Source organism: Anarhichas minor, unplaced genomic scaffold (genome assembly GCF_050575085.1).
Source record: "Anarhichas minor isolate MPS153535 unplaced genomic scaffold, ASM5057508v1 ptg000026l, whole genome shotgun sequence".
Taxonomy (NCBI): domain Eukaryota; kingdom Metazoa; phylum Chordata; class Actinopteri; order Perciformes; family Anarhichadidae; genus Anarhichas; species Anarhichas minor.
The window spans coordinates 4561807-4664408 of record NW_027466472.1 but is presented as its reverse complement, the minus strand read 5'-3'; the positions used below and the strand labels follow the sequence as shown (position 1 = coordinate 4664408).

The 102602-nt window shown below is 42.5% G+C and overlaps 8 protein-coding genes across 12 annotated transcripts; 3 read left to right on the top strand and 5 right to left on the bottom strand.

The window, feature by feature from the left end:
* Positions 1-10252: 10252 nt before the first annotated feature.
* sacs (sacsin molecular chaperone) lies at positions 10253-26273 on the top strand. 2 transcript variants are annotated; one of them, XM_076100464.1, is made up of 6 exons: positions 10253-10283; positions 10541-10687; positions 10947-12432; positions 13146-13237; positions 14116-14142; positions 14722-26273. In XM_076100464.1, the coding sequence occupies exons 1-6, from the start codon at positions 10268-10270 to the stop codon at positions 26271-26273; spliced, it is 13320 nt and encodes a 4439-aa protein (XP_075956579.1). In that variant the 5' UTR covers positions 10253-10267. The 2 variants fall into 2 exon arrangements, with proteins under 2 accessions (XP_075956579.1, XP_075956580.1); XM_076100465.1 differs by lacking the exon at positions 14116-14142.
* A 2063-nt stretch (positions 26274-28336) lies between these two features.
* sgcg (sarcoglycan, gamma) lies at positions 28337-42784 on the bottom strand. Its single transcript, XM_076100246.1, has 9 exons — positions 40468-42784; positions 39202-39418; positions 35328-35529; positions 34277-34381; positions 33163-33250; positions 32190-32309; positions 31123-31195; positions 30818-30941; positions 28337-29857 (listed from the first exon to the last, which is right to left on the bottom strand). The coding sequence occupies exons 3-9, from the start codon at positions 35520-35522 to the stop codon at positions 29690-29692; spliced, it is 873 nt and encodes a 290-aa protein (XP_075956361.1). The 5' UTR covers positions 35523-35529; positions 39202-39418; positions 40468-42784; the 3' UTR covers positions 28337-29689.
* Positions 42785-42926: 142 nt separating this feature from the next.
* Positions 42927-45530, bottom strand: rps25 (ribosomal protein S25). The gene is made up of 5 exons (XM_076100248.1): positions 45397-45530; positions 44729-44818; positions 44416-44599; positions 43077-43247; positions 42927-42993 (listed from the first exon to the last, which is right to left on the bottom strand). The coding sequence occupies exons 1-4, from the start codon at positions 45397-45399 to the stop codon at positions 43081-43083; spliced, it is 444 nt and encodes a 147-aa protein (XP_075956363.1). The 5' UTR covers positions 45400-45530; the 3' UTR covers positions 42927-42993; positions 43077-43080.
* A 148-nt stretch (positions 45531-45678) lies between these two features.
* Positions 45679-47218, top strand: trappc4 (trafficking protein particle complex subunit 4). Its single transcript, XM_076100247.1, has 5 exons — positions 45679-45876; positions 45981-46155; positions 46295-46398; positions 46584-46710; positions 46838-47218. The coding sequence occupies exons 1-5, from the start codon at positions 45702-45704 to the stop codon at positions 46914-46916; spliced, it is 660 nt and encodes a 219-aa protein (XP_075956362.1). The 5' UTR covers positions 45679-45701; the 3' UTR covers positions 46917-47218.
* A 26-nt stretch (positions 47219-47244) lies between these two features.
* On the bottom strand, positions 47245-52236 carry slc37a4a (solute carrier family 37 member 4a). Of its 2 annotated transcripts, none has more exons than XM_076100244.1 (9): positions 52039-52236; positions 50975-51618; positions 50373-50605; positions 49717-49960; positions 49213-49371; positions 49013-49098; positions 48280-48393; positions 48038-48176; positions 47245-47860 (listed from the first exon to the last, which is right to left on the bottom strand). In XM_076100244.1, the coding sequence occupies exons 2-9, from the start codon at positions 51120-51122 to the stop codon at positions 47694-47696; spliced, it is 1290 nt and encodes a 429-aa protein (XP_075956359.1). In that variant the 5' UTR covers positions 51123-51618; positions 52039-52236; the 3' UTR covers positions 47245-47693. The 2 variants fall into 2 exon arrangements, with proteins under 2 accessions (XP_075956359.1, XP_075956360.1); XM_076100245.1 differs by having other exon boundaries at positions 51542-51618.
* Positions 52237-52947: 711 nt separating this feature from the next.
* Positions 52948-56602, top strand: cfap45 (cilia and flagella associated protein 45). The gene is made up of 11 exons (XM_076100546.1): positions 52948-52953; positions 53083-53193; positions 53528-53592; positions 53934-54354; positions 54543-54721; positions 54943-55072; positions 55222-55368; positions 55534-55647; positions 55800-55993; positions 56097-56321; positions 56408-56602. Exons 1-11 carry the CDS (start codon positions 52948-52950, stop codon positions 56472-56474), a joined length of 1659 nt encoding a protein of 552 aa, XP_075956661.1. The 3' UTR covers positions 56475-56602.
* Positions 56603-56791: 189 nt separating this feature from the next.
* LOC142958976 (clathrin heavy chain 1-like) lies at positions 56792-79898 on the bottom strand. 2 transcript variants are annotated; one of them, XM_076100063.1, is made up of 33 exons: positions 79334-79898; positions 77763-77970; positions 73657-73925; positions 73217-73378; positions 72986-73099; positions 72503-72676; positions 71657-71854; positions 71073-71273; positions 70780-70932; positions 70447-70569; positions 69953-70090; positions 69513-69677; positions 69208-69388; positions 68952-69115; positions 68690-68815; positions 68301-68443; positions 67919-68153; positions 67561-67683; positions 67193-67338; positions 66817-67000; positions 66417-66609; positions 66070-66227; positions 65773-65937; positions 65467-65574; positions 64807-64974; positions 64429-64578; positions 64114-64245; positions 63864-63974; positions 63508-63678; positions 63134-63355; positions 62010-62030; positions 58573-58648; positions 56792-58459 (listed from the first exon to the last, which is right to left on the bottom strand). In XM_076100063.1, the coding sequence occupies exons 1-33, from the start codon at positions 79373-79375 to the stop codon at positions 58329-58331; spliced, it is 5055 nt and encodes a 1684-aa protein (XP_075956178.1). In that variant the 5' UTR covers positions 79376-79898; the 3' UTR covers positions 56792-58328. The 2 variants fall into 2 exon arrangements, with proteins under 2 accessions (XP_075956178.1, XP_075956179.1); XM_076100064.1 differs by lacking the exon at positions 62010-62030.
* Positions 79899-80211: 313 nt separating this feature from the next.
* On the bottom strand, positions 80212-102348 carry vaspb (vasodilator stimulated phosphoprotein b). 2 transcript variants are annotated; one of them, XM_076100066.1, is made up of 14 exons: positions 101880-102348; positions 89116-89287; positions 86968-87148; positions 86218-86284; positions 84660-84772; positions 84137-84426; positions 83767-83888; positions 83515-83566; positions 83335-83362; positions 83177-83216; positions 82896-82952; positions 82257-82329; positions 81775-81832; positions 80212-81669 (listed from the first exon to the last, which is right to left on the bottom strand). In XM_076100066.1, exons 1-14 carry the CDS (start codon positions 101882-101884, stop codon positions 81635-81637), a joined length of 1293 nt encoding a protein of 430 aa, XP_075956181.1. In that variant the 5' UTR covers positions 101885-102348; the 3' UTR covers positions 80212-81634. The 2 variants fall into 2 exon arrangements, with proteins under 2 accessions (XP_075956181.1, XP_075956182.1); XM_076100067.1 differs by lacking the exon at positions 82896-82952 and having other exon boundaries at positions 101880-102345.
* Positions 102349-102602: the final 254 nt, after the last annotated feature.

Below are 102602 nucleotides of genomic sequence, written 5' to 3'. Positions count from 1 at the left end.
CTGCAGCTCGAGCCTCAGCACAACACAGAGCAGCGGCGGCGGCAGCTCGAGGACTTCAGCGGCCAGATCAAAGGCGGGGAGAGGAGGAGGAGGAGGAGGGGGGGTGGCTTTATGGACCTGAAGCGCGTGTATCTGATCTGCGATCAGCCTGCACTACATCAAAGACGCGATCCCACGGAGAGCCAAACACACAACTCAGCGAAGTGTGATCAATAACAGCGTTTTTCTTTAAGCTGGTTTATAATGAGCCGATGGAAATGATGAAGTAGGTTGGTCTAACAAATGTCGAATAGGAAGATGACGACTTTCTCCCTCCCCAGTGTATGTGTGTGTGTGTGTGTGTGTGCGTGTGTGTGGTTTATTTAATGGCTGTTTTAGTGCAGTCAGTCTTCTGAATGTTGAGCACCGGCCAGAGGCTCCCAAAACTGTGGTCTGGGGACATCTGATGGTCCTTCAGTGTCCCTGCCGGTCCCCACTTACAAGTTTGACTTCACATTTACTACTTTAAATGACTGAACCAATAGCTACACAGAACAACTGTTTTAGAGCATTTAGAGATGCAAACTTTTCTTTTTGAAACGTGACTCCTCTTGTCATGTGATGCTGGTTTGAAGTATAATCTGCCTGTCTATTTGGAGGTTGTCGACATTAAATTATTTGGGAAGCTTTCATCTCTATGAGCTGCAGATGTCATGACATCAGTGGGGAGCTCCAGGATTGGCTGAGCCTCTGCTGACTTGTTAACCCATCTGCTGGGGAAGAGCAGGGTTCAATGTCACGTTACTGATTTTGTCTGCATGTTGGACGCACGCTGGGAAATAGATACTTCACTTCATTCATGGATACAAATCATTCCATGCATGTAAAGGGACTTATTTTCTAATGCTGGGCCACTTACCGCGACATGTTATTACATTGTATAATACAAATTAGATTTGTTTTAGACTTATTTACAAAAAATACTTTAAATCTAAATGTACAAGAAAATGCCACAATTATTATTATTATATTGAACTACCTTAAATCTTTCTACAAACATTTAAGTTTCTGATAATTCTAACATTGTCTCAATTTTCCTAAAACATTTGTTGATATGACTTCATTTGTGAAGATTGTGGCAACGAGAGTTGCAACTTCAACATATTTGACAAAAGCCATGTTGACAAAAAATGTACATGATCATATCCACCTCTGGCAAAAAAAAAAAAAAGAGTGTGCAGTGTGCAAAACTGGTGTGTGTCTGCATCAAGGCAAAGACACAGAGGACAAAAGTTCAGCACTGCTGCAAAAGTGGCCAATTACTGTACATGTCTGGGCATGTTGTATGTATCAATTCCAGGAAATCAGTGTCTACTTTGCAAATGTAATTATTTGTTACGTTCTTGCCTATTGTGGAATATCAAGTCACCAAATGCTTAATGTGTCTTAGGCAACATGACAGAAATATGTTATTAATTAATTAATTAATTCTGAATTAAAAGTCTGTGTCGTAATTATTTTGTTCTTTTTTATGAAATCATAGAACAATTTCACACTGTAGCAGTCACATAATAATATTCTAATTTCTTCTTTTAATGTTTATACTGTATGTATTAATTTCCAACGTGTTGAGGTTACATCTGTAGACTAGTGATCTGCATGTCACTGTGATAGGAGTCAACTAGCTGTGAGAGCATTGTACTGCAGGCAAAGCCTGTCCCTCATACAGAAGGAGACTCAAGCTTTGCTGTTGTCTCCATCTACTGGGACGTTGGTGTCATGGTATATTAGTTCAGCTGTACTGCTGCTGGAAGTAGTGACAATGTTTTTTTGTTTTGTTTTGTATATTGTACACATTATGATGTTGTAATTTTTGTATGAGATTAATTGAGATTTGTTTGTAACGACTTACCTCCTGTTGCTGCCTTTTTGGCCAGGTCGTCATTGTAAATGAGAACTGGTTCTTAATTGACCTATCTGATTCAATAAAGGCAAAATTAAATAAATAAATAAAAGTTGTTTGTGTTTACTGACATGCTATAAAGTGTCTATTGAGCATTTTTTAAATTAGCAAGCTTATGATCATTACAAATTCCTACAATACTTAGTTAGCTATACTGCAGTCCAAACTTTGTATCTACTGCACACTGCACAGATGTTTTACATTCCAACCACACCTTTGTATGTATATACAGAACTTTGTACAGATGTTTTACATTATAACTGCACCTATATGATTCCATTCTGTGTCCACTATATTTGACTATATATATGACAAAAAAGGGAGAGTTAATGTGCATGAACGCCTTTCACCACTATCTGCAAGCAATCCCACAATGCAATGCGTCACATTTTTTAGATGTGAAAGTTTCCGTCGTGCGTCTCAACAGCTGTCAGCGATGACGCAAAATGACAATTAAGCTTCCAAAATCTCAATATGATGATATCTATTATACAGGCAGAAGTGAATGAGTAAAAAGTGAGCCACAGTAGCCCATGTGATTTTATTATATTACATTCTAAAGTAGCATATTGTAACATATTTGTGCACTTAACAAATATAATCTATATAATATTATATTGGCCCATCCCATATTTGCTGGTGCGGCGCGTCCCATCGGAGCTTTATAACGCATGCTGTCGCTTTAAGAGACGTGTGCGTTAAAACCTGCAGTATGAAACTGTCCAGAGGTGTTCACGACTGTTAACTATTGCATCCTACGACGTAATCCATTCAAAGTGCCACCTCTGTGCTGTTCAGGTCGGGTGCCGTGCAATTGATGCTGTCATTTTAAGGAACTTCTCTGCGATGCTGAGGACATGTGGACAAAGATGCTGCGCTGACTCTGCTGCCAGCCTGCTGGTTTCCTAATGTAAGTATCTCTCTCTCTCTCTCTCTCTCTCTCTCTCTCTCTCTCTCTCTCTCTCTCTCTCGGCACACAATGCGGCACTAAGATGTAAGCTACTGGGGTGATCGAGCAGTGGGAATGGGTTTTTAGCAATAACTATATTTTAAGAGTTAAAAATATTAATGAATACTTTTCTTCATTGGACATAAATGAGACTTGAGGGAAAATCACTAATATAGCCTTTGGAGGATGAAATCGCATTAGCCTACTCTGGTAAGTTTGACGTAGCCTTTTTTTGCATTGGGTCTTATTGTATTATGTTTTGAGCAGCCTACTGGTGTGCTGGTGTGTGTGTTTTTTGCAAAGGACAGTGTTCAACTGGAGTGCGTAGGTTTGGGAAACCCAGGATGTCATTGAGAGCAGTTTATTTATTATAAGGTGCTGGGAGTCCTTGACTTTGAGGTGATGTCACCTTTCTACGTAATGCTTCTGGTTTTGTCAATAAAAAAAATATTACACCACACTGAACGATGTTATCAAAACATTAGAGATATGTTGTATGGTCTGTGCATAGCCTATCAATGTCAGAACATCCTCTGAAGAGTCAGCATCCAAAGCAACGAAATGGATAGTGTGATTTCTTAATAGATTGTCTGATGCAGTGTAAATGGTTTAAATCTGATACAATCATGCCTTAACAGAATGTGGCTGATCAGCTTTAAGGGGATGTTGTTGTTGTGGGGTGAAGTTGATATGCGCATCGTGGGCTGCAGTGTGCTGGCGTCTGATCCCTTAGGTGTCCTGACTACAAGTCCCAGAATTCAACGGAATAAGCCACTCGGGCTAATCAAAGTAATGCAGCTGCAAGCAGTCACTTGTGGGGATATGTTTTATAGGTCACTACAATCACGCTGCAGTGTCATATAGAGAGCAGGATGTAGCCTATTACTTGACGGTGTCTTTTGACCCGTAATGATACATCAACAGCATATTAGGTGTTGCTACGAATTGCAGTATACAGTATGTGCAGACTGACCATCCTGAAATTAGCATACAGTAGAATAGAGTGGGGCACCATGATCGGTATTAATGAAACAGTATCAGAGTCTAGTGTGCCACCGGATTTAATTGTAATCAATCAAAATGAATTAATGTAGTCTGATCAATTAATGAAGAAAACACATTCAATGAATTGAAGCATTAAAACCCAAATTAAAAAAATAATGATACGACAATTGCATTTGCCAATTAATATGATTAAGGAAGTAATATTAATTGTTTGTATTATTAGGAATTATTAACTAAAGTATTTAAAATGGAATTAGAACAATTAACTTAAATGCCTTTCAACTTTTTAAAAACTATTTACAGACTTATGGGTCTGCCTGTTATGTTCCATCTGCACCATTCATTTATATTCTGCTTTACTTTACAATTTGTATTTTGTGATCACTCTGATTTAAAATGTCTACGACTGAGCTTCCCAGAAAAATCAAATGACTGCCTGAGCAGCAACAGGAGTGCTAATTGGCCAAGAACAAATTAGAAATGAATATTTCCTTCAAGAGTGGGTGGTGAGCAGAGATGAAAGGGGACAATAAGGACATTTTAAATTTCAAATCAATCAACCTGACAGATGCTCATTGTTTTAACGGATGGTTCCACCCACCCAAACCTTGGAAGTACTCCAACTGCCAGTCACTCGCTTATCAATAGTTTCACTTCCGGAACACTGGGCTAATTGAATAGGGCGGAAAGAGAGAGCTCTTTGATTCTTCACAGTCTCTGCAGACGTGTCCCTTTAACTGAGCTAGAGATGAACTCGCACCATGTGCACGCTAGTGTGCAGACATAGATAATAGGATGTCTAACACTAAAGTATGCAACAGTTAATACTTACAAGTACCGGTTTGAATAAACAGATTGATACATAAGTAAGCTACTACGCATGCGCGAAACAAAATGTTGCCTCTCCACCAGTTTCAAATAGTGTTACAGAAGTAGCAGAAGCCTCTAAAATACGAAATAAACATGTCAAATGATATATATTGGGTAGTTTCCGTGATAAACATTTTGGGAAGGCAAGAGGTAGCTTCAGACCAGACAAAGTGTGCCCAACGGGATTTAAGACGACACGGATGTAACCGGCAGTGAAGCCTCTCGCTTCGTCTTCTGCTCTCACGCGCAGTGCAATTCATTATTATTAGAACATCGCCTTTGAAGGAGTCAGTATGTTGTTGGTGGGGGGTAATTAACAATGTCCCTTGCTATTGTTGTTATTGTTTCCAGGAACACAGCCTGTCGTGAAATGCATCAGCTGTTTCAGAGGACCGTTATCAGCGCGCACTGGGCAGACTCAAGTGAGTTTGTGGGGATAACGCTCCATAAAGAGGCTAAAGAAATCACACCGGCACCGGCGATACACGGTTAAAAGAAAGCCTCTTAGCTACAGTCACAACAACATAACACCAAACCACGGATGTTATATCTTTACCATGCAGTTGTACAGAACAGGCAGGTGTTTTGATGAGAATAACGGGTTTTCTTGTTTTGCGACAGCTGTTTACCGGGTGGAGTATTCATGCGCTCGGTGCAGAAGATAGTCCGATGCACGTGTATGTGCTGGGACACATAACAGCAACGAGATGACCAACTGTCCAGACCCATGGTAAGTTTAACGCTGACTGTAAAATAAGCCTGGAAACAATCACATGTTTCATGTTAGCACACTGTTCAGGTTCTCCACAGCTGAACTGACAACATATAACAACATTTTCCAGGCTCCCTGCTGCATTGTGTCAGTCCATATCTATCATCACACCATAAATCACTACTGGTCCAGTATTGATTAGTATGTGCTGCTTTTCAAACATCCTGTGCAGCCACACCCATGTGAGCTCCAGTGAATGCACCACTGTGGGTCCAGTGTCCTGCTGCTGAATAAGCAAGAATATTTTGCTTTATTGCTGTTAATGTGTTGACAGGTTAACTTATGAGTTTCTCTTGCATAACTGAAAGACCCGTGTTGTCAACTTAAATAGCAGCAAAACGAGGCTACTGATGGCAAACAGCACCGCTCTCTTGAGGGGATGAATCAACCTTTTTAGAGGATTTATTTAACCTTCTGGTACTTCAGTGCAGTAAGGCTGCAGGCTGTATGTTAAAGTTCTAAAAATCCAAATCTAGAGCCTACAGATGTCTAAATGGCACGACTGGACCATTAACAGATGGACCTGGTGAGGTTTCAATTCTCATGTTTCTTCCTAACCTGAACCTGGATCAATAATGAATGTAAGGAAGACTCTCGTGTCCGTTAAATTTGATCTTTGGCCTCCCTTTCTCTGCTATTAATCTATAGTTCAATGCATGCAACATAACAGAGTGCTCTTAACGATGAAACAAATCAAGGGTTTCATTCGAGTGTGCCATTTTGAGAAAACGTTTTAAATAGATATCGTAAACGCACGGACGACTGCATCTGCAGAATTTTAAACAAAAGTGCAAAATCATTCAGTCGTTGGGGCGTCCTGGTAGCTTAGTGGTTAAGATACATACCATAATTTCAACATCCCTTGTTGCATAACATACCCCTCTTTCTCCCTAAGTTTCCTGTGTGTATCTCTACTGTCACGAACAAATGAAGGCAACTTTTTTTGTTTCTCTACCCACACCTCAAACAAATTGATCAGAATTGTGTCCAGATTTCAAACCCAATTTCTGGCTCTATTTTTTAGGTTCCCACGGGTGACAGTTCGTCATGAGTACATTGGCCCGAGGTCCTACCAGGTCTCTCCCTTCACATCTGTTGAAGATGTCAAACAGTTGCTCTACGAGGAGACAAACCTGCCGGTCAAAGAGCAACGGCTGACTCACAATGGGAGACTGGTATGTTTTTTTTTACCCTATAACGACAGAGTAAATACACTACTAACGCTAATACCAAAATGTGATAATTTCTCCAGGTAGGAATGGCATCACAACACAAACAGATCCAAATGATCTAGCAACATGGTTATTGGTTGATAATTATGAAATAAGTTTGTTCATTGTGGTCATACAATGTGTGTGAGAGGCTGATGTTTTTATTATTTTTGGGCTGCTTGGTCATTGTTTCAGTATGTACTGGAAGGCGTCGCTCAACTACTTTAAGTCACACAAACATGAGAGTGCATGACAGTAGATACAACTAATAAAACAAACATTGGAACGTAGCATTGCCCTTTGGTCCAAACCAAAGACAAAACACAGAAATCTAGGTTTTTAAATTCACCATAATTAAGTTTGTAGTTAAGTCTGGATCCTGTCAGTGTTTTACATTGTTGTCATTCTTTGTTGCAAGAAATTTTATAAAAGTGTATAATTTTACCGTTATCCAGTTTGTGGATTGTAAATGTGACATGTGAATTCTTCTTGACTATTTGGTTTACTTGCTGTTCTGTGGTTGTCGTCACATTTTTCCAATAACGCACAAAGAGAAAAAGGAATAACTGAGGATTCTTTCTCTAATGGTAGGTAATTGCCAGCAGCAGAAAACAGATCTATTTTAATGACCCCGTGCCATTACTGCAGGACATTGACCTAAACCACCAACAGTGCCGTCATTGTTGAGATGCCATGAGCCAAGTTCCGCCCCCCCCCCCCCCAGGTTTAATTTGTTGTTGCTGTTAACAATTAATTGAATCCTTTTGGTGTTGTTATTCATCTTATGACTGATTTGAGCTCAGTGATCTATTTTACTATCTATCTGATCTTATCTTTACTGCGGATGTTTTTTGGACTCCTACAGAGTAAGGCAGTGGTCCTGAACACATCATCAAGTCAAATGACTGCACCAAAATGATCTGACTCATAGGCAACATGACTATGCGCCTGATCATCACAGTGCACAGAACAAAATGCAATAATTTGATAACTTCTTAGCATAGAAACAAAACAATTTAAGAACAAAAGCTAATATACATCTCAAGAGTAATTCTCAACATTTGAGATTTATTATTATTACATCTACCCTGAAATACTATATTTTTATGGATACAATAAAAAAATATATGGCAAATCTTTATACTTTTTTTATAAATGAAGGTCTTGCTTACAATAAAAATCTTATTTTGGATCAAACAGATGGTGTTAATTGGATTAATTTGTCACTTTTGTAGCAGATAAATGTACTGCGTTTCCGTGTATGGCCCAACATAACTGGAGTTGACCCCCTGTCTCGGGGCTTAGCAGCTGATGGAAAGCACCAGGTGGTGGTCAGCACTCTGCAGCCCCCCCCCCCCCCCCCCCCCCCCCTGATCTCATATGCAGAAACCAGCTGCAAGCCACACCTACACACTAATAGCACATACACCACAAGGGTAGGTCCTTCAATACAGATAAGACTTTTTGAATAAAAGGAATTTAAGTCTTGAATTCTGTTCCAGCTGTGAGTATTTTATAATGTGAACCGTTTCCTAGAAACAAAAATTATGAAAAAGATTTCCATTGCTCCCTCCAGATGTAAGTTTAAATATCAAGTCGCCTTCCTGTTCTGCCTAATGCAATTACAATGTTCAGAGGTCTGATGGGGGAGGCCCTGTGCCAGACACTGTACTTAGCAGAGGAGTAATATTCCTTTTCGGAGAAACATAAAGGCAAGTTTAGCTTATCTGTGAGTTTCAAAAGCATTATTCAATGTAAAAGCCTGTCTGCCGCTGCTGTCAAATTAAATAAAACATTCAGTCCAGTTGCCAAATGAGGTAAAACACTACCATACATTACACTAGTAAATCTTTGTTAGAGAGAGAGACATGTACAACCAAAGCACCCTGTTCTCTATATTATAATTAAATTACTGATTCTAAGTCCGAGTATGTTCTGTGTGCGCACATTTCCGCCAATATCAATGTCTTACTCGCACGTCTTTGACAAGTTCAGACCAGAATACAGCTCATCTTCTATAACTTGTAAGCGCTCCGTTTCCCATATTAAATATTAATATGACATTTAAGACTTAGAATCCTTCATCATGAATTGTATAAATGATCATTGCACAGTGATGAGGAGGATGACAGAGAATTGATTCTGCAGAGCTCAGTTTGCCAGAGAGCAAAGACTGCTGAGCGCAGGCGGGTCACAGTGTCACCTTGAAAAGCCAGAAACGGCAGGAGCAGCAGCATTAGGGCCCGGTTCCGGCTCTGGCTCCCTTACTGCATAGATTCAGAACGATGCACCAGGCAAAGATCGTCTGTCACGCTAACGTGTGCAATAATGACTGTTTGCTGGGGTGAGAGACCGATGATGATACATCCATTTTTAAGAGAGGACGACTTTAAGTCTGTTAATAGTTGTCATAAAAATGAGTCGGTTCCAGTTGGCTTTCAGAGTGTTTCATGAGGGCATTGAGTAATAAAATAGGTTATGGCAGAAATTATTTGTTCATCATTCATTATATCTTTCAGAATAACATTTCTCTGACACACAGTGAAGGGCGGTTAGTTACAGTCTCCTAAAGCAATGACATTGATAAACTGAAGAGCTTTGTCTTTGTTGAGTCAGTACCCGGTTTGTTGTTACATTTTCGCCATATAATAGACCAGACCATTCAAATGTTTTCCTCAATAAAACACGTTTTTTGTTGTATGTTAAATTATGCGTTGTCTACACATCCTACCTTCCCAGCTGGATGACAGCGTGCAGATCGGGACATTGGTGCCTGCTGGAAGCCCAGAAGTATCTGTCACACTCGAGGGAAGAGGCCTTAAAGGGGGAGGTAGGATTTAAACAACCACATCTCTGCAGTATAACAGTTTCTTTACAACAGTGAGGCTTACACAGCTTGGCTTTTTACAGGCAGGTTTGGACAGACTACACCACCGCTAGTCGATTTTCTGAAAGATATTCTGAGGAGGTACCCTGAAGGTGGACAGATTCTAAAAGTAAGTGTCATGCTATATTATTATTTCACATTTTACACCGACATCAGTTACATTTAGCATTATTTTGTGGATGTTAGCCTGATGCAAATCCCTCAAACAGGAAAAAAACAATAAAGTTTTTTGAGTACAATTGCTAACTTTGAGTTGTTGAGTTAACAGGCTATGTCAAGCTTGCACAAAAATATAGGGCATAGTTGTATTTTGGCTTTATTCTCTGGCATCAGCTATTAACATGCATAGTAGAAATACTGCCAGGGTGAAGGGCTGAGGTCCCGCTGGGGCCATCCTCTATAATAATGTGGTCATTTTACCGTAAGTTTTTTTTTTTTGATAAAAAAAAATCATTGTGCACATTACATTTCTTAAAACCGCAATAAAAGGCCCTGCCTTCGTAAATGCACATATTTGTTGTGTTCTATTTTGTAGGAGTTGATTCAAAATGCAGAGGATGCTGGAGCCACAGAAGTCAAGTTCATGTACGATGAGACGGAGTATGGAGTGGAGTCACTGTGGTCACCTGACATGGCTCAGCATCAAGGTTAGTGGTTACAGTTAATACAGCCCTTGTGTTTGCATGAATCTGTCCTGCTTACCGTAAGTATCATAAAGCAGGTGTTCTGTAGTTGATCCTCTGCTCCGACCTCCCTGTAAACGATGAAAAGGGAAAACGCAAACACGTTCGTTACGGGGATTATTGAAATACATTTTACACTGTACCTTTACTGTATATGTGTTTTAGGTTGTCATATTGAATACGAACATATGCTGACCTGGTGTTCACTCATGGTATTGCAGGGACGGCATTGTATGTTTACAATGATGCTGTGTTCACCGTGGAAGACTGGAATGGGATTCAGGAAATTGCGAGGAGCAGGAAGAGAGAGGATCCTTTGAAAGTTGGACGATTTGGGATTGGCTTCAATTCTGTGTACCATATTACAGGTTAGGTACAAATTACTGTCAAAATGCATTGTAAATTACATATAAGTTTTACATCGGTATCAAATCAGAGAAAAATATATATTTTTTCCAAACAATTGTGTTAAAATGACGTAGAACACAAAAAAAGCAGCGAATCCTGACATTGGAAAAGCTGGAACGTCTTTCATTTTTGCATGAAAAATGACCTGAAATGACACTATAGAATCAACAACATATTTAATTGATAATAATATTGTTTTTTTTTCTTCCTACTGCTTAGATGCTCCCAGTATATTTAGTGGAGACCAGATTGCCATGCTGGACCCTCATCAGACCCTGTTTGGTGTGCATGAGTCTGGGCAGTGTTGGAACTTGAAGACGGACATGAAGGAGATCACAGAACTTGCTGACCAGTTTACTCCCTACATTGGGATGTTTGGGAGCTCTGAGACAACCATTGAGGATGGCAGCTTTCCTGGAACATTGTTCCGCTTCCCGCTTCGCCTGAAACCCTCCCAGCTCAGTGGCAACATTTACAACAAAGAAAAGGTTTTGGAGCTATTTGAGTCTTTCAAAGCAGATGCAGACACAGTGCTCCTCTTCCTCAAGAGTGTTCAGAAGATCTCCTTGCATGTGCGTGAGTCTGATGGTACAGAGCGCATGTTGTTTCAGGTTACAGCAACAGAGAATACTGATGACAAGTTAGAAAGACCAAATGCAGTGAAGACACTGGATCAGGCTATAGACAGCTACAGCGATGGGGTTCCTAGTTCGACCATCACGTGCGTCACTTACCAAGTCAACATAGAGACTCAGGATGAAACGGCTAAAGAGACTCAGAGAATGACGTGGCTGGTTTGTAATGGAGTTGGAGGCAGAGGAATGTGTGCCGAGTTGGACTCTCTGGCAGACGATTTGAAGTTTATGCCCACTATTGGAATTGCTTTGCCTCTTACTCTGATCAATAAAGAAGACAAAGGTGCCACATCAGGCTTCTCAGGACGAGCTTTTTGCTTCCTTCCCCTTCCCCCTGGCGAGGAGAGCGAGACAGGGCTTCCAGTTCATGTCAGTGGCTTCTTCGGCCTCACAGACAACCGTAGGAGTATCAAGTGGCGGGAAGTGGACCAGTGGAGGGATCCAGCGGCCTTGTGGAATGAGCTGCTTATAATCACTGTCATCCCTAGGGCTTACTTCACGCTCATCACTGAGGCTATCAAAAGGGTACAAACAAAAAAGGACCAAGACTTTCCATTGTCTCCTACAGGGACCTATGGGGCCTGGCCAGATCCTAAGCGGGTCAAGTCCCGCTGGAAACCCATCCTCCAGCCGCTGTTTCATGACTTGCTACAGCAGCAGGTCATCTATTCCCTCGGTGAGAGCTGGATCCGGGTGGACCAGGCTGTGTTCTCGGAGCTAAACACAGACGAGGACATTTCAGAGACTGTGATCAACTACCTCCAAAGCTCAGGAACGCCGGTGGCAAAGGTGCCCGCTGCCGCAGACTTTATCTTGGCTGCCTGCATGACTGAGTCCACTCAAGTAAAGAAAGTGACTCCATCTTTGTTGCGGCAGGTGATCAGGAAGTACAAACACAAAGGTCCCTCACAGGAGAAGTTGCTGCTGCTGGAGTTTGCGCTTAGTGACGCCAATTACAGTGAACTCATAGGACTGGAGCTCCTGCCACTGCAAGATGAGACATTTACAACGTTTTCATCTTCTGTCAGTGAAAAAGATACCATTTACATTGCATCTGAGGAATACCCCAGGTAGATTTAAAGAAAAATGTGTATTTTCACTAACAAATTGTTGTAATTCTTGTCTAAATTACCTCAGTCTCTCCTTAATGTAGATTTACCTTGACTTCAAAAATTATTATCATAGGTGAAAAATTGTATTTCTACCTGAAATGAAGAGCAGTTAATTTTAATATTATTTAATATTATATTCAATATTTAGGCTTGATTTAAACGGATGCACCAGCCTGGAAGATCAGTTTGCCACCGAAGTCACAGTTAAAGTGTTAATAGAGCATCTCTCCTTTATCTGTATGAAGTGTGGATCGTTGTGCGTGGCTTTAGTGAGGTTACTGCAATTTACAAAGACCAGTTTTAAGGTGAAACACTTCTAAATCTGCAAAGCAGATGCAAATATGTGCAGGAATATTAAAGAGGTTGTGGCTGATTGTGTGATAAAGCTAGCGGCTTTGCTTCTGCCTTAAAAATCAGACAATAATTACATGGACATTGAAAACACAAATTCAATGACAGGAAAAGTGCGAATGACTTTTTGTGGACATACAGTACATTTGGCCCTTAGTGCATATTTTCAGTATTGATAGGGATGCGTTTGTTTTTAATCAAACTCTATCCCCTCTTATTTTATTGGTTTATATGGAGTCAAAAGACTAGATCAGTGACAGCATCAAGTGTTGTATATGGAAAATATTCTCACCGTTTTTTCCCTTTTGCTTTGTCCTAAGTTCTCTGTATCCAGGACTTGAGGGTCGGTTCCTATTGGAGAGCATTAAACCTTTAGTAATGGACACTTTGAAGGAAGCAGCCAAAAGCAGAGGTAATTCAACATATCTTTTCCACATAAATAACCTTGGTCCCAAACAGTAGTATACGACAGTAAAGCTGTGATTAATTTGAATGATGTTAGGGGCCCTGTACCACGTATAGTTTATAGTGAAGTATAAAAGTCCTTGTGATGACATTGTGTGTTATCTGGGTTCAGCCATGTTGTAGCAACGCTTGGTCACTTTACTCTCCTGCAATGCCAGCAGGGCATTAATGTCACCGCTAATAGATCATTTAGGAGTGAGAGGCAGAACGGGAACGAGAGAGTGAGCCTGCTGATTCATGGAAGAGTTGTTTTTGTGCCACACAGACATTCCACACGGCCCACGAGATCAGATCCCGAGTCCACTCACTGACATACGCAACCATGAGTATGACAAGAAGGCAGTGAGCCAGGCAGAGGAAATATGCTGAGTAACAGCTTTGTCCTTTAAAACCAAGATGAAAGACAGAGAATTTTGTAATTTAACATTTAACTATAGTAATGTGGACTCCTATTCATTTTTATTTTGATGTTGAATTTCACAAGTGTAGTATTGCCACTTTTTTGTACAATTATTAACCGTGTCTACAGAAATCTTTACTCCACTGCCCACTCTGGCCAACCCTGTTGATGATGTTAAAGTACCACTTTGGACTCACTCAGATCCCCCGACCTCCCCCTCTCCACCCATGTCTCACTCTTTCTTACTCACTCTCCGCAAAACTATTTTCCCAACCTGTACATTAGGTTGAGACAGGCTAAAACAATTCATCATTCTATGCTGAAAGACATCATTATTTTGTTTTAGTTTTTTTAATTTACATAAGACAGAGAAAGAGAGTAACATTCATCCCAGAACTCTAAAAAATGTGCCACTTCAATTACAGTACAACAATATCTTTGGGGGTGTTCTGGTAGGTATTTTGAAGTGTGTCAAATATAACGTAATAATAATAACACACTAAACTAATGCATGACTGTAAATGAGCAGCACGTGCAGTCAGAAAGACTCACAGATTTACAGCACTATGGCTTGCAGTGTTTTTCTGGGTATGTATGTCTTTGAGAAATAGTTTCCTTTACACTGAAATTATATGAATGAGGTCAAGATTGACAAGCTTTTAGTATACATTCAACATTGAACTGTGTGTGTGTGTGTGTACAGAACATGGTTTGTACAAGCATGTTTACATCAGAAATATGTGCTGCAATATAAATCTTGAATGTAGAGTGTGAATATACTAATTATTCCTAATCGTTTTTTAACAAACTTAAGTGAAAAGTTAATTTGTTTGTGCAGTGTGCTCTCCAATATGTCTAGAAACTGATTTAGTGGATTGTTAAGATGATTTTTGACAGTTGAACTTTCATCTTCAGACTGCTGCATCGTGCAAGAACAACCGCAAACCTAACTTTGTCATTTCTGATAGTTAACATTTACCTGTAAAATAATAACTGAGGCTAATTTCAGTTTTTTCCTTGACTTTTAACAGGAAGACCCTGCACTCAGCTACAAATGCTGAACTCTGAACGATCAGCTCGACTCATCAAGGAGATCCTATCTACAGCCTGGCTAACTAGAGACTTCATTGTCCGATGGGAACCTGGAAACAGAGAGTTGAAACATCCTACAGTTTCCTGGCTGAAGATGGTTTGGAAGCATCTCTATATACATTTTGCAGATGACCTAAGTACCTTTGACGACATGCCTTTGATCCCACTTGTGCCACTTGAGGAAAGCATGGACGTAGTTAAGCTTCTACATCTCAAAACTCCATCCCCCATAATTCTTGTGGATGAGGAAGAGGCGCCGCTCTCTGAAAACCTTCTTGACATCATGGAAAAGCTTGGAGGAGTAGTGATAAAAAAGCTGGATTCATGTTTGCAGCACCCTCTGCTGAAGAATTTCATCCATCCTTCCTCTCCTGGTCTGCTTCTGCAAATTATGGACAGATTACCAACACAACGATTATCCGGCCTAGTCTGTTCTTTCTCAGTCAAAGAGAAGATTGCGCTCAGAAACTTTCTTGCAGGACTGTCTGACATTACAGAGAGGGAAAAGCATACCCTGCTGGAGCTTTCCATCTTCGAGAAAGTGGGAACCTGCTCTGAAGGTACCTCAGCATTTACATCACTGAGAGGGGCTCGAGCTTTACATCACAGAGCCAAGTATCCACCAGATGTGAAATTGTCCATAAATCTTGTGGGTTGCTGTGACGAAGAATCAATCCGCCTCATAAAGATGCTGAATGTACAACAACTGAAAACAACAGAATGTTTGAAGATGATTATTCAGGACATTGAGCGGGGGTTCTACACAACAGATGAGACAACCCAGGTCATGCTTTGGGCACTTAAACATCTGGCATTTCTAAAAAATGAAAACTCAACTGTAATTCGATGGCTTTCTGGTCTTACATTTATTCAGTTGCCTTGTGGAAAGTCAGTCAAAGCCTCAGATCTTTTTGATCCCGAGCTGGAGATTCTACAGAACCTGTTCTACATGGAAGAGAAAACCAGATTTCCCACAAGTCCATTCACGTCTTCCCCTGATATTCTTCATTCACTCAGACAACTGGGACTACGAAATGAAGTACAGCTCAGTGAAAAAGATGTACTCAAAGTGGCAAAGAAAATAGAGGAGATACAAAGCAGCAAGGAGCCAGAAATGGAATTCCTAATTACAAAGGCGAAAACACTCCTGCAAATACTTAACAGACAAACCAAGCTGGTAAAATCAGCTGATGCTCAGACATCATTGCTAAAACTGAAATGGGTACCTGTCTGCAAAGAAAGACCTCTAACTTATCCGAAATCCCTTGCTTGGGTTGGAGATAATCTCAATATCTGCTCTTTGTCAGAGATGTGTGACATATCCCATGCAGTGCTTGTGGGATCTTCAGTAGCACTAGTTGAACACACATCTGCAGGTATGAAGAAGGCACTGAAACTATCCGCAGAGCCTCAGGTGGATCAAGTATTACAGCACCTTAAAGCAGTGAATGATTGGCATAAATCTCAAGCATTCACCACAGAGGATTGGTATCAATTCCAGCAGATCTTGTTTGAGATATACGGTTTCATGCAGGCTCATCTTGAGGATGCAAGAGAAGCAATGAAATCCCTTCCCTTTGATTGGGTGTGGACGGGGAAGACATTCTCATCACCTGGCCAGACAGTACTAAAGCCCCTCCCTGATCTAGACTTGCAGCCTTACCTGTACTCCTTGCCAAAGACAATAAGGAAGTTTCACAAGCTGTTTAAGTTTTGTGGTTCAGTTGAAGAGGTTGTGTCAAGCCACGTGTTTGAAGTCATCAGCACCATCCAACAAAGGTGTGAAGGAGAGATTACCAAGGAGGAAAGCAAACATGATATTGTACTTTTAGTCAACATCCTGAGATGGCTGAACAGCAATCAGATAGATGTAGATACTAACATGCATGTGCCGATTCTTTGTTACAAGGACCCAAGCAAATTAGCTTTGAAGCCCATTCATGAATGCACCTACTGTGACATCAAGGTTGATGATTTGAATGACTTGCTTGAGGATGCATCAGAGCCCATTATATTAGTCCATGATGACATCCCCATGAAAACCGCAGAGTGGTTGAAGGTGCCATGTTTGAGCACAAGGTTGATAAACCCAGAGAACCTTGGCTTTGAACAATCAGGCCAACGAGAACCTCTAACAGTGAGAATAAAGAACATCTTGGAGGAATATCCATCTGTAGCAGACATTTTTAAAGAGCTCCTCCAAAATGCTGATGATGCAAGTGCAACAGAGTGCAGTTTCCTCATTGACATGAGAAAAAACACTGACATTCGAGAGAATCTCCTTGACCCTGGCATGGTTGTTTGCCACGGGCCCTCCTTGTGGTCTTTCAACAGCTCTGTATTCTCAGACGCTGACTTTCTGAACATCACACGGTTAGGTGGTTCTGTGAAGAGATGTGAAGCAGACAAAGTTGGCAAGTTTGGCCTGGGCTTCAACTCCGTTTATCACATCACTGATATCCCCATCATAATGAGCAGAGAGTTCATGATCATGTTTGATCCTAACATCAATCACATCAGCAAGCACATCAGAGACAGGTCTAATCCAGGGATTAAAATCAACTGGAGCAAACAACAGAAAAGGCTGAGAAAATTTCCTAACCAGTTCAAACCTTTCATCAATGTCTTCAACTGCCAGCTTCCTCTAGCTCAGGATTCCCCATACAAGTACAATGGTACACTGTTCAGACTCCCATTCAGAACAGAGCAGGAAGCGTCAGGAAGTGAAATCAGTAGTCTATACTACAACACCACAGACATCTATTCCCTGGTTGATGAGTTCAGCATATGTGGCCATCGGTTCATTCTGTTTACTCAGCATGTCGGAAGTATGGTCTTGAAATACTTGAAATATGAGGAACCAAATCCAGCAGGAGCACAAGATGTCGTCACCATCAACAAAAGTGTGTGGTCATCCAAATCCTCATACGGACCTCTGAGTATCCTCAAAACTGCAGCGAAGGTGATGAAGAAAGTTGCAAGCACCAACAGGGTACCTGCTGATGTTCCCAAGTCCGGCTGCATCATACGCGTTTTGGTGGAGGAGTTTCATAATGTGTTCAAACGCATTGTCGATCTCCATTCGCCACTGTTCAGAGGTTCAGAGGAAGATCCTAACCAGTACTTTGAGATGGCTGCTAAAGGTGTTCAGACAAGACGACTCACAGATGACATGCCCGCAAAAGCAGTCGAGGTCACCAACTGGCTCATTTGCTCATGCATGGATGCAACTGAGGCACTCAAGTTTTCCCTCAGTGATAGTGGAAAAAGACTTGGACTAGTGCCTTGTGGTGGAGTGGCTGTTCTGCTCTCAGAAGAAGAGAATCGCAAATGGACAGTAAAGACAAATACCACACCAATTGGAGAAGTGTTTTGTTACTTACCTCTCAGAATCAAAACAGGCTTACCAGTCCACATTAACGGCTGCTTTGCTGTGACCTCCAACCGCAAAGAGATCTGGAAGACAGACACCAAAGGACAGTGGAACTCTGTGTTCATGAGACATGTTATTGTCCAGGCTTATTTATCAGCCCTCTCAATGCTACGTTCAATGACTGAAAGTGAAGAACTGCTTGACTACAGCTATTATGCAGCATGGCCAGATCCAAGTCAGGTGCATGATGACTTCACAGTGGTCAGCCAGGGTGTCTACCAAGAAATAGCCAAAGGAGGTGACGGTGAGCATGCAAAGGTTTTCTCAGACGGCAAAACCTGGGTGTCAATCAAATACGTCAGATTCCTTGATGATGCCTTACTCTGTAGGCCAGACATTGGTCCTGCTGCTTTCAAGATATTCTTGAAATATCTCAAGAAGAGTGGCTCACAAGACCTCTGTGCTGTTGAGCTGCCTGACTGGGTGAAGGAGGGATTTGATGATGCTGGATGTAGAGGAAAGTTGATGGAAAACACCCTAACAGAGAAGCAGTTCTTTTCAGATGTCTTTTTCCCTCACATCCAGGAAATCGACAGAGAGCTTCGAGATCCCCTGGTGCATTATGTCTTGAATGAAAAACTTGAAGATTTTGACTCAATCCTCAGGGTTACTCCTTGTATCCCATGCTGTGGCCCCAAGAAGGAACTGGTTTTACCTTCCAGACTCATTCACCCAGAGGGAAGAGTTGCTAAGCTCTACAACACTGATGATGGAAGATTTCCTGAAGGCACTGCTAAAGACTACCTAAACCCTGTTTGTCTAGTGAAGCTATTGCAGTTAGGCATGGTCAAAGATGATCTGTCATGGGAGGATCTGATTGAACGTGCTCAATCTGTTATCGATCTTAATGAAAGTGATCACACAGCTGCATGCTTTCGTAGCAGTATAGTGTTGAGTCTCATTGATGAGAAACTTAAGATGAGTGATCCTGGAGCAGCTGAGCTCTTGGAAAAGCTGCATGACACCAAGTTCCTTCCATTCCTGACAAGACCTGCAGGATTTTCACTGCCATGGCATGGTAACAACTTTCCCCCAACAACAATGTTCTCTGCTAGAGAACTATTCACAACTGAACATCAGGAAACAGTGTGTCTGATGAAGCCAATACTGAATGAGAATTCTCCATCTTTCAAAGGTTGCGGTGCAATGTCATTGGCTGTGAAAGACTGCCTTGGTCTGATAAGGAAGCCTTCAGTTGGACTGGTCATCAGTCAACTCAAGAAACTTTCTCAATCATTTGATGGTGTCACATTGTATCAGGAGAACATAACAAATGCCTGTTACAAGTTCCTTCATGAGGAAATGCTACAGGATAAGAAAGCAAAAGAACAAATAACTGAGGAACTGAAAGAGTTCAATTCCATCCTGGTGGAGAACACGTATGTCAATCCCTCCAAAGTTGCATTCCACCTGAATTTTGATGCAGCTCCACATCTTTATCAGCTCCCAAACAAATACAGAAACAGCTGCCGTGAGCTCTTTGAAAATGTTGGGGTACAGCCCAGCTTCACAGTCGAAGATTTCTCAACTGTTCTTGAAACTGTGAAGGAAGAATGTGGGAGAAGGGTACTCACCGAGGAGAACTTCCAGTTGTGTCGCAGAATTATTAGTGAAGGAATATGGAGCTTGATCCGAGACAAGAACCAAGAATACTGCCAAACACATTTTGGTGGGATTCTATTACCCGACTTCAATTTGACATTGCAGCCATCAAAATCACTATGCTACAATGACTGCCCTTGGATCAAAGTCAGAGACTCTTCTGTGAAGTACTGTCATGGAGATATTCCAAGAGAGGTCGCTGTGAAATTAGGGGCAGTCCCAAAACGCCACAAAGCCTTGGAGAGGTATGCCTCAAATGTCTGCTTCACTCCACCTGGGACTGAGTTTGGACAGAAAGAAAAACTCACAAGCAGAATTAAGAGCATTCTCAATGCTTATCCATCAGAAAAAGAAATGCTAAAAGAGCTGCTTCAAAATGCAGATGATGCCAAAGCCACTGAAATTTACTTTGTTTTTGATGCAAGGATACACCCCACAGACAGAATCTTTGATGATAAATGGATCCCAATGCAAGGCCCTGCCCTCTGTGTATATAACAACCAGCCTTTCACAGAGGATGATGTCAGAGGTATACAGAACCTCGGACGAGGAACAAAAGAGGCCAATCCAGGCAAAACCGGTCAATACGGCATAGGATTCAACTCTGTCTATCACATCACTGACTGCCCGTCCTTCATCTCAAACAATGACATTCTCTGTATCTTTGATCCACATGCACAGTATGCACCTGGGGCCACATCCATGAGTCCTGGAAGAATGTTTAGAGACTTGGACTCTGATTTCAGATCTCAGTTTTCAGATGTTCTCAGTCTTTACTTGGGAGTCCATTTTAAGTTAGAACGCAGCACAATGTTCAGATTCCCCATCCGCTCTAAGGAGATGGCAAAGACATCAGAGATCAGTTCGGTCCCTGCGTCAGACAGAATGGTGCAAAACCTTCTGGATAAGCTAAAAACCGACGGTGCAGAGCTTCTGATGTTCCTCAACCACATGGAGAAAATATCAATCTGTGAAATTGATAATGCATCTGGAGCACTGAAAGTGCTCTATTCTGTGACAGCCAAAATAACAGATGGTGATCGGCTGAAACGCAAACAGTTTCATGCTTCAGTCATTGATAGTGTGACCAAAAAGAAGCAGCTCACTGCTATCCCAGTCCAACAGATAACCTACACAATGGACATAGAGGACAATGATGGAAATATGACCACATGGATGATCTGCAACCGATCTGGCTTCCCCAACATTGAAAATGTCTCAAAAAGTGTGATCTCAGCTCACAAAAATGAAGACATAACTCTATTTCCACGTGGAGGGGTAGCTGCATGTGTAAGCCACAACTACAAAAAACCCCACCGAGCTTTCTGCTTTCTGCCCCTCTCACTGGAGACTGGCTTGCCTTTTCATGTCAATGGGCATTTTGCCCTAGACTCTGCTAGAAGAAACCTGTGGAGAGATGACAATGGAGTGGGGGTAAGGAGTGACTGGAATAACAATTTGATGACATCACTGATAGCCCCTGCCTGTGTGGAACTGCTGATTCAGCTTAAGCGTCGATACTTCCCAGGTCCTGATCCCACCATGACCGTACTACAAGGAACACCGCTTCATGTTGTTAAAGATACATTGCGAAAATATCTGTTCTTCCTCCCAGTCAATAGACTGGACATACAGCCAGATTGGTACTGCCTGGTTAAAGCAATCTACAACTGTATCCATGCTGACTTGAAGCGTCTGCTACCTGTTGTCAGAGCAGCGCACATGGACAACGCGGACATGCACTCTGTCATTTACGTTTCATGGGTGAACACATCCACTGCAAACAAAGGCAAAGCCTTTTTTGACAATCTGCTTCAAGATGAACTTCAGCACTTGAAAAACACAGAATACAACATCACCTCAAGGAAATCTGTGGCTGAAAATGTTTACAGGCTGAAGACCTTGCTTCTGGATATTGGTTTCAACCTGATTCACAGCTGCGATGAGACAGCAAATCTCTACTTCTGTTTGGAAGATGCTGGGATACCAGTCAGTTATGTGACACCAGAAGATGTCCGCAACTTTCTTCACACTTTCTCATCACCAGACACGTCTTGCCATGTTGGAAAACTCCCCTGTCGTCTCCAACAGTCAAACTACAAGCTAGTTCATAACTTGAAGCTTCTAGTCGACTACTGCTTCAAAGATAGGGAAGTGGATGAAGTCACAATTGAGGGTTTGCCTCTGTTGATAACAATGGACACTGTGCTTCAGGTGTTTGATTCCAAGAGACCGAAGTTCCTGACAACACATCATGAGCTGATCTCATCAAGGAAAGAAATGTTCATGAATACACTGTACATCAGGTACAGCAACATCCTTCTGAAAGCAGGAGCTGCAAAGATCTTTGACATCAGCTGCTTTGGTGACCTACTGGGGTCTGTTCTTCCAAGAGAGTATCGGACAAGGATCCCTGTTAAGTGGAGAGACACCTTTGCAAGTGAATCTTGGCTGAAGAGTGTGTGGAATTTTATCAGTGAGAATGTCGCTGTTAAGGAGGATCAGGCAGACATCAAACCCAGTTTTGACACAGTGCTTGACATTCTGAAAGACTGGGCTTTGCTACCTGGAATCAAATTCATGGCAAGAGAAAAGATTGTTGTTCCTGACCATGATGTGCTTTTACCTCTGAGTTTGATGAACATAGCCATATTTCCACATGGCCAAAATGACAAAGTCTTTCACACACTAATGAAAGCAGGGTGCATTCAGCTTGCAGTGAACAAAATCTGTGTCAAAGAGAACCCCATCATGCCTTTTCTGGCACAGCACACAGCAAATATTGAAAACCCATCAAGTGTTCTGAAGGCTGTAGAGTACATTATCCAGACATCTGCATTTAAAGCAGCAAACCTGACTGACAAGGACTTTGAGGCTCTTCTGTTGTATTTCAACTGCAACCTAGCTAACCTCACACAACAGGATGCACAGAGCCTAAAACTCCTCCCGTGTTTTAAATCAGTCAGTGGGAGATACATCAGCATTGCAAACTATGGGACAAACTACGTCCTTGCAAAAAGCATCCCCACTGCAGACATAGACAAATGGGCTCACACAGCCTCTTTGGCATTTCTTGCTGACAATCATCAGCTGAAAGAACTGTACACCTTCCTTGGCTGCATGCCAATTGATGACTTAGAAATCTACCTTCAACATCTCCTGCCAAAGTTTGAGAGTTTTTCCTATGATGCCAAAGTTGAACACATTGTCTACTTGAAGGAGAGACTTTTGTCAATGGAAGAATCATGTGAGATGAAGAATCAGCTCTATGAGAAATTGGAGGGACTGTTGTTCATCTATGACTACTCAAACAGACTCCGGCCAACCAAGTTTTTCTCTGATGAGACAGTGAAGGTGTTCGAAGTTATGCTACCTGCAAAGTCATTCATACCAAGTGACTTTTTTAAGAAAGTTGAGCAGGTATCAAAACCCAGGAATGGGACATTGTTGCTCACGCCATGGATAACCTTTCTGAGAAGTATTGGTCTCAAGCACGAAGTGTCACAGCAGCAGGTTCTTCAGTTTGCAAAAGAGGTCAGCATCAAAGCCCAAACAGAGAGCTGGTCCAAAGAAAAAGTGCAAACCATTGTCGATGTACTCTTAAACCACATTTTCAATGAGAGGACAGATCTGTTGCAGGGTACTTTTCTGAAGGAGCTCTCAATGATACCATTCCTGTGTCCCGAGAGAGCCCCCAAAGAACTCATCAAGCTTCATTCGCAGTACCAAGAGATGAGTGGCACAATTCCTCTGATTCGTTTCAGTGGGTCTCAGGTAAATCCAAAATTCAAGCAAACAGATATCATTCACTTGCTTTGGACATCTTGCCCAATTCTACCCGAGAAAGCTACACCATCAAGCATAAAGGACCAGGAGGGGAACACTCTCACTGGACAGGAACAACTTGACCATGTGCTGGACACATTAGGTGTCAACTTGGATCCACCATTGGAGAAAGTCCTAAGCAACTGCAAAAACATCTGCAACATATCCAATCCGGATGATGAAATGGTAAAAACAAGGAACAAAGTTTTAAAGTCCACCTACGAGTTTCTCAATGCAGATAAAAGAGATTTCCATTACCAACTTCGTGGAGTGGCTGTTGTCATGGTTGAAGATGGCTGGAAATTGCTGAAACCTGAAGAGGTTGTTATTAATTTGGAAAATGAATCTGACTTCAAACCCTACTTGTACAAATTGCCTCTTGAGCTTGGTACCTTTCATCAACTGTTCAAACTTCTTGGTACAGAAGACGTTGTGTCAACCAAACAGTATGTTGAAGTGCTGTGGCGAATTTACAGAAGTTCAGAGGGCAAGCAGCTTGATCCAAATGAAATGAGAACTGTGAAAAGGGTTGTTTCAGGATTGTTCAAGTCCCTCCAAAATGATCCAGTGGAAATTCGCAAAGATCTCGAGAGTCTCAAAGATTTGATATTTTATATGCCAAGTCATGACGGTAGATTAGCTAAATCCAATAGCTTGGTGTTTGATGATGCCCCACACTACAAGAGCAGAATTCAGGGTAACGTTGGAGTTCAGATGCTTGTGGACATGAGCCAGTGCTATCTGGGAAAAGATCACGCCTTCCACACAAAGCTGATCATGCTACTTCCACAGAAACTAAGGCCGAGACTATTGAGTGGCATTCTTGAAGAGCAACTTGATGAGGATTCTCCAAGAATGTGCCAGTTTGGAGGTCTTTGCTCACTTCAAGGCCGCCTTCAGCTGTTGCTGTCATCAGAGCAGTTCATCACAGGACTGATCAGAATAATGAAACATGAGAATGACAACGCATACCTTGTGAATGAGGAAAAAGCCATACGCCTCTGCAAAGCACTTTGTGAAGGATTAAAAGTTTCTTGTTTTGAGAAACTCCAAACAACATTAAGAGTGAAAGGATGTAGCCCCATCCCACACAGCCGCAGCGAAACACTTGCCTTCCTCAAGAGGTATGGGACAGCGGTGATTCACCTCTACATCCAGCATTCAGACAGCAAAGACATAAATTTTCTCTTAGCACTGGCAATGACATTGAAGTCTGCTACAGACAATTTGATTTCTGACACATCGTATCTGATTGCCATGCTGGGTTGCAATGACATCTACAGAATCACAGAAAAGCTGGACAACCTTGGGGTTAAGTACGACTCAACGGAGCCTTCGAAACTTGAGCTACCGCTACCTGGAACCCCCATACCAGCTGAGATACATCACACACTACTCATGGATCCCATGAATGTATTTTATCCAGGAGAGTATGTGGGTTACCTTGTCGACTCTGAGGGTGGAGACATCTACGGGTCCTACCAGCCTACCTATACATATGCTATCATTGTTCGAGAAGTAGAAAGAGATGAGGAGGAAAACACAAGTTTCCTTGGAAAATGCTTCCAGATTGACATTGGTTACAGTGAGTACAAAGTAGTGAGTTCCCTTGACTTGTACAAATTCTCAAGACAAGATGAAAGTAACCATGCACGAGACACCAGTGCCCCATCAACTCCTACAAGCCCAAACAGTCGGTCTTCTGGCCCACGAATGGTCCCTCCTGCTTTTTCTGGTAAGGAAAACCTCCGACCCCCCACTCAAAAACAGTCTCCAAAAAAGATCAAGCTTCATACATTGCCTGAGATCCTGAAAGAAGTGACCTTAGTAGTTGAACAAGCTTGGAAGCTTCATGAGACAGAGAGAAAAAAGATAATCCGCAGATTGTATCTCAAGTGGCATCCAGACAAAAATGCTGAGAATTTGGACATTGCCACCGAAGTCTTCAAGCACTTACAGAACGAGATCAACAGGATGGAGAAACAGACTTTGGCTGATCAGCAAAATACAGAGAGAGCTTCCAGAAGACCGTTCTCCACATCATCATCCCGCTTCCAGTCAGAGAAGTTCTCATATCAAAGGTTTTATTCATCGTGGAACCAAGAAGCAACAAATCACAAGTCAGAAAGGCAACAGTTCAGGGAACATTATACAAGCCATGCAGGTTCATCACATTCTCACCGTTTCTTTGTGCCCCCTACTTTCAAGACAGTTGGAAACCCAGTGGAAGCCCGCAGATGGCTGAGACAAGCAAGAGCAAACTACTCTGCTGCTCGGAATGATCTCCATAAAAATGCCAATGAGTGGGTTTGTTTCAAATGCTACCTAGCCACAAAACTTGCACTGATAGCTGCCGACTATGCAGTCAGAGGAAAGTCAGACAAAGATGTGAAACCAACTGCTCTGGCTCAAAAAGTGGAGGAGTACAACTCCCAGTTAAAAGGCCTTTCAAAGGATGTTCAGATCCTGGAGGGATATGGTGTGGACAGCCTGAGAACCCGCTATCCCGATCTGCTGCCGTTTCCACAGATTCCCAACGACAGATACACATCTGAGGTGGCAATGAGAGTGATGGAATGTACCGCACGGATTATTATAAAACTTGAAACCTTTGTGCAGCAAAAAATATAATACCGTTCAACGATGAAAATGAAACTACAGTTTGCATAGATCCTCTACTGAATAGAAGGGCACCCATGGCTGTGTGCAATACAGATCATGTGTATCATTTTTAATAAAATTACAAGTATCCAGCTGGCTGCTTATGGTACAAATACAGTTTCTACCGGTGATGGTGGTGCTGTGGCCCATGCACAGTAAATAAATGTAGAGCTTCCATAACCTTTTAGGCTGTTGTAATATGTGTAAAAAGAAATCAGCATTTGCTGTACCAAAGTCCCCACATTGACTATATTTGCTCTGAGTTAGATTAATACATATGCAACTTTTTTTAACTTTCTTTTATAAATACAAAATATATATAAATATATATTTTCTTGCCACACAAAACCAGTTGAGTGTACTGAAAGGATATGCTTAAAATGAAATGTCAAATACTGCATATACTGTTATGCAACGGGTCCTATTTGCAAGATCTCATCAAGGGAAGGAAATGTTTGTAAACCTTTTTTGTATTGTTATGGTTGATTTCATATAATTTCTGTAAAAAGTTGTAAATTTTCTGTGACATAGCCAGTCAGTTGTTAAGGACAAAGCACTTTTATTTAAACCCATGTACTCACACTTGCAACTGTAGAGCACTTGTGTCACCCCAGCAACTCGGGAGAATCCAACTGTGAAAGGAAAACTCTTTAAATGCAATTGTTTTTTTCATTGGAGATATGTCTTGTTTTGTTCTAGCCATGTTAAAGGTCTGTTGTGCTCTATACAGTAACATTTGGTGACTGTTGTGCATCATTGCCTGTTCATATGAACAAAGTGTACTCTGGGCCTCTACAGCAAATCTGCTTTTAATACTAACATTTTGGATAGGGCAGTGATGACTGCAGCTCAGCTTTTGCTTTAATAAGTCATCCAAAAGTTGTTTCTTTTTACAGAGAATAATAAGTAGGACAGTGATAAAATACAGAGCCATATATGTGGGCATAACACCTTAAGTTAACTTTTGCCAGCATGAAACCATGTTCATACGTTTTCAGTAATTTAAACTTCTCCAGTTTAAGGAACAGAGCAGCATTAAACTGTGATGCTTGTGTTTAACTGCATAATTTGCTTGATTTTTACATTTATTTTGAAGGACTATACACAGACCACATATTGTAAATGTCATTTTCCAACAAAATTTAAAATGTGCTTCTTGGTATTTGTTGTCCTATTCCACTTTCAGCTCGAGGTGTGGCAGCTGTGGGTGTCTCCTTGAATAAACAGTGGAGAACAATATGTATCACACATGTTGACGTACACTGTACCATAGGAAGGCAAAATAAATTCCCCTTAAATAAATTGCGTCAGCTATTTTATTTCTAGTTTTATAAAAGACGGCACAGTTTGAACTACTATTCTGTCTATGATTCAAGCAATTTTGCCACTTTTAAATTGGCATATTCTGTATTGCATCCCTTAAACATTTCAAGTTTGAAAGCAAAACAACCCCAAACATTCTCTGGATATGAAGTCAATATACTCCGATTATTGGTACCGACATGGGAATGTCACAGCTGGCAGGGGTTGTATTTGAAAGATACAGTTAAATTGTGGAATTGTGTCGTTTTAGAGCATAAAAAAAAGATTTTTGAAAACTTTTTTTCTTTTAAGTCTGAACAATTCTAAGAAAGTATTAGATTTGAAAATATTTGTTTTCAGTGCCAGATCTTACACTTAAACAAAGGTCAAACCTGTGCTGCAATACTGGGATGTACTGAATAAGATCAGAAATGCTGCTCTCTTTGCTTGCTGTCAATGGACTTGGTACTGTCCGTTTAGTACACCCTGGCGGTACTGCAGTGCTTTTCCACTAGAGTGCATCAGAGAGCCAATAAACATGTCAGGAGATTATCAAAACTGTTTCCATCAACACATGATAGCTTTAGTGCACAGAAGAACCCAACAGTGGACATTATGAAAATGAAATACATTAAGAGCCAGCCTTTCTGTTAAAAGATAAGATTGAACACAAAACGTGAGACCAGTCTGCAGAAAAACACGTGTGAGAATGAATAGCTCTGACAGATGCATCATAGAATAGCACAAAGTTTATTCAACATACAAAAATAAATACACATTACACACTATCAAAATAGGCCAGAACATGTGTGAGAATTGCTAATTATCTACTTAGAAATACTGATAAAATTGTCTGATATTACTTATGCATTCTTGCAGTTGAATTAATGCTAAACTCAATGCAGCCATTACAAAATATTGCCCTTTTTGACTTCATGAACTGAGAATCTTTATCTTACAGACACAAATGTAATTTATTCCCCGTCATGCGTATTGTGTAAAAATAAAGCATATTTGACCCAAAAGCAGAACTGAAATAATACCCTTGTTTTCCACTCCGAATCATAAACTACCCATAACTACATGTAGTCCATTAGAAATGTTTAGCTTTTGCTTCCATGTTAAGGTGGACAAAAGGAATGTTTTTTCAGTCATAGACCATTGGATGTAAATGAGGTTACTGAAGAAACAGACCAGCTTACTTGCAAGAAGTCTTGTCTTCTTATAAGTCTTGTAGCTAAGGCATAGTTGCATGCTTATGTGGGGCTTAAAAATACACAGGCCAAAACATACATAATTGTATCAACTAAAAAAAATAAAAAACAAAAACACAACTGCACACACGATATCACACGAGTAACACTTTATGGTACCATAAGCACATGGTATTTTAATGTCAAACTTTAAAAAGTAGTTGAAAGAAAAGGAACAAGTCTGATGCCTAGTGTTTTATCTGATTAGGGTAAAAATAATAATAATAAAAAATCAATCTGAAGTGACAATGACAAGATATTTACCAGCATTTCATAATATTTTCCCCCAATTAAATAAAAAAACATGCTGAACACCAAGACAAAAGAATACATACCAAGGGCGTGGACCCAGAAGGGCATACGTATGTAGACCAAAATAACATTCTGTCTGCATTTTAAAGATTTTTTATATTCCAAGCCCTTGATATGTGTCAATTTATATTTATTTATTGCACCACAAGATAATATTGCATAGGATGTAAGCTGTTACCAGCTCCTCATTGCCCAGCCATGATACTGTGTGTGTAAATCTTCACAAAGCTCTGATGCTGATACATTTGGAACGATGTGTTTCAGCTGAATGGTTAGAGGATCATAAATGCAACTAAAAGGATGCATTTCATGACGTCTCCTACATGTACGCCAGCAGGCATTTGTACTTTTACAGGCCTCGATGTGCCAGTGGGATCTTAGCTCTGAGATCATCAGAGACCCACTGTGGTATAAATATTTTTTTTTAAATCCAGGCCGAATATAAACAGTTGTGCTCGCTGCCTCCCAGAAGACGCATCTACTGAGAGATGGAAAATCGATTACCTTGTCGGAGTCTTTCTAGCACTCCTGATTCTCGCTGCAAGTGGAGGTGACCCCAGCCTTGGACAGGAAGAGCTTGCCGCTGAGACAAACGCAGACCTCATAGAGACCCTGAGCATTTCCAGAAACCCCTCCTTCGCTTTGGGGCAAGCTCGGCATGCGCACCGTCTCAGCGTCTAGCACCAGCTGCACAGCAGACAGCGTGGAGAGCAAAGGACAATACAAGGAGAGACCAAAGATTTGTATTGAATCAACAAAGAAATATCACTGCTTCATTCTTTCCATTTAGAGCCAAGTGCACACACACACACACACACACACACACAAAATGACACAGTGTGCTGGGAGATAGAATCAGTGCACTGATCCATAAGGAAGTTATGAGAATGTGATTAAAGTTCACGTGGCAGAAAAACAAATGAACACTGGAAACCAGAGAATGTGAACATTTAAATAAATGATCCAGGACCAGTTCAGTGCAGATTAACACCCAGTTTTCTTCCCTACAGCAACAGAAGAGAGATGAGGGTGTGTTACACCCCGCAACTACGTTGTCATATAAATGCTCTGCTTTACTGAGAGAAAGCAGTCAAAAAGGTCAAAATCAGTGCCTGTGATACAAATGCTTTATTTAGCCACATTCACTCTAAACATGGAAACTGCAAATCACTGCACCTCAGACCTATAGCGCTCAAAAGGTAATGAACTCATTACAGCTTAGACAAGGATCTTAGTGCTTCATAAAGAACTCCTCATGCACACAAATAAGATTTACTGAAAGTCCAAAGATACAGTACAGTATAATGTCAGTGTCTTCCCTTTCCAGCCACAGGCAATGGGTACAAGTTTCACCACAAACGAAAGCAGAACGGTCTAATGAGCTCTCTCAGAGAAATCTTTACGGTATTTTGGACAAAAACGTCAAAACATATTACGGGAAAATACAGAGCTACTGCCAAATTGCAGTGGAGTGAGACTCACTTGGATGAAAAGCTCCCAGGTGTGACTGAGAGATTAGAGAAGCGTGAAGCAGCATGTAGCTGCAAAAACATACTGTATATATATATATTCCCTTGGTAATCCAAGTAAGATTTAAAAAAAACAGACCTGAAGTTATGTTTGGAAAGTGAACATTGCTTTTCTTACCAGTCCTATACTAGACTGCAGAATGACATCCATGTTAGAAGCAACTTCAATGTTGCCGGCCAGCGCTTTGAAATGAACTCCTTTTGGCGCTTCCACACTGAGAGAGCGAGTAGGAGACTCCAACCTAAAACAAAAAACAGCTCAGTATTAGAAGTACAAGAGTTGGTATTGCTTTAGTGGACATCATGCACATTTTGTTTGACAAAAGGACTTGACTCTTTTCTGAATATCTTCCTTTTACTTCTGAGTTTTAGTCGAAATACATTCTCCAGTAAAATGACTTGTACAAGAAGGCCTCAGGTCACCTCAGGTCTTTCAACACTTCAGATTTCAGTAGGGGCACCTCCACTGAATGCTGGAACAGGGCTCCTTCAGGCCCTGATTGAGAGAAAGTATGTATCAAGATGTGTTAAAGAATCCACGGCATGTCTGAAGGTCTGATACACACACACACAGTATCTGAGCACTACAGTCACATTCTTGGTCATGATGGCAGCATGGCCCGAGGGATGTCGGTCTGATGGTCCATCCACCGCTTTGATCCAGACTGAAATATCTGAACTATCAATTCACGGTCCCAAGAGGATGAATACTGACTTAAGTGCTCCCCTGGTTTTAGTTCTAGTGCCACCAGCAAGACACATTTTTGTCTTTTCGTGAAATATCAACCACTGAATATTTGACGTGTTTTGTGTTTTGTGCCAATTAGTCAGTTAGACTTAGATTGTAAACATTGGTAGGAGTGCACTTGATTTGACTCAGCATGTTAGCATTGCCATTTAACTTAAAGTACAGTCCAACGGAGCTGCAAGCAAGGCTGTGGAATCTTGTTTTAACTGTGTGTTACTTCAGTTTGTGAAGCTGGTTTAAAAAAAAAAAAAAAGAAGAAAAGTAAGACTGGGCTGCTCTCCGTCGACCAAAATGGCCTTGGGTATAATTTAGCAATCAGCCGACACTGGTGATGACACCCTTCAACATGAATCAGCCACACAGAGTGTGGTCAGTGACCCACAACATAATCAATACACACACACACACACACAGGACATAATGTGATGGATCTCACCTACATGGCATTAATGCAAGCTCAGGTGTACTGAGCTCCTGACATTTCATTTATATGCAAGTGTGCTTCAGAGTATATCTAGAGATATCCATGCACTCAGCAGTGTGACATGAATGATTGTGAAAATGACTGCATCTGTCTTTGTCCTTGGTTGCTAGATTGTTGCACAGATATCCGCTGTCAAACCAAATTGCTCCTGTTGTGTTCACATCTGTTGTCAATATGGTCTTTTTTCCCCCCAAAATCTGAAAAACATTTCCGCAAAGAGGGATGCGATATATCCGAGGGTGGCCGCCGTTTGTATACCTGTGACTCGTAGTTTGTCTGGTCCAATCACAACCTGGGCGCCATCTGCAGTGAACAGCATGTTGTCGTTGTGGGAGTTAATGAGCAGATTTCGAGTGTGTCCCTGAGCCTCCGTTGGACCTGCAACAACAAACACAAGCAAGAATACCTGAAGGGGTTTGGAAATATTACAATCAAAATCAAATCTCTCTCCTCCTCACACTTTTCAAATCTGCAGCGCTTAGAGAATATAATGGAGCAGATTCAGGCATTGCTATGTGAAAATCTCAACCTCCTCACAGGCAGTGGCAAACAAAGTGAGTAAACAACCACTTTCTGAAAAGAAATGTGTGAAACAAGTAACAATACTGCTCAAACTGAAAGGTAGTGAAGGGTTAAGTCAAATAACCTCGGACACATTAACATTCACAGCCCTGTAGAGAGACAAATCTTAAGCAGGTGGGTCAGTCAGTGAGATATTTAACCCACTTCAGCACCTACAACTGTGAACCGGCATGGTCTCTTCTCTAACGAGCAGTTCACTTTTATTCACCGAGGGCCGAGATTCTGCAGGCGATGCTTTTTACGGCTTAATGATCAAGGACACATAACGGCACTGTGGAACGCCGCAATTAGTTGGGTCATTTGTTGGCCTTTTAATTATGACAAAAGACTCAAACGCCGCCGTTGGCGAGCCATAAAAGACACAAATATGATCCCCCACTGGCGTTGGGGCCCTGTGCGTAATGTAGAACGACCCAGAAGCCTCGGTAGAGAGAGAGGAATTGTGCATTTAATGGATTCTAAATGGAAATCGGAGAGATTATAAATGGAGAGACGGCTTCTTGTCACTGTTAATGTTGGATGAGGAATCGCTGCAGGACAAGTGCATGAATGACTTTACTATTGCCCTCATACATCAATGGGATACTTTGTGATGCACGAGTGCTCCATGTGTCCCTGTGTGTACACGTGTCCTCTTTCAGGCTCTTACCCACAGACATCCTCCCTGTGACATCACCATTTTCATCGCGGGCGTGAAGCGAAACATTTTCCGATGAGTGCACTAGAAGTGAAGAGTCCTGAAAGAAAGAAAAAAGCCATTTTACCATGCTTTGTATATCCCAACTGATACACGGTACATTTGCAACAAAATAAATATTGAGCTTTATTATGTGAAAGAATATTGGTAGAATTGGACAACTTTATATAAGTTAGGTCAGGTTGGTTTATGCTTTTTTAAAATGTAGTTCTTATTAATGGCTTATAACCTCATTTAGTGTTTAGTTACAGCTTATACACCCTTTACAATGGTGCCTTATTAGAAAGTGGTACTTTTTTCTTCTTCTTTTAAACAAACATGACAAACGCTCAGTAAAAGTAAGCTTTCATGAAATGTTTACAATGAGGAAGCCTCAACAATAATTCCTCACTGCTCCTTTGCAGCTGTGAGGGAGCTCCGTTTACAAAAGAAACTTTTCACGTGGAAGGCGAGGGGGATCCTCAATCTCATCAGACATCCCTACACTACATTAGAGAAAGTGTCAGTCCATAAATGAGGAATACATTACCTTTTTTTAAATGAGGCCCATAAAGAAGAATGAACGCTAAAAAATTGCTGCTATGAGCAAGGAAAGTCATAATGTGTAAACAACGGCAGCAAAGTGTTCCCATCTGCTTCTAGCAGGCAGGCCATAAACTACTTTCCACCGCAAATATCCCCGAGGTTAATGGAGAGCTGCACACCACGTGCTCTGTGTGGGACTGCCAAATCCAGTTTGTTCTGACACATCTCCCAAAAAAAAGTAGAGTCAGAAATATGCAATTCACTCACTACAGCTGGATAAAAACCGCTCGATTGTCTGCAAGGAATTAGATTTAGAAGCTGACAGTACGTTTACTCTGCACAGATCCAACTTACAATCAGGTTTAAATTTGGTAAACAGTGAGATGCAATAATGGAAAGGCTGTCAGGCTACTTAACTAAACAAACAGAAGTATGAGACTGAGCTAATAAAAGACAGGAGGAAAGCAGAAGGTAGACTGGGAGAAGAAAAATGTGAAGAGAAGAATGTGTGAAGAAAAGTGTGTGTTCCTGATTATCCTACTTCTCTGGAGTGGATCTCCTGAGCGTAGACGGGGAAAAGAAACTCCGACTCGCCCTCCTCCAGCTTGACCCCGTCTGAGTTAACCTGTAGGAGTCCCATCCCTTCCTACAACCAGAACAAAGACACATGTAGTCAGGCAAATATTCAACGAGGCAGGTTTAAAGAAATAAAATAAAAATGTGCGAGCAAAGCAGAAATATTGACAGTAAATCAGATGAACAGCTCAATCTCTAAGGTAAGAATCCAACATATGGCGGGTTAAGAAGTTAGAAATTTAGATTGTGTCATCTAACCACTTCATAGGTTTCCAAATGTGAATTGCTTAGCGATGGACTAAACCAGATAGTAGATTTAGCTGTGCAGGCACTTCATAACTCTGTGTGTGTGTGTGTGTGTGTGTGTGTGTGAAGGTTTGTCGAGTCCCTTTCTCTGGTTACCATCTGGACTTGAGAAGCAAACAAGACTGCATGAAATAGGAAACACAAACTATCCTGTTTCGACAGCCAAGTATAAGTTAATAATAGATAATATTACCGCTTCTACTGCTAATAATTAATATAATAAGGATCATTGGGTCAATGTGATGGATACACAAGCCAAAATTTTAAAAATGATATTAGAAAGTGACGTAACAACACTGAAGATATAAAAAGAAGCATGGAAGAAAGAATGTCTGGGCAATAGATCAATGTGAGACAAGATGTCGTCTTCATTTTGGATATCGTAATATAAGTGTCGTCTTTTCCTGGTTTTAAAGGTTGCATTCAAGAGAAGTCATTTACTGAACCTCCCAGACTGCTCTAATATTTGCCTTTATCCACTTTGTCTTTATATCTACATTACTGATTATTGATCAAAAATCTCACCGTGTAAATTGTGTGAAAGCACCAACAGTCAACCAGACAATATCGTAATATAGAGTTATCTGGTCAAAAACATTGTGGATTTTGATTTTCTCCATTTAGCCCAGCCCCAGAACAACAGGGGGGAGAGAAAGGAGTGGAAACTATCCCAGCTGAAAACACAGACTGCCAAGGTGAGTCATGCGTACCGTGTTGAACCACATCACCCGGAGGATCCAGATGGTGAGGGCAAAGTTGACCACCAAGATGATGATGAGCAGCAGGACGAACAGGTAGAGGCAGCGCTTCCTCCAGCCGTAGATGCCGATCTTGTAGACGTGGTCGGGCACCGGCCTGGGCGAGCTGCTGCCCTGGGTGGTGGTGACATACTGCTCCCGCACCATCTGCTGGCTGGGCGCATCGCACGGAGGCAGGTACACGGGCGACAGAAACAGATGTTAAAGAAAAAAACTAACCATTTTGCTCTTTCAAGCTGTTCGGGCAGATTGGACGCGACATGCCACAGTGTTGGTGTTTGTAAGGGGTCAGAGAATAAAAAGCCCACAGACTAACTATTAATGCGTAATACATGTAGCTCATCTGGCTACACAGAATTATTTTGACAAAACCAACACTATCTCTATATTATGCAATCACTTTTTGTTTAAGTTTATGTGGAAACTGTTTCTTTTCCACACATCCAGCAGTAACGGAACATTAGCATTCATCTGAAATCACATTTCCAATATTCTACTTAAGCTCTCCACCAACTCTTGAGGGAAATATCGAAACCAGTAAAGAAACGTTTACGGGCAGGAAAACCAAAGGTATTAGCTGAGAGTTGCCATGTCTGTAGAACTGAGGGGAATTGCAATGATGGGTGTGTTTGTGATCGGTTGTGTGGGTGTGCGTGCACCTCTGTGTCTGTCCAACTGTAATTCTGCACAAACTGCATAATATTTGTGTGGCCAGTTACGGCTGCATGCTCAAGGACAATTCTGCCATCGTATGTCTGTCCTTTCTCGACGCTCTGAACCAGCCATTTTCTGCTCTGAATCAAGTCATGAAGTTGATTTCCATCTCTGACAAGCAGCTTTTACACATCCTCTAAAATCTGAATGCACGTATGTTCAGTTCGAGCCTTTGCTTTTTAGATGTATACGTGCACACTGAATAATTTCGCCTCCATACAATGCCTTGTTCACAAAGTGCCCAGTATATCATTCATGAGCCCAGAGCTCACGCACAGACCCAAGTGGATATCTGGCTCTTTGCACCAATGGAAAACTTTTTATTTTTTTTCAAAGTCAGAAAGTAAAATGCCAGTTATTACAGAGGCGAGGCAGCGCCTTCTGGCCACGCAGCAGCAGGCCATCAGCGACAAAAACCAAGGAGATGAATGTCGGCATATTTCAAACCACAGCAAGTATTACAACAAACCATCATTTTGTGTATTCAGCTCACGCGAGGGCCAGCGGAGCTCCAACTGCAGGAGTGCAGGACCTGCGAGCAAGCCCTCCAGTCAGCACATTTAGACCATCTGACAATGTGACAACAGGGAACCTCAGGGACAGATTTCACAACGACACTGTTAGTGTGCGTTTGAGCACAGCGGAGAGCCAAGGACCCCATGAGGCTGCAGAGGGGAGCAGTGTCACTCCTTTGAATAATCTGCATTAATAACCAGACACGAGCTGCAGAGAAAGCTGCTTTCATCCGGGGACAAGGCCTGGACAAAGTGCTGTCGGTTGTAGATTATTATGAGTTAATAAAAAACACCCAGAACCGGCAGACAACAAACTGTTCCAAACAAACTGTTCCAAATCCTCAATACTTTATAGCCACATCTAAAAACTTAATAGGAAAAGTTATCTGAACAAAGCCGTATATAAGTTCTCTCAGCAGTGTATTACATCCAGTAGCCAGGCTGATTTACATACGGGGCAGATGTTGCATCTTACTGCCACAGTAAAGGCGGTTTCCATCATGTTAAGGAGCCACTTTTCACACCAAAATCTATTTCTTCTTTGACATGAACAGATGTTCAAGCTGGGCACATCATCGCGCTGTGACTCCCATGTGAAGGGCTACAAGAAGAAAAGGGCCGACAGACTGCATGCATTATGAACAAATGGAAATAAATTGCGTTTCTGTAAATAATGTGGTAAATATTCCACCCTCTCAGCCAGTGGTGATGGATAAAAAGCAAACGTGCTCGCTGCTGGGGTCTGAGCTCACTGAGGTCCAGGAGATATTTTAGAGAGCCAATAACAAAAAGGCCTATAGTCGCCACAGCTCGTTTCTTGCCGTTTGCAGTAAACACAGGGAGGAGATGCGTTTGCATAAAAGGCTGAGTGTATTTCTATGACCGAACCCGCCTCTCCACAGGACCTATCACATGGCCTGCAAGCCCAGCTGTGATGAATAGCCCTTATTTCACAACCAAACACATGAATTTTCTCAGAAAAAAAAAAAATGACTTTGTGCCTTTTCCACAGGAGAGAGAATATTGAAGGTTGATGAGTAGTAAGTTATGTAAAATGGTCATTTCCCCCCCCCCCCCCCCCCCCTGCATTTCACCTCATTTAAATGTATCAAGCGTACTTGAGAATGAGTCATGATGACAAATTGAATCTCCGTAACGCAGCAGAGAAACAGTAAAGTAAAGATGTACGCAGAGTTCTCCATTGAGGCTCAAAAGCGGACTAAGATGAATTACTGTCTGTTAAATTGACCTATTCCAATATCCCCTGCACCATACCCATTAACCACCACAGATCATTTGCATGTTAACATGTTGATCAGCCCACTCTGCACTTTGGGCAAATGAGTGGCGAGGGTGGGAGAGCTCTGGCTTTGTTCATTATGGCGTTAATGGATTTGATCTAACCCAGTCTAATGACTTTAAATGAAGGCATTAAGAGGACTCTGTACATCTGCAACTGTGGGACGAGGAAGCAGTTCTGAAGCTGGATCTTTAAAGGCGTCCTCCAGCTCCAGTTTCAGTGTAACCACCGGCCCATCAGCCACAAACTGCTCCTTCCATAGCAACCCAAATAAAAACACTCCCCGAAGAGCCTCACTGCTCACGTGCCAGGAATGCTCAAGTTATAGGACTTTGATCGGAAATACAATCTGAGCTTCTGGAGGAAAATAGTTTTCATCGGGCTCGTGCCTTTTTATGCCTCCTGGTGATAAATTGGTTGCTTCAAATGAGATTCTCAATCTGAAACAAAATGTGGGTCCGACACCACAAGAGACGACTAAAAGTCAAGTTTCAAAAAGGCACTGTAGACCTCAAACAGTCCCTTGCTCCCAAAGATGAAGAGCACTTTGTTCATGACTCTTAGCAGGGCAATTCATCCCGGGGCAGCCTCTCAATTAACCTTAAACAAGTGATGCTCCTGGCTCGGCTCAGTCTCTGACCTCTGGGTGAGAGCAAGGGATAGGCAGGCAAACTGCTGGTCCTGAATCCACGGAGTCCGGCTGTAATTGAGAATCCAGGCTTCCCTCTGAGCAGAGTCCAAACGGCAAATGTTTTAGCGAGTTAGGGAAGCTCAAATCATGGAGAACGTTCGCAGAGGAATACTCAGGAGTTCTGTGTGTGGAGTGAGGAGCGAGCGAAAGCTGAGCACAGGGCTGAAGTTTGTGTCTGTCTAGCGAGTAGCCGGCGACACGTCTCCACTCTGATGCCTTAACTTCTAAAAATAGGACACAGCATTGTGAACTAAATTTAAAAAGGCAGCACAGATACACATACACACACACACATTACATGGGGTATAACTAATGGAAAATAAGACGCTGTAGTATTGCTCATAACACACAAAACATAAGTGAGGTGCTCTTTCGCTTAAATTCTTTTTGTACGGCAATATTTCTGGCCATGTATGGTAAAACTAGACAGCCGGCAACCTAAAACACTTTTTTTCCAAACTACAAAGTAGTCACAGCACATTGTGAGGCACAAAGAAGAAAGACATTTAGAGGAATTGTGCAGTAGGTAAAAAGGTTGCCTTTATAAACATTACCTTTAAAGACGAAGTTCTGAAAGAAAAAAGAAAGAAAGAGCAGAGCACTCACCGTTGTGTGGTCAGGCACAGCAGTCCTCTTCTCTACGCAACGGTATAAGCAGAGCTCGAGCTGGTAAGAGCAGCTGGAGAAGCAGCAGTGCTTGAGCCACTCACTCGTCTGTCAGCCACTCAACAGCTGCGTGCCATAAATCCAGCTCTGGAAGCGCCCTGGTTAATCACCACGAGACGGCGCTCCCACCACGACTCCCTCTGCCGTCTCAGGCTTCCTGCAGACATTTGAATATCATCAGAGTCAGAGAGAGAGAGAGAGAGAGAGAGAGAGAGAGAGGGAGAAACAGAGGAGGATAAATTAACCCATCAGTGGAGAGGTTCAATCTCTCTCACACAGAAACCATCCGTAATGAACAGAGGCAGTTGTTTGTCATGCATACCAGTGAGTCACTTTCTATTGCCCAACCCAAGGCTCGGTGCAGTCCAGTCTAATTTGAGACTTCAGTCATGGCTCTCAACATAAAGTTAAGCTGCTCTTTCAGATAGCTCCGCTGGGTGGGGGTGGGCGGGTGGACCTTGAGGAGGGCAGTTAGTAAGTCAGAGTGGCAGAGGAGACAGGCAGCAAACACAGCGTATTAATAGACAGGGGGGGGGGGGGTGAAGGTTGCAGTTGTTGGAAAGGGAATTGTTTTAGTCAAGGTTTTTGAATTATGTCAGTCGCAAAACAAAGTGAATTCTCAGAACTTTCATTGTGTATTTCAGGTAAACAAAGCAATGATTCAAGGTCATGCTTCAATATTACTAAAATAGGTGTTTCATGCAGTTAAAAGTTAACTGACACAAACTAGCTCAGAGGATGTGTGAGGAGCAAGCAGAGGCGAGAACATCAGCTTAGAACAATTGATTAAACTAAGGTTGTCCAAACAATGGAATGAGTACATCAGTAGAAAGCACTGTGTGGCATGTGTGTGTTGCGGGACGGTGCAAAATAAATCCGATGCAGAGTGGATGTCAACTGTAGGAAGGGAGAGAGTGAGCACGTGGACCAGCTTTTATAGTTTAAGGGTCCAGGTGAGCCTAATCAGCTGACGAGCCTCACACGTCAGACAACTGACTGCTGAGGTTGACCAGGACCTCCTCCAAGACAGTGGGAGGGGCGTCACATATCATACTCCTGTTATGTTGTCATTTAACACCATGTGTAATGTAATGTAAATATTAGCATGTATATAGTTTGCATATACTCTTGCTTAACTGATGGACTTCTCAAATGTTAAAGTGGCTCTATGGGAGTTTTTTTTTGTACTATTAAGAGGACACTCACCCATCCTCAGGAACAGCTGCTTGATACGCCTACCGATGACTTGGTCGACATTTATTGTTGGTGACAGGTTAAAGAGTCCTGGAGCTACATGATAGTGCACACTCAAGATACTGAAGCTGTAAAAAAAAAACAGATTTAAACAAGAATTCCTACATATTTATGGACACAAAGTTTTTTTTTTTACCTTTTACAATTTTAACAATGTGTAACATTAAAAGGCAGTGCACCCACACGGGTGTTTTTGGTAATTAACTGAATAGACTTCTTCTTCTTCTTCTCAGGTTGAAGTTGGCCAGAGATATTCTGTAAACCAGCATTTCTGCAGCAGAAATTCTAAATTGCATTCCTTTTCTTTTTACTTTTAGTCAAGGGGGCAACCTTCGGTGTTGAGAAATGAAGCAAACACGGAAGTGCTAAAAGCTGCACTTCCTCAAATGACCACCTGAGGCTGGCTCCAAAAGCGAGTCAATCCCCATAGACCCCCATGTTAGAATGTCCCACTTTACAGCAGAAATAAACGTGTTTGCAGCCTTTCTTTTGTCTGTTTACATTTTATTAAGGCTTAAAGTTATGCATAATTAGGGGCACCTTGCGTGACAGGTGGTTGCAGAACAAGGTTGCTAGATGCTGTTAAAAAAAAAAAAAAAAGATTTGACTTGTCATAGCCTACTGCATAATGAAAAGCACAGGTGTTACCGATAACATCAACAAGGTGCTGTTTTCTATTAGTGTCCATGTAATCCATGACAGTGTCACGCATGCAAGAAATTAACATTGGTTTATATTCCACTCCCGTTCAAGTGAACGGGTGAATTTAACATTTGCTTCCTGTGGCAAAGCAAGTTCCATTAAGATTAAGAGCCACCTTCGTTGTGCATACACACTTTAAAGGGTGAAACAGATACAGAGAGCGGTATTTGCCATCTGCTCCATTACATGAATGAGAATGTATTTAGCAAAAATGTTTTCGTGCAATGCTAATTTATTCTGTAATAAATCAACCACCAGTGACAGATGAGGTTTTTCCTCCAATGGGCCACAGATACTTCCATACAGAAGACACACCCGAGCCCAGAAAATACACACGTATAAAGAATTTAGTTATGTGTGACAATTGGTCTGCTAAAAAAAAAACAATAATCCAGTTTATCATGAGAAGTCACCTCCAATGAAAAACCAGTAATGTATGTGTTCCCACAGGCTGATGCTGGAGGAGCTGATGGGAGGCACATCTGTCAGCGGCATGAATCCTGCAGTTTGTTTCGCTGTAGCTGCTCGAGGTAGTGCTGAGCAGTGACAAAGGGATGTCTGACCTCATCAATCACAATACCCCCCCCCCCTCTCTCTCTCTAATGCCCCGAGCAAACATCCAACAGTGGGGATAGCTTCATTTCATGCCATCTCTTATCAATATCTCATAACCTTTCGCTGCCTGTGGCTTTAAACAGACATAAATGATAGATCTCTTGCATCAAGAAAAAAAAAATAAAATCCATCTCACACTGAAATCCAGGTTAGTCGAGTGAAGATGTCTCCTTGACAAACACTAGGTACATGGTGTACATGCAGCAGAATTGAGGACTTTCATTAACAAGGACGCTGATGGTAACTGAAAGCCAAACGCACTGAATGAGGTGTGAATGAGTCGTCTTAAATGCTCAGGAGTGTGAACACTAATCCCCAGTGTGCCGTTTAGAGCAGATTACCTTGACAGCTTCGAATTTTCAAAATAACTCAAACCAACCAGTGTAATAAAAAAATAGAGTCCAGTGTCCACAAGAGATTGAGGACACACTGCTTTGTTTAAGTACAAAAGGTAAAAAAAATTTATCATAGCTACGTGTTTTTAAACAAGACCGACATTTAATTTATCCACAATAACAAAGCCCTTTAAACTTTTGTACGTTATTGAAGCAATGTGCCTTTATTTTTAGAGGATGTTCTTAATTTTGGACCGTGTTTGCCTGCACATACAATAGCAACTTCGGTTTAATGTCAGGTTTTCACGATAATTTTTGTACATGGGACAAGATAGATTACAATCGCCCGTCAGGACATTTGTCGTTTACCTTTAACTCGGCATAACTTGCAGACGGTGCATCAGACCAAGGACCAGCTCCACTAAGACCAGTACCGTGGTCCAGTGCAAATACATGCAATATGACCTTATTTATACCAGACACACAGCTTTCCAGGTGTATAGAGAAAGTACCCACAGGACATCCATATGAATATGGAGTGTATGTGCTTGACTCAAGACCAAAGGAACTACAAAATTGTGCCATCTAACCATTTCACTTGTTATTTTGGTCCAGAGTCATTTTCCTGGTTGAAACATGAGTCTACATAAATTATGAATTAATTGTGACCAACTAAAAACGAACACCTGGTTGGAAAAACTACCAACCTAGCAGTTAATCCAGTTACTGAGACATGAACAGTGAACAATTACACGGATGTGATTTTGTCTTTACATTTTTTATTCACCTTTTATTACAAACAGCTCATCAGAGGAAACAGGAGAACCTGCAAGACAAAGAGGCTGCAGGTCAGTGCTTGTAACCAAAAAAAAAACAAAGAGAACTCGTACAGATCTATCGTTTGCTTACCCGATTATGCTTTCTCGGCTTTCTCTGCCTTCTCGGCCTTTTCAGCCTTCTCTGGTTTCTCTGGCTTCTCTGGCTTCTCTGGCGCTTTCTCAGCTCCCTCCTCATCTCCACCCTTGGTGTTACGGGTGTAAATGAGCTGTGCTCTGTGTTTGGACACCAGTTTGATCATGCCTGGAAGACAAAAACAGTACAATGTTATGCAATCTCTTTTTTATGCAAACAACCATTTCATATGTTCATTTATTTTAGTTACCCTGCACTGCAACTAATGCTTTAGTCTAATGGAGTTGACAGACTCATCTTTTGTTTCATTTGAATACTTATAACAAGCGATTTATGCGCGTCAGCTACACAGTTGATGTAGCCATTACATCTCAGAATGACCACAGCCTTTAGAGATGACTGGAAAAAGAACTCCCGCAGTTTAAGAACAATTACATTTTGGTACCATACAGAGAACGTTAAGTGTTACTGTAGCTTGCCTGAAAACGATGTTGCCGTGTGTGTGGGACAAGTAATACGCATTCATTTATCAGAACAAAGCCGCAGAGTCAGTGAAAACTTTTATCCCACGCGTAGATGAATGCAGTTTAACTCTTTATGGTAACACAGCTTTTAAGCTGCGTAGATTTGAGTGCCTGTGAGACAATGTCACTAAAACGTGATAGGTAACACAATTCACTCAAAGTTCCTCCTTTAATGCATTTAGCAATGTTTACTTATTTTTAATTCCAACAGACAGCAAACCCTTCTGTTACAGGTTTCATATAGAAAAGACAATGAACCAAGTCCTCCATTTGTTATCTAAACGGATTGCTTGATGTCTGGTGGGAAGCAACAACGTTCCACATTACTAAAATGTTTTGAAACGGCGTTCACTGTTTTGAAGAGAAGAGTGAAGGATTTCAAAATAGATGACAAAAACAATGTTGCGACTATGATAAGTGATGTTAGCGGTAGACACGCTGCACATCACTCATGCAAATCACGGTCATTTGGGAACAAACGATGGAACCGCCACAGAAACACGTTCGCATGGATACGTAGTGCGAGAGCGTTTTATAAATGTTAAGACGAGGCCGACGAGCAGCGCTGATGACATGAGCTTAATGTTGCATCACAATAGTGTAGATGACAAAACATGTTATTGTTGCTCCTCAAACCATCTGCACCTCTGCTTTTAAACCAAAAGAAATGTATTCTGGCAGATGATTACTCAAGAGGCTGAAGGAAGTATAAAGCTCAGCTGAAATGTTCAACACAAACAGAAAATGTGTAGTACAGTGCGGTGTTAAACACTCCAATGCGGGATATGGGGCAGAGAAATAAATAAATTCACCTTTAGCGAGCAGCTCCTGGAGAGCGTTCCTGGCCAGGGAGCCGCGGATCTTCAGCCTCTCAGACACAACAGCCGGGGTGATGAGCTTGTAGTTGGGGACTTCTTTGTACAACTTTTCGTAGGTTGCCTTGTCGAAGAGTACCAGGTTGTTGAGCTTATCCCTAACCTTTCCCTTGGACCACTTCTGCTCAAATCACACAAAAAATATAGTTTCTTTGATTAGGAAAGCTCTGTAGTATGCCTGATCAGAAACTATTCACACACACCACATCACATGTAAAGTGAAAATCGTTGATTATTAACCACTACATACCTTCTTCTTGGCTTTGCCTCCGGACTTGTTGACTGGGTCCTTGTCCTTTTTGGACTTCCCAGCGTCCTTCTTCTTGTCCTGCTTAGGAGGCTAAAAGCAGAGGACAACGAGTTATAACCCTTCACACAGTCTCACACTGAGGCTAACGTTACACGTGGGCCATGTCAGGTTTAACGGCCGTGTTTTAAATACAATGATGCTTATGATGGAAAAAATGTTCAGCTGATTAGAAAAGCCGGAGGATAACGCTACTGGCCGGCATGCGATGGCCTTGCCTCAGACCTCAGAAAACGTTCAAAACTCGCTATTTGCATTAAATATTCTCAGTGTTATAACAGGCGACATTGTAGTCGTTCATTGTTGGCGAACAACGGGTGAATTATATTTACATAACAATAATTTAAGGGGGGATTATCAGTGACGGGTCATTTTCTTTAACCAGTTTAACATGAAAGCATGGAGGATTTAGCACGCTAGCTAGCAAGCTAGCCACCCGCTAAATGAGTCAAATCTAACCCGTTAATCCTTCATCTACACACTCCGGTTACATCGTATGAACGCACAATGCAGTCGCGAGATCACCCGAATAACTACAACTCGACATCAGTGACTGAAAGGTGGAAGATTTTTTAATTTGTTTCGACAATACGTGTAATAACTGTCCTCACCATGTTTCCTCGTCAAGATGTCGGAGCGAAAGGAAGTCCACCCGTGCAAGAGCCCCTTAGACAACCCGTTTATGCGGAAATGGAATAGGGAGTTATGGGAAATAGAGTTTTATTGTTTTTTATTGTTATTGGCTCACCGAATTGCTCAGTTTTTGCACATAGACTATATAGTTATCCCGGCAGGTTTGAGTTTGATACAAAGATAAAAGTAATTAAAAAAAACAACAGTATTTTTATTTTTTGCTGTCCTGTCACGCTTCCGGTCACGTGACACGTGTCAGCTGGGCAGGACGGACGTTGCAAAGATGGTGATCTACAGTGTTTATGTGGTGAACAAGGCTGGAGGTTTAATTTACCAATATGATAACTACGTCCCGAGAGCGGAGGCCGAGAAGACATTCAGCTACCCGTTAGATTTAGTGCTGAAGCACCACGATGAAAAGGTCGTCGTGTCGTTTGGACAGCGGGACGGAATCAGAGGTAACGTGTTGGAGTGTAACGTTAGCTCGTTCTACTAGCCAGCAGGTAGTTTACTCAAGACCTAAACAAATCAAGTACATGCACTAATAAATGTCATTCTTCAGTGGGCCACGCAGTGCTGTCCATCAACGGAGTCGATGTGGTGGGCAAGAACACAGCAGAGGGGAAGGACACCCTTGAATATTTAAATGATCCCGCAAACTACCCGGTGTCTATTCGCTTTGGTCGGGCACGCCTGAGCTCCAACGAGAAGCTGATGCTGGCATCCATGTTCCACTCGTAAGTCAAGAGGACTCTGCGTCTGATGTGTTTCTAACTGATGTGTTTCATTCCTCTGTGTCTACAGTAACAGGAGGATGTAACTACAGCCCATATAAGTGGATTAAGACCCCCTTATCTTTGTGTTTCTCCCCCCCAGGTTGTTTGCTATAGGTTCACAGCTGTCTCCTGACGTTGGCAGTTCAGGGATTGAGATGCTAGAAACGGATGTTTTCAAACTCCACTGCTTCCAGACTCTCACAGGTCAGTAGCGTGTTACTGTAGGTGAAACAAGGACCCGTGCAATCATGTTCATTGTCATGAGCAACTATCAGGGAAAAAGCAGACGGTGATATTAAGTCACATTTAAAAAATCGACTCACTCGGTATCCTCTCGTTGTTTTAAACTGATGTCCTCCTCATTGCTTGTTTCTTCGCTGTTCTTTCAGGTATAAAGTTCATCGTGCTGGCGGATCCTCGACAATCCGGTATTGATGCGCTGTTGAGGAAGATCTATGAGATCTATTCAGATTTTGCACTCAAGAACCCGTTTTATTCTCTGGAAATGCCAATCAGGTAAATACGGATGATGTTGCTTCCCATTCTGTGTCCTAAAATTAGTCGTTGGTTTTTGTTACGTTTTAGATTACATATCAAGTGTCTACACTCGCACATCCAATTGCGTGCATCCTCTGATTTTCAGGTGTGAACTCTTTGACCAGAATCTGAAAGGTTCACTGGAGATCGCAGAGAAAGCTGGCAACTTTGGAGCCGGATCGTGAACCAGAGAAGACTAGATAGAATGTGATATGATATCTAACCACAACAGACTCACTGACTTCATATGAAGGTGGTTAAAAGCGGGGGGGGGGGAGAACAAATGGATTTTCTTTGTTTCTTTTTCCAAGTTGGTATCGGGACTGTCGGTCAACAAATTGTAAATACATTTTGTTTTGTAAATACTTGAAGATTAATTACACACTGTTTCACATGTTTGTTTTTGGCTGCATTTATATGGACTTGATGAGTGATTTAACTGTAGTGTGCTGAGCATTGAGCATAAACTATGAAACCTAACAACAAAGTATCATTTATTCAAGCCATTGAAGAACACACGTTTAGTTTTCTACAAAAAAAGATGTTTAATTCTTGTAATTCCATTTATGATTTAATATTACAAAGTAGTTTTATTTAAAAACAGATATTGTATAAAATACCAGTTTAAACCAGGTTCAAGCTTTGTGCTCTTTTAATTGAAATACAAAAGTGTCTTAAAGAGAGGAAACCGTTCTCTGGATGTGTTTTTGCCACATTCCCATTATATGGCAAACACAATGTGCAGTCATTTACATTTTGTTATTGATCTCATGAGTGTTAATACTGTAGAAAAGCACCTTTCAAACTTTTCTTTTTTTCAAGAAAAGGCACTCAACGTCTCAGGGCTTAGTTTACGTCCTGTAAGACAAAGTACTATGGTAAAAAAAAAAATCAAGTTACAAAAATATTAAAATACATTGATGGCTTAAAGTATCCAGTTTTCTTCTGGGTGTAAAGATGTTTTAGTCGGCCTTCTTGGACACGTGACCCATCTTGGTGCGGATGTTGCGCAGTAGGAAGAATCCAACCGTGGCGATGCCACAGGTGATCTCTGCTACCCAGAAGGCCATTTCCCAGCCGTGGTGCTTGGCAATAGTGCTGAATGGAAGTCCAGACAGGAAGCCACCAACTGAGGGGTAGACAAGTTTACTCCCAAGGATTAGAGAATATAAAAAGTATATCTTACAGTATATAAACTAAACCAAGTAAACAGTATCACTGAGGAACTATTTGTAAAGTATCATTAGTGTTACGGCGGTTAGTAACAGCTGTACGTCGGGCTCCATATGTGCACCACTCAACTTACTGTTAGCCATGAGGGCAACAATGGCATGTGATGTCCCACAGTAGTTGGAGGGGGCGCTCTCATTGGCTATAACTCCGAATAACGCTATTGGTCCATAAGATGAGAAACCGAAAGCAGCACCCAAGCAGAGTATCCACACCTGGACGTACAAATGAGAGGCACAGTCGTGATGTTTACAGGCATTTAAGAATCTCTTCATTATTAACTTTTGTCGAATGGGATGTCTGTGTTCGAACAGATACCTTTGAGCTGTCGGGAGTAACTGTGACTCTGAACAGGAACATGGACACCGACATTCCAACCATCATGCAGATCAGGATGAAATGGCGAGGATTGCCATAGTTTCTCGTGCCTTGCTGTAGAAAATAAGGAGATAAATAATAGTTACACTGGTTTCTGTTGTTGCTAAATTCCATTTTCATTCAATTATAAAATGGAGACCAAAAATCTGACAATGTATTGTCATTTATGGGGCTGTGATACATCTGAGACTTGGACTGTGCAAATAAGTGTGAGTCACAGACACAGTCCTCCGTGCTTATCGGTAACACATACAGTATATGACATTATTGTTTATTGTGTAGGATGAAGAGCGGATGCCTAACTGGCATCTTACAAAAATTAAACAGATAAGATTTGTAAAAATATGAGGGAAGACCAAGGCAGTCCAGGAATAATCAACATGTTGGTTAGTTATCATGAACTTCCCTGACATGTACACTACCTCCATGGAAGTTCTGGTTAAAACAAAAAACACTTTCACCATTGTCTCTCCTTGCAGGGACTACATTGGCCAAAGGGTAAAGTCAGTAGTGGTGCACATATCTGAATGTACCCTTTAGGCCAGTAAGTGTATTTATACCCACATAACTTCCAAAATAAAAACAAACAGCCATATTGTGGGAAACGGTTATAATATTTTTTTCATATGACAAGTATTTAAAAATGATTCACGTGTACCATATTCAAACTCACTTTGGCCACCGCCTTGTCAGAAAAGTAACCTGCTGTGAGACTGCCGAACAGGCCTCCAACCTCCAGCGCACTCATGTATGAGCTACCTATGAAGAAGAAATACAGTGACTCACAAGAAATAACATAACCTGACCAAACTGAATCCTCAGCATGTTTCCAAACATAAACTGGAGGCGTCTACTCTACGCTCTCTTCCGTACCCATAAGTGTAGACTGGCCCTTATCCTGAATGAGAAATAGCTGGCCCCAGTCGGTGCAGGCTGTCTTCACCCCGAACACCACCAGGTAGGACACGGACAGCAGCCACAGGTAGGGCGACAGCAGGAACTCGGACAGGGTGCTTTCATCACTGGAGGATCCTGAACAGGAAGCAGGCAGAAGACAGAGTATTATTATTCACAGAAGGATCTCTGCTTCTGATCAGACTCATGCATGAAACATTGCCTCTTTCTCACATTGCCTGTGTACAAATGGCATGAGAGGGGCACACTGGGTACAGAGTCCACAGAGTCACCGACCTTTAGTCACAACATAAGAGGCACATGCTGTGAGAAAACACACACGCACGCACATCTAGACAATGCACCGCTGCATATTAAGTATGAGTACTGCCTATGTTAAAATAAATAGACTGTGCCGTATTCAGAGAGGTAATGGCAAAAAAACAACAAAAAGTTATTAAGAATCACTCAGTAAAGTCTCACCTCCTTTGCTCTTCTTGGCCGCTGCCTCTATGTTGGGCAGCCCCACGTCCTTCGGCTCATTCTTGATGAGCAGCAGACAGAAAAAGGAGGCCGCCACACAAATCATTCCAGATACGAACAGTATCGACCTCCAGCTGTAACTCTGGGTCAGCACTGTGGCAATAATGGGGCCCAAGCTGCCAGCCAGATTCATGCTGCAGGAGAGAATTGCCCACCATGTCCCAAACTGAGAAGGCTCAAACCACTGACAGAAGAAGAGAGGAAATAATTACATGGAGTCATGACAGAGTTGACAGGAAGTGACATTATCTTGCCTTTGATATACAGGAGGGATGAAATAATTGAATCGGTGCAATCTTCTGAATTGACAGCAGGTAATAAATAACACGTGTGACGGTCATTTGACAGTTGCCAAATTGCATGATGGCGACGAATCCGTGAGGTCAAACAAGGGAAGGAGCTTTTTCACTCATACTGTACTGTGCATACATTTTGATTTTGAAGGTGTTTCTACCTATAACTGAACCCAGTTCAGTCAACTAGGTGTATCATGGTGCCTATTTGTTTTTTTAAAAACACAAGAGAAGAAAAAGAAACGTATTGAATTGGATGTCTATATTTAGCTGCACTGATGTACTGGCTTGATGCTAAGGTACCTTGCGCAGCACCCTGCCGCAGGGAGGCCAGCCGAGGCCCTGGCCCAGGCCGTTGAGGAACCACAGGGCAGAGAATACAGCGACAGTGGAGGACCAGGAGAAGACCACGTTGATGCCTCCCACCATGCACAGGCCAATGGAGAAGAGCCAGCGGGCGCTGATCTGGTCCGAAAGCACGCCACTGATGAACTTACTGATAGCGTAGGCCAAAGACTGACTGCTGGTGATCATGCCTAAACAAAGGAAGGGCAGTAGGGGAGACATTTACACATTACAGATAAAAAAATGTAAAAAGCAAGATGGTCTGGTCCCAAATCTTTATACAGTTCTCTGTAAAGCACACAGCTGACAGTCTACCAAGAAATATAGTGTGTGAGGATAAGTCAATGTATAAGTCAGGGTTGCTTAGGATGTTGACATTTTGGGGGTGAATAATTCATACATCTTTAGCCCTTACAATTCCAATGTTTTAAAAAGAGTTCCATGAAAAATACTACCTCACTATACCAGTGTTAATTGTGACTTATATTCCTTTGTATGTAGACAACGTGCCAAACACAACAATCAGGCATAAAGTCGATGATAAATCAAGAGTGTCATACCCAGGTCATCCTTATCCAGCTCAATTTCTTGCATGAGTGAAGGCATCACAAAGGAGAAAGTCTTTCTGTTAAAGTAGTACAGCGTGTAGCCCACAAACATGGCCGTAAATATAGTGCCTTGGTAGTATCCATAACTCGCTGTAGCCATGGCTGCAGATTTAGTCCTATAAAAATGGGAAAAACTGGAAGAATAGAGGACCAATCCAGCAAAAAAGGAGCAAGCTCCTGTCGTTTGACAGACTTCTTGACAGTGAACTTTGCTACAGGATCCACCGTATGGACTCAGCTGCTTACAAAGTGGAGATGTGCTTGCAATCAGTGAAAGAGGTTAATGGTCAACTTTTCTGACCCGGAGCTGATTTAATCTGGGTTGTTACCATCCGCTGCAGGCCAGCCAGAGGGATTGGAGAAGGAAATCAATCAGTTTGTGATCTGTTGTTTTCTTGAGGCTCCTATTTACAAAAAAAAGGGTCCTTCTACTTGAACAATGCATGTGTATGTGTTGTTGTTTCTCCATCTGAGGATGTTATGGAAGGAATCCTCATATTGATTTGGGTAATGATTTACTGTAAAGTCCAATAGTCACAGCAGACCAGGGGGAGGCTCCTCTGCGAGTGAGGGGATGATCCTCAGCAGCAAAAGACCTATCCGACACAAACAGTGGGTTCAAAATGTTTAGAAAGTTGCATCAGAGAGATACAAAGTCAATGAGGGTTGCAGGCAAGACAATGTAAATAAAACATGAAATATAACTGTAAACATGAATAAAAATGCTTGTCTATCCAAAAGTAAAACTACATAATCGTCCATACTTTAATGCAGGTAGGTCGTGCAAATGTGACGCATGCGCATTTGACCAAACCAGTCTTTATTATAATTAAACAACTCTCTATCTCTGTATGTCCACCTTCTCTTTACTGCATACACGTTGACTATCAATTAACGTTGACAGTGATATTAATCTATGGAGATTATCATGCTGAACAAAACGTTTAAGTGTCATAATATTGTAGTTGCCACAGAGTTTATTTTCTGCAATAATCGAAAATGCAATAGGAAAATACCATTGATTTGTGTTGGAGGGAACCTGTGCGATGCTAACTTCCGGGGTTGGTGAGGTGGCCTAGAAAAAGACGTCATTCCTCAGAGCCCTTTAAAGGCTCATTTAAAAGCCCCTTTAAACACCAGGCGAGTTATAAAACCCACCAAAAGAGGGTCTACAACGATGCTGACTTGGCCAACTTTCCATCATGACTACGTGCAACGCCGTTCTCTGTCCGTCACGGAACACGCTCCGCACAAATGGTTCCATGCCCGTAGGCTTTTTTAATTTTAAATTTTGAATATTCATTCGTAGACTGCTGAGACTAAGATAGACATTTAATATTGTCACACAGACGTTCACAACTTAAAAGTGGCATTGCTTTCAGGATCAAATCTACCCTCGTCTAGTCCAGTGTTAATTTGACTGTAAAGTGTTATATAGTTACATAACATATTTTTTTAACCCCATAATTTATATCTTCAACTGTGCAATACTGATTATTATATAATGTAATGCAATAATTCAACTGTGAACATTAATTCTGGTTTACTTTGACATCTTTACTATGACAGCTGTCATAACCGTGCAATTATTTATAGCCTACTGCGCATTTAAATAAATAATTCTTAGTTTAGCTATTCCTATTAATTGATTTTATTCTTGCATTTTTACAAATATTTAATTTCACGCAGGAAGTGTGCACCCGGCGCCCTCGCATTTATTTCCATGACAACAAACAACAAACATCTCCACATTTTCCAAATGGTGTCGCGAAGTCGTCATGTTTATGAATAAGCTCGCTTCATAACAAAACACGTGGCGTCAGTCAGTCTATTTGTTAACAACAAATTAGTAACGTTAGCATTTAGCCAACTTTCCCCCTTATTGTTTATTCTCCGTTGAACCAGGACACAAACAACCGGGGACCATGCAGGTGAGTTTAAGGTTAAAATAAGAAGCAACGTCACTTCCAAAGGCGTCTTAATTTAGGAGATTGTTGTTGCATCAACAGGGAACAGTTATGCATTAACACAATGTGGTAACAATGTTTATATCTTGGTAGAGACGCGCATCCAGCTCCACGAAGTCAAGGAGCAGCTCTCTCACACGCCGCTACCGCACGCTGGCTCCCACCTCTCAGGTGGATCAAACCCTGTTTGGGAGCCCAAAACCGGTGAGTGAGCGTGGTGCATGTTGTAGCCCATGAACTTGCTGCTAACGTTAAGGGTTTATCCTAATGTTGCTGTGACCTCAGGATCATAACATCAGTTTATGTAACTAATGCTCATTTTTAACACCCGTTACTGAGTGTAATGTGTTGCAAGCAGGGTCCGAAATTGATTTATTTCCCCTCACAGGCAAGGTCACTGCACATTTCTGCAGGCCATTCAAGTTTTTGTCTGCCACTTCTGAAATGTAGAAGGCTTTAGAAGTCAGTGGGACCAGATATTAGAAAATATGGAAGAAATCATGTACACCTAATCCCTAACTATATTTGTCATTATCAGTTCAGGAAGAACGAAGAGCGAGAGACTATTCAAATAATCACCAGAGACCTCATTCGCAATCTCAGGTAGGCTAACACTCACTGATTAACTGCAAACTCTCTCCGTTTGCCTGTGGCGGTATGAAACCAGTACTTGTACGAAAAGCATAATTCACTTCTCAATAGATGAATATTTAAGTAGTTAAATTTTAATTCAAAATAATATCAAGAACATTTTTAAAAGGTGGGCACTATGCTGAGCAAGTAATATATACTTTCTAATCAATCCCTATAATTCAGAGCTGTTGTATATCATAGAGATAACAAATGAATGTCATAATATTGTAAAGGTGCTTACACTTCAGTGATTATGAAGTACTGAAACCCAAAAAGCACATATAACAAACCCCCACCTGTCGTTGTTCCAGGATCCCATCAAAGGATCCTTCAGGGGGTTCTATCATTCTGCCATCAGCTGAGTTTCAGCGGATCACCTCAACATCCCAAATTCTCCCCAAGGAGGAGAGGGACGCCCAGAGGGAGGCTTATCAGAGGAAGAAAGAGGAGGAAATTGTAGGGAAAATGAAAAACCTCCAATCAATATTGTTCTTTACCTTGCAGATGGACAATAAGCCCTTTACAATTTTTTTATTTTATTATTTTTATTATTTCATCCAGAGAGCTGCAGAGGAAACGAAGCGTCTAATCAATGAGGCAGGCCTCTCACATCAGGAGAATCAGGCACCGACCGAGCTGGAGCTCGAGGCCCGGGACCGAGCGCAGCGCCTGTTGGAGCAGGCCAACGCCTCGAGGATGGAGGAAGAGGAGGAGATCAGAAAGCTCAACATGGTAGGCAGCAGCTGTAGACGTGAAAGTGGACCCGCCAATCATTGTCAATGGCGGCTGATTATTCCTAGTAATGTCATCAATACTTCTGTGTGTGTGTGTGTCTGTGTGTGTGTGTGTGTGTGTGTGTGTGTGTGTATATGTGTATGTTTGTGTGTGTGTGTGTGTGTGTGTGTGTGCGACACCCTCAGCTGATCCTGGCCGCTCAGTGTCAAGCCACGCGTGACGCCCAGATCGATGAGAAGAAACAGATCCAGGCAGAGCTGTCAGAGGACGAGAAGCGCCTGGATGCCATGATGGAAGTGGAGCGCCGCAAGGCCTTGGAGACCATGGAGCAGATTGATGAGCTGCACAGACAGCAGAGGATCGGGTGAGGAGAAACTCAGACAAAATCCTTCATGGATTGATAATGATAAAAAATTGACCCTTTTACCACACTGTGGTGATGCAAAAAAATGTTTGCTTTTAATTCCCCTGACCAACGCAAACCACCTACATCCTTTTAATAAGATTCCCTTTTGTAATCAGCAGTAAAGGCAAAGGGCTTTAGTGTAGTTATCATGCATTTGTTGTGCCTGTGTTGTATCCCAGGGGAATGCAGAACATTTGCGACCAGATCCAGCAACATCTAATTGATAAGCAAATGCAAGACGAGATGAGAGAGCAGGAGAAAGAGCAGACACAAGAGAAACAGGAGAAAATGAACCTGGAAGACCTCAAGGTGCAGCCACAGCCCGTGCAGAGACAACACCAAACACAAGCACCTGAAAAGAGCTCTCTACAGAGCATGTATTCACAGTCAAATACATGCTCTGGACAGTACACTTGCACTGGAGTCCATTTCTTGTCTGACTGGTTGTCTTCTTCCAGGCCATGGAGAAGAAGAGGGAGGAGCAGCAGTGTCTGCAGGAAGAGATCATGCGCATCAACACGGAGACCATGCGGGCCAAGGAGCTGAGGAGAGAGGAGGGGAAGCTGGCTGACACGAGGAATATGGAATACATGCGAAACAAAATGGTTAGAAGGCAAATTATCTCCATAGATGGAGATTATCGCTGATCTCCAGCGACCAGCAGAAAATACAAAGAGACAAACAGTAATACATGGACAGTTTATACCCTTTAAGTTCATCTTTGATTTATTCTGCCTTTTAAAATATGGTTCTTTGTATGACCTCTACAGAAGCGAGAGGCAGAATATGAGGCAGAGCAGAGACGTATGAAGAAGGAGAAGGAGTTGGAGATTGCCAGGCTGAGGGCCCGGCAAGAAAAGGCAAAAGACTACAAGTCCGAGCAGGTCAGCAATATAAAACAAGCAGCTGACCACTGCCACAAAGGTGGTACCTGCTGAACATAACCCTATAGACAGATTATTAAAGGCACTTACCTTCCATCATTGCACTCAAAGGCATTCGGTATGTCAACATGTTGTGTCTGTGCATTTGGAAGGATGAGCTCCGTGCTAGAAGGAACCAACTAAGCACAGAGAAGGAATGGAGGAGGAAAGAGAAGGAGCTCAGGGCAAAGAAAGAGCAGGAGAAAGCGATGCTGAGGGCGGCTCGCACGGAGCAGATTCACTCCAAACACCACCTCCTGTCCATCGAGGTTGGCCGGGAGAAGGCAGAGTATGAGAGGGTGCTGAAGTAAGAAACTCGATTTTAATTACCTTAAGATCCAGAGCAAAAGTCGAATACCGCTTACAACCTGCAGTAGGATGTGGTTCACCTTCCACCTTTCTCCCCACAGGGCGCAACAGGAAGCAATCATCAAACAGAAGGCGGAAGAGGAGAAGCACCAGCAAAAAGCACGCCGTCACGCAGATGCCATCCGAAATCAGGTGAAGGAACAAGAACTCTCAGCAGTGGCTCAGCGCAAAGAGATCTTTAAGGAGGCCAATCAGTTCGTGGAGGCGGCCCGGCAGAGGCGTGTGCGCCTCGATGACATCAAAGAGAAGAAGCTGAAGGAGCTAAAGCAAGTACGGGTGGGGTTAATGGGTCTTTCTTCGACATGACCGTCTTTAAACTGAATAAACCTGACATGTGTTTGTCAATGCACAGGGCTACAGGGCTCTCTGAGAAATACTGCAGTGAAGTGGAAAGGAAGGCCCGCGCCTGTGCACTCTGATTCACTCACCGCTGGATTCACACGGTCCAAAGCCTGAACATGTTTCATTAGTACATGTTTCAAGTACTAACGTGACTTAAGCGTATATATATATATACGCATACATACATATATATAAAAAATAAAATAAAAATGAGTGCACCAATAAAAGGTTTCTATTACACTTTCATGGCTTTATAATCTTTTGATCATTGGTATGTACACATTTCTGTAGTTGTTTTAGAAAAGCTCTTATGAGTGAATACATATTGCAAAAACAAAACTTTTCTTGTTGAGACATTACTATATTCTGTCACACAGACCGACTCTACAGGAGACAAGGTACAATTTTTAGTTTTTATTTCGGCTAGTATTTCCCTTTCAGTTGAGTCATATTCTTCCATTTATCAATGACAGATCCCCTTAATTATTAATATGCATGACAACAGAAAGGAATTCAACTTATGTTAGGGTTAGGATGACACTTTACACACACACACACACGCACACACACACATAGCTTAAAGCATGTAAGGAAGTTAAGTACATCAAGGTAAATACAGGCTCTTATTTCAGACCGTCCTTCAAAAAGATCTGGATGTACTGAGGCCTAATTTCTTCATCATAACCATCTAAACACACGACCTACAGGAGTGTTTATGGATCTAATCAAGTCGTCATTAGGATGCCAAAGGTTCCACCGACCGGCCTTCCTCTGCCTCCTTGTTTGTTCTCGCTACTACGCATCAACAGAGGAGGAGACGGGACAGGGGAGTGGGTGGAGGACAGACGGGTGGGGTATCCGTCGAAAAGTTTTCAATTCATGTTCACATCTGTACACGGCCAAAAAAAAAGTAATGGTGACCGAGGGGAAACACTACAACACCTGGCATATGCGGCCCTCATCACGAGGAGGGTTCCGAGTAAACACACACACAGAGTACGGTTAAGGGCCCTGGGGTTGGGGAGCCGTGGTCCCATCCTTGCACATACACAGACAGTCTCACACAAGCACTGTACACGGCACAAGAGGTCCCCTAAATACATGGAGCCAATGAAGGAGAGCTAACATCTAGGGGGATGGATTGGGAAGCCCAGTACAGGCTGAGAGGGGGTTAAAATTCTTATTCAGACCATCTGGTCACACACACACACACACACTCACACTCACACACCATCATCCACACAGTGACATACGTCTGTATGCATTTAAAACTCCATAAAGCTACACGCCTGTGCAGAATATACTATCATTACTTAGTGTTGCTAGCTATAGCCATTTGAAATGGCAATATATGTTCAAATATCATATGTAACCTTTTTTTCCTCAGAATATACAACGATGAAATGCATTATACAGACAAACGAGACAATGTAAGCAGTTCACATGTTCAGTACATCAAAAGTAAGAGCTTCTCTACGTCAACTTCTTCACGAGTGCAAAATCCAATGCTCCTCCACCTACTTCAAAGGTTCGTTGCTGAGCTTTAGCAAGTCCACTTCTGCACAAAACCAATAAAAAAAAAAACAAAACATGACAGTAACATAAACACAAAAATATTTGTAAATAAGTAGTCATAAATATGGAATGTGAAAAACAACAAACAAACAAACATGTGGTCCAATTTCTTTTTCAAACAATACAAATGAAAGTCCTTCAATGCAGTTAAATGTTTTCTCTTATAACAAGACGACGTAATAAAAAAATAGTACTCAAAACGAGAGTGGGCTGTTGCTTTGCTTTGTGGCCCCTGTTGTGAGTAGAAGACCATAGGAAGCTGGTGAGGAACACAGAGAGAGAAGGACAGATGGAGGGAAGGTGTTGGGCCAAGTCGTGGTGGGTGGGGTAGGGTGGTGGGAGGGGGTGTCGGGTGTTCACATGCCGTAACCGAAGCTGGGCTGTGGGGGCTGGCCGTAGCCCGGTGCTGCTGGGTAGCCGTAGCCGTAGGGCTGCTGAGGAGGCACGGCCACGTTGGGCCCCGCTGTGAGCATAAGCTGGGGTGTGCCTGCAACACAAGAACCGGGGAGTTAAAACAGCAAACTGTGTAAAAATAGTCTCTCCGTTTCCTCTACAGCGACACAATAAACTTCTGAGAGTGGTGGTGTTTTTTTTTTTTACCATAAACAATCGGTTGAGACTCAGTCTCCTGCTCCTCCTGTTTCCTCAGGGACTCGGAGGCCTCGAGTTTGTCGACCTGCGGAAAACACGACAACAGTGACGTGTCAGACTTCAGTCACACTGTGGCCGACGGGGGCTCCTGAAGAGCAAGGGCTGAGACGCCGGGTTTGTAAAGACTGACCTCTGGGTTATTTCACTGGCTGACGGATGGGACCATTCCTGACAGGCGAAGACGAATACAGTCCAGATTTAAATAAGAAAAACAGGCCGCAGGAGGCAGGCCTCGCTAATGTGTTGGGAGGCCCTCTACAAGGCAACGGGAGTAAACTACGACTAGAGAGCTACTGGCTACTCTATCAAGCTTGGCTACAACAGTCCATCAGATAGACGGCCACGTCTTTGTGCAACGTATTAGGGATTAGGAAGGGGGAGACAGAGACAAACGGCGACTGGGCAATAATGGTCCCACCATCCAGCCACCCAAATCATCTACTCTAACATGTTGGAAGTGAAGAGTATGTAGAGAACCGACCCCTCACCAGTACAAATAGACTTACTAAGACCTCTAAGCACAAGATCTGCACAGTTGAGAGACCAACACACAACTTGATTAGCCTTCGGTAGCAATCATGAATTGGCATTTCTGTCTGAAATAAATATTATAAATGTTAAACTGGAACTAAGGTGAATACTTGATTCTGAAAGTCTGAGCTCGACATATTTCTAGCCTTGATACTAATGAAATAGTTAAGAAAAAAATAAATTTGCCTGTTGGCTATCTTGTCTGTAGACATCAATACACACTTCACTCTCATCCCCGGACATTCATGGGACAAGTACTCAAAGAAATGCTTATTCATAAAGGTCTTTTTAAGTATTTGTAGTATATGTTGGGGTTACATGAATAAACACAACTGGTATCTGGATGTATTTATTGAAAGTGCACTGAAGTACATACATTAACAAGTTTATACAGTATAGTGTAAATGATTCACGTTGAAAATGGGGCCGCATCTAAAGATTATTTTTTCATTATCGATTAATCTGACAACTAATTTGATCAATTAACGGATTATTAACTACGGTCGACAGAAACTGGTGAAAAATGGCCATCAACAGCCTGAGGCAGGTGATGTCATCAAAAGGCTGGTTTTGTCCAAAACTCTAAAACCTTAAGATATTCAATTTATTATCACATAAGAAAAATTAAATTAATTAACTGATCACCAAAATAGAATAAATATAATTAATTGCCTAATTGTTTTGTCTGTGGAAACTATTAAAATGACTTGAAGGTAAGAATAAACATTGTGCAAACATCTGTTGTCCCGTTTGCCTATTCTATCATGTTTAATAGCTATTTTTAATATATATAAGTTTTAACACATGGCCCAATCACTTCACTGCCTGCGTACGAACTGCTACAAGAAGCATGGAGCAGCCTCGAGAATCAACTTGATAGAACTGCCTGGTTTTAGTATTTGCAAAGCAGCCCAGAGGCAGACAATGACGGGAAAAGGACTAAAGACAATTCAAAGAGTTAAGCAGCCAGCAAAAGGCTTCAGCTATCACCCTCAGCTCTGGCAGTGTGCAGCTTAAATAAGGATAGACTCAGCTAAGGACAACGCTACATGGTGCTACGTGACGCTACGTGAGACCTTTGCTCTTACAGAGGTGTCGGGGTCAGTTCTCTACACACTGTCTGGTTTACTACTACAGTCAGTCTGGTTAAGCAGGCTGTTTTGAGGAAAGACAGGCTCTTGTATCGTTTCAGAAGAGAAGGGTTGAGAGACATGCTGAAGCGGCAGTCGAGTTATTGTCTTCTTGAAGAGTGCATGAGAGAAAAAGACAAGAGAAGCAGAGAGCATAGTGGAGGGAGTGTGAGAAGAAGGGTGGAGGGGATGGTTTTGTACAGCCAATTTAAGGTTTCCAGAAGCAGGCACAGCCAACAACGATGTGTCTCCTAGCCTGGCCTGAATGCTGCCGAGGCTACCGAGGGAGGGGGACATGCATGCTTGTTGCTCTAGATGCCGCCCCCCCCCCCCCCCAAACTGATTATCTGCTCTCAAAAGCTCAACGGTTTGTTGCTTGAAGAGACCACACTTAGCAAAGAATACTCAGATATACTGTAGAAAAATACCCCTCTCTTAATATGCCTGCAGTAATGTTGGTTATTTTCATCATCTGTGCGGCACTGAGGCAAATACAGTAGTACCGACAAATATGGAGAAAAATAATGTAAAGGTCTCTGACAGAATGTTCTTCTATGGCACTGAGATACATGAATATAAAAAGGTCTCCAACAGAATTAAAAAGAAATACCTCAGTGGCTCTTCTATGAATGAAATTAGGTCTTACACTTAGCTGCAGTCTATGCTACTGCTCCACGGTCCAAATACAAACATGCCTTCACCCCCTCAAGACACAATCAAGAACTATTCATTTGACATGCCGAGAAACTCCCGTCACGACGTCTACAAGGTGAAAACATGCGCTTCCTGAAATGATCCTGAACCAAGTCAGGGTGGCGCTAGCAGCATGACTGCAGCTGAGCGGTGTTACAAGACAGTTTAACGTTGGAATGCGTCTACGAGTCTGGTGAGAAAAGGACCTGAACCACAGCAGGTGAGGTTGCTATCCAGAGTGGCGCTCTTCACCCACTCTGGGAGAGGAGAGCTGGTGGGGCGTGCTGGCTTAAGTGGACGGCTCAGTGCGTTTGAGGAGAAGAACCGTGATGGAGCACAAGAATTATCTCCGGACCCTGCTGTCCCCCCCCCCCCCCCCCCTCGGCTCTGCGGGGCTCTTTAGCGTCTTTCAGCTCACTGTTTCGGTTTAATGGCTTAGTGTCTTAGTTCGCTCTCACAGGGTCGTTGGCAGCAGTGTTCAGCGGATAAAGTCTAACTGCAATCTTGCAATTTAAAAGTATACAAACACAGATCCTGAGCCAATGCTGGCTAGCTTCAGCTACGATCAGAGCTAATGGATTCTGTATTGACATGTGTGAGCAAGTCTGGGCACATGACAGCAACATGCACCCATTTTAACAAAAATAAATGTTTACAGCAATCTCTATTTAATTTCTCACTAGGATAACACAATCAGCATTTATTACTGATGAACACTTTGGAGAAATAGCCTCCTCATGCTACGCATCTTGTGCCCGTCTAATTCAACATCTGTTTGATCCGGAGCTATCACTGACACCAGCAAACCTAGCAGAGCCCTGAGGGATGGGTGAGAAGAGCCCCGCTCTGGAGTCTGGTGGGTTGGTGGGTGGTCTAGTGGAGATGTGGAGTTTACAGTCAGAAGCAGCAGAGTGACATGGTGGGGAGAGGGGGGTCATGCAGTTTCGGCTAATTTCACTCCTCCAAACTACAGGCTACAGGACAGGGGGGAGGGGTCAAAAAGAATGATTAGAAAATGGATTCGACTTTCACCTTTTCCTTTATCGCATCAACCTGGAAGGGAAATTCAGAGAGGCAACTTAAGGAGGAAAAAAACAAATGGAAGTCTCCCAAAAATAGAAATTGACAAGAGAGAGAAGAGCAAACACAGGGCTTGTCACTTCAAGAAAACACAAAAATCCAGAGAGACAGATGCAGGTCATAATGCCACTTTTGATACAAATGCAGACTTGAGATCACTCTGGTAGTGTGAAATGTCCCTTTGTTGCTTTTCTACAGAATAAAAAACTAAATACACATTTACTAATGGGGCCCACGGTAAGTTTAAACACTAAAACAAGATGTACTACATAATGAATAGTGTTTTTTATATATAACAAAGACTCAAGTGTGCTGTTTTAATCTGTTTCAAGTAACCAACTGGTTCAAGCACCAAAAAAGTCAGCCACAGGAAAACTGAGCACCAGATGTTTGTGGAACTAACAGCTGATTTTGATCAGTAAAACCCACCAACTTGGCATTTCAAGTCAAATAAATGCAACAAATATTTTACAAATGCTTCATTCAGGTCTGCAGTCTGTTATGAAAGCAATAGGTGGGTCATGTATTTTTAATGCCACGTAACGGAGATAAATGGCAGAAGGAGCAACACAGCAGCTATGAATCTCCTCTGGAACACATTTGTATGGAAAAGCAGCTCGAATGGACGGAAACCCAAATGAAAAGGAAAACACCAGTGATGACACACGACTGACAGAAGCATAGGAAGATGACCGTGAATGGAGGAAAGAATATGCAGAACTTGGGGGGGAGGAGACTCTTCCTAAAGTTGGATAATATTTGCAAACACATATTAGCAGCTGCTGGTGCTCTTTAGGTGTCAGATGGGTGGAAAAAATGTATTAAAGATTTAATTTGTCATTTCTTTCTGTGTTACACACATCTGACATTTTCGGAGACATAGGTCTCCACAGGTAGTTTGCAAATGCTTTTATAAATATTAACAGCACCTGACGGCAGGAGAAAAAACAAAACATAGTGAACTTCTAAATACCTTCTTTCACTGTAGTTACTTTAGAATTGCTAAATGCATTCGCACGAAGCCCTCTCCCTTCTCCTGATACAGCACACACACTGGTTACCTCCGGCCAACCCACCTTGGAGAGATACTCCCTCATGACCTGGATGAAGTACGGCATGGAGAAGTCCATGATGTTGTGTCGCCAGGCGGTCTCCAGCACCACGTCGGGCCGCAGCAGGTCGTAGCAGGTGAACAGGCAGGCCGCGAAACACTCCTTCTTGTCCTCGTTCAGGAACCAAGCCAGGAGCTCCTCTGCCAGCTCGATGTCTTTGGACTCGGATGCGTACTGCATGGCATCCTGCAGGGAAGAAAGCGGAAATTCATTTCAATAAATTGACTTGAAGAAAGTGACCACATCTGCCGGTTTACATTTGTGATGCTGTGATTTCTACCAGTTGGAAGAACTGGAGTATGTACTGAAAGTTATTGTTTGTTTTAGTGGTCAAGCACCTTGTAGAGCTTGTCCTTCTTGCAGAGCTCGACACTCTGTTTCCAGCGGTTGTTGCCCTTGAACAGGTAGGCTGCAATCCTCCTGAACTCAATCAGCTCATGCTTCTCCAGGCCCTGGGCCAGTGAGATGTTGTCGAAGTTGTCATAGGCATCGATGGAAGCACGCAATGCCTAGATAAGAGAGAGAGCGAGGCGGGGGGTGGGGGGGAGGGGGATTACACGATGCAACTGCAGGAAAACATTTATCCTGCCGGTGAAAAATTAACTGCTTTCTCACCATAACCAACATGTAAACATCTGAAACATAGATGATCATACTATCTGGATGCACAGTGTACAATATTAAAACATCATACCGCATAGTCTTCCTCAACGATGAAGAGGTTGTTCAGTGCCTCATTGACTGACTTGTTGTTGTGATTCTGGACAGACCTTAGGTAAGGCTTAATCAGAGGCAGCTGTTTCACCTGAACAGAGAAACAGAACATTTATCATCCTTGTCCATTTATTTTTAGGTCACCATCACACATCATTCTCCACCAACCAATGAACTACTTCAATGGGGAACAGTCACTTGTAACTTTAAAAGCAATAATGGCCCAGGACCTTGCTGAAGTAGTTGACAGCGCGTGAGTGGTCAAGTCTTGGAGAAAGGACGATGAGCAGGTCGTTCAGTAACAATGGTTTGAACTCCAGATAGTACTGGACGGCCTTGTAGTACAACTCCACATTGGCCACCTACAATGAAAAGAGCACATACACTGAAGTTGAACAGCTACACATTATTTCTACCTCAATAACAGCTCAGTATTGGGCTTTGGCACTGTTGGTAACAATATAACTTGTTACTAGCATCACTTATCAATAATTAACAATTAAAATAACAGTATAAGTTCTTCAGATTTCTTTTTTTTTTTTTACCTTGGTGACAATGTCTTTGAACTGGCCCTCCTTCCAGGCATCAGATGGGTGGTTCATCATGGTGATGATGGCGTTGTCGTACTCCTCGTACTTGTCGTAGAGGAACACCAGCTCCCCCCAGAGGTGGGCCTGCTCTGCTGCCCTGAGAACCTGTTACACACACAGGTTAGCGCATGAACTCATATTCAAATTAAACAAATCAGGAACTATTTTAACAGCCCATGCAGAGAGGGGCCAATAAGACCGGATCAAATCTAGCAGTCGCCATAAAGACTACGAAACAAGCCATGCTTCTACAAAAGAGTATCAGGGGATGCTACATAAATGACAGTAAAACACGTTTTATTTGAAGATGTTGCAGTCGTTCCCCTCGCCTACCTTTGGAATGTTGACGCGGGACCAGAAGAGCTCCAGGTGCTCCCTCATCTTCTGGGGTTTGAATTTAGAGTAGAGGATGGCCAGCTCAGTGAACATGCCCATGTGAGCGCGCTCCAGACCCAGGGCGGCCTCCAGCATGGTGATCAGCTCCTCGAAGTAGCCGCGGTCCTGGAGGGTACAGACGGACTTAATGACACTAACCATAACCCTTTAAACCAGTAACACAAACAAAATATATGCTGGAAATATCTTCTCTATACGACATTCAAAGCATTAATAGAGTTTATGGTAAACACGGTTACGTCTGTCAGCACTGTTGCCATTGTTTGCACTGTTAGCTGCGAGCCGCCGGCTCAGCCGTCACAATGCTGAGAGCCGTGTGGAGGCAATAGATATGCTCTGAATTTAACAGATGTTGAGAGGTTGGGTTAAACATCTCACCTGAGCCAAGAAATGGCAGGTTCGGCTGAAACAGCACCAAAAAACCTCAGATTTACTGCTATAAAAAGAAATGCCATCTGTAAGCTTTGACATTTGTTAGAGACGAGGGCAACCGAAAACCCCACTGTCCTGTGCACTGTATCTGGTTCCAGATAGTGTACTCGGTAGTTACACAACATTCATCAGTATAGCAGTGAGTTTTACATCGACACCGGTTACCTGGTAGTAGTTGATGAGTTCCTCCAGTTCATCGGCGTGGACGACAATATGCAGCCCACACATTTGGGCAAGACGGAACTCTTTCCCATCTACACACGCAAAGCACACCTGGAAGAGAATCAAACCAAACAAAGTGTTTAATGTAGGCTTGTGGACAGCACATTAATCACAGTACGTCTTCTTTACTACAGGAGGGCTTAGTGTTTTGCTTGAACTCAGTCTAACGTGCAACATCTGACTCTTTACTCTTCAAAGGACTTTTTCTCTGTGAAGAGTTAAAAATGAAAGTGTGTCGTCATTCCTCACCTCCTTCCAGGTGCGAGTGCTGTTGGCCTTGCGAGCTCCGTCCACAGCTGCTTGATACTCTCCCAGGTGCACCAGAGTGGAGGCCAGACGGCCAAAGTTGGACACGTTGTTGTAAAGCAGTTTGGCTGCGTCGTACATCTTGTCATCATAGCATCGATCACCCACCTGAAGAAAAATGAAGGGGGGGGAGAAGCAAGATCAGCAAAGTAGAAACTGTAAACAGATGAAAGAGAATTAAGTGGTAACATCTGTGTGTACGAGTGTGCGCTGTATGTCTGCATGCTTCCCAGGACATACTTGCTGAATGTGAGCATTATTGGGTCCATTGATGAACTCTTCCAGCTCAGCCAGGCGGTTGGTCTTGGCCAGAGCAAAGATCAGCTCCGTTTCAACATATGACTCGCGGGCCTTCTTACGGGCCATCTGCAGAAACTTCACCAGGTCCTCCCAATTTCCTGCACAAAACAATCAACTGTGATCAGTTTCATAAGCACATCAATCTACGGTTTATCTACCAAAACTATCAAATATCTTCTTTAAATAAAGAATTAAATGACGAATCACACTGAATGTGGCATTTATCCAAAGAATTCCTCAGATCTCAGCACCAAATGAGCAAATGCAATACACTAAGTTCATCTCACCGCTTTGGGCTGCAGCTTGTCCCACCTCCATGTAAGCAGAGGGGTCATCAGCCTTGATGTAAGAGTCGATGGCTTCTTTGACCAGGCCCTTCTGGAGCTGGGCCTTAGCCAGCTGACTCCACACTGGTGGCTCATTGCAGCGCTCGGCAAACTCATAAGCTCTGTCCAGGTTACCGATGTGCTCAATCAGAACCTGGACAAAATGAGACGACATTCAGATCATGGAACATCGAGCACCATAACACAATTCTGGTGGCCCTTATAATCCAGGGTTTAGGGCGAGTATGTGGTTCCTGAATTACAAGCTCAACTTAAAACAGTCCACAGACAGTATAAAAGCTTTCGGGTTCATGTCTCGTGTGTTTTAAAACACCTTAAAGCTAAGCAGTAATCCACTGACCTGCACAGCAGAGGTGTTGACATCAAATTTTTTAAAAATAGCAAAGGCCTCCTCAAACAACTCATTGCTGATGGCGATGTTTGCAATGTCTGGGGCATCGTAGTTGTCCAGACGGTTGATGTACTCCATAACGCGTGTCCGATCAGCTTTAATGGCCGTCAGGATGAGCAGATTCTGGAGGTTTCTGAAAAACGACAACAAAAGGGTCTTATTTTCTATGTGGCAAAAAAAAAAAAAGAAAATGCATTTCTAATTGAGTGTTTTTGACCACAATTTAAGAAGCTTCTACAAAATAAAAGATGGTCTCAAGAGACTTGCCGCTTACGTTTTGGCCAAATATGTTTGGGATGTTCAGGTAACATCAAGCCTCTCTCACCTGTGCTCGCTAAAGACAGAGTTATCCAGGACAATCTTCTCCAGAAGCTCGATGAGCTCATTGGGCAGGTCAGCGGTCATGAAGGCCTTGACTGTGACAGACACCTCCTCTGGATCCTGAGTCTCAGACAAGGCCGTCTGGACGACCTGCAGGAGAGACGGACAACAGACATTATGCACTCCAGCTGATGTTAGCAGTAAATATAAAACAATGTATCCTCGAAAAACTAAAAGATTGTTAAATGGATACAATAGGAATGTTAACTTTGTTTTACAGGTCTATATGAAAGCAAAGTCTGCAATGCCAGCGGGTTTTTGTATCAACAAATAAAGTACATGAAGTCATGTGGTATAATTTAGGGGCCGGACCTGGTCGATGAGTGGTCTTCTGTAGTTGTTGGTCTCCAGCAGCACGCTCGCCCACAGCTCAGGGTTCTTGCGACGTACAAGGTAGCGGGACAGACTCTTGAACAGCGAGTTCTCATTGCACACCTGAAGCAGAACAGACAACAACAGTTCAACGTGAGAGGCAACAGCAGCTCAGAAATGTCATGAAAGTAATCTGAACTTAAAACAGGAAAGATTAATAAAACAAAAGAGCAACAAAACATGCAACTTATTTTGTTGATCATTAAGCATGGCATTTCATTTACAACAGAATGGTAATAACTCACAAAACTACCCGAATAATTGCCTGACATGAAAGTATGATTTCAGTTCAACTCACATGAATCAGTTCCTGGTCACACTGTCCTCTTTCATAGGCCACGCAGGCCAGGTGGGGGTCTCTTTTCTCACAGTACTTGCCCACCACACGGCTGTCGTAGAAGGGGTTCTCCCTCAGGAATCGCTCTGGGTTGTTGTTGCTGTCGATGTAGATCTTGGCCAGGGCATTGTGGGTAGCAGGCTCCTCACATCCGTCATGAATACGAGCCTCTAACCAAGGCAGCAGCAGCTTCAGTCTGGAGAAACACGCACAGTTACGATTTCACGTACGATTGCAAGGTTTGAAGAGAAAATCATCTGCCGACTCGTGACTCTACATGGCCAAGTGTTGACTCAGTGACTCCTCTATTGCTATGCAGTTCAATTAGTTCCTCTCTTCTTACCGATTTCTTTTCTCCACTTCAGCCACCAGTTCATCTGTGGAGAACTGCCCTCTAACCACCAGAATCAGGTTCTTGATCACATCCTCAGCACAATCCACATCCAGTAACCCTCCAATGACCACCGGCAGACGGCTTGGGTTCACCTGGAAGAAAAGGATCATCAAGTGGAGTGAGGCGGTGCAATGTCTAAAGCATTCATTGCATCAATGAGACAGTAGAACACTAATGGAGGGATAGGGGAGAGAGGAAACAAGACACAGGACGCAGCTTTCACAAATGGCAGACTAAGAGAAACCCTTTTAATGTTGGTCGACTTAAATGTGAATTAATTTATTGGTCTGGATTTGATAAAAACACCATTTCCACCTGGTTAAGATGTAATAATGTACCTTCTGCACGTAGATCTCAATGTACTTCTGCAGGCTGTTGCGGTACAGGTACAGGACCAGATCGTGGACAAAATCAAAGCGGTCGCACACAATGATCAAAGGCAGCTGGTCAGTCAGCTTGGCTTCCTGTAGAGATAAACATTTCAAATGTTATCCGCTTAGAAATGCTAGCTTTGTTGAACGACAGTCTGGATAAATTAGTGGTAGAAAGGTTGGATTATTTTATCGTGAAATGTGTATTCTGCACCGGTCCACTTCTGACCTTGAGGAAGTTCTTCACACGTTCCGGGTCGTAGCAGTTACTCTCTCTACAGATTCTCTCCACCTCTTTGATCTGGCCCGTCTTGCAGGCGGCCTGGATATATTTGAAGTGGACCTCTGGATCCTGGCTGAAGTTCACAATAGAACCCAAGAAATAGAACAAACCTGAAAGACAAAAAACAGTTCAAATCAACATGAGAACTAACTTTTAAAACATGCTTAAGAAGTGCTTGGCTCTCAGTATGTTCCCAGCTTACCCTCAAAGCTCTTGAATGACTCAAAAAGTTCAGTGAGGGACTGAGTAGAGAGCTGTTCATGGTACTTGGAGGCGACCTGGACACAGATCTGCAGGTTCTGGCGGATGTTTGCAGAGAGCATGGCCCTCAGACACTCCAGAGAGTCCTCCACTGACAAGGAGCCGAAGAAATTCACCAACCACTGCAGGGACAAACAGGAATAAATCAGCGATTCAAAAGCAAACATAGAAAACAGCTTTACAGTCATGTTCTATACATATTTGTTAGTATTAGTCTATTATTGTGCTCCTTGGTCTGTGTTGTACCTCTGGGTTGAGAAGGTGTGTGTGCACCACGGCGCGCTTAATATCATACAGGTCAGTATAATGCTCCAGCGCCCTCTGCAGGAGACCGGCCTTCTCACACAGCTGTGCCACGTGAGCGCGATCATAGTGAGTGAACATCTGATTGCCCAGGATGGCGTCTGCAACCTGCAAGACACGCAACAGAGACAAAGACATTTCGACATTGTTTGAAGCTTTGTCAACAGGAAACGTTGAAAATAGGCCAAGGGAAATGAGATATTTGGTAAAAGGAAACACAGAGACACTTTTTAAAGAACAGCATGAGTTAAAAAAGTATTACACATATTAAAGCTAAATGTAAAACTTCATATATCATGAATTTGTAACCGAACACAATGTGAATTTTGTTAGTTGACTTGTGTCTGCCAAATGAAACTGTGGTGTTCCAATTCTAGATGTACCTGTGGTGCGTGCACCAAATTCATTTCCAGCAGGCGTGTCTGCAGAGGTCCCTCCATGGGTCTGTTATTCTTCAGGGCATCTAAGAGGAAGGAGGTGCACTGCTGGATCAGGTTGTACTCCATGAACACATCAACGATCTGGAGACACAGAAGAGAAACGTGATCAGAGATGTCAAACTCCTCTCAAAAAGATTGTATGCTTGGAATACCTTTTAAATCAAATAACAGCTTCCATCATTTTATTTCGTTTTTTTTTTTTGGTGTAGAGTAGTAGCTATTGCATTATTCTGCCTCTGAATTGGCAATTTCCTGTCACAAGATCAGCTCACTCTAAGCTGCCCAAAGGCAGAGCAAGTGCAACAAATCATCAAAACTTTGGACCCACTACAAGCCACTACTGTGACCTGTGAAAACCACCCGATGTAATGAAAGCCATTTGATATCTTATCCAATCTGACATATAGGTTCTTGTGTTATTAATACATGATCTTTACCTGTGTAATGTCCGCGAGTGGCTCTTCGTCCTGAACCAGCATCTGGGAGAACTGAAGGCCCTGTTCTGGACTGATCCGCATTACATTCCTCAGCAGAAAGATCCAGTCTGGAGTGTAGCCCACCTACAGAGACAACAAACCTTTAAGCATAATAGCTCTTCATCTGAGGCGTGCCATAGATAAAAATGGAACTATATAAAAATAAAACTGTAAAGACAATAGTGGAACAGATAACAACATGGCAAAATAGTATTTTCTCACTTCTCTGTACCACAACAGCCTAATATCATAGAAGATAAACTTGGAATAACAAAGTCAGACACTGTCACAAACCTTCTTGGCATAGAGGACAATCTTCTGGAACTGTCCAGTCTCTGCAAAGCACTGAATGACCTTATTGGGGACGTTGGCTCTGAGGTAGACACTGAGGGCAAGAGTAGGATCTACAGACTTCACCAAGTCTCCAAGCTCCTCAGAGCACTCCAGCTGTAACAAACACACACACAGAAACCGTGTTTTTCACATCCCCATATACATGATAAATACGAGTTACCCGGCTACTGGTTACTGCATTCTGAAGATAAGATAAAGATTGTCCACCGTAAAACCAACCACTGGACACATACCTTGTCCTCTTTCAACCATTTCTCTAGGAGCTGCTTGCGGCCCTGTTGGAGGACAGGCCTGCACAGCTCCAGAGACTCAAACTTATTAAGTTGGCCTTGGTCCAGCAAGATGCCAAAGTATTGGAGCAAGGGAGACGTCTGGCCTGATTGGGCTGGAACACTCTGGAACCGACGGATGGTGTCTGGGGTCCGCAGGATACCCTGGACGAGAAAAGATGGATGCATAGACGACGTAATTAAGTGACGGTGGGGAGATTCGGTTTGAGAAAAGTCACCTTTGAGCATTGCATGGAAGAATGGTGGTGTGCAGTTACGTTAGGTGGACATTAGTGATTCCAGTAAACATCAGATTTATAATTTATTTCTCTGAGAAACTTTAGAAACACTTAAAGAGTTCATCCCCAGTAAATTTGTCAAAAATTGGTATGCAAATGTAAACTTTGTTTACATAAAACTGATGCTTATCGTCATACTAAGCTACAGAAATCTGCTCAATCTTAACAGACTGAGCTTGTATCAATTGAACTGAATAATGTCACGTTGTTTGACCCTGGTCTGAGACAAAGGTGGCACACTGGCAGTACCTTGGGTGCATTGGCCGCCACCTTGGCAGCCTCGGAATAATTTCCCGCTGCAAAGAGGGTGTTGAACTTGCGGGCAAACAGCTCCTCAGCACCGGCGAGGTTGTTGCGGACAGCCATGCGGAGGGCCAGGTCTGGGTTCTGCAGCACATTGGTGATGTAGGGAATGATGTTTTCCTCCTCCACGCACACGGACAACACCTGGAAAAAGCACATTTGCACGCTTTATTAGCTGTACACAACAGAAGAGACCAAATGGGTGGGTTTTAAAACAATGCAGGGTCCACGTTACAGCAAAAAAAAAAAACATACAGCATGTACGCCGTGCAAAGTGAACGAAAAAACTAAGAATTATTTCCTACAATTTGACATCTACCTGTAAACAAAGCCCTCTTAATTGGCAGGTTCTTTGTACACACCTCTGTATGCAGAAATAGATGTATTACACCCTAAGACGTGTACTTGTCACATTCCTAAATCACACGGAGGGATTGCCGCATGTAGTCTTACATTTTGTGTGCATGTGTGTGTGCAATGCACTAAGCTGTACATGGTAGACCTGACGATAAGAGCCAAGAGCAATAACAGGATTAGATTGTGCAGTCTGCTTGGCCAAGCTTAGCCCTCCTGCTGTGCGTGTCACATGCTGCCTGACACTGAAGATGCTGCTACAGCCAGTTATTTTCAGAGATTTCCTCAGTCAAAGTCACAAGACAACACCCAAGGACCCACGTTGCTAGAAAGAAGTGCTGACATAACAAAGGGAATGTGTATCCCTGTAAGGGCTGAGCTACTATACATCACAAATAAACAGATAAATGGAGGGCCAGGGTGTGTACGTTACAGTACCTGTCCTTTCCTGTTGACTCCGATGATACCCGCAGTAGGCTCATGGGGGGCAGTGACAAAAATGGTCTCCCCGCTGATCCTGTTCATGTAGATGCAAGTCCCAGTCTCCAGGTCGTACAGGTGGATGTAGCCATATTTGGTGATGAGAAAGACTACATCTTGCTTGGAACTGATCTGGAGTTACAGAAAGAGAAATCTGGTTAGAGCATGAAAATGATCAACAAAAAGATAACTATGAAAACACCCTTTAGCAAGATATTGAACCTAAAGCTAAATAAGTATTACCAAGGCCCAGTGGGTGAGTACCAGGTGACTTAAATAGTATCTCTCAATAGTAAAATCCAACCAGAGTCTAGAAAACTATTGTTTAGACAATGCCCCTTATCTTTACTTAAAGGCAGTAATGTGGAGAGTATTGTTTCCCACCAGAGGAGGAGGAAAACAGGCTCTACACATCTCCTCATAAGTAAGTAGTTGTTGTACCTGCATAGCAACAGGGAAGTCATTTTGGGCTTCTGGAGGAAAGAAAACGTCCACAGCTTTCTTTGGAAATGGCTGGTTCCCAGTCGGCGGAGTCCCCACTTCAATAATATGCAGCTAGAAGTAAAAAGACAGAGACGTTAGGATAATAAGTCTCTTAAAAGCAGTACATTTGATTTGGATTCTGCATGATCCAAAATGCTTATTGATTTCCACTTTTCAAGTGAATCGTACCTTTCCTCCTGCCTGTCCTCGCACAGCAAAGCAGAACAGGGTGGACTCTTCGGTGTTGCCCTCCATCTTGAACTGTGCAAAGCCAGCGGCGTGTCCCTCAATGGGCTGAGACACCTTCCTGTCCACGGAGTACAGCTGCATGGCTCCGACAACACGGTTTTGCTGAAGAGGAGAGAAATTACACAAGTTTAAGGACAGAGGTTCTGCTGGGTACCAAGCTTGCTCAACTAAAAACGTGATAATGGGCGAGACTTAGGCCGGATCAATTGAAGGAGCAGAAAGAGACAAAAGACACCTCAGAGTAAGAGTTATAGAAGAATAGAAGAGATCACAGATCTGCAGACGGCCTGAAGAAACACAGCATCCCTAAATATTTAGAGCCCAATTGTGCCGTTGTGGTTTAATAATGATCAAGGCTCACAATTGGTCCTAATAACTACCTGTGCTGAAATGCCGATGAGCAGCAGCCACTTCTGTTTGGCGTCGGTGCGGTAGTTTATGATCTGGCAGCCTGCCAGGCTGGAGTGACGGTCAAAGACTTTGATTGGCTGAGAGTCCCCCTCCATGCTCCAATGGTAGACGGCGTTGTCTGTGACCAAGGCCACGGTGTTGAGGGAGATCCACTTCCAGAAGGTCACGTCGTCCGTCATCGTGTGAGCCTTCATCTTGCTCTTCATCTCGATGTTGAAGATCTGCAGGGTCTTTGCCGCTGAAAATCGACACAACGGTTAACGCACAGGGGCGTAGATGAATGCTGTGACACCCCCCCCCCCCCACACACCCAATAAAACATTCTTAATAATAATAAAACAAAAAGAGGAGCAACATCAGTTAGTGACTAAAGCTACCACACACAAACCACAGCAGACTTTGGGAGTACACATACAATTTAAGCATACCAACTTCCTAATGCTGGAGAAACGTTAGTAGTCAGGGTTTGGTTTGAGGAACACCAAAGGACAAAAAGTCTTAAGGCTGACCCAAATACTTCGAAGCTTCGACCGTTTCCATGTGATAATAATAGACGTCCAAATCATTATTCGCCATTGATGCTTTCTAGTCGCGCATCTCTGGTAATGCTACATGTGAACAGCAAAGAGCTAGTAACGTTGGCAGCACTTGTGCTAATAGCTAACTTATGGAGGTTCCATTGAGGTACATTACGATGCGTTCAAGCTCCACTAAGTAAATTGAGGATTGGTCAAAGGTAAGTTATAAGGTTATCATCGCGTGTTCGAATGTAATCTTGTAAAACGTAGTTCTTGGTGAGAAACGAATAAATATTGTTCTTTGAAGGAGATGTTTTCACAGCAATATGAAACATATTAAGAGAGGAAATTATGACCCGTTTATCTTTAAATCAATACAAATGTTATCTTTTATTTTCTAATCATTTGAATTTGGGGATTTTATGCAAATAACCACTATAGATGACTATAACCAAATAAAATGCTAATTCCATTTTTGGATGGTTTACATCGACTTCGGAGGGGTTGAAATTATTTTTGGGATGGTGAAATAATATGGCGGTATATATGTTAATTAATTAGTTCAAAGGCCTACATATGATTACGTTTCAATAAAGAAGTTTTGTCATCTCCAAAATCAACAAACCTGCCACGAGAGAAAACTACTTTTTCTCGCAGCTGTTTATCTGACTGAGATCGAGCTGATCTGTATTCTGTTCCTCTCACTAAATGAGTGATGGGTGAGAGGCGAATGACGCTAATAAAGAGAAGGAGGTTCTCTCTCTCTCTCTCTCTCTCTCACACTGAAGCTTCGAAACCTCAAAAGTGGTATTGGGGACAGCCCTAATCGGTGTCAAAACAAGAGGCAAGACCAACAAAAGGGCAACCACTGTTGGATCTGCATTCAGTTGGATCTGCATTCAGTTAGGTCTGATGCAATAAAACTGTGAAATGAAACCCATCCAGTCGAGGCTGAATATGCAAACCTCTTGTGATAGTGTGACGTGAAAACTCATCTATGAAACAGATTTGTAATTTAAGAAACTCAAACAGACTAAGACTGTTCAGACTGACATTAGCACTGCATCAAGAAAAAGCCTTTAAACTCACGGATTCATTACTTAAATTGGATTTCCTGAATCCAATTTCAGCATTCCAGTGGTCAAAGGACGCCAGCATCAATAACGCAGTGCTATTTCAGGTCTGGATGCTTGCTTAGAAATACTACTACTACTACTACTACTACTACTACTAGGCTTTCTGTGCTTCTCAACTGGATCAACAATGACTTTCCATGTTGTTTTGACACAATGGTTCAATGCCCTGCTGATCATTCCAACCAAAACCAGGTCAATTAGGAACAAACATCTGCAGAAAAACATGGTGCCCAGTGAAAGTGTAAATGAGGCCCGTGTCCAGCCCTCCACCCACTCTACCTACTGGAGAAATGAAACTCCAGGCATGTTGTTATAGCTCTTACGGGATTCACATCAAAATCGAATCCCAAAATGAGGGACGTGGGAATTTGGGTTGGGTCTGAATGCAGATTAGCAAATGACGACCACAAAGCACACAAACAGATGCGGTGATGGGAGGGATGCTGGACGGATGTGCTCACGCCCGTTCTATTTATTTCTAATCTCACTGGAGGAAACACACGGCGACTCATGAGCTCAAGACATATATTTGAGATTAAATCAGGCCCAAGCAAGCTTCAACCAACCCAATCCCCATAGCTGTTAACACAGCATATGAGTGAAAATGTGTACAGTGACATTTCTCAACGAATACTTTGGTCATACTGAGTGTATAGTACTTCGAAAAATACACTACCTGCCTACATAAAAATACAGTGCAAGTAGTTAAGTGAAAATAAGTGTATCACACAAATACTGCACTTGAAACACAACATATTCAATAGATACTGAAACTATTAAATATGTGTATTTGCACTTGCTCGTTAATTAATAAAATATATATTAATTCCATATATTTAATTTAAGTAAATGTGCATCTCTCCTCATTATTCTGTGCTTTGCTACACGCCACAATGTCATGATTATACCACTGGGGAAACCAAAGTGTGACATTTTCTACATTCTACATTCTACATTTAACCCCTAACTTCTCTCAAATTTGGCACATAAAACCTAGTTATTATCACAACAAAGGCCGACACCCAAAGTCAAGAAACAAAAGACAAAAACAAAATAATGAGTCAATAATCTACAAATTGCTAGGAATGTACTGTCCTCTGCTGACTAACATATTTGTAAAAAAAACGTTAAAAATATTAAAATGTCAGAGGCCAATGGCATACACACATTCTAATGAGAACATCCAATGAGCTTTACGAGTCAAGCGCACTAAATGACCAACTTCATAGGAACATGTCCACTAGACAGCAAATACACCACGACCGACTATTTATTCAAGACGAGCCTAAATGTCACCGTTTGCTTGAATTTCTGATTGTTTAAATGACCACATCATTTTTTCTGCATGTTTTAGCCCTTTTACTACATACATACATACGTACTCATTACTACCAACCATTTTCCAAAGCACATAATAGTTTGTAACATTTCTGAATATTCGACTGGTTTTCCATTCATGCCAGGATTTGTTGGCCATTGAATTCTATAATTCATTACATTACATCACAATTCAATTCATAAAAGATGTTTTCTTCAAAGGCAGATATGTGTATTGTGTTATGCGAGTGCCTTCAGATTGTGATAGTGACACAGGAACTGTATTATTATGAGCCGACATGTTCTTAAATGAAGAGGCAGACACATTTAAGACTTTCAGGTTTGCCGTTTGTCAGTCAGCTTCTGGGAGGTTTTCACCTCCAAAGTCAGTGTATTCATTCGACTATGTGTCAGAAAATGGTCAGCTGTAAGATAAAATATATGTACAGCAAATGGGACAAACACACACGAAAAAATAAAAAACACAAGGAAAGAAAAAGACAGTCCTTTAAGCTGACATCTTAATTTTGCTATGCTTGCTTGCGCTGCTATTATAAATCCAAGCATTCATTCAAATTACCAACTGTGCAAACATTTCAAGACAGTGCCCACAATATTACACTTTGACAACTCATGATATGTAAAATTCAACTCACCGTCTGCAAACATAAGAAAGCAGTAGGAAATGAAAAAAAGAGCAAAAACAAGCAAAATAGACAAAGCATTCATGACAGCATGACATTTTACTACCACTAGTACTACCTGTCCTAAAATATCAATGTCTTGTACATTTCAATTTGTTACACTGTACTTTAGTTACTCAACCTTTTTTTTGGACAAACAGAAATGGGGTGGTCTACATATGAACATCAAAATGAAAAGCAGACTGTGAAAGCTACATAACTGACTGACAACACAAACGGAATTTACACAAATGACCCAAAATGTATTAGAAAGGCACCATAGCGAGGTATGTGACCGGCCAAAACTTTAACGGTTTACTTTTAAGTCAATGTGCTTTCACAAACTTAGTGCTCTCCTCTCTAGGTGGCACATAAAACGATGTGCTAAAAGTGCTAGAGATGCATTTAAGCTAAAGCTTACCTTTAAGGGCAATAACTTTGCTGGCAGGGTTCATGATGGCGCTGTCTGCAGAGATAGGCCGGCGGATGGGATTGTTGGGGTCGGCCATGTCGATGATGACAACCTGGGCCTGCTCCCCCACTTTCTCTCTTATACAGATGAACTTGTCGGACTCCATGGTTAGAGTGCTGAATCCGATGTTGGCCGGGTTGATCCCCAGGTTCTGGAGCTGAGATGAGAACGCATGATTTGTTTTAGTTGCAGCCCGTGGCCAACACAGTTTATACTACAAAGAATATCACAGAAAACTACAATAAAGTACAATATTTATGTACGTTGTGGTCCTTAATGTATTGATAGTAAATATGTAGGAGTTTAAATGATGAGGGGACGTCATACTACCAAACACCTATGGCATCATTATCCAAAAATAATTTCAAGTCACACTTGAAAAAGGTAAATAGGAAAAAAATCATATAAATGATCTTAATACAACTATTATGATAAGCTTACATATTTAAGTGTCCCATAACTTAAGCATCTTTGTTTAAAAGATAGTTACATTTTATTTATGCAAATACAACTTCTCAACGGTTGTTGTGAACTATGTAACATAAACTCAGCTGCCAGCGTATTCATTATATGACAACAGACAACTCTCTATATGTAAAATATAATAAACTGAGTATATTGTCTGATGGCAAAAGGCCATCCAAGGTGCATGGTAGTCATAGTATGAAAGATGTCTTCTGTGGGGTTTAATCTAGAATTTGATCAGATAACACACAGTCAGAAATGCTCGACTATAACTGAACTGACTCTTAATCCGTTTCCAGATGTTTTAGAAAATTATAACGTATGTGTGAGTGAGAGACGATGTCATTATTGATAGAATGGGTGGACCACCTGCTTCACCCCCGTCAGCTGGACGAGGATAGAAACCTCTACAGAACAACCGCAGCCTCTCCCTTTTAGCTGTGTACATGTCTTGTCGTGACACAACCTCACTGTATGGCATACAGGCTCCAGTCATACTGCAGCTGACCACGGATTATAAACTGCTAGCGTTAGCCAGCCTCAGTACATCACTTGACAGCTCATCAACTGACGGTCCGTGAGACATTCGCATTATATAGCAGCCATCCGAGCAATAAACGTTGTCAGCCAACGTTACGATTAACTAGATGACGTGACTCGCTCCCTCACGACACAAAAACCGTTATGGTTAGCTTGCCAATGTAATGGCTTATTTGCTAACCAAAAATGTAGACATGCATAGGTCAATGGAGCAATAACTGGTCACCAAGGGTCAGGAACAATGTCTAATATCAACGAATGTCTTCTCTCAGTTGTCGTTGACAGCTAACGTCGGCTAGTGTGGAGTCGGCTACAGCATCAGTGCAATGAATGAGCTGCTAGCCTTAGATGCTAGTTGTTAGCTTGGCTGCTGACTCAACGGGGGAGGGGAGGTCATTCATTCGGGTATTGACGTTTACCGTTAGCTGAGTTAGCAAGCTGTCAAACGACCGTTAACCGGGGAGATGAACAAATAATGTCGGTGTTCGTTTAGCTGTCACATTTTGCTCACATACCTGCAGGTGCTCCTGGAAGCGGATCGGTAGGATCTGAGCCATGGTGGGTTCCTCGAGCTTCTCCAGCGTACCTGAAATCCTAGTGGTACCGCTAACAGCCAGCTAGCTAATAGCAGTAGCACCGCGCTAGCTACGACCTCCTCACTCTACGTGTAGGTCGGGAGCCAGTCAGTGAAACACTGAAAAAAAACACGATAAACGGTAATATGTGATATTGTTAACCGCGTTTCCGAAATCTGGTATCAGTAGAAAAATTTAAATTATGTCCCCCCCTTTTTGTGTGTGCTTTCTGCACTGCATCGATGGATGGCAGTGGCTATACGGCTGATCTTCTGTCCAAAATCCGCAATGGCGGCGGAAACGGCTGAGAGCTTCTCGGTCAGGAAGCGTCAAGGGAGCTCTGGAAGGACAGTGGCTCCTGTGTAAAGGATGGGTTTGATAAATCAAGGGGTTTTATTGTATTTAAGCAAAAAATAATACATGTTCCGTGTTTCTACTGACGGTTTTACAAATTAAGAGTCTATCCTCCATAAAACCAAAGCAATAAACAGCCCATGTACGTCAGTTCCGTATCACATTTATAAACTATTTAAAAAAAATAATTAATGACAGCATATTTTTTAGTCTTTAGTCCAACTATAAACAGAGATATTAGTTTGTGAAATACATACACGCAAACGATCAAAGTTAGTAAAAACCATGCCTTTAGAGATATAGTAAGCTTGCACATATTTATTGTCATATTAAAGCTAGAATTCAGTCATGAGCCACACAGCTGAAAATTGTTCATGTTCATGTATTTTATAACATTTCTATGCCAGTTTGTGCAAAATTTCATTAGTCTGAATTCAAAGAAAAGATGACTCGAGACAAAGTAATGCATTTCAAGAAGCAGCTGTATTCGACTATAAAGGCGTTTCTAATCCAGTGTCTCTAAGCTGTTTTCTTATTATTTCAGTGTAAAAAGCCTAGACTCTATTAGAAAAAAGAAACAGTAAACCCAAAATAACATCTCATAAGAAAACAATCATTGAAAAAAAAAAAAAAAAAATCCCCATTCACCAGTCATTTCGATTAAAATAGAAACACCATTTAATTTTTGCTAACATTTTCCCTCAAAACAAATATATATTTTTCCATATATATATATTTATATATTTATTCTCAAGGCAGTTGGTCATGGCCAAATTAATTGACCTCATCATGGCCATTTTTCATGTTTCAAGGTTAGAAAACAGCTAGAATGGAAGAAATGAACTAGCGGAAGCACAGTGGAGGAGCACTGCACTGGCCAACAAATATCTCATGTTGAGTGAGAGGGAATAGTCTGTCAAGGCAGTGTGGCACACAGACACACTTCCTCTGGAACAAGTGCAATGCAAAGAGAAAACATTTCTCACACATCATAAAACTACAACACACTCTTTCACAGCACTCAGGTTGCCCATCAGATTCCCTTTGCTTGTCTCCTCTTCCTCTCACGTCTCCATCTTGCAGCAGTGAAGGCTTGTGTTGTGCTGTTTTAGTTCTTAGCCATTGGCGCAGGAGTTGAAAGTCCACTTGACGGAGCGACACTGTAGTAGTCGGGGGCCGTTGGGGTCTCCGATCCATCCTTGATTATTATTGTTTTTCCACCTCCAACTACCATTAGATACAACAACCTACTGGCAGATGTCTAAACTCAACTATCTGTGGCAGTGTTTGAGGTCGAACAAGTGTTTGCCAACTGAGAAAGAGAGAAAAAGGATCCCAGCATGCCAGCATCTCGCTATTACAGTAAAAATGTGACTAATACATTGTCCCTGAATACTGAAGACTGCTCTATCAGTAAATGGTGCGTCTGATAGAAGGGAGAAGACACAAGTAGCAGGATTTCTGCAGAAAAGAGGGATATGATGAGTGTACATGATGACGAATTGGAAGACCAACTGTGGCTGTAGCTATGTGCTCTGAATTGGTTCAGATGAACAGAACACAGAGGACACAAGGGGACGGGATGAATGAACAGAGGGAGAGATCGGATAGATGGGATCACCGTCGCAGCGTTGGGGAGTGACCATCAAACGTGCCGGATGGCATGGGGGGGAGGGTTACCATTTACATGAAGTGAATATGCATGATGGACACATAAGCAAGTATGCTCACATGCGTTTGTGTAAGACAGAAAGAAAAGAGAAAATGTGTAGGAGAAAAAGAAAAATCCCTGGGCTACATGGGAGGGCACAGCGGAGGAGAGGTCCCAACAGTCCTCGACCACCTCCATCTATCGCATCCCTCCGTTACACCTGACACTCAGCAGAACTATGTGCTTCTCTTTTGCAGCTCCTGAACAAAGGCTGTGGAAGAGCAGAGGGGAAACAAGCGTCACATACCCCGAAATACTGTGTAAAGCAAAACTGAAATGTTTAGCGTTTTTTTAAGAGAGTACAAAGAAATCTCACCTCCAATAATTTCCTCCTTAACCTTTTGCAGTTCTTTACGCACCTCTTCCAGGATCTCCTGCAGAATATTGATTGACAAACAGATCGTCAGTCATGGGATGATAGTTAAACACTCGTACTACGAGTAACCAGGTTACTCAGAAGAAACGGGGTTACTGTGATAACCTGGTTACTGTGAATCCATGTACACACGCAGTAGGTCTGTAGTCACATTTATTTCCTACCCTGACATCAAAAGCCAGAAGTATGGCGTTCTTATCTTAACTGTATTGTGATAGAAGACACTGCATTGGTCCTGACTTTTTTTTTTTGGTGTGCGCGTGTGTGTGTGTGTGTGTGTGTGTGTGTGTGTGTATGTGTGTGTGTGTGTGTGTTGGAGCATAATGACAAAGAAGCTTACTGGAGAAAGCATGTAATCTCACTAATTCACGTTCCGCTCTATTAATTGAAAATTGATGTCGCTGGGCTGATGAGAAATTCACCTGTTTCATTTTCTCTAAATCCGAGTCATCCATGACACCTGCATCATTGCCGTTGTTGGCTGCAGGCTTCGGCCTGGAAGAAGACAAGAAGCAGACAAATACAGACAACTGCTTAGGTTTGTTTTTCAGCAGAAAAAAAAAGAAGCCAAGAAGGTCCATGGCACTGCAGTGACGAGCCAACTGTCAATCTAGCACATCACCAGTAGCAGCACCAGAGGGATGAAGGGATAGTCAGTAGAAAGTTGCAGAAACGTACACCCAACGATGCAATGAGGGTTAACATAACTAATAATTACCTTTCTGAAGTGATGTCAACCTTAAGGATACCAATAATGCAGATATTAAGTTCAACACGAGAGGACAGCATCGACCCCAGTGCACAGAAGTGACATCGAAAAATACGCATCGGTCACACTGTCGGGCTTCTATCTTATTATTCAGTTTACGGAGGCAACACACCCGGCTGCTACGCCTACAAGTCCCTTGGGTGCATGCCATTCTCTGATCCATTAGATGGTGCTGCTATCGACTGTACAATATGCTACAGCAGTACGTAGGTGTGCAGCGGTGCTGCTCTAACTCTGAAGAGGAAAAGAAAAGGGGAACTAAGGTCATGAGTGATCGGGGCAGCATGTATACCTGAACCCTTGGGACAATGAGGGGGTGGAGTCCATGCTCTTGGGGATGGAGTTATTCCTGTTAGTGAGACACACACACACCTTCCTCTTAGAATGGAAATGGAAGACATTCGCACACGGGCAAACAATGACGCACACATGTTCACACAACCACACTCGCACTGATGGAGAACTACTCTTTGGGTGAGTTTTAACACGAGACACCAACACCTGGGGGGGGGGGGGGGGGGGGGAGAGATTTATTGACGACGGCAGCATGGAAGTAACTGAATCCTGGATTACCTGGTCATAGTTGATTTCTCCCACGGTCTTCTCAGGGTGTCTGAGCAGGAAAATGTATGAAAACATCATCAGTTGTTGACGTTTACTTTGTACTCAGTAAAATTAATATCAGATTGAGTGTAGGTGGCATGCAACAGATGAAATTGTTCAGTTCTCACCGCCTTGGCCTTGAGGCTCTGAATCATCCTGTATAAAAAAAACAACAGACAGAAACCTTGTAAGAGCGAGTCATTATCAACCTGCTTCTATTTTATAACCATCAACTACATATGCAGACACTTGTTTCATATGCTTTGCAGCATTAACAAAAAAGAATGTGACAAACAGCAGACTCTTACATTCTCTGGTGGCTTCACAGCGGGCTTCTCTCCTGTGTCTGCAGCTTTTCTCCTGATGTGAAGAGGAATCACTTTCAGTTACACCATGTACACTTCAATAGATGGGCAATTTCGAAGAGTTACACAAACTGCACTTGAAATATGATAATTAGTCAAAGTAGAAATAAAACCAGAAGTAGTTAAGCCTTGTTTAATTGAGTGCGGGCACTGTATATTTTATCTGACTTCAAACTTGTGATGTCACACACACACCTTCGTGCCAAGATGGCACTCATTTCACCCATCAAACCCCCTCCACCTCCTCCGCCAGAGGAGGTGCTGCTGCGGCTGGGGTCGGCTCTGCCTATTGGTGTTGCAGGAGCTCCGTCCTCCTGCTGAGGGCAGCAAATAGCAAAAAGATACAGAAGAGTTCAGCAGACATACTGTGTAGGCACGATGACTCAATAAACACTGACGGATGCAGGTTTCATAGCTACACCAGCAGGAACAATGGATCAATACAGCAGCAGCATTCTATTTGTGTTATTAGAGAAGCACATAATGGATTCAACTAGAGTCCAGCTCACCTTCCTTTAAAAGCAGTTACAAAGCAACGGGACTGTCAAAAGTATCATTTACTCACCTTTGATACTTTGCGGAGTTTAGCTCCTGCTATGGCAGCCGCCAAGCCCCCTCCTCCAAATCCCCCGCCATCACCGTCACCATCTCCTCCACCACCACTATTGCCACCTCCTCCTCCTCCTCCTCCGAGGGAGGGCAGGGGCGGGGCCGGCGGAGGTGGTGGTCCAGGCGGGGGAGGGACGCCAATAGACGGAGGAGGGCCAGGGGGTGGTGGAGGGCCAGGGGGTGGTGGAGGGCCCGGTGGAGGAGGAGGGCCTCCAGTGGCCAGCGGTGGAGGTGGAGGCATAGAGACTAAAACACAGAAAGGCACCATCAGTAAGCATTCCCAAACTATATATGACATGCTAAAAAATGTGTGCCCAAGATATATAAGACGCACAGTATGCAAGGTGCCTGTAACGCCTGTTAATGCAATGTGTGTGGTGGGGGCCTTAAGAAACGGTGTCCACTTAATAAAAGTCTCTAAGACTGTACTATATTGGAGTGAGGTGGAGTTGTGTTGACCAGCCCAGGTGCTTCCTGACCTGCAGCAGCTTGTCTCTCTCTCTCCAGTCTCTCTCTTTCCTGTCTCTCCCGCTCCTGTCTCTCTCTCTCCTGGCGCTCTCGTTCCTGCTGTTCCAGCTTCTGCTGCTCCAACCTACGCGCAAAACAAACACATCTGTCAGCGGCAAGTGTATGCAAACAAAATAAATCAGTGGACGAACAGGACAGATAAACAAAGCGGTAAGTTGCCATATTCAATTTGGGTGTTGTCATTAGACTAACCATGAGATCGAGCAGATAGTAAGAGCGCAAAGGGGACATGATGGGCAGTGCTGGCTCTCAGCCATTCCCAATTTATGTGTAAACATCCAAATTATTTGATTATGAATGCAACAGCCATTGTGTTCAAACAACTCCCATCTAATTATAGTTTTTGGCACTGGTGTGAAGAGCTATAATCGGGATTTGTTTTCAATACACCGGCCTCTGTAGAAGAATGAGAGGTGGATTTCGCAGGTTCTGATTAGCCTTCCACTGAAAAGTCCACAGCTGGACACGGTGGCCTGATTCACTACTGCTCCCTCCCCTCTCCCTCATCACATCTGCCACTCACAACAGCTGTTTACTGAACAGCACACGTACAATGTGCACCCAACTCAAAAATGTACAGGTCCACACACACAAGCATGCACACAATGCGAGAGTCGCTGTGATTTAAAGCACAGCTGATCCACTTAGGCAGAGTGCCCAGGAAAGGGGGGAAGGGATATGACGTCCTTATGTTTTTCAGATTTTTTTTGCGACAGCCATTCGACAATGGTGAATAATATCGTGAATCTACGTTCATCAGACCTAAAAGCATCAATGCAAATTATATCCACCAACACCTGCATCCATGCTGGATTTCAAAAGGGCTTTTCAAAGGCTCCCTAAGCTACAGTATGTCATCAACCACTGGGACAGCTTAGAAGTTGACAGACAGTCCCTCTAGCCAATCACAAAGCCTCCCCTACTGGGCAACATATTACCTTTTAGTCTAAATGGGATTAAAAGGTTAATGCCGAGGCATGCACGGTGACACCGCTAGATGGATGGAGAGACGGTGAAGGTTGATGCGAGGTGTCCGCCTTGCTGTCTTTTTAACCTTTAACCTACAGGGGCTGACGGAGGGTTTAGCGCTGTCTGTCTAATGCCATCAAATCCTCTATGTATGCGTGTGTGCAAACAGGACTACTCCAAAGCCAAGACAGCTTGACTTGCTATTGGATGTTATGCAACTAGACCCAGAGGATAGTTTGCTTCTGTTAGAAACATACACTTCACATGGCATTACAGGACAGCCAACTTGTCTACACAAACGACTTGCTTCAAAAGAAAATCTACTTTATAAAACAAATATTGACATTGTTCATCTCTCTGCAAACCTAGAAGAAACCTGGCCATGTTGTCAGGGTTAACAGCTGGATACATTCATTTTCTTTTTGCTGAATCAGGCCCAGAAGACATCCAAGTGGACTTCTAATAAAATGTGGCCAGCGGTTTATTATATCAGCACAGTAAAATAAAGGCAGGTTCCATTTAGAGGAAGCCTGAAGGTACCTTCTCTGTTGTTCAAGCTCTTCTGGAGTAGGTCCATTTGACACTGGGCGGGGGAGGGTTGAATAGCCTGCCGAAACACAACACAGAAAAAACATTCCTGATGAAAATAAACAAGATTAAAGAACATGCATACATTGCTGTGAATTTTAAACACTTTCTGATTTGTATTTGATGACACTCTTTGAATTGTATCCAACTGTTTATGTGCTTTTATTAGTGTACACACCTTTTCTACCCAGGCAGCTGAGCGTGCAAAGTCTGAGTATGGTGGAGACAGACATGATACTACAGAGGGACCAAGAAGGGCGCTGTACCTTTAATATATTTTAAGGTCATTCATTGCAGTTGGGTTCAGAGCTCTTAAAATGCAGCATTTCTTCTATTTAGTTCACGGTTAAACAAAACAAAAACACGTAAAGGATCAGATTGGATCTAAACAGCCAGCTGGTGTAAACAAACAGAAAGACTAAAATAACATACCTGTTCTCATTACGTTTTTGGACAAAGAAAAAGAGTTCTGCAAAAAAACTATTGGAATAAGTTTCCTATATCTGAGACATGGATTAGGGCGGAATAATTATGTACGAGATTTAATCTCCATTAGTTGAGACCAAAAGGATTTGCAGCATAATAAAAATAACCATTTTCTATTCCTGTTACGGTTTCATTTCCCTTTTCATGGACTTGAAGTTGAATCTCAATTAGCTTCGGATTCTGATGGAACTGTGAATCTAGTGCGAACTCATTTACCTGCGTCTGCCATGGAGGTGAGCACCTCCAGAGCATGAGCCATGCCATTGGCAAAAAGATTAGCGTCCTCTTTGCTGCCGAAGTTGAGGCCCCACACCTGCCGGGCATCCCGCCACTGGTGGAAATTGTTTGTGGCCTGGTTGTACTTGAGACCTTTCACAATGGGACAGTTTATAACCACCTGGAGAGGGAAGAGGACAGATGATCGACACAAGGATTCTTTTTGGTAGCAATGGTGAGCCAAATTAGTACTTTTGTGGCCTTTTGTCCACATTCAAACAAATGGCACGAAGAAATAAAAGGATAGTTTCTAGAAGCTTCCTAGAAAAACAACAAATCCACCCCCAATCAAACTGTCTGCTTTATTTTGGTTGGATTATCCTGGTTTATAGTCCACCCAGCAGGTGGCGTGAAGCCTATGAACCACAAGGGGAAAAATGTTCCGGGTTTGAGTGTTGCCTGAATGTGCTGATGCGCCATTTCACTATTTGTTTAACAGCCTCTGGATTCCACAGAGCAGAGAGGAGGAGAGGAGACCCCGTCAGGGTAAATATCGTATCGAGCAACATGCACTAAAAACAGGGTTGCAAGTTCAGCTGCCACTGCAGACAGTGTGGCATTCCTAAACTCTCCACAATCCTGTCAGAAAGGCAAGAGGGGCAGACTGAGGATGACCAGAATCTAAAATAAGGATGAAATGGGGGAGATTACATTTCCTGTTTTCAGTGAAAGAAAGCAGCATGTTTAAATAGCCTGAATGGCTACAGAAAAACAATAACACCACGGTTCCACTTTCAATGAAGTTTAATCATACAATTAGGCTGGGACGCACAAAGCAAATTGAAAAGACGAGCGTAAAAACAACTAAAAGTTACTCTACATGCAGGCAGAGCCGAGAGAGAACATTAGGGAACATGGAAGGAGAGAGAAAACACAGCCACGCTATATTCTCTCTCATTAGCTTCCCCTGTGATCTCATCCAGCACCATCCGAAACCACATTGCATGTCTCCATTAGACACAAATATAGAGTCCTCATTGGGTGTCAGGCGTCATTCCTAAATTGTCACAGGAAATGGTTGAACGGGTTAACTACCCCAGGAAACATCATCCACTTTAAGAGCCGTCTCTGGGGAACACTTTGGAGCCCTGAATGTTTAAAGAAGGAGAGAGACACCGAGGCAGCAGGGAGAGAGAGGGGCGTAGTCGAGAATAGAGCCGCCCAAACTCAGTTCACCCGGCACTTTCACTTGGAGTCTGCCCACCTTTATCTGGCGATATCTGGTGAGTCAGAATCTGGTGATAATGACAAGGAAACCCTCTTTGTTCTCCTTTTCCAACATGCCTGTAGATTGTCACATCCGAAGAACAGTCTCTCTTCTCACTAAGCACAGATCATGCCCAAAATGAACGCCACATGTTCAGCTTTAGGTTAGACTAAAAAAAATAAAGGACAAAACTCAACACATGATGTGTGCATGCTTAAGAGGCTAATTCAAGGCTGACTATCAAACATATTCTGTGTCGTGTGGCTGGGCAACATAACCAACATCATCTTGATATATATACAATGTATAATGGCTCTCTTATTCCAAAAACACAGGACAGTAACTACTGCTACACAACAGATTGCAGCCTCTCTCACTCTCCTTACATCAAGATTAACAATCAAATTAAATGAAATATACCCGTAGACGTGATGTACTCTTGCCTCTGCTGAAACTGTGAAACCATAAACTCTGGCGTGATAGTTCAGCACGTCACCAGGTATGTGTGATATATTGGAGCTGCTCTAAATATTTAGCTGGGACGCGGTCCAGGCTGTCATATATGCAAAGTAACTAATTGACAAAAGAAATGCAATTAAAATAAGCAATAAAGTCCTGGAGCGATTTACAATAATGTCTTCTCCGGTACTGCTGATGAATTGATCACAGTACGTACAGTAAATGTTCTCTATATGGCGATAATGTGAATGAACGGGCACGTACAAAGATAGACCGTCTCACACTTGCCTGCTTATTCATACACCCTGAGGCCCTCACAGTAGACAACAGACGCCCACGAGCCACATGACGGACACAGAAGGATGACACACACACACACACACACACACACACACACACACACACACAGCTAGCAGATGTACCTGCTGGTCCGTCTGCATCTTGCGTCCCACTATCCTGAAGGCATTGGTGGAAGGGTTGTGATAGATCTGGACTCGGCTGAAGGCCTGCGGTCCAGCGCCCGCCGGCAGCCACTTCTTATTGCCATCGTCGTAGATCATCACAGTGGCCCGAGCCTGGCAAATACTCGACTCACTGAGAGACAGAGAGCAGGACAGGAAGAGAACATTCATTACAATCAAGAAACGTTGAGATGACTTTAAGGGGTATAAAGGTTCTGAGACGTGCATCATTTTGTTTGCTCGTCAAAGCCGACACAACACAAAACATCACTTTTGTGCTGGCAACTGCAAAAAAAACAACATTGGCACAAACATGAAACGGGGATTAGTGGTAGTCACTCAGCCGACAACAGATATTGCCAATGATCTTTGTGGTCGCTACCACAAACATGGTCTTTAGATCTATAAGCTTAAAAGGATCTTCAAGGGTTATATCTATAGATTTATTTTCTATTTTGCCCCGAGAGAGGAACAAGTTATGTGCTTGAACTTCAGTTTCAGTGAATACACATCACAGAGTTGAGTGTAAAAGAGCAGAAATGATTGTGCTTTTGTAATATCAAATGTTATACCAGATTACAATGTAAAAAACAAAACAATTATCTATAATTTGAACATAATTCTTTATTTCACCACTTTGAAATGCCATTAAATGATATGTAGTTTAGACTGCAGCTGGAAAGAACTGAAGACATCGGATGGACAAACACTCAGTTCTTCCTCTTGAGGTTTCACACTGTCCCAACACATTGCCTCTGCAAGAGTGCAAGGACACAAAACATACAGCAGATGTATCATAGAGTATAGTTTGTGAACACGTCGAGTGTTGCCGATAGTCATACAGTGTCTCTCTGGCCACAGAGAACTACCCCACACTCTCCGGATGGGCCAAAGGTTAGGACCTCCTCTACCCGTGTCCTACCCTATATGTCAAAGCAAGGTGAAAGACTAAGAGACGGAGTGCAGAGAAGTGCTGATTTGAGAGGAGAAAGAGATTAGCTCGATGCCAAACAAGATGGAAGGCGAGACAACAATGGAGGCCGACAAAGACGGGAAGTTGTGCGGAGCTCCGCCAAAGAGACGAGGCGCTGCAATCTCCCACCTGCTCTGCATCAACCTCCACCTCCACACACTTTGCAAGAAGACGTGTGCTGTTTGATCAGTGACAAAACGCGTATTTATAGTCGCATGCAGGCGGGAATACACACACGAGTTACAACACTTTCAGGAATATGCAAGTTTAGGTAGCAGAGGCTGCCGAGTGAGTGCATTTGCATACCAGACACTGAGATCTAAAGAGAACTTTAATCGTTCATTGTAGAAGAGAATACCACAAATAATCCTACACCACAACCACGGCCTAAACACAGTACGAGTTATAAACACATTGGAACAAGAACAGAAGGCAGAGGGGAACACAGACACAGTAACAAATGTGGCTGTCAATTACAATTCTATATATATTTTTTACCAATCCTCCCCTTCCTCTCCTCATTTGCCCCCTGAGCTCTAACCATAGTCCCCTAATCCATGTCTTCCCCCCTCTCCCTCCATCTGTCTCGCCTCTGATACAATCTGCTCCTTCTAGTGACACAGCACCAAAGCCACAACCCACTTCCTGTTGCCAACACTGCCAAATAAGGACCGACTCAGCCTGAACAATCTATATGGCACACACGCACATAAGTCTGGTATTTTCCTAATGTAGTTGACATTTGACAACACAGCAGATAGTTCTGGGGTTGCTGTCAATCACAGAAACGTGTATTATATGAACTTCAAAACATCTTTGCCACACGTCTAATAACTGTGCTACAGTCAATGTTGGTACAATTTTAATAGTAACTTTTTTGACAAACTGCAGCTAGAGAGATTTTTGCAGATGTTTTGCACTTTACTTGTAATTCTTGTATTTTGACAAACATATGGCAGCAATAACTTTTTTAACTACTAGTTTTGTGTAATTTGTGTGTCTGCATTTCTATTGGTCAAACAGAGAAGTAGCTGAGATGTTTTACTTGCCAAACAACAACGGACAATTATTGAAATGTATTAATGCACAAAACATACATCTCAGATGCATAATCCTAGTGTTAGGAAGTTAAACGGGTCATAATTCCCTCTTTAATATTATCCATTTTAAATTGATCTACTTCAAACAACTATATTTATTTAAGTTTCAAGCCTGGAACAACATTTTACAAGATTACATTTGAACACGTTATAATTTACCATTGCCCAATACTTGTTTTTTTTAGTAGAGCATGAATGCATCATAATGAAAATCAATGCAACACTTGTTTTACTGTAATCTCCGTTACTTAGCCAAGCAGGACTGTGTTGCCCACCGGCCGCATACAGCCAACATTAACCCGCTCTCCTTCAGCCGAATGCAACACAGATGTTTACTGAATATCGGCCGATCCCTAATAGAGATCACGTTTATTTTTCACCTGCATGAGGCCTTGCCAGAACATTAGAGTTTACTTGCCCAGGGCAAGCGTTAAGGGCAAGCCCTGTGCACTATCAGTCGAGAGGCATGTAATGAGGCGTGACCTAATCTTCAACAGTTTGGACAGGTTTGAAGTCACAGAAAATGTGTAAATACAGACAGTAGTGGGATGTGGGATGAATCTGGTTGACGTAGGAATGGTCTATGCTAAATGAGGTAGAGAGATAAATTGGTTGGGCATACTGAATTGGCAGATTTCAGCCCATTGCAGACATGTTGCATCTGCATGTACGTCACATTACAGAAATGAAAAATAAATATTTGGGATAATGTAGAACAATGCTCCAGTACATACTTTGTACGCCAAATAGCACTGATACGTTTGTTTATTTTTTAAATTTACAATGTCTCGCTTGGTTCACATATTGGTAAAAATGATAAATAAATAAATATAAAACTAGTTGGAGGGGTCCTTACTATGAATGTCATCGCCATGCATTTATGCCAAAATATTGTAACAGAATGTTTTCACAAAACTATGATCTTTGATTCTCTGTTTGGCACAACCTGTCAAAGTCACATCCCAACGGGTTGTTACTGTTAATATCTTAGATAAACTAAGTCACATTAACATTTTGACAACAACGAATACAAATTCAAGGGAGAGAAAGCACTCTGGAAATGGGTTCAAAGTTGACTTTGGCCTTAAATCAACACTCAACAGCCATCAATCACTTCGGGCTGGATGGATAAATACTGCAGCGCTCTCCGATCTCACTGCATCATCTGCATCCAGCCTGCTGTTGATGTGCGGGGCAGAGAGGGCTTATCGGAACTGCGAAGGGGGACAGAGACTTCGGACTGGGAAACGGATGCATATTTAATGACAGAGAAAGCCAGGGCTCAGGAGCGAGACCGAGAGTGAGCCGATGCATTATTGATAGAACTACGGACACCGAGGCGCTAAAAGCGTGCGGCAAACACGCGCATGAAGACGAGCACCCGCGCGCACCCTCGCACCCGTCAACCTGCCAGCATGTGTGTCCATGTGGTGACCCGGTCCACTGGGTAGAAGAAGACTCACAGCTGGATCTGACTGGACTGGGTTTCAGCACTGGAATAAAAACCGGCGACAGGCGCGATCACAAACTATCTATTCCTGTCCTTCCTCAGATGAAGACCACCAGTGACGCTGGCTGTGGAGCTAAGTCAACTGGTCACTTAGTTAGCTTAAGAGGTTTTCTCTTAAGCACAAATAGGTCACTGGCTGATGCTCTGGGAGGGATCTGAGCCACCAAATACCTAAAGCAAAAGGACTTCAGCACAGGATTCACCAAGATGATATTCAAATTGCATGTATATTCTTAAAAAAACACAAAAACTGAACCCCCCATCTTCAAGACCTCATCCCTGTGTGGGTTCTCGGTCAGTCAGGGGTTAACAGGAAGCCGCGGTGCACAGCCGGGCACACGCTCTCTTGGAAATGTCTGTATAAGGCTGTGCTCTCAGTGCTTTTCCCCAAATGTGCTGGCAAGTACAGTCAGGCCCAGTGGCTCCATCTCCTCCTCCTCTTACCTGACCCTCCCACCACTCTTCTCTACTTCCCCCACCATTCTCTCAGACTTAAATGCTATACAGAAGTGCCACTATCGGTCGAGAGATGTCTCTTCACGCAGAAACACGACTCCACGGTTCATTATTATATTTGGTGCCGGGATTAGAAGGCCTAACATACAGTTACATGTACAGGGGCACATGTATCATGAGACTGTTTCACGGAGCAAAAATGGCACAAATGATATACAGTCATCCGCCCTGAAGACACAGTGAAGTAACACAGTGTTGTCTCGACACTGAGTGGAGTAAAATCATTTGTCTCGGCTCACTGTCCCTCCTAATTCATCAGACTTCTTTCTCCTCCAGGAGCGAAGAATACCTCTATTTGAAAACCCTCTCTCGCCCTCACAACTACAGCCAACTATCATTTATTAATGATGTCCAGGTCGTGCCTCCAGGAATAAGTCTCGTTCTCTGTGGTTAAAAAAAAAAAAAAAAAGATAACAGAAACCTGCAGGAGTAACTCATGCCCAACGACCGAACAATACGTCTCACCAACAGAAGGTTTGCTTCCTCACAGCTTTCATAATTGACTCGAGGCCAAACGTGAAACATAAGCAGAGACACAGGTGTCATATTTGAATTAGTGAACCATAGATGAACAAACAGTGATTCATTCGATATTTGTCTTCTTCCCCAACGGTTCAACGTCATATATTCAAACCAGACAGCAACTAACAATAAGTCACTTAATAGTCTGTGTCTAACCGAAACACTTCCTCCCTCCCCTTCACAGCCTCTGAAAATAGAGATCAACTTTTTACAGCCGATAGTCAAACAAGCACCGCTTTAAATGCCTCTGTATCATGTGTACAACGACAATGTTGTTGCAGTTATAATATACAGGTGAACTCATCTGTCTTTTGGAATGTTATGGTAACCGGAAAACTATTTACTGGCAAATTAAATATATATACACACACACATACATTTATTGATTTTAACCAAGATCTCATCCATGAGTGTGAAACTTTCCCCTTCACAGCACAGCACATCCAGAGATGAGACACGTGAAGGTAAAGTCACGTTCGAGACAGAAACACAAACAGAAGTGAGAAGAGGAAGTGTTACAGAGAGGCATCATGGGAAAACACAGCATGTGCATGCGTGGGAATGCCCAACTGTATACACCATAGTGAAAGCCACACTGCATGTTCATGAAGCGTGGCATCACAACATGTGCTTCATAGTTATTTCCATATTTGCAAGAGACCAAATTGTCCTTTGCCTTCTCATTGTGCACACACTGGGCTGAGGTGGTGAAGTACTCGACATGTGGTGCTGACTCGGACATGGAAAGAGCAGACAATACAGCCTGTTGACGCTGGCCCGGTCATCTGAGAGTACGCTGTCCTGAAACCAGCCCCGGGCCATGTAAACGGGCCCACGTGAGCTCTGTGAACAGCATACACCTCATGAAAACTTTTGTTTGTATCTCATGTCAATATTGAGGGACATTCATGGACCGTAAAAGCAGGTACAAGATAAGCTCTCAAACTGCAAAGTGCAGTACCTGTCCAGCTGTCCCATAAATGTTAATGTGTAGCCCGACGCCCAGACAAGAATAAACTTCCCTTTGATGCAGCTTCTTTTCTTCAAATGTAAAAAAACAACCAGCAATCTAAACACAAATTGTTCTGAAAATTCTTATGTTTCATATACGAAAGAAAGAAACAGGTTTTCTTCTTGCTGAAATTAAAGAACTTAATCAGGGGGCAAACAGGACTTTCTGAGGTTTGAATGAAATATATTTTAGACTTTTGTTAAGAGAGTAGTTTTTCTATCTCGTCCTAACTATTAAAGTAAAGACTAAATAAAAAAATGAGAAGCTTTTAGACTTTGGTTAGGGCTAGCTTTGCCTTATTCCACTGCAAACTTCACCCCCCTTTGCTTTGTCGTTCTCCTCACGCCTGTTTCTTTTCACAGGTCCTAGCATGCTGCTAAAGCGCACACGCACGCACACACACACACGCGCACACACACACACGCGCACACACACACGCGCACACACACACGCGCACACACACACGCGCACACACACACACTGGCTGCGGGCTACTGCTTTCTGCCTCCACGAGTCAGCTACACAGAAACGGGCATCGAAGCCATCTCAGCCGTTCTTCACCTCTTCTTCTCAATATCTTTGTTTAAATGGAGTCTGACAGCTTCAGCTGAAACTCCTCTACTAAGAAAAAAAAAAAAACCCCTCAGCATTCTCTAAACGCTGACTCATCCTTTGTCTGGCATCGTTTATCCAGCATTGTGGAAAAGTTGAAGAGACGTTTTGGCCAAAGAACATTTTGTTGTGTGTGACCACTTCAAGAGTGGAGATGGATTCCTTCCTGCTTCTGAGGGAGTGTGTGTGTGTGTGTGTGTTGGGCACTACTGGTACACTCAATGCCCATATTTGGAACCGTCTCACCTCTGTCCTCCTCTCTTGAGCTCAATTCCTTTTACAGGTTGGAGCACATCCTCCTCCTCGACTCGGGCCGAGGAGGAGGGAAGCGTCTACTTTTCTGGAGAAGAACAATCCAGTGAGGGAAAAACTCTTCCTCAGCCGTCCTGACTTGTACAGTCTTCCCTTCACATTAGAGAAGAAATGTCTCAACTCAAAGATCATTATTACCTGCCTCCCACTGACATTGAGTGGCATGAGTGTGTGGACTTTGACGTCAGTCTACTTTACAGATAGTGGCTACTTTGATAATAGCCGCACAATGCACAACACCAAGGAAGCCGAATCCATCAGCAGAACAACAAGTCAATGGCCGAGCGCTCTAAAAAGACCTTCACGATACATTTCTTTCGTCTCACATGTGAAAGCTGAAACAAATGAGGCCTGATACTTGATATCTCAGCAACCCTCAGCTGATCCTTTTCACTAAGCAAGCACAAAACAATGACAATAGATACACATACTGTATATATATATATATATATATATATATATATATATATATATATATATATATATATATATATATATATAAACTGGCCAATCAGTGGCAATGTTTATCCTGTGACTGACTAGAGGTGTGGAAATGTCTCGATTCTGAGATGCATCTCAATGCGGACTGGAAGGGCTCAGCGTTGATGCGGTGACAGAAGCTCATCAGTAGTTTGGTTTCACTTCAGCTCAGCGGGAGTCTTTAATGCGCTTTGCTGTCATTTATTGTCTTTGAGGCTTGTTTCTCTTCTCTCCTTTGTCTCGCTTCTTCTCTGATCTCCAGTTCACCAAGGCTAAGGCCTACAGAACACCGAGCATGCATGTTTTTTTTCTATTGTTTGTGTGCTGGTGTGGCTCACACAGATACTGGTATTGAAATGATGCAGCTTTTTATACTGACTGTTGTAGCACTTTCTAAATAAAGTTAAAGATTTATCGGACTGCTCGTATTAATTCTTGAAAAAGTTTCCATGTGCAGTCGTATAGATTATTGAGATGCACCGTTGATCATAATTGAATTGAGGTCAGTGAAGATTCACACCTTTATTTCTAACTGAAACTATGTACCAAAAAACAACATCCATGACACATTCAGGCGAATCTCCCCTCTTGACTGAGCGTTGAGCATTAACTTTTTTAACAGATGACTCTTTAACAGGACAGTCCTCTTCTGACCACTCAACTGAAGTCAATATCAACTCCCTAAATGAAACGTGTACCATTCTAATCGAGCAGACTGCCACAGGATAAAAGAGACACAGTGGGACCTTCATGAAGAATCTAGAAAGCAAAAACTCTTTCTGTAAACAAGATTATATGCATCGCTAATCATGCACACAAAAAAAAAAAAAGCATCACCCATGCGGAAAATTCTTCTGAAGAATTCAAAACAGGTTCTGCTTTTCAGCCTGTCCTTTCTGTTCAGTTAGAAACAGTAAAGCAGAGTGGAAGTGGGGCCTAATGATAATGTGAGGAAACTGCTGCACAGCAAATCATCTGCTGGACTTCCTCCAATACTGTTTGTATCTAATGCAGCCTTTGTGTATCACCATCAGCCCACATAAGTGAAGTTAAGATCCGAGGACCTGAAAGATAGTAATGTTTAAGATGTCTGACAGCAGAAGGCAGTTTTTATACTAACTGGCATCCATTACGCTCCATTAAGCAGTGGACCCCGATGCATCTGTGTGGCCATTAGAAGTGCTGCTGACCGTCCGATATATCACTACAGCGTTTCTGCCCACAACAAGCTTTGGTTTCACTACGCCGTTCGACCCAGGCTCTCCATCAGCCGGGGTGACGTCACTCAGTCCGGCTAACACAAGAAGACCACAGATGTCTTTTTAACTTAATTCGGACACTGTAGAGCTGCGAGTTCTGCTCCACTTCACACCGGTGACGGAGATAGAAGTCAAAGACAAAGGTTCTAAGGCATGGATGAGATCAAGGCAGTTGTACAGGTTGTTGTATGCCAACTAACGGATATTGTAACTCTTAAACCAACAGATTTCTCAGATAACTGCTTCTAGTAACCGCTACCAATGCTTCCGTTGTGACAGTTAGTTGAGCAAAACCAAGCAAAATATTCTCCCTCACAACAGGAAATCAGCAAGTATAAACAAAATGTCAGTCAGAATTAATGAAGGGAGCATCAGTTTCAGGCCAATTGATTGCAATTATAAATTCTGTGAGCCGCCATCTTTATAACCTTTAACTGCAAAAACCTTAGCAAGCGGACCTAAATTACTTATTAGGGTTGAACGAAATGACGATATATATCCTGAGTGATATTCAATGCTAAGATTCCGAGATTTTGTCATACTGTTTAGAGTTTACGGTAGGCATCACTTTAATATCTCAGGATGTAATAAACCAGTCCAATAAGGACCACTTTACAGCCATACTGGATTTTCACATTCACATACATTTGATGAAGAACCATGATTTGTCAGGTGCTGTATTTATTGAATTAGCTTTAACCCAGACTCATCCCAATCTGGATGTTTTATCTATGAAGAGTTTCTGGTGCGAGTTTCTGGAAAATATAAATGAGGTCTTCAAATTGCTTGTTTGTCCGACCAACAATCCAGAACTGAAAGTTATTATACATACAAAGATATAAAACACTTTTGTCCAACAAATTTGTAGATTATCAAGATTATAATTGTAATTTCAAATCAAGCGCCCAAACCACTACGGAAGACTGAGTGCATAAAACGCCCTGCAAGTGATTTGCGCAACTTTCACACCAACTTACTTAATTTCCTGAGACAAATGATCAACATCAGTTTCAAAACACCGAGCTCAGCGAGCTACTTAAGATGGGCGAGACAGGACAGAGAAGCTAGTTAGGGTCAAGTTTAAAGGAAGTGATGACAGAAGAAACAATTCCATACTTACAGAGAACACAACAACCTAGAGAAGCACAATTAAAGAACCACAGAGGAAACTGGATTTGTCACCAAGGAGACAATGGTAGGTTTTGTATGTTGAGCAACTCCCGTAGCAAAGCGTCTAATCCATGGGGCACGCCGGCATAATGGCCTATTTATGAGTGGAAGAGGTGGGAGGACTCAGAGGGGTGAGTTGGTTCTGGGGGGGGGGGGGGCGGTTGCAGTGTATTGTGGGAGACCAACTCACAAGGCAAGACCATGTCAATAACAGAGCGCGTGTAGTGACAGTACTGTCCAAGTGCATGTCGATATGCAACTCTTTATGACGCATGAAATGAACGCCGTTATAGATGAGAATCCCCACATGCACACCCCAATTACCTCAAATTGTTATTGCTTCTGGTGCGTGGGGTTAAGCGTGGATATTAGGAGCCCTTTGGTTGAGAGAAACGACTATAAAGAGGCGGTTTAGTTTCACACTGAAAGTGCAATAATTACAGGTATGCAGAATGTCTTCGGGTACAGTTCGCAAAAAGACAATGACGGTGAAAAAGAAATGTGTTTCTGCCAAGAACAATGCAGTTTAACTTAGCTATAGCGAGGCATTTGAGGCTCTTTAGAGTACACAAGTATTTCTATGCTTCATATTTGGAATTTTAAAATAGATTTTAGGGGGTAATATTGATAGCACACAGGCTGAGAGTCTGTTTATACTCTGCACTGATATCAGACTTCAAAAGAAAACCTACGTGTGCGAAGGAATTAGACAAACAAGTAAAGACATGATGAATTAGCCTCGCACAACACCAGACCCACTGTTACGAACATTACACAACACCGTGGCACGAATGCGCTCCTATCGCAACACCAATGAGTTTCATCTTGTTATCCTTACATGGACATGTACGCAATAATATTGCTAAATGCCTGAAATAACAGCTACCGGCCTTGTTGGGACAGGAGGTCAAGACGTTGAGCATTTTCATAGAGGCGGAGGATATGACAGCAAAACTGCAAAACACCGCTCGTTCGAGCTGCATTCCTTTCCATTTACTGCCAAGGCGGAGAAAAAAAAGCTGGAGCCAAGGCACAAAGGAGACGTAGGGGGGGAGGCCATTTCCCTGCTTTAAGGCTGATCAATAAAAAAAGCTCATGCGAGAGAGTGTAAGGAGAAGAGTGGAGGTTTGCCATCGCCTCCAGACGTGTGGAGCTTCTAAACCGAGCACAGGGAACTCGTTTAGATCGCAAACAGTCGCGGCGAGCAGATGCATTACACCTGTCTGCTCACGTCACACGCGCGTCAACTCTCCAGCCCGAGGACAGGACGGGTCTCTTTCAGTCACAGAGACCTCGTCTGGTGAGTGGGAGGAAGGTGGGAGTCACCTCTGACAATAACCGTGAATCACTATGCGGAGGGATGCACTTCCTGTGGCCACCTAACAATAGGATAAGATAGCCTGAAACGCTGATACAGTGTTTTCTTAGCATCTATTTTATACCTTGTCAGAGGAGATGCTGCATTTTCTCAACTGGGTCAAACTGTTAAACTTTTGACTGCACTTGTGTGTCGGCATTCACATACCACGGGTATAAATGACAATGAGTGGAGCTGCATTCCGGTCTTTTAACTACTATAAAAGGTGACATCGACTGTTTTCGCCACAATGGAGCGACAGCAGGGGCAGAATCCGGGGCAAAAAGTAAAAACCTACAACTATCAAGACGGATGTCGCCCATCAACGGAGAGAGGAGGCCACTTTGAAGTGCATGAGGAACCCTGAATGTAGACAAAAATGCTCTACACCAATACTTTGGTGCAGTCTAGTTGCTGCAGTGGTTTGCTGCAGGGGAAGTAGTTTTTGAGCAACACGACAACACAGCAGTTTGCTTATCTTCAGGGTTCACCGTTAATGTTGAACGTTAATGATTTCTGACACACTTGTCTCAATCTACATGCCCAAAGGCTTCTTTTTTTACTTGCCCCAATACAAGTAGTTTTATCAAATAACCACATATTTAAGTAAACTGTCGTGTTTTATCCGTCCTGCTCTCAAACTTGTGGCAAACTGTGCAAAACATGGTTGGAGTTTCTACTAATTCGATTATGTAATTTTGCTCTGCGTGCTAAAATTTCATATAAACCCGCCTATGTATTCTGTAAAGTATGTTAGCAAGGTAATCTTTGCTGATCCTTGCATTAACTTAATTAACGGCCTCATCAGCAGGGGGCACTTTTTAAATGCATTACTGTGATTGTGGCAGGATTTTCGGGGCGGCTCAAAGTGCCTCCTGTTTCCGGCTGTAATCAAAAGTTACCACGGATAAAATATGTGCAAAACAAACACAAACCCTGGACCAACCCATGTGTCGAGCTGGGATACATTGTTTTAGAACAGGCCTGCTCAAGAGGCTTGAGATAAAGAACTAGTCAGACAGGTTATCGGCCCTGCACCGCTCTGTCAAGCTTTCAAATGACAAAAAGTCCTTCCTTGACATAAGTAGGAGTACTACTCGTTTTAAAATGTGACAAATAAAAAACAAAGCCCCAGATAGGAGCGGTGGCTTCAAAAGCATGTAATTGCCAACTGCACAGGCTGTGACAGGATGTGGAATTTGTAGACATGAGCTTTCCACTGAGACAATTTGGTGTAAGCCTCTGTATTCACAGAGAGAGAGAGGAATATAGTAGGAGAGGAGAAGGGTTAATGTGTGACATGATATATAAACAGCAAGTTATGTGCAGCAGGGTGAGCCCGCCTGTATAGAGAATCCACCATGCTGAAGTGCCTTCGAGCAACACACTGAATTCCTTTCACATGTTCTATAAATTACCCTGACCTCTGACCTTTAGTTATGAACACACTGTTGTCTTTTGAAGTTTTATACCATGGGTGTTTCTGCACGATAGTGGGTTAGTTTCAGACACAACAATACTGAGCTTCTGCAGCCAAAAAGAGTCAACATGGTAGTGTTTGAAACGAATACAAAAACCCTGTTTTTTTGGGTCATCTGACCGGCTCAACAACCTCAGCAGCCACACTGCAGGGCTACACCTTCAGTGGGACCACGCTAACACTAAACACTTTCTGACACGCAGACCAGCAAGTTATTCACTAGAAACAAACCTGCTACACGGCGGCAAGTGTGCCTCTGTAGTCGAAACACGATACAATGTATCGGAAACAAACTGGTTCAAGAGATATTATTGGGTCAGGGGTTGAACGGTGTCGCCTTTGTGAAAACCAGTGGCCGAAACACAAAATGTAGCCTTGGAAACACAATGAAAGATGAAGGGATTTGAGCCGCTTTTACCCACCTCATTGTTCGGCCAAAGAGTGGAGATCCTCTCCTCGTAGGCTAAGTTTTGGCTGACTTCAGAGCTGAAGCCCCGGCGTTAAAAGTCAAACGAGTGAAATGAAATAAAAAAACGGAGAAGAATCGCCGGAAAAAAGGCGCATCTACACCCGCAAAACGGGGTAGCAACTGGCGGTGTAAAGAAAGCACACCTCGACGATTTCCTGGTTGTGTGGAGCGGGAGAGGAGGAGGAGGAGGGAGTAGATACAGTAGTGGAGGAGCGGGCTTGTCAACTCCAATCACTATCACACATTGGTTTCTACTAAAGAGGGGAAGTGGAGAAGAAGCGGTCTGCACACGCACACTAAAACAGAACTTCTCTTTTCACACTTTGCGTTGGTTTAGCGCGCTGTTTCTGGAGATTTAAGCTCGTGTGTCTGCGCCCGACTTTTGCTCCGCTCCCTCACTCGGTCGGTCGGTCCGTGTAGATTCACTGGAGTCTGGCCCAACCCGCCAGCTTCAAAGTAGGCTACAATCCCACGGTGCGTTCACGTGTGCCTCAGAAAACACCCACGTTTAGGAGTGTGAGTTGTTACAAATTAAAACTGTAACATAAACATGTACTCAAACACTGTGCCTATGAGTACAATTTAGTTTAATCAGAATCAGAACCGTTTTATTGCCAAAGTATGTGTGACATACAAGGAATTTGATAAGGTGGATGGTGCATAACATTAAACAATC

Bases quoted from the DNA above. Each gene is read 5' to 3' on its own strand.
- sacs (XM_076100464.1), top strand. The intron at 12,433-13,145 runs GTAGATTTAAAG...CTTTGTCCTAAG, and splicing joins GCATCTGAGGAATACCCCAG to TTCTCTGTATCCAGGACTTG. The intron at 13,238-14,115 runs GTAATTCAACAT...CTTCAATTACAG, and splicing joins GGAAGCAGCCAAAAGCAGAG to TACAACAATATCTTTGGGGG.
- sgcg (XM_076100246.1), bottom strand. From the start codon at position 35,522: ATGGTGCGGGAGCAGTATGTCACCACCACCCAGGGCAGCAGCTCGCCC. The intron at 32,310-33,162 runs GTAAGAGCCTGA...TTGTTGTTGCAG, and splicing joins CACAGGGAGGATGTCTGTGG to GTCCAACGGAGGCTCAGGGA. The intron at 29,858-30,817 runs GTAAGAAAAGCA...TCTGCTGTGCAG, and splicing joins TGCAGTCTAGTATAGGACTG to CTGGTGCTAGACGCTGAGAC.
- rps25 (XM_076100248.1), bottom strand. The intron at 44,600-44,728 runs GTATGTAGTGGT...TGATTTGAGCAG, and splicing joins GAGGCAAAGCCAAGAAGAAG to AAGTGGTCCAAGGGAAAGGT. The intron at 43,248-44,415 runs GTGAATTTATTT...TTTGTCTTCCAG, and splicing joins CCAGGAGCTGCTCGCTAAAG to GCATGATCAAACTGGTGTCC.
- trappc4 (XM_076100247.1), top strand. From the start codon at position 45,702: ATGGTGATCTACAGTGTTTATGTGGTGAACAAGGCTGGAGGTTTAATT. The intron at 45,877-45,980 runs GTAACGTGTTGG...GTCATTCTTCAG, and splicing joins ACAGCGGGACGGAATCAGAG to TGGGCCACGCAGTGCTGTCC. The intron at 46,399-46,583 runs GTCAGTAGCGTG...CTGTTCTTTCAG, and splicing joins CTGCTTCCAGACTCTCACAG to GTATAAAGTTCATCGTGCTG.
- slc37a4a (XM_076100244.1), bottom strand. From the start codon at position 51,122: ATGGCTACAGCGAGTTATGGATACTACCAAGGCACTATATTTACGGCC. The intron at 48,394-49,012 runs GTGAGTTTGAAT...TATTTTCTACAG, and splicing joins CTGACAAGGCGGTGGCCAAA to CAAGGCACGAGAAACTATGG. The intron at 48,177-48,279 runs GTATCTGTTCGA...TTGTACGTCCAG, and splicing joins TTACTCCCGACAGCTCAAAG to GTGTGGATACTCTGCTTGGG.
- cfap45 (XM_076100546.1), top strand. The intron at 53,194-53,527 runs GTGAGTGAGCGT...TGTCATTATCAG, and splicing joins TGTTTGGGAGCCCAAAACCG to TTCAGGAAGAACGAAGAGCG. The intron at 55,994-56,096 runs GTAAGAAACTCG...TTCTCCCCACAG, and splicing joins GAGTATGAGAGGGTGCTGAA to GGCGCAACAGGAAGCAATCA.
- LOC142958976 (XM_076100063.1), bottom strand. From the start codon at position 79,375: ATGGCTCAGATCCTACCGATCCGCTTCCAGGAGCACCTGCAG. The intron at 64,975-65,466 runs GTAACCGGTGTC...TGTACCCTCCAG, and splicing joins AACTCATCAACTACTACCAG to GACCGCGGCTACTTCGAGGA. The intron at 62,031-63,133 runs GTGGGTTGGCCG...TTTCCCTTCCAG, and splicing joins TGAGGGAGTATCTCTCCAAG to GTTGATGCGATAAAGGAAAA.
- vaspb (XM_076100066.1), bottom strand. The intron at 83,217-83,334 runs GTGAGAACTGAA...TTTCCTGCTCAG, and splicing joins AGAGCCTCAAGGCCAAGGCG to ACACCCTGAGAAGACCGTGG. The intron at 81,833-82,256 runs GTGAATTTCTCA...AATATTCTGCAG, and splicing joins ATTTAGAGAAAATGAAACAG to GAGATCCTGGAAGAGGTGCG.